General features: G+C 46.0%; 5 protein-coding genes across 7 annotated transcripts; 3 read left to right on the plus strand and 2 right to left on the minus strand.

Annotated features, from left to right (window-relative positions):
- Positions 1 to 691: 691 nt before the first annotated feature.
- ubqln4 (ubiquilin 4) lies at positions 692 to 9,812 on the minus strand. Its single transcript, NM_001037720.2, is given in 11 exon segments — positions 692 to 1,423; positions 1,507 to 1,678; positions 1,760 to 1,875; positions 2,194 to 2,277; positions 2,577 to 2,716; positions 2,807 to 3,041; positions 3,363 to 3,521; positions 3,643 to 3,905; positions 3,990 to 4,180; positions 5,500 to 5,651; positions 9,650 to 9,812. Coding segments are annotated over 11 exon segments (1,803 nt in total). The 5' UTR covers positions 9,788 to 9,812; the 3' UTR covers positions 692 to 1,270.
- Positions 9,813 to 10,301: 489 nt separating this feature from the next.
- Positions 10,302 to 14,060, plus strand: lamtor2 (late endosomal/lysosomal adaptor, MAPK and MTOR activator 2). Its single transcript, NM_001005040.1, is given in 4 exon segments — positions 10,302 to 10,431; positions 12,308 to 12,470; positions 12,559 to 12,648; positions 12,861 to 14,060. Coding segments are annotated over 4 exon segments (378 nt in total). The 5' UTR covers positions 10,302 to 10,363; the 3' UTR covers positions 12,918 to 14,060.
- Positions 14,061 to 19,228: 5,168 nt separating this feature from the next.
- Positions 19,229 to 33,119, plus strand: rab25 (RAB25, member RAS oncogene family). The gene is made up of 5 exons (NM_001007902.1): positions 19,229 to 19,455; positions 27,523 to 27,718; positions 29,535 to 29,731; positions 30,525 to 30,605; positions 31,762 to 33,119. Exons 1-5 carry the CDS (start codon positions 19,416 to 19,418, stop codon positions 31,896 to 31,898), a joined length of 651 nt encoding a protein of 216 aa, NP_001007903.1. The 5' UTR covers positions 19,229 to 19,415; the 3' UTR covers positions 31,899 to 33,119.
- Positions 33,120 to 37,111: 3,992 nt separating this feature from the next.
- fkbp9 (FKBP prolyl isomerase 9) lies at positions 37,112 to 55,639 on the plus strand. Its single transcript, NM_001129913.1, is given in 10 exon segments — positions 37,112 to 37,589; positions 45,602 to 45,747; positions 46,910 to 47,099; positions 48,046 to 48,191; positions 48,734 to 48,923; positions 50,245 to 50,390; positions 50,601 to 50,787; positions 52,459 to 52,604; positions 53,228 to 53,391; positions 55,203 to 55,639. Coding segments are annotated over 10 exon segments (1,758 nt in total). The 5' UTR covers positions 37,112 to 37,329; the 3' UTR covers positions 55,386 to 55,639.
- A 16,343-nt stretch (positions 55,640 to 71,982) lies between these two features.
- On the minus strand, positions 71,983 to 85,167 carry ciart (circadian associated repressor of transcription). Of its 3 annotated transcripts, none has more exons than XM_004918912.4 (6): positions 84,886 to 85,167; positions 78,366 to 78,905; positions 77,298 to 77,373; positions 74,082 to 74,160; positions 73,678 to 73,813; positions 71,983 to 72,922 (listed from the first exon to the last, which is right to left on the minus strand). In XM_004918912.4, exons 1-6 carry the CDS (start codon positions 84,886 to 84,888, stop codon positions 72,431 to 72,433), a joined length of 1,326 nt encoding a protein of 441 aa, XP_004918969.1. In that variant the 5' UTR covers positions 84,889 to 85,167; the 3' UTR covers positions 71,983 to 72,430. The 3 variants fall into 3 exon arrangements, with proteins under 3 accessions (XP_004918969.1, XP_004918970.1, XP_002938993.2); XM_004918913.4 differs by having other exon boundaries at positions 84,780 to 85,167; XM_002938947.5 differs by lacking the exon at positions 84,886 to 85,167 and adding an exon at positions 82,439 to 83,838.
- Between the last annotated feature and the right edge of the window lie 22,765 nt (positions 85,168 to 107,932).

Genomic DNA, 107,932 nt, shown 5'->3' on the forward strand with positions numbered 1-107,932 from the left:
AATGTGGAGCTTATCAATTTTCTGCATTTATTCTATGAGAATATCTGGGGTTGATCCAGCACACATCCATTTTCTGCATTTATCTTATGGGCATTTCTGGGATTAATGCAGTGCACATTATCGATTTTCTGCATTTATTCTATGAGAATATCTTGGATTAATCCAGCACTCATCCATTTTCTTTATGGGCATATCTGGGGTTAATGTGGTGCTTGTTATCAATTTTCTGCATTTATTCTATGAGAATATCTGGGATTAATCCAGCACTCATCCATTTTCTGCATTTATTTTATGGGCATATCTGGGGCTAATGCAGTGCTCATTATCCATTTTTTGCAACTATCTTAGGACAATATCTGGGGTTAATGGAGTGCTCATCTATTTTCTGCAGTTATCTTTTTAGAATATCTGGGGTTAATGCAGCACGCCTTTTTTGCAGAGATTGTACTAGCATGTCTAAAGTTAATACTGTACCCTGAATTTTTCTGCCATGATCATTTGGCATATCTGGGGTTAATGTAGTTCTCTGAATCCATTTTTTATACTCATCCTTACTGGGTAATTATTGGGAGTGCCAAAAGTGGTTTTAACTTGTTACAGACGGGAACCTCCCCACATCCCAACAAATATAACCCCGCCCCCCCAGCTCAGAATCCTCATGTTGGATTCAGCAAAGATATGTACAGAAAGTGGGGAAAAATAAAACTCGTTGATTTATTGTTAAAAATCAATCTAATGAAAATACAGCTCCAATTCATTAGGCCAACGGGGGGGTGGGGGGGGATTAAAGGCAAAAAAAAAAAAAAAGGAAAAAAAAATTAAAGAGGGGAGAAAAAAAATCCTACATAACTGAGACCACCATTTGAGCTGAGTGAATTGATCCGGGGATTAGTGAGTTAAATAGTTATTACAGGGCAGATACGAGCAAATGTTGCTATGTAGTCGGCTTGGTTTATGGGTTGTTTATTAACAGCATGTTGCCATCAGGAAGGTAAGCGGCGCTGGGGGGTGACCTGTAATAGAGGGACATATCCTATTGGCTGGCATTGGCCCTCAGGATGAAGGGGGGGGGGGGGAGATGTTACAGGTACTGCCCACACCGCAGAGCATCCTCATGTCGTCTGGAATCCAAAAGGAGCAGTCCAATAAAGCAGCAATGCGCCACGTCCCATGATGCTCGCTGATGGGGCACGTTCGGCAACCTGGATGGTGAGTCAGGGAGAATGTGTTCCTGTAGATTTGGGCCAAAGCTCTCGCTCTCGCTCTCTCCTTAGGAGGGCTGGGAGCCCAACAGTCTCTCGATGGCTGCGTTGATGTCGCCGCCGGTGGCTATGAGGGCTTGCAGATTCGCTTCCCGGTTGATAAACCCCATGGCATTTAGCTGGTCCAGCTGAGACTGGAAACGGACCTCGGGGTTCTGCACCTGCGGGACACAAAGAGCCCAGTTGGAGGCAATTCCCAGGCCCCTGTCAATGTGTTTATAGTGTAAGGTGGAACGTGTCTTACCTGAGAATTACCCCCGGCCAATAGCTGGATCATCTGCTGCATCATCTGTTGCTGGGGATTGCTGCTGCCCCCTGATGGAGAGGCACTTGATGGCGTGGAGGAGGCGGGGTTATCAGGGGGTGTGCTTCCGCCAGACGTGGGTGGCACCCCAGGAATGCCAACGGAACCAAGGCTTAGGCAGGAGGGAGAGATCAGGGTTAACTAAACGCTACATGCTTTGTGACTATAAACATCTGTTAGAGTGTTAGCTCACTTGGATAGCAGGCCTGGGGCCTCCGTCTGCAGAGTCTGAAGTCCCTGTTGGATCTGGAGCAGCGCCTGCATCGCCCTGGGGTTGCTCATTACTGAGATAGATTCTGGGTTCTGCATCTGTTACACGTCAAATGGAAGCAAATAATACATCTGTCTGTGAGCACGGTGAAAATGTAGTGGAAACATTTAAAGGGCAAGTAAAGCCCTGCGCTATATGGTTTATTTGAATTACTCTCACAGCTGCTTTACACAATCAGTTGGTGGGGGCGACTCGTGCAGATCTTATTTACCTCCCCCTGCAATTCTTCCAAGGCATGGGAGTTCCCCACTTGAGGAACCAGGAAGGCGGGTAAGGGTCGCACAACAAGCCTTTCCTCCATATTACTGGCTTCTATAAAAGCTGATGGTGCAGCCATGCCTGTGTGTGTTCCTTACCTGCTGCAGGAAGACTGGCAGCTGGTGTCGGAGCTGTTCCTGTAGCTGCGGGTTTCCAGAGAAGAGTGGAATGTTCCCCATCATCTGATAGGATAGAAGAGAAAAGGTGGGCTTAGCAGCATAAATGGGGGGCCTGTCACCCTAAAAAATATTTCTATTGTTATTAAGGCAAAGCTTTGTTATCCCCCAAAATCTGCTGAATGGGAATTGTAATTGTAAATAAAAATCTGAGCTGTCAATCATATATTGCCTGCCCCGCCTCTATGCCTGCGGCATAGAGGTGGGGCAGGCAATATATGATTGACAGCTCAGATTTTTAAATACATTTATAACAGGTATGGATGATTTACCCCAGAGTGGGGTTAATGAGTGCAGTCACTTACCTGGGCAGTAAATTCGGGGTTCTGTGCCAGGGCTTGCATCATACTCCGCATGTAGGGGGCAGAAATCATGCTCTGTATTAACTGGGGGTTTTCGGTGATCTGCTGCAACAGGCCTTGCATTTCTGGGCTATTGTACATGCCTAATGGCACACAACACAAAAAAAGGGACGTCATGCATTTCCATTGACAAGGCACTTACAGGACACACGGGGTTAAGGATGGCTTCTTACCTGTTCCCAGACTGGCAGCGTTGACGCCAAGGGGATTTGACACGGTCGGGGTGCTCTGGCTGGTGGTGGTGGTGGTGGAGCCGGTGTTGCTGTCGCTGCTGGGCGTCTGGTTTTGGGAAGAGGGCGAGGCGGGGTTCCAGGGATTGGGGAGGGGCTCCCTGTTCTCTGTGCGCAATGGCTGTGAGGCGGAGCCCTCTGACCCCCCAGCCAACGCAGAAAAGGGGTTATTGCCAAACTGATGGGGGAGAACGGAATAATTGTCATTCATAACAGCATAATCCCTGTATTATTATCATTGCCCCAGCAACAACCCCCATGTCCCATCTCTTTCACCCTCTCTCTAATTCTAGGCTAGCAGAAATGGTGCTTATTTATAGGACACAAAGAACATGAAGCTTCTATTTGTGCCACGGGACTGCTGTACACGTCTTGTGATTGTTGTACAAAATCTGCAATACTCATTCCCCACTTTGTACAGGCAAATGTAACAGATAAGGATTTGTACTCTGCCTCCCCCAGCAGGTAAGCAGGTGGTACTGCACACAATGGGCCTTACCTGTTCTCTAGCTGCGCTGAACATTGGTTCCTGGATGTCTGTGTACATTCGGCGCAAAGCGTTGTATCCACCAGGGATGCTTTCTAGGTTGCTGAGGGCTCGGTCCTGGTTCCTCATCATCTCCTGCATCATAGCAGGGTTTCGGGCCAACTCCATAGTCTAAAACAGAAACACGTGCTATTTAATGGATTTCCAAATGACAGAGAACCAACCAGAGGAGCCAGGTGAGATAGGTGCCATAGAAAATGGATAATAAAGCCCCCACCAAGGACACACATACCTGCCTCATCAGCTCTGGGTTGTTCAACATGTGGCTGATCTCCGGGTTCCTCTCCATGAGCTGCTGCATCTGTGGGTTGGCCATGATCATCTGCCTCATAAGGTCGGGGTTAGACATCATGTTTTGCACCAGGGGGTTCTCCATAATCTGGGACAGCATCTCAGGGTTGGACATGAGTTGTCGCTGCATCTGCTGCTGCAGCTCCATGAAGTTGGCGGAGCCCATGCCCAGATTGCCCAGGCCGGCCAAACCTCCAAATCCAGCTGAAAAAGCACAATATGTCATTCATTCTGTATAAGAACCAAAGCAACAGTTCTCCAAAGCTCCCCGCGCCAAACCCTACTTACACAGGAGGTTGGGGGCAGCTGGGGTTCCATTTGCAGCAGTGCTGGAACTACTCGCCCTGTTGGTTCCTCCGCTCCCCTCAGAGGGGCTGCTGCCAGTAGGGGGTGCCTGGGAGGTAGTGTTCCCTGCCTGTGAGGGGGAGTTGGAAGAGGCAGCGACAGGGGCAGAGGAAGCCACGGATGGATCCTGGGATCTGGGAAGAAACAAAACACCATTAAACTCATACACATTAGTGGGTCAGAACCCACACCCTCCCTACAATGGGAGCCAGACTGGGAATACAGATAAATGGCCAAACAAGCTAATTATACAAAGTGGCAGGCAAGGAGTCTAGTACAGAAGGGGAAGGGTTAATGGGGCAGGGAGCAGCAGCCAGGGCTCTAACAGGGAACCTATGTCCGTACCAGGCAGCAGTTCAAAGCTCATCTCCTGGAATCCAGCGACACAGAGAGGCCTTTCTGCGTATTGTGCAACTGATGGGCCGGCTCATAGGAACCAATACCAGCGCCCCACTGCTGCACACCTCACACCACTACTTACTCACACCACTACTTACTTACTCACACCACTACGTACTTACTCACACCACTACGTACTTACTCACACCACTACGTACTTACTCACACCACTACGTACTTACTCACACCACTACGTACTTACACCACTACTTACTCACACCACTACTTACTTACTCACACCACTACTTACTCACTCACACCACTACGTACATACTCACACCACTACTTACTCACACCACTACGTACTTACTCACACCACTACGTACTTACTCACACCACTACGTACTTACTCACACCACTACGTACTTACTCACACCACTACTTACTTACTCACACCACTACTTACTTACTCACACCACTACGTACTTACTCACACCACTACGTACTTACTCACACCACTACGTACTTACTCACACCACTACGTACTTACTCACACCACTACGTACTTACTCACACCACTACTTACTCACTCACACCACTACGTACTCACTCACACCACTACTTACTCACTCACACCACTACGTACTCACTCACACCACTACTTACTCACTCACACCACTACTTACTCACTCACACCACTACTTACTCACTCACACCACTGCTTACTCACCACTACGTACTTACACACACCACTACTCACACACACCACCTCACACCGCTACGTACTCACACACACCGCTACTCACAGACACCACACTACTTATTCACACACACACCTCACTACTTACTCACACACACCACCTCACACCACTACTCACACACCCACCACCTCGTTCCACTACTCACACATCGCACCACTACTCGGTCCACTCACCACCTTCCTCCACTACTCACACACTCATGGGCTCCCCCCACTATATGCCCATGTTATGGTAAAACGTATCTTTAAAAGCAGCCTTGCTCACAGCCATTTATCTAAAGCATGTGTGCATGTAGCATAAACTACAACTCCCAGCATTCCACTATAAAGCCATGACAAGCTCTGCCTCCTTACTTCTGCGCTGTCTTGATGACTAAATGTACGGTGAGGCCATCTTTGATGCCGTGCTGGTTCAGTGTGTCTCCGTCTTTCAGGATCTTCCCGGCGAAGATCAGAACCAGCTGATCCCGTTTCGCTTTGAACCGCCTGGAGATCTCTTCCTTGAACTGGAACAGACAAACAGAAGTGATTCCGGTACCATGAAGGCTGAATACATGTGGATCTCACGAGACTAATTAGGCTAACGAGTCCCTGTGTGTCATTATGTGAAGCCCTGGGAGCAGTGTCTGCCTGTGAGTGTGGCATCCTGGTTACTGTGTGTCCCGCCTGGGGATGGGGAGAGGCGCTCACACCAGGGAACGTCACTATTCATAGGGGGGAGTGCGTCCAGCTGGCACAGAACATTTCTTCTCTGTAGGTCTGTAGTCAGAAATGGGTCTCCCTACACAGTGGGGCATTTGTACTTACTCACACACACAGTAAGAGCAGACTTATTGTCTCCCTTAGTGCTGCACATTCCTTCCCTCTCCTCTGGGTATAGTTACACTGATGGGCGGAAGCTGCCATACTGATCCCCTTACACATCCCAGTGCAATCTCTGGCAGGGAACCACCTATCAGTCTCCCTGCACTGCTTCCCACTCACACTCAGTCTATCACTCACACTCATGCTGGCCCAAGCTGAGCTTCATTTCTCTCCAGAAGATCTTATCTCTACATAACATTGACTTCATTCATCCCCTTGCACTTTCAAGCTAAGCCCCATGTTTGTTCTCACAATGAGCTCCATCTTCTTCTCTCAGCCTAAGCTCCACCTCTTCAAGAGATGAGCTCCATCGCTACCATTTACCCTCAGCCTGAGCTCAGGTTGTGTTGCTGAGGCTAAATCCCTCTCAAGCAGGGGGAGACCCACCATCACAAGCCCTTAGCGTGGGTCCCCCTGTATCTCCCAAACACAGAGTAGCCAGTGTATCCATCTCCTCTCATGTTGGATACCATGTTCCATTCCTTCCAGCTGTGCTCCACCTCCCCATACACCTTCCTGCAGAGCTTAATTACCAGCATCTCTGCCACTAAGCTCCATCTCTATATCTGTAGATACTCTCCATGGAACCCACTATCAGGATGAGCCCGTTAGGCTTCATCACAGTTACAGGCTGATCGGTCACTACCATTGGTTGCTTTATTCACCCACTTCAACTTCCACTCTCTCAAGCTCCGCCCCACTCCTGTCCATGCAGCTGGTTCCCTTTCTGGCAATATTTTACCTAAATGTGTCAGTACTTCCTGTGAGAGTCATTTCCCTCAGCCAAGCTAAGATGTCACTCTCCAGCCAGCATTGCCACATCCCTCTCACTCTCAGCTCCATTACTTTAGTTGGAGGGAGAACTCCTCTAAAATTCATCATCCTCTATCAGACTGGCCCCTCTCTTTCTCTATCAGCCTAAGTTCCCCTCTGTCTCGCACTCATCTTCCTTTTTCCCATTAAACTCGGCTCCTGTCTCTAACACCCCCCACCCAACCCCTTGGGTGTTGCTCTCAGTGCCCCCAAACCAGGGAGTTATTTTGAATTCCTGACTTGGGGGCAAGTTTTGGTTGAATAAAAACAAGATTTCCTACCAAATAAAGCCCCCTGTAAGCTGATAGGGTGCATAGAGGCCCCTAATAGCCAATCACAGCCCTTATTTGGCTCCTCCATGAACTTTTATGGTGCTTGTGTTGCTCCCCAAGTCTTTTTACATTTGACTGTGGCTCATGGGTAAGAAAGGTTGGGGATCCCTGCACTAACCCATCCCTTTCTCTACCAGACAGGGTCGCCTCTCTTTCAGACTGATCACCCCTTTCACTTTCAGCTTGGCCTGCTTGTCCACCCATCCCTTCCTCTTCCAGGCTGGGCTTCTCTATCACTCAGCCATATCTGTCTCTCCATCATTCTGGGCTCCTCACTCTACCAGACTGATCATCCCTTTCTCCATCAGGCCCCGGCCCATTTATTCCAATCTGATCTCTTTCACTTTCAGGTTGGGCTCCTCTGACTCATCTGCACATTCTCTATCAGACTGTTCTTCTCTCTATCAGACTGTTCTTCTCTCTATCAGACTGTTCTTCTCTCTATCAGACTGTTCTTCTCTCTATCAGACTGTTCTTCTCTCTATCAGACTGAGCTCCTTTCACTTCACTGTTCTTTCTGCCTGTTCTTGTCTCTCTATCAGACTGTTCCCCCTTCCTCTTCCAGGCTGGGCTTTTCCATCACTCAGCCGTATCTTTCTCTCCATCAATCTGGGCTCCTCACTCTATCAGACTGATCTTCCTTTTCTCTATCAGACCGATCTTCACCCTCTATCAGACCGATCTCCTCACTCTATCAGACCGCTCTTCTCACTCTATCAGACTGTTCTTCTCTCTATCAGTCTGAGCTCCTTTCACTTCACTGTTCTTTCTCTCTGACTGTTCCCTTCTCTCTCTATCAGACTGGACTGCTCTCTCTATCAGACTGTTCCCCTCTCTCTATCAGACTGTTCCCCTCTCTCTCTCAGACTGTTCCCCTCTCTCTCTCAGACTGTTCCCCTCTCTCTCTCAGACTGTTCCCCTCTCTCTCTCAGACTGTTCCCCTCTCTCTCTCAGACTGTTCCCCTCTCTCTATCAGACTGTTCCTCTCTCTCTCTCAGACTGTTCCTCTCTCTCTCTCAGACTGTCCCCCTCTCTCTCAGACTGTTCCTCTCTCTCTCTCAGACTGTTCCTCTCTCTCTCTCAGACTGTCCCCCTCTCTCTCAGACTGTTCCTCTCTCTCTATCAGACTGTCCCCCTCTCTCTATCAGACTGTTCCCCTCTCTCTATCAGACTGTTCCCCTCTCTCTATCAGACTGTTCCCCTCTCTCTATCAGACTGTTCCATTCTCTCTATCAGACTGTTCCCCTCTCTCTATCAGACTGTTCCATTCTCTCTATCAGACTGTCCCCCTCTCTCTCTATCAGACTGTTCCATTCTATCAGACTGTTCCCCTCTCTCTATCAGACTGTTCCCCTCTCTCTATCAGACTGTTCCCCTCTCTCTATCAGACTGTTCCCCTCTCTCTATCAGACTGTCCCCCTCTCTCTCTATCAGACTGTTCCCCTCTCTCTATCAGACTGTTCCATTCTCTCTATCAGACTGTCCCCCTCTCTCTATCAGACTGTTCCCCTCTCTCTATCAGACTGTTCCCCTCTCTCTATCAGACTGTTCCCCTCTCTCTATCAGACTGTTCCCCTCTCTCTCTATCAGACTGTTCCCCTCTCTCTATCAGACTGTTCCATTCTCTCTATCAGACTGTCCCCCTCTCTCTCTATCAGACTGTTCCATTCTATCAGACTGTTCCCCTCTCTCTATCAGACTGTTCCCCTCTCTCTATCAGACTGTTCCCCTCTCTCTATCAGACTGTCCCCCTCTCTCTCTATCAGACTGTTCCCCTCTCTCTATCAGACTGTTCCATTCTCTCTATCAGACTGTCCCCCTCTCTCTATCAGACTGTCCCCCTCTCTCTCTATCAGACTGTTCCCCTCTCTCTATCAGACTGTCCCCCTCTCTCTCTCAGACTGTCCCCCTCTCTCTCTCAGACTGTCCCCCTCTCTCTCTCAGACTGTCCCCCTCTCTCTCTCAGACTGTCCCCCTCTCTCTCTCAGACTGTCCCCCTCTCTCTCTCAGACTGTCCCCCTCTCTCTCTCAGACTGTCCCCCTCTCTCTCTCAGACTGTCCCCCTCTCTCTCTATCAGACTGTTCCCCTCTCTCTCTATCAGACTGTTCCCCTCTCTCTCTATCAGACTGTTCCCCTCTCTCTCTATCAGACTGTCCCCCTCTCTCTATCAGACTGTCCCCCTCTCTCTCTATCAGACTGTCCCCCTCTCTCTATCAGACTGTCCCCCTCTCTCTATCAGACTGTCCCCCTCTCTCTCTATCAGACTGTCCCCCTCTCTCTATCAGACTGTCCCCCTCTCTCTATCAGACTGTCCCCCTCTCTCTCTATCAGACTGTCCCCCTCTCTCTATCAGACTGTCCCCCTCTCTCTATCAGACTGTCCCCCTCTCTCTATCAGACTGTCCCCCTCTCTCTCTATCAGAGGGACCATTGCTCTCAGGCTGGGGCTGGCCCCTCTCTCCCCAGGCAGGATGGCGGGGTTAGCCGCCCCTCACCTCCAGCACGCACGCCGTTTCCCCAATAACAATCTCTTCCTTGTCCTTGGGCGTTTTGACGGTGACACGAATAAGTCCTTTTCCCGGAGCCGGCCCGGTAGTACCGGAGGCCGCACCATCAGCGCCGCTCTCCGCCATCTTCTCTGCACCCGCCCACCCCGAGGAGGAGCAATAGGAAGGAGGAAAGCCGCGAAGAGAGGATTATAGGCTTCCTATGACTGGCAAAGCGCCGACCGTTCTACTTACCTCTTCGCCGCATGGTGACACCTACCGGCACGGAGGACGAATCACAGGCACTGAGGTTCCAGCTGTGCTGCGTCATGTTCTAAATCAGGTGACACGCTCACCCAATGAAACGAGAGTATGAGGGCGAGGCTTGAAAATACGGAACAATAACACGCCACACGACCAATTACAAACTATTTGAATTTATTGGATTTGCGTTTCACGGCCTAGCGTTACCTTGGCAACAGCTAATCCAGTGTCTTGTTCGGGACATTTATATAAAGGAACCCTGCAGTTATTTGGACATCCATTTGGGTGGAAAGGATTCTGTGAAGCTTTTATATGGATATTGTACGAGATACGGCATTCTGAGCTCGCCGGACTACATTACCCATCATACCTAGCGCCTACTTCCTGGGGAGGCGGGCTGTGGGATTGCTCATGTGACCGCGGCCCTGTGACAGGTTAGGCTGCAGCACTGAGCGGAATATGTTGCGGCCCAAAGCGCTCACCCAGGTTCTGAGCCAGGCCAACACCGGGGGAGTCCAGAGCACCCTGTAAGTACCGGAGCCCCCCGAGTAGCAGGTCTTTTGTCTGCCTCGTCCGCTCTTGGCTGCCACAGTGCCAGTGCCTACAGAGCCTACAACTCCCGGCATCCTTTCCCTACATCCTGCTCCCTCATTTCAGTGCATTTATCCTGGCCTATTGCTCCCCTCCCTGCAATTTGTCCCAAAACTGCTGCCATACTCCAGTGCATTCTTACATCCCTGCCCCATGGCGTTACCTTCCGCTTATTTGTCCTATACTTTCCCCAATGCCTGCCAGCCTCCCTTCCCTTCCCCAATGCCTGCCAGCCTCCCTTCCCTTCCCCAATGCCTGCCAGCCTCCCTTCCCTGCCCCTCTGCCTGCCAGCCTCCCTTCCCTTCCCCAATGCCTGCCAGCCTCCCTTCCCTTCCCCAATGCCTGCCAGCCTCCCTTCCCTTCCCCAATGCCTGCCAGCCTCCCTTCCCTTCCCCAATGCCTGCCAGCCTCCCTTCCCTGCCCCTCTGCCTGCCAGCCTCCCTTCCCTGCCCCTCTGCCTGCCAGCCTCCCTTCCCCGCTGCCTGCCTGCCAGCCTCCCTTCCCCGCTGCCTGCCTGCCAGCCTCCCTTCCCCGCTGCCTGCCTGCCAGCCTCCCTTCCCTGCCCCTCTGCCTGCCAGCCTCCCTTCCCTTCCCCAATGCCTGCCAGCCTCCCTTCCCTTCCCCAATGCCTGCCAGCCTCCCTTCCCTGCCCCTCTGCCTGCCAGCCTCCCTTCCCTGCCCCTCTGCCTGCCAGCCTCCCTTCCCCGCTGCCTGCCTGCCAGCCTCCCTTCCCCGCTGCCTGCCTGCCAGCCTCCCTTCCCCGCTGCCTGCCTGCCAGCCTCCCTTCCCTGCCCCTCTGCCTGCCAGCCTCCCTTCCCTTCCCCAATGCCTGCCAGCCTCCCTTCCCTTCCCCAATGCCTGCCAGCCTCCCTTCCCTTCCCCAATGCCTGCCAGCCTCCCTTCCCTGCCCCTCTGCCTGCCAGCCTCCCTTCCCTGCCCCTCTGCCTGCCAGCCTCCCTTCCCCGCTGCCTGCCTGCCAGCCTCCCTTCCCCGCTGCCTGCCTGCCAGCCTCCCTTCCCCGCTGCCTGCCTGCCAGCCTCCCTTCCCCGCTGCCTGCCTGCCAGCCTCCCTTCCCCGCTGCCTGCCTGCCAGCCTCCCTTCCCCGCTGCCTGCCTGCCAGCCTCCCTTCCCCGCTGCCTGCCTGCCAGCCTCCCTTCCCCGCTGCCTGCCTGCCAGCCTCCCTTCCCTTCCCCAATGCCTGCCAGCCTCCCTTCCCTTCCCTTCCCCAATGCCTGCCAGCCTCCCTTCCCTTCCCTTCCCCAATGCCTGCCAGCCTCCCTTCCCTTCCCCAATGCCTGCCAGCCTCCCTTCCCTTCCCCAATGCCTGCCAGCCTCCCTTCCCTTCCCTTCCCCAATGCCTGCCAGCCTCCCTTCCCTTCCCTTCCCCAATGCCTGCCAGCCTCCCTTCCCTTCCCCAATGCCTGCCAGCCTCCCTTCCCTTCCCCAATGCCTGCCAGCCTCCCTTCCCTTCCCCAATGCCTGCCAGCCTCCCTTCCCTTCCCCAATGCCTGCCAGCCTCCCTTCCCTTCCCCAATGCCTGCCAGCCTCCCTTCCCTTCCCCAATGCCTGCCAGCCTCCCTACCCCCGCTGGCTGCTGCCTTCTGGGCCATTTAGCCATTCTTCCCACTGCCTTCTATATTGCTACACTACCCTCTGCACCCCCCCATCCTTGCCCCCACTAACTGCCTCTTTACATCAGGACCCATCTCGTTGCCCCACTACCTCCATATATCTGTATCCCTCCCCGCTGCCTTGTCATTGGGTACATGCCAGCCCCAATCATGCATCCCTGACTCTGCTTCTCTTTCCCAGGCTGCTGAACAATGAAGGCTCTCTACTTGCATATTCTGGTTATGGTGACACAGATGCCCGAGTTACAGCTGCTATTGCTAGCAACATTTGGGCTGCCTATGATAAGAACGGCCACCAGGCATTCAACGAGGACAATCTTAAATTCATCCTTATGGACTGCATGGTGAGCAGGGTTGGCTGTGCCAGCGTGGGAGTGCTTTATGGAGCCAGCCAATCGGCTTTAATCAATCTTCTCTGTTTGTGACCTGCAGGAGGGCCGCGTGGCAATCACAAGAGTGTCTAACCTGCTGCTGTGCATGTATGCCAAAGAGACTGTTGGATTTGGAATGCTGAAAGCCAAGGTAAGAAACATGCACTTGATATACACACTATTCCTCTATGTATATTCCAGATGTGCAGGGAATTAAACAGGAGTGTCCGTTTATACTCAGCCTGTTCCTGCTCAGAAAGCTGGAGACTCCTTCATTGAATGTGTGGCTGTTATGGATTGGTTTAATGTTTATTTTCATTTGGGTGTTTTAACTTTCCCTTCTTGTATCGGATCAATTCCTAGGCCCAGGCGCTGGTGTATTACTTGGAAGAACCCCTCAACCAGGTGTCCTCTTCCTAAGGGGAGCAGCACTGTGCATCGGAACTGTATGGGAACCTCACCCAGGGGGTAACTGAGCCCCTGCACTGATGGAGGGAACATTACCTGAAGCTGATCCACTTCCGCAGGCTGCCACGCAGCCCATTGCTTCCCCCCCTTTGCAACACAAACCTACCCTGCCCCCCCTTGCTATACGGACTTTCCTTGTATATATGTGCTTCTATGACCAGGGCAGACTGCACAATCTAAACAGCATTTCTGCTAATAAAGGTCACCTATGGAACTGCAGTTCCCAGCACCCTAAGCCAATGCTGCGAGCTGCAGATCCTTTTAAATACAAAGGACTTGATAGCCGGTGTGCCCTAAAGATCTTCAATGAATTAGTATTACTGATTAACTGATAAAATGAATTTATATTAAAAATAAACCTATTTTTTTTTGTACTGTATATTAATAAGATTACTCTTCAGTTCACCTTCCCATAAACAGACTGTTTAGGGGTATAACTTATTGGGTGTAGGCCCGGACTGGCAATCTGTGGCATCTGGCAAATGCCAGAGGGGCTGCTGTAAGATGCCATAAACACTCACTATTATTGGGCTAGTAGGGGAGCTGTTTGGGCCTCTGTGTACTTGGAAAGCCAGGGCCTATTTCAGGTCCCAGGCCAGCTTTTATTTGGGCGCATCTCTGGGTTTTTACACAAGTGGGGGCTGCCCTGTTTCTTATCTAAGCAGCAGTAAATCTGCTTTCTCCATAGAGTATATACAGTGCCTCTAGTGGCCATAAGCTAAAAGTGCATTTGGCATATTTATACATTACATGAAAGGCCTATGGGGCCTAGTTATTGAAAGGTGAAATAGAGCAGAGGGAAATTCTGCAGCTCTTTAATCATGTGAATGTCTTTTTTTAAGCTATCACCTCTCGTTGGAAGCAAATATCAGCGTGTGTATAGCCAGTTTAGGGACCAATTTACATCTTGTCTCTGATTGCATCGGCTAAGAGAGGATCCTCCTACAGCCTGAGCAATGGGTGCAAGTAAAGGGGAAGCTTTCATTACTTTTCTGTGTATCTTTCTCATGTACAGTGATCAGGTTCCTTGGGCAGGACAGTGCAATGTATTTGGCCTTTGCCTCTGTGTCTTCAATAAATGGCAGTGTTGCAAAACCCTTGTGGTGTCTTATAAAGAAAACATAGCTTGTAGTTTGAGTACTATTGGGCAGGGTGTTCCCATGGTGCATCAGTCAGCAGGGGTCTCCATGTAGCAGCATGTGCGCCACCTACTGGAACAGAGGGAGCATGGCAGCATTAGTAAATCAAACCAATGCACAGAGCAAAGCTGGCTATTCCTATGCTTTGTTAGTAGGTTGGAAAGAAGACGCAGCAATCTGTATAGTTTCCTATGATTTTCAGACCGTGTGTGAATCTGAATTATTGTCCCGATAATTTTGGTACCATGGCAATTGGTCGTGTAGTTGATCAGCCAGGTTAGAACATTTCAGTCGGCTACCAGAAAAACCTGTGAACGTATTGTGTATCGGACATTATCCTTGGGGGACCTACAGCGGAAGTCACTTTCATATGATTGGTGCCAACTGTTTCATGTTCAGAACATCCTCTCAGTCTGAATGTTCGTTTTAGGTCATTGCATTTAAATGCACCATCAATATCCGAACATTCGGCGTAAGAAGACTAAAATCTGAACGTGTATGTCTGGCTTAAAGGGATACTGTCATGATTTTTATGGGGTACTTTTTATTTCTAAATGACACTGTTACACAGCAAATAATTCCCTCTGCCATTTAACATTTTATTCTTGAACCAACAAATGTATTTGTAGCTGTAATATTGGTGTGTAGGCGCCATCTCAGTGCATTGAGCCTGAGTCTGAGCTTTCAGAAGGAGCCAGCGCTACTCATTAGAACTGCTTTCAGCTAACCTATTGTTTCTCCTACTCCCATGTAACTGGAGGAGTCCCAAGCCGGACTTGGATTTCTTACTATTGAGTGCTATTCTGATACCTACTGGGAGCTGCTATCTTGCTCCCTTCCCATTGTTCTGCTGGGAGGGGGGGGGGGGGGGGGGGGGGATATCACTCCAACTTGCAGCACAGCAGTAAAGTGTGAGTGAAGTTTATCAGAGCACAGGTCACATGGCTGTGGCACCCTGGGAAATGAAGAATATGGCTAGCCCCATGTGAAAAACAGATTACAATGCAGGATTCTGCAGGAGAAGCTTTATTAACTGATGGTTTTTGTAACAAACATGTTTTCCCATGTCAGTATTGCTTTAAAGGAACAGTAACACCAAAAAATGAAAGTGTATAAAAGTAACTAAAATATAATGTGCTGCTGCCCTGCACTGGTAAAAGTTGTGTGTTTACTTCAGAAAGTCTACTGTAATTTATATAAATAAGCTGCTATGTAGCCATGGAGGCAGCCATTCAAGGGAGAAAAGGCACAGGCAAATAGCAGATTACAGATAAAACACTATTGTATTCTACAGAACTTATTTGTTATCTGCTATGTAACCTGTGCCTTTTCTCCTTTTTTCCAGCTTGAATGGCTGCCCCCGTGGCTACACAGCAGCTTATTATATAAACTATAGTAGTGTTACTGTAGCAAACACACCAGTTTTACCAGTGCAGGGCAACAGTGCATTATATTTTTATTACTTTAAAGCTCTTTCATTTTTTGGTGTTACTGTTCCTTTAAGCCTGAAGGGGATGTGCACTTCCCACATGTTGCTTCTCCTGACTTTCTTGCTTATTGATTAAATGGAACTAGTCAGCCCAGTATCTTATCAGTTTGATAATTATCTGTTTTGTTTCAAAGTAACAATGGGAACCAGTTTCCCAACCTGGGGAAGGGCGTAAAGATTCCTACAGGAATATTGCTTAGACTGCTGCCAAATGTGGAGGATTCCACGTTTGCGGATAAACATAGGCCGAGGATCCATCCCTATGCTCTGAAAAGTGTAGTTAAAGCTAGTAAAGCTGCCTGCTTGGTCCTGCAAACAATGGGACAATGGGCAAGGTACATTTTGTAATGATCTAAATTATCAAACCTGCCCGATCAATTTTCTGTCGGATGAAAAATCTTAACGTGTATGGCCACCATTAGTGTTGGGCTCTGTGCCAATGATAGAATGCTCTGTTATACAGATAGCTAGAATCTCAGCCATAAAGCAGGGCAGGACTGCTGCTTACAATGGGGGGGATCAGATAGGATCTGTGCCACTGTGACAGAATGCTCTGTTATACAGATAGCTAGAATCTCAGCCATAAAGCAGGGCAGGACTGCTGCTTACAATGGGGGGATCAGATAGGATCTGTGCCACTGTGACAGAATGCTCGGTTATACAGATAGCTAGAATCTCAGCCATAAAGCAGGACAGGACTGCTGCTTACAATGGGGGGGGGGATCAGATAGGATCTGTGCCACTGTGACAGAATGCTCTGTTATACAGATAGCTAGAATCTCAGCCATAAAGCAGGGCAGGACTGCTGCTTACAATGGGGGGATCAGATAGGATCTGTGCCACTGTGACAGAATGCTCTGTTATACAGATAGCTAGAATCTCAACCATAAAGCAGGGCAGGACTGCTGCTTACAATGGGGGGGATCAGATAGGATCTGTGCCACTGTGACAGAATGCTCTGTTATACAGATAGCTAGAATCTCAGCCATAAAGCAGGGCAGGACTGCTGCTTACAATGGGGGGATCAGATAGGATCTGTGCCACTGTGACAGAATGCTCTGTTATACAGATAGCTAGAATCTCAGCCATAAAGCAGGGCAGGACTGCTGCTTACAATGGGGGGATCAGATAGGGTCTGTGTCACTGTGACAGAATGCTCTGTTATACAGATAGCTAGAATCTCAGCCATAAAGCAGGGCAGGACTGCTGCTTACAATGGGGGGGATCAGATAGGATCTGTGCCACTGTGACAGAATGTTCTGTTATACAGATAGCTAGAATCTCAGCCATAAAGCAGGCCAGGACTGCTGGTTACAATGGGGGGGATCAGATAGGATCTGTGCCACTGTGATACAGATCTGTTTCTATACAGACAGGCTACACGGTGGAACAGCTCATGTTGGCACAGTAGACTGATTAAGAGACCTTCCCTGTGAGTAGAAAGGGACTGGGCTCTATTTGCTCAGTGAGTATGGGACAGGCCTGTGCTACTGGGCTAAACATTCATTAACTAGGTGGTAAGTCACGTCGGCAGCACAGGGAATAGACTTGTCTCTGTACTCATGAATTCTTGAAATGTTTGCCAGATTTACTCAGGGGGTGTTTGGGCCCTTGTTAAAGCCATATGATGATACATGGGCCTAACCGTATGGGAGGCAGAGCCATAGGGCCCAGGCCCATTCTGCTAATCTGACACTTTCTAAGGTGAGTGACAGCAATGGCTGACAGGACCTGATCATTTCCTACCTGGGGGGGGCTGAAGGAAGACTCTCCTTCCCCTCGGCCGGGGTCACGGCTTCCAGTGAGGAAGGGGGGCGATATGCAGAGTAATGTGTTAACATAACAGCCTCCTATATATTTAATTAAGCCTCTGGCCTCCAGCTCTGAAACCCATAGAGAACTTGGGTGCTGAGGTGTCAGCCCCATTTAGTAGTATAAAACTGCTAATATCTTCAAAACACTGAAGTGGGATAGTGGTTGGGGGTGCAGGTTTCACAAGGTGGGTTCTTTTGCCCTCTTGATCAGCTCTGCCAGCAGTCTGGATTTACCCAAGGTACCTTTAAGTTAACTAAGAATGTCCTATTCCTAGCAGCTTTGCATTTGGTCTTCATTATTATAGTTTTTTTTAATTATTTGCCTTCCTATTCCTGCCTCTTTCTAATTTGTCAGAAGGGGGTCACTGACCCCGGCAGCCAAAAAACAATTGCTCCGTGAAGCTATAACTTTATTGTTATTGTTGCTTTTTATTATCTTCCTATTCAGTCCTTCACCTATTCATATTCCAGTCTCTCATCCAAATCACTGCCTGGTTGCAATGGTAAGTAAGACCCTAGCAACCAGGTTGCTGCTGAAATACCAAATTGGAGAGCTGCAGAACAAAAAGCTAAATAACTAAAAACCCATAAAGCATTAAAAGAAAATGAAGATCAGTTGCAATTTGTCTTAGGGTGAAGACACACAGAGCTACTTAGTAGCAGCTACTTGTCACGGCTACTGAACCCCAGAGAATATCCTGCCATAGACAATACTGAGAATTGCCTCTGCTAAACACACGGAGAGACAATTATCACTACACTGATGAGCCCCAAGAAGGGTGAAACCGGTCTGTAGTTGGGAATCTGATCAGCTATTATCCTGGCTTCTGCTTTAAACCCAGTGGGTGAGCTTTAGCCTATGGGATAAACCCATGTAAACGGGATTTTTTTTTAGGAGTTTGCTTGGAATTCATTCCCAGAATTCCTTTTGTTGATTTGTATGAGGCAGTCTCCTCAACCTTAATGATTTGTCAGTAAATGATCAGCATTGTCTATTTTAGTAACCACGACAAGTAGCTGCTACTAGTAGCTCAGTGTGTCTTCACCCTTAAGGTCCCCATAAACGGGCCGATTCTAGCTGCCGATATTGGTCCCTTAGACAGATTCGGCAGCTAATCGGCCCGTGTATGGGCACTACCGACGGGCCTGGCCGACCGATATCTGGCCTGAAATCGGGCAGATCTTGATCGGGCAGGTTTGGAATTTAGTTACATGGGGGACTGTATTGGCTCCCTGAACGGACAGATGCCTATACCCATCGTATAGGGCCAAAGGACCGAATTAGCCCGATATCGGCCATCTGTAGGTAGGGATATTGGGAGAAGATCCGCTTGCTTGGCAACCACACCGGATCTTAGCGTGTATGGCCACCTTTAGACTATCAATATCTACATCCTACTAAAAGTTAATTTAAGGGCAAACTATCCCCTTTTACTCCCGCCTTGCCGCCAGGGCCTGAGCTTGTGTACATTAGAGCCCGGGAGTTTGTTTAGCAAACACTTGGAAGGGAGCTGACAGGAGATCATGGTGGCTTGTGTTTGCTCGGTTGTTGGCTGATGTTGACACACACACACACACAGATTAAAGGGATACAAACACACACAGATTAAAGGGATACACACACACACACACACATACAGGGATTGAGAAGATCACACATAAGCCGGGGGAGATTACACCTTGCAGGGCAGCAGGGAAGCAGTTAACAGTTGGTTACTACACCCAAGCGGTTACACTCTGTTACCTGTCCAACCTGAAAAGCGACACCTAGCCAAGGCAGGGAAGCAAACGCCCACTGAGTCACAAGCCTGCACCTCTCTCCAACTGCCACACCGGCGTCTAGCCCTCTGCAGGCTGTGCCCACACTATGCCAGGGGGCCCCTCACACACCGGCCAGGGCAGACATTGCGGGCACTAGGAGCTGGCACGGCGTACAACTTCCATTAACAAGGAGGGGCACTGGGCACAGACAGACGGGAGCAGCAGGGATCAATGTGCACAGGGAATCATGGGCTCTGAGGAAGAAGAGTTTAACTTTGTCTTTAAAGGTAGGTGAGCAGGGGTATTATCCCCTATAATCCCACAGCTCTCTCTGAGCCACTTACAGCAACTACTTTGGGCACAAGTGGCCTCACCTGCTTAATGCAGCACTTTAAGGCTTAGCACCCTCCAGGGAATACTCTGAAATACACACTGCACCCATTATATACAGGTAGAATGTGCTAGACTGGGGATTTATATGCTGGTTTTCCGGATAAGGGGTCTTTCCGTAAGTCAGATCTTCTACCTTAAGTCTACAAAAAAAAATGATTTAAACAGTAATTAAACCCAAAAGGATAGTTTTGGCTCATATAAAGATTAATTATATCTTAGTTGGGATCCAGTACAGGTACTGTTTTATTATTACAGAGAAAAGGGAATCATTTAACCATGAAATAAACCCAATAGGGCTGTTCTGCCCCCAATAAGGGGTAATTATATCTTAGTTGGGATCAAGTACAGGTACTGTTTTATTATTACAGAGAAAAGGGAATCATTTAACCATGAAATAAACCCAATAGGGCTGTTCTGCCCCAATAAGGGGTAATTATATCTTAGTTGGGATCAAGTACAGGTACTGTTTTATTATTACAGAGAAAAGGGAATCATTTAACCATTAAATAAACCCAATAGGGCTGTTCTGCCCCAATAAGGGGTAATTATATCTTAGTTGGGATCAAGTACAGGTACTGTTTTATTATTACAGAGAAAAGGGAATCATTTAACCATTAAATAAACCCAATAGGGCTGTTCTGCCCCAATAAGGGGTAATTATATCTTAGTTGGGATCAAGTACAGGTACTGTTTTATTATTACAGAGAAAAGGGAATCATTTAACCATGAAATAAACCCAATAGGGTTGTTCTGCCCCAATAAGGGGTATTTATATCTTAGTTGGGATCAAGTACAGGTACTGTTTTATTATTACAGAGAAAAGGGAATCATTTAACCATTAAATAAACCCAATAGGGCTGTTCTGCCCCAATAAGGGGTAATTATATCTTAGTTGGGATCAAGTACAGGTACTGTTTTATTATTACAGAGAAAAGGGAATCATTTAACCATGAAATAAACCCAATAGGACTGTTCTGCCCCCAATAAGGGGTAATTATATCTTAGTTGGGATCAAGTACAGGTACTGTTTTATTATTACAGAGAAAAGGGAATCATTTAACCATGAAATAAACCCAATAGGGTTGTTCTGCCCCAATAAGGGGTATTTATATCTTAGTTGGGATCAAGTACAGGTACTGTTTTATTATTACAGAGAAAAGGGAATCATTTAACCATGAAATAAACCCAATAGGGCTGTTCTGCCCCCAATAAGGGGTAATTATATCTTAGTTGGGATCAAGTACAGGTACTGTTTTATTATTACAGAGAAAATGAAAACCATTTAAAAAAATGTGAATTATTTGATTAAAATGGGAGATGGCCTTCCGTAATTCGGAACTTTCTGGATAATGGGATTCCGGATAAGGGGTCCAATACCTGTACATGGTTCCTCTCCCTGTGTATAAGAATTCTGGAAAGGTTAGAGTCAATTCAGAGAGGTAATTGATGTCTCGCCCATCAGGCGGCCCAAGGCTGTGATCTAGACCCCACCCTAGTGTAGGTGGAAACCTCAGGACCAGTATTACAACCCTTTCTTGGAGAAAGAAAAACATAGTGACAAACGGTTGTCTGTCCTAACTCTCTATTATTTTCCATAATGGTGGGTAATTTCCCCTTTCACATTGTCAGATCACTGCTTCCCCTTTCATAACGTAGAACTGAAGTTATTTACCCCAGGGTGAATGTAATAGGGGCCTTAGATTGTAAGCTCCACTGGGGCAGGGACTGATGGGAATGGGATAGGGACATTAGATTGTAAGCTCCACTGGGGCAGGGACTGATGGGAATGTGATAGGGACCTTAGATTGTAAGCTCACTGGGGCAGGGGCTGATGGGAATGTGATAGGGACCTTAGATTGTAACCTCCACTCGGGCAGGGACTGATGGGAATGTGATAGGGACCTTAGATTGTAAGCTCACTGGGGCAGGGGCTGATGGGAATGTGATAGGGACCTTAGATTGTAAGCTCACTGGGGCAGGGACTGATGGGAATGGGATAGGGACCTTAGATTGGAAGCTCCACTGGGGCAGGGGCTGATGGGAATGTGATAGGGGCCTTAGATTGTAAGCTCCACTGGGGCAGGGACTGATGGGAATGTGATAGGGACCTTAGATTGTAAGCTCACTGGGGCAGGGGCTGATGGGAATGTGATAGGGACCTTAGATTGTAAGCTCACTGGGGCAGGGACTGATGGGAATGTGATAGGGACCTTAGATTGTAAGCTCCACTGGGGCAGGGACTGATGGGAATGTGATAGGGACCTTAGATTGTAAGCTCCACTGGGGCAGGGACTGATGGGAATGGGATAGGGACCTTAGATTGGAAGCTCCACTGGGGCAGGGGCTGATGGGAATGTGATAGGGGCCTTAGATTGTAAGCTCCACTGGGGCAGGGACTGATGGGAATGTGATAGGGGCCTTAGATTGTAAGCTCCACTGGGGCAGGGACTGATGGGAATGGGATAGGGACCTTAGATTGGAAGCTCCACTGGGGCAGGGGCTGATGGGAATGTGATAGGGGCCTTAGATTGTAAGCTCCACTGGGGCAGGGACTGATGGGAATGTGATAGGGGCCTTAGATTGTAAGCTCCACTGGGGCAGGGACTGATGGGAATGTGATAGGGACCTTAGATTGTAAGCTCACTGGGGCAGGGGCTGATGGGAATGTGATAGGGACCTTAGATTGTAAGCTCACTGGGGCAGGGACTGATGGGAATGGGATAGGGACCTTAGATTGTAAGCTCACTGGGGCAGGGACTGATGGGAATGGGATAGGGACCTTAGATTGTAAACTCACTGGGGCAGGGACTGATGGGAATGTGATAGGGACCTTAGATTGTAAGCTCACTGGGGCAGGGACTGATGGGAATGTGATAGGGACCTTAGATTGTAAGCTCCACTGGGGCAGGGGCTGATGGGAATGTGATAGGGACCTTAGATTGTAAGCTCCACTGGGGCAGGGACTGATGGGAATGTGATAGGGACCTTAGATTGTAAGCTCCACTGGGGCAGGGACTGATGGGAATGTGATAGGGACCTTAGATTGTAAGCTCCACTGGGGCAGGGACTGATGGGAATGTGATAGGGACCTTAGATTGTAAGCTCACTGGGGCAGGGACTGATGGGAATGTGATAGGGACCTTAGATTGTAAGCTCCACTGGCAAAGGACCAATGTACCATCTCTCTGCGGATTAGGTCGGTGCTATATAAGAAATAGTAAATTCCATCTGCACAAATCCTCGGTTTCTTTATTGCTGGATTATGTGGGGAGATGGGGATGGATCAGCCCTGCTCCTGTGTTTGCTCTTAGTAAATATCACACCGCACCTTTCTGGCCCTTGTGATATCACTACCGTGAGAGGAGGAATAAGAGGCGTCAGTGCCGCGCAGTTATCCGTGGGTAAGCCACAGGCAAACACTCATGCCTACCAGATGAGGTTTCAGCTTAAAGCGACAGTACAGCAACCTTCCAACCTGCACATGAAAATGGCTTCTAGGGTCAGTGACCCCGGCAACCAGAAATCATATTGCCAAGGGGAAACTACCCTTTATGTGTTCTGAAAGATGCAGATTTCCTTGTAGAAGTGTATTTCTCATGCTGCCTGCTCTGGGGCCTGTGCCAGTCGGTTCTGCCCCCTTTGGTTGCACCAACCGTAGTTCTTTTTCCCAAAAGTTCGGTCCAGGTCACATATCTTCCATTGTTTCATATCTGCTGGGTAGTCGCCCAGTGGGACATTGCTACGGGGACGCACGATAAAAGCCCCAGAGCCCTGACCTTTCCCCCCAGCAAGCAGCGAGTGTGTAAATACATATTATCAGAACCAGTGTTTGCACATAAACCCTTCCTAGCCAAGGCACAGTGACTGCAGCACTCCTGCACACTGCAATACTATCCAATAGGGAAGCCATGGGGTTGAACTGGCATCTGCAGAGCTATCTGGTTTCTAGGTTCAGGGACACTAGCAACCAGACCCTCTCCTGTTACTCGTTCTGTCTGCCAGTCCAAACACTGCCTGGTGACTTGGGTTAGTATGGCAGTATAAAGTCCTAGTATATATATATACTGTATATATACTGTATATACTGTATATATCCAAGTCCAAGATATGGCTGTATCTTGGATAGTACAAGCAACGTTTCAGGCCGCAACAGGCAAAAAGCTGGTTTAGGAATTTAGAAACCAAAGCAAATGCAGACTAATGACCAACTGCAAGTTGTCTTTGAATACTCCTTCCTCAGAATTTTCCAAACTAGGGGCTTTGAGCAATGGCTGGGGGTGGGTTCAGCCTCAAGGATGGCTAAGAAAAGATTGGGGGAAATGTTTATTTGCCCCCCTAGATATATACAGGAAGTCCAGCCTGAAGGGTGGGTAGGGTGGTCTCACCAACATCAGGGCTGTTTTAATGGGGGGATTCACCCAGGGCCCACCGGGTTAGGGGGTTCACTAACACACCGTTAATCTGGGATAACTTTCAGCAGAAGTATCCTTTATAAGATGGCAGACCCCTCATTCTCATCAACTGGAAGAGCTCTACAGTATGGCTATTTTCATTTATTTGAATCTTAATACTTGAATTTTAGTTGCGGTTAGGCAGGACTTTTGATACTGCAGTAATGGGGGAGGTTGTACATTGCTGAAATCGGGTGGAATGGGGTGGAACTGAGTGGAACGAGCTGAACTGGGTACAGTTTGGGTGGAAGGACAGGAGCAATTACTAGCTATTGCTTGACTGATAACAGACTGGATATTAGTAATACCCATTATCCAGCCCCCCCCCCCCCCCCCCCCCACCATATCACCATATCCCTATATCCCTGTAGGGTATAATAATCCTATTTGGATATTAGTGACCAACTCATTTTAGTTGGGGCACCAGCCTGACTGCATCACCATTTTGTGATTTTTCCGCTCCCAGGGCTGTTGGATCAGGGCGGCACAGCTAGTGACCATGCCTACTTCAGCTAGTGACCATGCCTACTTCAGCTAGTGACCATGCCTACTTCAGCTAGTGACCATGTCTACTTCAGCTAGTGACCATGTCTACTTCAGCTAGGGACCATGTCTACTTCAGCTAGGGACCATGTCTACTTCAGCTAGGGACCATGTCTACTTCAGCTAGGGACCATGTCTACTTCAGCTAGGGACCATGTCTACTTCAGCTAGTGACCATGTCTACTTCAGCTAGGGACCATGTCTACTTCAGCTAGGGACCATGTCTACTTCAGCTAGGGACCATGTCTACTTCAGCTAGTGACCATGTCTACTTCAGCTAGGGACCATGTCTACTTCAGCTAGGGACCATGTCTACTTCAGCTAGGGACCATGTCTACTTCAGCTAGGGACCATGTCTACTTCAGCTAGGGACCATGTCTACTTCAGCTAGGGACCATGTCTACATCAGCTAGGGACCATGTCTACTTCAGCTAGGGACCATGTCTACTTCAGCTAGGGACCATGTCTACTTCAGCTAGGGACCATGTCTACTTCAGCTAGGGACCATGTCTACTTCAGCTAGGGACCATGTCTACTTCAGCTAGGGACCATGCCTACTTCAGCTAGTGACCATGTCTACTTCAGCTAGGGACCATGTCTACATCAGCTAGGGACCATGTCTACTTCAGCTAGGGACCATGTCTACTTCAGCTAGGGACCATGTCTACTTCAGCTAGGGACCATGCCTACTTCAGCTAGTGACCATGTCTACTTCAGCTAGGGACCATGTCTACATCAGCTAGGGACCATGTCTACTTCAGCTAGGGACCATGTCTACATCAGCTAGGGACCATGTCTACTTCAGCTAGGGACCATGTCTACTTCAGCTAGGGACCATGCCTACTTCAGCTAGGGACCATGTCTACTTCAGCTAGGGACCATGTCTACTTCAGCTAGGGACCATGTCTACTTCAGCTAGGGACCATGTCTACTTCAGCTAGGGACCATGCCTACTTCAGCTAGTGACCATGTCTACTTCAGCTAGGGACCATGTCTACATCAGCTAGGGACCATGTCTACTTCAGCTAGGGACCATGTCTACTTCAGCTAGGGACCATGTCTACATCAGCTAGGGACCATGTCTACTTCAGCTAGGGACCATGTCTACATCAGCTAGGGACCATGTCTACTTCAGCTAGGGACCATGTCTACTTCAGCTAGGGACCATGTCTACATCAGCTAGGGACCATGTCTACTTCAGCTAGGGACCATGTCTACTTCAGCTAGGGACCATGTCTACATCAGCTAGGGACCATGTCTACTTCAGCTAGGGACCATGCCTGCTTCAGCTAGGGACCATGTCTACTTCAGCTAGGGACCATGCCTGCTTCAGCTAGGGACCATGTCTACTTCAGCTAGGGACCATGTCTACATCAGCTAGTGACCATGTCTACTTCAGCTAGGGACCATGTCTACTTCAGCTAGGGACCATGTCTACTTCAGCTAGGGACCATGTCTACTTCAGCTAGGGACCATGTCTACTTCAGCTAGGGACCATGTCTACTTCAGCTAGGGACCATGCCTACTTCAGCTAGGGACCATGTCTACTTCAGCTAGGGACCATGTCTACTTCAGCTAGGGACCATGTCTATTTCTTTACTGCCTGTCTTACTATATTGAACTGTAGGTGCTTGGGGGTTATTCTATCACCAATTTCCTGGGCCAATGGGGGCCCACCAATTACATGTTGCCCAGGGCCTACTGGTACCATAAAGCAGCCCTGACCAGTGTTAGCAGTGATAAGAGCAGCACTAATGACCCATGGGTTCTTTCTGATCTTCCCAAGCAACAGATGGTCTGTTGGCCAGAAAACCCATAGTTGTGGCCCTATACACTAGCCAATAAGATACTGACTCAAAACTGATGATAAAGTGTCTGTAGTTAGATTAAAGGGGCAGTGCACGCCCCAGTGAGGCGTCATGTTAGGTGATCACTGGGATTATCCCTGGGGTGTCTCCCAAGGATCGAGCATATAATTCTAGTCATAATGCTAATTCTGTATCCTACGACCTGAATTACTGGCTGTCATATTTAATCACATGATGTAGCCGTGCAATAAAGGGACTCTCAGCACCCAGAACTAAAAGGTTTATTACACAACCCAACCCTGTATTCTGCTGGCTAATTATACACCACCTCCATGCTAGAAAGCCTTACTGTGCATTTTAAACCCCAGTGAATCACTCATTATTGGGCTCTGTTGGTAGGAAATTCCATAACCTGACTGCCCTCTTTCCTGTGCTGATGGTGAAATCTCCTTTCCTCCAATCTCATGATGCCTAATGCATCACTGTACCAGATACATTTTCATATGACCCTTTTTAATATTTGTATATGTTGATAATATGTTGATAATGTTGATAATATATATAAATATATATATTTACATCCTTTCCCTTGAGCAATCATTTAGTGATGGGCTGTGTGCTCCCTCAGAGATCAGCTGACAGGAAGTGATGCAGCTCTAACTGTAACAGGAAGTAGTGTGGGAGCAAAAGGCAGAACTCTGTCCATTCATTGGCTGATGGGGCCTAGCATGTATGTGTGCCTTGGCTTGTTTGTGTGCACTGTGACTCCTATGATCCCAGGGGGCGGCCCTTAGTACCTAAAATGGCAGTTTCCTATTTAGGATTACCCCATGGCACATACTAATTAAAAAGTATAGTTTTATCAAAATGGTTTATTTATAGATGAAGCAGGGTTTTACATATGAGCTGCTTTATGTGATATGTTCTTATAGAGACTGTTCCATACATGTTAGCTTTACAGCTGCTATCTGACACTGAGTGCTATCTACTATTATTCCTGGATCCGTTTGCATTATTACATTACCTAAAAAGATACCTCTCTAGCTCTAATTAGGGTGTTTATTACCGTGACCAAAAGACACAAGTGTGACCTGAAGGATGAGGCCCAGGAGGTGCCATTTTGAAACTCATTGACCCTCTTTGCTGTTCTGATTGACAGTGGTTCTGATTGGAGAGTCCGGGGTGGGCAAAACCAACCTCCTCTCCAGGTTTACGAGGAACGAGTTCAACCACGACAGCCGCACCACCATTGGAGTGGAGTTCTCCACCCGCACGCTAACGATAGATGGGCACCTGGTGAAATCGCAGATCTGGGACACCGCTGGCTTGGAACGCTACAGAGCTATTACCTCTGCGTATGTATATATGGGAGAACATATTCCATCTGGTTACATGGCTTCACCACATAGGTTACTGAAGTGGTGCAAACTCTGCCTGTTACCATATATAAGGAGGAACATAGGAGAGTAATGGGTGCTCCATAGAGCAAGTGACAAGGTGTCCCCTTGCCCTTTCTAGGTTCTCAGGGTAAAGGGGGTTATGCTGTTTCATGGCCACCATGTACTCTAGGCCAGTACCCTAAACCAGATATTTGATAACTGATGCGAGCCAGGAGCACAGGAGTATCCCCCTTGAGGATGAGAAGGCCCAGTAATGGAAAGTTGCCCAGTTCATGGACTATGTTGACCCTATATGGAGATAAAAGGCAGAGTGGGGCAGTTTCCCCTACATTGTAACATTTGGTGTCCACTGTACCATAAAGAGCAATACTAATTGGTTTCAGGACCCCGGCAACGAATGGACCCTCTGTAGCTGTTCTACCTTTAGTACATTGTTGGTTGCCCACTGCCCTCAGCAGTATTAACATTCCTAGCCACTGAATGATTGCTCTGGACTACTGAATGGGATCTAAAGGTGGCCATACACTTTAAGATCTTCCGAATCTTCTCCCTGGGGCCAAACGATTGAATTATAATGACGGCAATGGGCACAGTCGCTTTGGGGACTGCACCAATGAGCCAATGTGGTCCCCAATCCGACTACATTTTTTAACCTGCCCGATCGATATCGGCCCGATTTCAGGCCAGATGTCGGGCATGCCAGTCGTTGCTGCCCCTACATGGGCTGATACAATCATCCCCTGTATGGCCACCTTAAGAATGCTCCTGTCACTTTGTAGTCCCTAAAGCATTGTTTTTGGATTTGATTCAAGCCCTACTTTGAGATGCAACCTTCGGCTCATTTGTAACCTTTATCCCAAAACTAGGTTAAGTACAGTATATATATATATATATATATATATATAAGACATTGTCAGCCATATTTCTAATATCTTAGACAGCAAAGAAGGCCAGAACCCTGTATCCCCACCCACCTACACTTCCCTGGCTAGAACCTGATGAAGCTCAGGAAGAGGAATATCACTCAATGGGGCTGGAGATTTGGAGAACTTATTTGCTGTCCAAGATATTCCTAGAATATCCATATCCATAGTTCTAAGAATATCTTGGACAGCAAATAAGTTCTCCAAATCTCTAGCCCCACTGAATGGCATTCCTGTTGGTACATTATGTTCTGGCCATGGGAGCGTAGGTGAGTGGCCTGGTTACCATCAGAATGTGGTGTTCATCTTCCTTTTGTCCTTATGGATCACCTGAAAGATCATTAAACTGACTGTAAGAAGAGAGTTTGCTTGGGGTTGGCTGTGTTTATATAAAACAATTGAGGTCAGTTATGAGTGGAATGTGGCCTTACCCTTCCACAGTCTTTATTCAGCGGCCACGCCTCAGGAAATATTAGGCCTCCGTTACGCAAACTGACTTTCCTTTCAACCTAAGCTTACGGTCCATTGGCAGTTGTAAGGAGTGTTCAATATGGGCGTGGGCCGTAAGATAAACATCAGCTATCAATCATGGCAGCTATCAATCATTGCAGATATAAGCGAGGCCAATGAGGCATCTAATATAAATCATAGCTCCCTGCTACTGGGGACTTGGCACCTGTACAACAGGCCTTTGCCATTTTGAGAAGCGCCCAGGGTCTATGGTTAGCATTTATAATCTCTATTGGGCACCTAACATATTGCCGCTTCCCAAGTGATTCACCCTTATGAAGGGTGACCTCACTGAAGACAAACATGGCTGCTCTCTCTAATACAGGGTTTCCTCTTAGTTATTACAGGGGAGCAGTTGGGGCTCTCTTGGTCTATGATATCACCAAGCATCAGTCGTATGAAAGTGTGGACCGTTGGCTGAAGGAGCTTTATGACCATGCCGATGCCAGCATTGTAGTCATGTTGGTTGGGAACAAGTGTGACCTGAAGGATGAAGCCCAGGAGGTGCCATCAGAGGAGGCCAAGGCCTATGCAGGTAACACAATGACTTCAGCTTCATTGTCATGGGGTAATAAGCTAGAATGATATCTTGTAAGTAATGGGTGGTAGAAGGCTTGTTCACTCTCTGCTCGAATCCCTCCATTACCCCTATTACTGCCCTTCTTGACCAGTCGATCCCACTCTCCTGGCTGACACTGGCTCACTCTATCCCTGCTAGTAGGGCACCCCTCCCCAAGCAATGCGGGTACCTATCCCGCTTTATTTTATTTCTGTCGCTGCTTAGAATGCTATTATACAGAGCAGATATTACTGAACCAATCCCTGCATCACTGAGGCAAACTAAGGATCTTGGGAGATGTAGTTCAGTTTAGGTGCCAGCAGTGTCGGACTGGGACCCCAGGGGCCACCAGAAAACCTTAGACCCTAGGCCCACTCTCCAAACTACTTCCCTCCTTTCCTCACCCAACCTCTTTATTCTCCCTGTCTCTTTTATTTACATGCTAGCATCTGTTCCTCCATCTTTTTCTCCTTTTTCTTCCCATTCAGAAATAGGGAATGACCATGAAACAGGCCAAATGGTAAGGAGCAGGAGGGCCCACTGACCCCTGGGCCCACCGGGAGTTTTCCTGGTATCCTAGTGGGCCAGTGCGACACTGGTTGCCAGAATTACCGGATTAACCACACATGAAACTCTCAGTGCCGTATTAGATAAGGGCGGATATGGGACAATACTGACTTTCTATTCAGATAAAACGTCATTTACATGTGACTGAATTTATGTGAAATTGCTTCCTTAAACACTGACCCTTATCCTCCATTCCCGGCAGAGAGGAACGGACTGCTCTTTATAGAGACGTCAGCCTTAGATGCCACCAACGTAGAACTGGCCTTTGAATCTATCCTGCGAGGTGAGTGCAATACAGCAGGGCAGGCTGTTCCATCTGGGCCTGTGCAGATGCAGTGAGTGATAAAATGACTTTATATCAGTAACGTGATACATAGAGTTGGCCGCTACCCAATGGCTGGGGCCATTTTATCACTGTTTTATCACTGTGATGTCATACAAATAAAATGCTAGGAATTTCCCTTACGAAAAGGTTGTAATAATCGGCTGTGAATATTCTCTAGAGTCACAATTTACACAGGGGCTCATTTACAATGCCCCACACAATCAGCCATATTTTTAAATTTGTACTTTGCACACTATTTGGGACATTGTATAAATAGAGACAGGCCACAGACTTGCGGCTCCATTGATAATATGGCAGTGACTGTCTGTATGGTATTAGTGAGGGGCAGGGGGGAGGCATTCAGAGGCACAAAGTGCTGAGTGGTAGTAGGCAAAGCCCATATCATCAGGGCCGTATTTATATATATAGGCAGCCGAGGGCCTGTGCCTAGGGCGTCAGGTTTTGGGGGACAGTTCTTGGCTTCCTATATATACATATATATATTCATCAGGGACATATGCATATGTCCCTGATGAAAGTTCCAGTGGGAACTGAAACGTCGGACTGAATAAAACCTCACTCATTTACTTCATCTGATGTCTCCAAGTGTGAAAATTCCTGTGAGTGCCGTTACTACGTCTGTATATATATATATATATTAGATTTATAATTTAAAAAAATAGGCCTCCACTGCAGACTTCCTTAGGAAATCTGGTGAGGTGAGGGGTAGGGGGTTAGGTTTTATTGTAGGATTGATGTCACTTCCAAGACATATGGGGTGTATTTGGGTCCAGTGCCTAGGGTGGCACTGGACCTAAATATGGCACATCGGCCCCTATCCTTACTGCCTGCCATAAGGCACCCCGGGGGGCACAAGAGCACGGCCCACAGTGCTCACTGGATGAAAAGTCTGACTGTCAGTGAAGAGACCAGCGTCAGTAGCCTTGTCCTTTCCACCTGCCTTAGGCCACAGGGAGCCCCACAGGACTGTGGCAATTTTCACAATGCCCTATGCAGTGTGCAAAGTGCAAAACAAATGACCAATTTGTATTTATATAGCGCTACTTATGGAATGAAGTAGATTCCATTCATCGTTCCCCTCTTCCGTCTCTAGATATCTACATGAGAGTTCTGAAGTCCAAGGGGGAAACTCAACAGCCAAGTACGATAAACCTGTCCAAAGAGGCTTCTCCTACCCAGTCGATCACCCTGGTGACTGAGCAGAAGAGATCTTGCTGCCAGAGCGTCTAGACTGCGGCCAAAATCCCAAGGAGAAAAAGTCTCAGCAGATGAAGAAGAGTTGGAGGCCACCGATCCAGCAATGGACTTGATCCCTCATTGTTAAGATCTAGTAATAGCAGAGAGGGCTTTGGTGCTTACTGACACCTAGAACATTGGTAGGCACCATGACCATGTCTGATGGATAACAAACCAGTTGCACCAAACATTCCACCATCATGATAAAAGGTTGACCTGACATGGCAAGAAAAACTCTCCCCCACCTCCCTCGTCTCTCCCCCATACTCAACTTGCACAGAGTATTACTTATCTCTAGCCACCAGTGCCTCCAAGAAGCCCCTCTTCGTCCCACCACCCAACTACTGAAGGCAAGTTCAGCCAATCCCAGCTATTTAATGATATTATATTGGGACCATAAAGCAGAAGAGATAGTAACTGAGATGCCAACTTATTTATTATTATTGGATGCATTTCCTGATTGATCTTGTATCAGATAACTGCTCAGAGGAATTATGGGAAAAATAGTGTATATATATATATATCTTAACTTTTTAAATTTGCTCTTTAACCCCTTACGCTACCAGGAATCAAGCAGACTGAATCACGCAAGGCTCCTCTCTATTACTGTATGTGTTTATGAACCCGCGCAGGGCAGAAATTGAGCAGCTTATAGAGTAAGCAAAACAAAACATGAGTAAATCACTGTTTCATATAAATAAAGCCTTTCCTATACGTTACTGAGCCTTTGGGCCACTGCCATTAAAAGCACTAAAGTCCAACCTCTGGCATTTATGAGGCACTGTGCTCACACACAAACCGAGGGCACACAAACATGCTAGGTTACATCAGCCAATGAATGGACAGAGCGGAGAGCTGTGCCTATCACTCCCACACACTACTTCCTGTTACACATATTACTTCCTGTCAATTGATCAGCAAGAACAAAATGGTGCAAGATATAACTGGGCAGTATTTACTGATGTGTACACTATTAAGGGGGCAGAATTTGAGATGATGGCAAAAAAACATGGCACTGTGTATTTGTACCCTCAGAGCATTGTGCTTCTGCTAGTAAATGAGCCCTTAAGGTGCCATCTTTTAGTAAGTATGGAGGAGAGGCTCATGGGAGAGCCGGTAACGGATATTAACAGTGACCAAACATGGCTCATCCTGTGATACCCTCAAGGCAATTTCATGATCACAAAATTAACCCTTAATAAAGGTATTATTGAATGTGTGAGTGATTCATTGCCGTTCTTTGATTAATATGGAGGGTTGCTACCTCCCCGGCATTTCACTTGCCTAGCTGATAAAATACTAGCCAAGGCCAAGGCCAGTATTGCAAATTTACCCAGCAATGTACTTGCCAGTAAATATGTAATATCTAGTCAATTTGGCCCCAGGCCGCCTCTGATCTGCCCCTTTCTCCCCTCTATACTCAACTTATCCACTTAATTCCACGCCCATGACAATTAATCCCGCCCCCTGCCTGGCCCTTAGGGTTTAGAAAGAGGTGGTAACCCTATTAACATGCCTTTTTAATTTTCAGTAAAGCTTTTTTTTTTCTTTAATGTTATATACGATTTGGGGAAAATGTTATCTATGTGGTTTAGCATGGATAGAATAGAACCTGGGACCTTTTTCCTTCTGTAATGCTCCAACTTTCTCTAGCAGAATGATTATCCCTTGTGGCTGGGAACATACAAAGTATAGTATTTCTTGGAAGCCATACTTCAAAGTAGCATTTATCAACAATAAATGCTTTTTATAACATTATAAGTTCCGCAGCTTGTCTGTAATGTAATGTGACTTGCATTGCTTGTCTTTCACACTAGGTGGCGCCAGGCTATAACTCAGCTTGGTAAGGGGGGGGTGCATATGGATTTGTGCACTCATGGTAATAAAAGGTGGAATGTTTGGAACAGGTCTCCTCAGCAATAACAGCCAATTAGTCTGAAGCATTTACTGGTCACTTGTTTAAAAGCAGACAGCTGATTGGTTGCTATAGGTTACTGCACCAGGGCCTTTTATTGCCTATGGGTATAGAGTGTAACTTGTAACTATACGGACATATTTGGGCTCCCCTTTGAGGTCCAGCTTTTGGTAAGGGCCCCCTGATACCTGATAGATGGGCATGGAGAAGGATGTGGGTGATGGAACAGGAGCCGGCAGAGGGTAGGCTCTGGTGGGTCGAATGTGGGTGCCCAGGAATATCTATGACAGTGAATATCATGGGTGCTGGGAGTTGCAATAACAGTGGCACACTGGGTAACACTGAAAGTTACTGCGACCATATTGATCTGTTGGCTTCAGTTTATTCTACTGCCACCATCAAACTAGGCTGCACCATCTGTCTCCTGTGCCTCCTACCTATAAGGGCCAGCCGAGGGGCCCCAGGGATCCCTCCAGCTTGCCATTGCATGTAGAAAGGGTAGGAGATAGCTAGTGTCTTTCTTGTGTGAGAGCAATAAAGCTCTGCTTGGCTGGGTCAGTAAAAATTCCATATATTTTATGACTGTGCTAGACCTGACTTGTGCAAAACCTTTTAGAGGGAAGACGATCTTTAAAGGGTAACTTCAACAAGTATTTGTGTGCAGGGTTGCACTAGGCTGCTGTGTGAGTTCTAATGTACACAATCGCCCTTATCCCAGGTGTCTAAACACTTCCAAATACAGTTTTCAGTGCCAACTCTCTTTATAGCACCCACGCCTGGACCAGAGGTCTGGATAGTCCGTGTCTTTCCTATGCTATTCCTTGCACTGCTGGTCCTGACTACATGTTCCACTGAAACAATGTAGCAGCAGTTTCCCCCAGTCAAAACCCCCAGTCCCTATAAGGGTGACGACACACTGAGCTACTAGTAGCAGCTACTTGTCACGGCTACTAAACTCCAGAAAATCCCCTGCCATAGACAATACTGAGAATTGCCTCTGCTAAAACACACGTAGAGACAATTATCAGTAGCCACGACAAGTAGCTGCTACTAGTAGCTCCATGTGTCTTCACCCTAATGGTCCCCACCAGCAGCCGTAGGGTCTGCTTCCTGTATACATTCTCCCCTGATGATATTAACCCTAAAAAAGTATGGGAACATTGGTGTATGGAAGAAGAGAACCCCCGAGGTTACATATGCTATATGCAGGAGGGCCCCCGCTAAGAGGCCTTTGGATGAAATAGGAAGGCCCAATTTATTTTTATTAATAAGGAAAACTCGTTTAAATAAAAAAACTCAAATAACATGAATTTTTTTGAGTTTACAAATTCAAAAAACTCAAGTTTGAAAATATGGCCTGACTTTGCCCAGGACAACTCCCATTGACTTCTACAGAAACGCACAAGCTTTGAGATGGGCAAATTTTTACATTTGTGTTTCCAGGTTTTTTGCACTTGATATTTACCAGACATTCGACATTCGACATTCAGATGTTGCTAAATCTCCCCCTGAGAAGAGTATGGCTGCCTGCAGGGGGGGGCACAGCTGAGAGACACATGCTGTAGGCAGGGAGGCCCCATCCCAGGTACAGTATTAATAAGTAGAGGGTCCCTGCAGACACTACACAATCTGTAAGGCCCCACACCTAAGCTGTTAAAGCCCCAAAAGAACGTCAACTGCATGGACTTTAGTTTTTATAAAGGAGACATAGGCTATATGCTGGAGGGCCCCCAAGAAAGGGTAATTGCCTATAAGCAGAAAGGCCACTCCATAGGGCACACTATTACAGCTTATAGAATCATTACAAAATAGCCCTGAGTTGTGATTTGTAGCTATGAATCTTGGGGGGGGGGGTTCTCAGAACTGAACACTATGGGGGTGCTAGGGGTAAAAGTGCTTATTTTGCACTAGTCTTGGTATTGTAGGGAGCCAAGGTTTCCCATCCACCAGCAATCCATAATATCTGGTCAGACAAAACAGTAAATGCAGTATGTATATCTTTATTTATATAGCGCTACTTACTGTATATACTCGAGTATAAGCCTAGTTTTTCAGCACCCAAAAGTCACCCTTGGCTTATACTCGAGTCGGGTGCCATGGGTCTTCAGACTAGCACCCTGTGTCCTTTGTGTGCAAATGAGGCCCCCCGCAAGACGCGGTATGTACGCAGCGCTGTACAGTAGAACAATAAATGAATAGAACAAGCAGGGGTCAATACAATACTAAATACACAGTACTGTCATGATTATGTGTTAAAGAGACAAGAGAGAGGAGGTTCTGCCCCTTGGAGCTTACACTCTAGGTGAAAATGTCTGCTACATTGTTTCAAAAGTCAGAACCAGCTGTGCAGCAGGTGTAAAAGTTATTTACAAATAACTTTAAAACCCACTGATGATTTGTATGTATGTATAACTTTATTTATAAAGTGCCACAAGGGTACGCAGCGCTGTACAGTCTTACAATATACACAATTACACACAGGGAGGACAAGTGATATAATAAATAAATATATATATATATATATATATATATATATATAAATACACAGGGAGTAAGTGCCATGTGGTATGAGACACAGTAGGAAGGAGGTCCCTGCCCCGTAGAGCTTACAATCTAAGTGATTTGTGATGACTGTATATTAGAAAGTTGTATTTTTTTGTAGAAGATTATATTTTGGGTTTATATCCCCTTTAAAGCCCCAGCAAATGTCCCCAAATAAGTGGAGGCTGGTCATTTGACGAATTTCACAGATCTGAGAGGAGTAAAGAGGGAGGGCCGCCCGATCCAGTTGCCGAGCTTAGGGCCCCGTGCCATTGACCAGCCAATGAGCAGTCCTCTCTCGGTTCTGCCATGGGCATGGCACGGTAACGTTTAGACAGATCCTGGTCCGTTCCGCCATCTTAACCTGTTCTGAATTGTCGGACAGTCACATCTGCAACAATGTATCCCTGTAACTGGAGTAACAAGAATCCTACTTGTTTCTTCTTGGTGCTGGAATGCTCCACTCAGCCAGTGGGAGGGGGGTGCAAGACCACCCCCACTTATCTCTCCTCCCCTCTCTTTTATAGCTGCCCCCTGGCCATAAGACTAGGCAGGGCCCAGTAACTCTGTGCTTTCCACGTTTGCATTCCTAATTCCCCCCCCCCTTTAGCAGTGCTGCATTCTGCATCAGATGGGAAAGGGGAGATTGCCCAGCTAAATAAATATGCAGTTCACACGAGCAGATGTGGGTGGGATTTAGCAGAGAAGGGGGGGATTCAGGCTGTGGATGAAGTGTAACTTTGCAGTATCCCTGGGATGGCCACGGCTGCACTTCAGCAACAGCTTGGGTTAATATCGGCACAGGGCAAGGAAGTCAGCAGCCTCCATTACTACTGTGGGCATCGCTGCTAAGGCTGGGTATTGCTGGGCTGCCTCTAATATTCCCTTCCGTCCTCTGTTTCTAATTTCCCACCAGGCTCCCATCAAGGGCTCTCAATTCAATACAGTCCTGCTTGCCCCTGCTGTGCCATGGCTTTCAAAAAGAGAGTGAGTTCGGCAGCCTTTGCCAGTCCTGTGGTGTTGGGCAGCCGCTGGCCGGTCCTGGCCCTTCAGGCTGCTTTCCTTGTGAGCTTCGTAACTTGCAACGATGCCCCGCCGGTGCCCGGAGACCAACTACACATAGAGAAGCGCTGGGTGCCCGATACCTGCCAGCGACATGTCACAGAGGGAGACTTTGTGAGGTACCACTACCATGGAACCTTCCCGGATGGCACTAAGTTCGACTCCAGGTAGGGGAACCCAACTCTTGGTTTGTTGAACAGTCAGCATGACAGTGGGTACCAATGCCAATGTGTTTGTGTGGCATTGACTAATTCCCTACAATGACCGTACGAATGCCACATCTGGCTTGCCCCATTGAAAATAGAGGTGCAAACCTTCTGCATGTAGAGACTAAAGGTCCCCGTACAGGGGCCGATTCTAGCTGCCGATATTGGTCCCTTAGACCGGTTCGGCAGCTTATCGGGCCGTGTATGGGGACTACCGACGGGCCTGCCCGACTGATATCTGGCCTGAAATCGGGCAGATCTCGATTGGGCAGGTTAGAAAATCTAGTCGGATCGGGGGCCGCATCGGCTCGTCCGACATTTCCTATACCTGGATTCTCCCAATATTGCCCACCTCACCAAGCGAGTGGATCTGAAGGTGTATGGGCACCTTAAGGCAGCTATGGAGGGCCATGGTTGGATATAAGGCCCCACATTTGTGCTTAGTTCTTTTATATCAATAATTAGGCACATTAGACAGACTCTAGAGTGAATCTGAGCCGGTGCAACAATAACCATAGGGGAAGCCATGGCTATCCCCATTCATTCACTTGCCCGGGTAAACAGAGCAGCCAATGGAATCACACACTGAATTCATTAAGCACGACAAACTATTTCTCCTGCTAAGTTTCCCAAAATCCTTGTTCTTGTCGTCAAAGAAATCATTTTATTTCTAGTTATGAAGATAGTAAATAGAAGCATTGCTGTGAAGGAAGCCTGATAGCAGCTCCAGAGTTCCAGCAGCCTCCATTGGATCCCGCTGGGAGCAAGCTGTAACATGATCCAGACTACAGACTTGTCCACGTCTCCACCTTCTGCCTTTCACATTCACATGCACTTTCTGCTCATTTTTTAAGGCCGACTTTTTGACTCTCTCGGGGACAAAGAAGATTAATTAGGCAAAATGGTCACAACTTGGTTCGACTGGGCCAGTATCAAGCACTTTATACTTATTATACTTATTATATATCTGTGGTTGGGTTTAGAAGGCAGTTGGTTAATTAGAGACTGCATCCTATTTGCAGGTTCTTAATTAGACCTTACAATATACGCTCCCTATCACTTTCACACACACACAAATCAGTTTTATCAGGGGCCAATTAACCTGTTTTTGGATGAAGACACACACAGCTACTAGTAGCAGCTACTTGTCACGGCTACTAAAATAGACAATGCTGATCATTTACTGATAATTGTCTCTATGTGTGTTTCAGCAGAGGCAATTCTCAGTATTGTCTAAGGGTGAAGACACACTGAGCTACTAGTAGCAGCTACTTGTCACGGCTACTAAACCCCAGAAAATCCCCTGCCATAGACAATACTGAGAATTGCCTCTGCTAAAACACACATAGAGACAGTTATCAGTAAATGATCAGCATTGTCTATTTTAGTAGCCACTACAAGTAGCTGCTACTAGTAGCTCTGTGTGTCTTCACCCTAAGGCAGTGATCCCCAACCAGCGGCTCAGGGGTAACATGTTGCTCCCCAACCCCTTGGGTGTTGCTCTCAGTGCCCCCAAACCAGGGAGTTATTTTTGAATTCCTGACTTGGGGGCAAGTTTTGGTTGAATAAAAACAAGATTTCCTACCAAATAAAGCCCCTGTAAGCTGATAGGGTGCATAGAGGCCCCTAATAGCCAATCACAGCCCTTATTTGGCTCCTCCATGAACTTTTATGGTGCTGGTGTTGCTCCCCAAGTCTTTACATTTGACTTTGTTTCACAAGTAAGAAAGGTTGGGGATCCCTGGTCTATGGCAAGGTATTTTCTGGAGCTTAGTAGCCATTAAAAAGTAGCTGCTACTTGTAGCTCATTGTGTCTTCACCCTTTAGAGGGTTGAAGGAACCTAGAGAACCTGGAGGAAACCCATGCAGACATGTGGAGAACATTTAAACTGCTTGAAGATAGAGCCCTGGCTACATTATATATATGAGGGCCCAAACAGAGGGTACATAGGACAGGCTGAAGGGTCCAAGCCAAGGATCCCCAACCAGTGGCCCACCAACCCCTTGCATGTTGCCCCAGTGGCCTCGAAGCAGCTGCGTATTTTTGAATTCCTGGCTTTGAGGCAAGTTTTCTGCAGAGCTTTAGGAATGGCATTCTAGGGAGCTGCCAGGCAGGCATAATAATAAATGCCATAGATAGTGCCCGAGGACCCCAGCACTGCCAGGCAGGAATGCTAACCACTGTGCCACCATGCTTCCCATTAAGATTTATTTCAGGTTTTCCAAACTGTAACTTTAGCCTCAATTGGAATTTAATTGTATTTATGGTGAGGCCAGCATTAGTTGCCCGTGGCCCTGGACTTTCATTCTAGAATGATGACTTCATATCTATGCATGTGTCTATCTATCTATCTATCTATCTATCTATCTATCTATCTATCTATCTATCTATCTATCTGTCTGTCTGTTTGTCTATCTATGTATCATCTCTCTCTCATCTATCTATCCATCTATCTATCTATCATCTATCTATCTATCTATCTATCTATCTATCTATCTATCTATCATTTATCTATCTATTTATCTATCTATCTATCATCTATCTATCTATCATTTATCTATCTATCTATCTATCTATCTATCTATATATCATCTATCTATCTATTTATCTATCTATCTATCTATCTATCTATCTATCTATCATCTATCTATCTATCTATCTATCTATCTATCTATCTATCTATCATCTATCTATCTATTTATCTATCTATCTATCTATCTATCATCTATCTATCTATTTATCTATCTATCTATCATTTATCTATCTATCAATCTATCCATCTATCTATCTATCTATCTATCTATCTATATATCATCTATCTATCTATTTATCTATCTATCTATCCATCTATCTATCTATCTATCTATCTATCTATCTATCATCTATCTATCTATTTATCTATCTATCTATCTATCTATCATCTATCTATCTATCTATCCATCTATCTATCTATCTATCTATCTATCTATCATCTATCATCTATCTATCATCTATCATCTATCATCTATCTATCTATCTATCTATCTATCTATCTATCTATCTATCTATCTCTATCTATCTATCATCTATCTATCTATCTATCTATCTATCTATCTATCTATCATCTAGCTATCTATCTATCTATCCATCTATCTATCTATCTATCATCTATCTATCTATTTATCTATCTATCATCTATCTATCTATCTATCTATCTATCATCTCTCTCTCTCTCTCTCTCTCTCTCTCTCATCTATCTATCATCTATCTATCATCTATCTATCTAGCTATCTATCTATCTATCTATATCTATCTATCTATCTATCTATCTATCTTTCTATTATCTGTCTATCTATCTATCTATCTATCTATCTATCTATCTATCTTTCTATTATCTGTCTATCTATCTATCTATCTATCTATCTATCATCTATCTATCTATCTATCTATCTATCTATCTATCATCTATCTGTAACTTTAGCTTTAATTGGAATTTAATTGTATTTATGTTGAGGCCAGCATTAGTTGCCCATGGCCCTGGACTTTCATTCTAGAATGATGACTTCATATCTATGCATGTGTCTATCTATCTATCTATCTATCTATTTATCTATCTATCATCTATCTATCTGTCTGTCTGTCTGTCTGTCTATCTCTCTCTCTCTCTCTCTCTATCTATCTATCTATCTATCTATCTATCTATCTATCTATCTATCTATCTATCTATCTATCTCTATCTATCTATCTTTCTATTATCTGTCTATCTATCTATCTATCTATCTATCTTTCTATTATCTGTCTATCTATCTATCTATCTATCTATCTATCTATCATCTATCTATCTATCTATCTATCTATCTCTATCTATCTATCTATCTATCTATCTTTCTATTATCTGTCTATCTATCTATCTATCTATCTATCATCTATCTATCTATCTATCTATCTATCTATCTATCTCTATCTATATATCTATCTATCTATCTATCTATCTCTATCTATATATCTATCTATCTATCTATCTATCTTTCTATTATCTGTCTATCTATCTATCTATCTATCTATCTATCTATCATCTATCTATCTATCTATCTATCTATCTATCTATCTATCTTTCTATTATCTGTCTATATGTCTTGGACAAAACATTGTCTACAGAAATAAATCGTTTAATGGAAGACCTGGAACAAAATGTATGAACAGTGGTGTTGGTGGGAGGGAATAAAACAACCGGCAGTAGAGATGCATTTCGCTCCGGCTCCCTGGAGTGCGGCTCACAAATCTGCAACAGCAGCTGGTCTTCTCCCTTGAAGGATTCACTAACATCTCATAGCATGGGAAAGTTCAGGGAAAAACTTTCACCCTCTTCAAACTGCCTTCCAATCCAAGATGCAGCACCTGCTGAGGCCTCCTCTTCCTCATACAGGGACTTTGAAGTACATTTGTCCCTAATAAAGACTGGATTTGTAGAACTATTAACAAACTTGAGTTTAGACATCAAGGTGACAACAATGACAGAAGTGAAAAAAACCTGCTAGTGCAACTGCATTACATTGAGTACAAGATACCTGAACTTACAATAGACCCCTACTACAGCAGCACCATGACAGAATAGGTGAAATGAAAGCCAAAGTAATAGATTTGGAAATCCCTCCAACTGCACCCCCTTTGCTACCCAGATACACCCAATAACTGATGCATATACTACTAATAAAAACCCCACAAGGAAGAGCTGCTTCAATACACAAGAACTCCCCAGGGCACGTAATGAAGAAACATCAGTCGTCAGGTTGCCCAAGGAGGGAATGAAGCTGGGGTCTTCTCCTAGCAGAAACCCCTTTAGAAGTCCTTTTTTTCACTTATCTTTCTATTCAGGCCCTCTCCTATTCATATTCCAGTCTCTTAGTAAAACCACTGCCTGGTTGCTAGGGTGATTGTGAACTCTGCAACCAGATAGGTACCGAAACTGGAGAGTTTAATAAGAAGCTCAATTATTAACAAAACAACAAAGTTTATTTTAAAGGAGAAGGAAAGGTAAAAACTAAGTAAGCTTTATCAGAAATGTAAATAAAGCCATAAGCACTCACAGAAACGCTGCACTGAGTCCTCTTTCAAAAGAAACACAGGATTTCTTGTCTTCTTTTTTGTAAACATGTTGTTCAGGTGTCAGAAAATCCTTAAATCCTGTGCCCAGAATTCCCTCCCCCCACCCTTAGGAATGTGTGATCTAAGCTATAACGGCTAGACTGCAAACAGGAAGCTACTTTAAATGGCAGCTGCTGTCTTAAGCAAACAGAGAAAGTATATAAGTGTATATAATATATATTTTTATCAACTAGCTTATATCCTTTTCACCCTTTTCTCTCTCCCTGCCTTGGGGGTTATATAAGATGCTGGATAGTTTAAGCTTTACGCTTGAGCCATGACCTATGTTATACCTTTAATATACCTTTAATATATATATAAAACAATACAGGACAGCACTCCAATTGTAGTGAATGAAAAATCTTTAATTGTTGCATATAATAATTATAGTATAATATATATTATATTATATAATATATATTCCAGCGCTTTGTTCCACATTAAGGCCCTAATGTGGGCCAAAATGTTGGATGTACAGATGCAATAATTAAAATGGCTACAATTGATAAATTTAATTCTACTCTTGGGATGAAAGGTTTATGAGGGGCAGAGGATTCTGTAGTAGGCAATAAGCTAGGCCAGGGTGTCACAGAGCTGTTTGCTCAATGCAGAGGGAGTCTGTAGTAGGCAATAAGCTAGGCCAGGGTGTCACAGAGCTGTTTGCTCAATGTAGAGGGAGTCTGTAGTAGGCAATAAGCTAGCCCAGGGTGTCACAGAGCTGTTTGCTCAATGCAGAGGGAGTCTGTAGTAGGCAATAAGCTAGGCCAGGGTGCCACAGAGCTGTTTGCTCAATGTAGAGGGAGTCTGTAGTAGGCAATAAGCTAGGCCAGGGTGTCACAGAGCTGTTTGCTCAATGTAGAGGGAGTCTGTAGTAGGCAATAAGCTAGGCCAGGGTGCCACAGAGCTGTTTGCTCAATGTAGAGGGAGTCTGTAGTAGGCAATAAGCTAGGCCAGGGTGCCACAGAGCTGTTTGCTCAATGTAGAGGGAGTCTGTAGTAGGCAATAAGCTAGGCCAGGGTGCCACAGAGCTGTTTGCTCAATGCAGAGGGAGTCTGTAGTAGGCAATAAGCTAGGCCAGGGTGTCACAGAGCTGTTTGCTCAATGTAGAGGGAGTCTGTAGTAGGCAATAAGCTAGCCCAGGGTGCCACAGAGCTGTTTGCTCAATGTAGAGGGAGTCTGTAGTAGGCAATAAGCTAGGCCAGGGTGCCACAGAGCTGTTTGCTCAATGTAGAGGGAGTCTGTAGTAGGCAATAAGCTAGGCCAGGGTGTCACAGAGCTGTTTGCTCAATGTAGAGGGAGTCTGTAGTAGGCAATAAGCTAGGCCAGGGTGTCACAGAGCTGTTTGCTCAATGTAGAGGGAGTCTGTAGTAGGCAATAAGCTAGGCCAGGGTGTCACAGAGCTGTTTGCTCAATGTAGAGGGAGTCTGTAGTAGGCAATAAGCTAGGCCAGGGTGTCACAGAGCTGTTTGCTCAATGTAGAGGGAGTCTGTAGTAGGCAATAAGCTAGGCCAGGGTGTCACAGAGCTGTTTGCTCAATGTAGAGGGAGTCTGTAGTAGGCAATAAGCTAGGCCAGGGTGCCACAGAGCTGTTTGCTCAATGTAGAGGGAGTCTGTAGTAGGCAATAAGCTAGGCCAGGGTGCCACAGAGCTGTTTGCTCAATGTAGAGGGAGTCTGTAGTAGGCAATAAGCTAGGCCAGGGTGTCACAGAGCTGTTTGCTCAATGTAGAGGGAGTCTGTAGTAGGCAATAAGCTAGGCCAGGGTGCCACAGAGCTGTTTGCTCAATGTAGAGGGAGTCTGTAGTAGGCAATAAGCTAGCCCAGGGTGCCACAGAGCTGTTTGCTCAATGTAGAGGGAGTCTGTAGTAGGCAATAAGCTAGGCCAGGGTGTCACAGAGCTGTTTGCTCAATGCAGAGGGAGTCTGTAGTAGGCAATAAGCTAGGCCAGGGTGCCACAGAGCTGTTTGCTCAATGTAGAGGGAGTCTGTAGTAGGCAATAAGCTAGGCCAGGGTGCCACAGAGCTGTTTGCTCAATGTAGAGGGAGTCTGTAGTAGGCAATAAGCTAGGCCAGGGTGTCACAGAGCTGTTTGCTCAATGTAGAGGGAGTCTGTAGTAGGCAATAAGCTAGGCCAGGGTGCCACAGAGCTGTTTGCTCAATGCAGAGGGAGTCTGTAGTAGGCAATAAGCTAGGCCATGGTGTCACAGAGCTGTTTGCTCAATGCAGAGGGAGTCTGTAGTAGGCAATAAGCTAGGCCATGGTGCCACAGAGCTGTTTGCTCAATGCAGAGGGAGTCTGTAGTAGGCAATAAGCTAGGCCATGGTGCCACAGAGCTGTTTGCTCAATGCAGAGGGAGTCTGTAGTAGGCAATAAGCTAGGCCATGGTGCCACAGAGCTGTTTGCTCAATGCATAGGGAGGAGTAGTTTGAACAGCTGCAGGGACCACCATGTTGCCATTAGGAGCAGTTTGGGATGCATTGGGGGGTTGCCAATGTAGCCCCTTTCTATTCACTGTTTGATCAGAGTGGGAAAAAGCCAAATAAATAGTCAAACTTTATATTGGCTATTGGTTCAGTGGTCAGAAAAATATCAAGAAGGCTGGAAATTCTCATTGGTTGAGGAAGACAGATGTGCTGGTTCATCCCTATCCCTATGTGATCTAATTACTAATCGGATCAAACTGGATTGCCTCATTACTTGGGCACCCTAGCCATATGTCCCTAGCTGTCTCTGTCTGGCTTAACAATATCCATTTTACTTATCTTTTATAAAGCACATAAGTTGTTTTTTTTTGTTCCACATGCTTATGTATCAGACACTTATTCCCTCTGTATCTGTTTATGTCTTGCAGTTATGATCGGGGCTCCACATACAATGTGTTTGTGGGTAAGGGGCAAATTATAGCCGGGATGGACAAAGCCCTGCTGGGGATGTGTGTGAATGAAAGGCGATTTGTAAAGATCCCACCCAGTCTTGCCTATGGGAGCAAGGGACTAGGTAAGTGGTTTGCTTGTTTTAATGCTATTATACCTTTCCAACTGGGTAGTCATGGTTGGTTTGGGTGCCATAAAACCATATTGATGCTCCCTCATTCACTTTCCGCCAACTAGCCAATGAAGAGCTCGCGTGGCGTTACCCTTGTGCACAAACATACCTTAAGTCTACTAAGAAATCAATAAAACATTCATTAAACCCAATAGGATTATTTTGCATCCAGAAAGGATTAATTATATCTTAGTTGGGATCAAGTACAGGTACTGTTTTATTATTACAGAGAAAAGGGAATCATTTAACCATTAAATAAACCCAATAGGGCTGTTCTGCCCCAATAAGGGGTAATTATATCTTAGTTGGGATCAAGTACAGGTACTGTTTTATTATTACAGAGAAAAGGGAATCATTTAATCATTAAATAAACCCAATAGGGCTGTTCTGCCCCCAATAAGGGGTAATTATATCTTAGTTGGGATCAAGTACAGGTACTGTTTTATTATTACAGAGAAAAGGGAATCATTTAACCATTAAATAAACCCAATAGGGCTGTTCTGCCCCAATAAGGGGTAATTATATCTTAGTTGGGATCAAGTACAGGTACTGTTTTATTATTACAGAGAAAAGGGAATCATTTAACCATTAAATAAACCCAATAGGGCTGTTCTGCCCCAATAAGGGGTAATTATATCTTAGTTGGGATCAAGTACAGGTACTGTTTTATTATTACAGAGAAAAGGGAATCATTTAACCATGAAATAAACCCAATAGGGCTGTTCTGCCCCCAATAAGGGGTAATTATATCTTAGTTGGGATCAAGTACAGGTACTGTTTAATTTTTACAGAGAAAAGGGTAATCAATTTTAAAAATCGGAATTATTTGATTAAAATGGAGTCTATGGGAGACAGGCTTTCCGTAATTCGGAGCTTTCTGGATATCGGGTCTCCGGATAACAGATCCCATACCTGTACTAAAAAAAGTATATTCTTATATAGATGAAGCAGGGTTTTACATATGAGCTTGTCTATGCAATATATTTTTATAGCAATCTACATTGTTTGGGGGTATAGTTTTACTTTAATTCGCACTGCTATTTGTAAGGCTTTTTAACACATAATATCCACTTTAGACTAATATTAATCCAATTGGATTTTTCTCCCCCCCAAGCGGATGTGATCCCCCCAGACGCCGTGCTGCACTTTGACGTCCTTTTGCTGGATATCTGGAATCCAACAGACACGGTTCAGGTGGAGACGTATTATAAACCAGAGAACTGCTCTCGCCTGGTCGAAGTGTCCGACTATATACGCTACCACTACAATGGGAGTCTGTTGGACGGCACCCTGTTTGACTCCAGGTATTCGGTTGTATCTGGTACATTTGAGAAAATAGCTTGGGGGAAAGAGTAGGGGATGGTGGAATGGCGGAGTGTACCCTACGTAGGTCTCTGCCTTTGAAAGCATGGAAACGGGTACGTTCATGTTAGTTAATCTTGTAGGGGAAGATATCATAAACATTTCCTTATCATACAAATGAAATGAGTTTAAGAATAGTGATGGGCGAAATGTTTCGCCAGGCATGGATTCGCAGTGAATTTCCGCGTTTTGCCATTGGCGGATTGTTTTGCGAAATGGAGGAAAAAATTTGCCGCAGAAAAATTTGCCTCACATGCAAAAATTGTCGCGGGCTACAAAACAATAGCCGCGGGCGACAAACGAATACCCGCGCGACAAAACAATAGCCGCGTGACAAAACAATAGTCGCGTGAAAAAACAATAGCCGCGGGTGACAAAAGAATAGCCGGGCGACAAAACAATAGCCGCGTGACAAAACAATAGCCGCGTGACAAAACAATAGCCGCGTGAAAAAACAATAGCCGCGTGAAAAAACAATAGCCGCGGGTGACAAAAGAATAGCCGGGCGACAAAACAATAGCCGCGTGACAAAACAATAGCCGCATGAAAAAACAATAGCCGCGGGTGACAAAAGAATAGCCGGGCGACAAAACAATAGCCGCGCAATAAAATAATAGCTGCAGGAGACAAAACAATAGCCGCGGGAGACAAAACAATAGCCGCAGGCGACAAAAGAATAGCTGGGCGACAAAAGAATAGCCGCAGGGCAACAAAAGAATAGCCGCGGGCGACAATTTTTTTGATGCATGACTTTTTCACCGTTTCGCAAATTTTTCGCCATTTCGTGAATCTTTTGAAAGATTCGCAAATTTTTCAGCGAAGCGAAACGGGACAGATTCGCTCATCACTATTTAAGAAAAAAAAATCCTTTCTTTTTTCCCATTAAAGCCACAATCGAATGCGGACCTACGACACGTACGTGGGAATCGGCTGGCTCATCCCCGGCATGGATACCGGCCTCTTGGGAATGTGCGTAGGGGAGAAGCGTATCATTAAAGTTCCACCGTTCCTTGGATATGGAGAAGATGGTGACGGTAATGTCTCTGAGAGGGTTTGGCACTAACAAAAACACTAAGGGACGCACATACAGTAAATTATCCATAAGGAACAGGTTAATATGGGGCACAAGATTCCATAGAATCACTCTATCCTCCTGGGGCTCACTGGTGAATATTGGCTTCACTGAGTAAGTACTTGGCTCTACCATGACAGACTGTGGTTTTTGAGCCACTTGGGCCACCATCTGAGCTACTAAAAGACATGGGTGCAAAACACCCACGTTCTCCTCTTGTGCCATTGCCCTAAGGACTTCACCAAGATGGCCGGCACAAATATGGCACAAAATATTCCATTGCATGGATACTTAGGGTTCATTATCTTTGCTTACGGGCTTATGAATTGTGGGATAAAATGGTGCATTGTGGGATACCTGGCATTGCATTCTTGGGTACATTTTATTTAAGTCATGCAAGCAATAGCCTGTTACATACATGTCTGGGTTATTATTCACTTTGGGATTAAAGCAAGTACTTCTGGGAATATAGGGACTTCTTCTAACCAATGAATCCCTCTGTAGGTAAGGATATCCCTTCCCAGGCCTCTTTGGTATTTGACGTGGTCTTATTAGATCTGCACAACCCCAAAGACAGCATCACTGTGGAGAGTCACTATGTGCCCGAAGACTGCGAGAGGAGAACGCAGGTTGGCGACTTCATCAGATATCACTACAATGGGTCCCTGTTGGACGGCACCCTCTTCGACTCCAGGTAGGCAGCTATTACTTGTATAAATCCTGGTACAGGTATGGGACTTGCTATCCAGAATGCTTGGGACCTGGGGTTTTCCCGGATAAGGGATCTTTCCGTAATTTGGATCTCCATATCATATGTCTGCTAAAAATCATTTAACTATTGAATAAACCCAATAGGGCTGTTCTGCCCCCAATAAGGGGTAATTATATCTTAGTTGGGATCAAGTACAGGTACTGTTTTATTATTACAGAGAAAAGGGAATCATTTAACCATGAAATAAACCCAATAGGGCTGTTCTGCCCCCAATAAGGGGTAATTATATCTTAGTTGGGATCAAGTACAGGTACTGTTTTATTATTACAGAGAAAAGGGAATCATTTAACCATGAAATAAACCCAATAGGGCTGTTCTGCCCCAATAAGGGGTAATTATATCTTAGTTGGGATCAAGTACAGGTACTGTTTTATTATTACAGAGAAAAGGGAATCATTTAACCATTAAATAAACCCAATAGGGCTGTTCTGCCCCAATAAGGGGTAATTATATCTTAGTTGGGATTAAGTACAGGTACTGTTTTATTATTACAGAGAAAAGGGAATCATTTAACCATGAAATAAACCCAATAGGGCTGTTCTGCCCCCAATAAGGGGTAATTATATCTTAGTTGGGATCAAGTACAGGTACTGTTTTATTATTACAGAGAAAAGGGAATCATTTAACCATGAAATAAACCCAATAGGGCTGTTCTGCCCCAATAAGGGGTAATTATATCTTAGTTGGGATCAAGTACAGGTACTGTTTTATTATTACAGAGAAAAGGGAATCATTTAACCATGAAATAAACCCAATAGGGCTGTTCTGCCCCCAATAAGGGGTAATTATATCTTAGTTGGGATCAAGTACAGGTACTGTTTTATTATTACAGAGAAAAGGGAATCATTTAACCATGAAATAAACCCAATAGGGCTGTTCTGCCCCAATAAGGGGTAATTATATCTTAGTTGGGATCAAGTACAGGTACTGTTTTATTATTACAGAGAAAAGGGAATCATTTAACCATGAAATAAACCCAATAGGGCTGTTCTGCCCCAATAAGGGGTAATTATATCTTAGTTGGGATCAAGTACAGGTACTGTTTTATTATTACAGAGAAAAGGGAATCATTTAACCATGAAATAAACCCAATAGGGCTGTTCTGCCCCAATAAGGGGTAATTATATCTTAGTTGGGATCAAGTACAGGTACTGTTTTATTATTACAGAGAAAAGGGAATCATTTAACCATTATTTTGCTTATAATTCTGTTAATTCTGTTTTGCTAATAATCCTTATCCCAGCTATTCCCGCAAGCACACGTATGACACGTACATCGGAAAGGGTTATGTGATAGCTGGAATGGATGAAGGCTTACTTGGCCTTTGCACTGGAGAGAAGAGGAGGGTGACCATTCCACCACATCTCGGCTATGGTGAAGAAGGGAGAGGTAGGTATATATACATGTATATCAGTAACAGGCATACGTTTAGATACGGGGGCTGTCTGGCATCAATTTAGGATCCAGAGTTACAAATAACAAAATGTGTATTGAATATTTATTGGGATGTTGTTTAGAATGACATTCTCTTTCACTAGAGTTTTTGGGTGGAGCTCCCCTTTAATAAAAGCAATTTTTATTTTTACATCTACTTTGTAGGGAAGATCCCAGGATCGGCTGTGTTGGTGTTTGATATTCATGTCATTGACTTCCACAATCCGGAGGACTCGGTCAGCATCACCTCCCTGTTTAAGCCCAGTAACTGCTCTGTACTGAGCAAGAAGGGAGACTACCTGAAGTACCACTATAACGCCACCCTCATGGATGGCACCGTGCTGGATTCAACGTAAGTACCAATGTCCTGCCTGAGCCAGGCCTGGATTTGGATGATGACCATGATGGTGTGGGGCTTGGGTGGCAAGTTGTTGGGGGCAGAAGAATAGCCTGCAGCTCCCCCAAAATGCTGTAAATTCAGCTGTCTGGGTAATTTCACATGTGATCTAATGCAAAAATGCATATTTACTGGCAGACTGGCACCTTTATGTGCTCTGGCAATTCTCACTCCCATCTGCTATATCACAAAGTGCTAGAGTGCCAGACATTGTAAGTCATTTGATGCCCATAGGAAATAATGGGATATACGTTACCACTGGTCGATATTTGACTGGGCAGCCGGTAAATCAACAACTAGGGGGGCCAGAATTACAATTTTACCAGCAATGTCATTACCTGTAAATGTGTAACACCCTACAAATCCCTCCCTTCCCTGACCCTCTCTGCTACAGTATTACTCATTATAAGTACAGACCCGCCCATTCCCCCGCCCATTTCCCCACTCACACTGGCCATTCTCCACCCACTCCACCCATTTCCCCACCCATTTTCCTACCCACTCTGCCAGTGTCAGACTGGGACCCCAGGGCCCACCTGAAAACCTTAGACCCTAGACCCACTCTCCAAACTATTTTTCCTCTTTTCCTCACCCAACCTCTTTATTCTCCTAGTCTTATTTACATGCTAGCATCTATCCTTACATCTATTTCTCCTCTTTGTTCCCATTTAGAAATAGGGAATGACCATGAAACAGGCCAAATGATCAGGAGCAGGAGGGCCCACTGACACCTGGGCCCACCGGGAGTTTTCCTGGTATCCTGGTGGGTCAGTCCAACACTAAACTCTGCCAATTTCTGCCCAGCCCCATGTTACACCCCACCTACTCCCGACCCAAAAGCTGGTAAGCTGGTATTACAAGAAAAAAAAGGTAGCAACCCTAATATCGCCGGTAGTGATGTGTGGGTGAGGAAAATCTCAACCTGTGTCTGACCCTAACCTGCAAACCTTAACCTGCACCTAACTTTAACCCGCAAAATGTTGCCACCCCCAACCTGCGCCCACATTGACCAGCACTCAACCTGTACCCATGTCTTCCCACTCTGGACACTACTTCTGCATAGGCCTTAGGTTGCAATACAGGGGAACTTCAGGAGTAGAGGGAGAATGTACTTCTCCAATCTGACCAGCACCCAACCCAAACTCGTAATGGTCACCCAAATGTCAACCCTAACCCTCCTGACCTAAGGGCCAGATCTCGGTAGAGTTCTGCACAGGGTTGGGTACCGGCAGGCTGCCCACAGAAAGCAGGCATTTGTAGGTTTCAGGTAGGACTTGTGGATGTGGGTATGGGTGAGGGTCAGAAGATCAGCAGCTTGTAGGTTTCAATATCAACTGGTTTTACTCCTGATAGTGCAACTTCTGGTCTGTATATTGAGCACTGCCACATGTATTGACAAAACCCATGCGCAGTTGCATCCATTTTGACAAATTGGACACAGTTGCGCCAGATGCAGCATGCAAGAGTCAGATGCGGGACAATTGTGTCCGACTAAGTGCCCACGTTGCTGCATTGTGGGAAGAAAAAAAAACATGCCGATTGCATCCAAAAATGCAATTTGTTCATTGTGTCTGTGACAAGGGCTTGTTACTTCAACTGAATCAGTCTTTTTGTGCTTCCCCTTAGGCATCAATATGGAAAAACCTATAACATTGTGCTAGGGTCAGGCCAAGTGGTAATGGGGATGGATATAGGCCTGCAGGACATGTGTATCGGAGAGAAACGGAACATTGTCATTCCTCCGCACCTGGGCTATGGCGAAGCTGGAGTGGGTAAGTTAATGAATTAGTGCTTCGCTTTCAATCAGGGAACCAGTAAATGCTAGTTAATGGCTGCTAGGGTTTACTAGACCCATTAGTAATACAGTGGCTAGATGTTAGATCAGTGGTCTTCAAACTTATTTGATTCAAGACACCTCTTCAGTGTAAACTGACCCCCCAAGCCCCTACAGATATAGGAAACATTGGTTTCAGATATTCAGCCATAGTTCTAAAAGCATCTAAGGCAGGAAATAAGCCTAAAATCTTAATCAAGTTGTCCTTGGGAGTATCTAGAAAAAAGCCTTCAGGTTGGGCCCCAGAGGGCCAAGCACACAGAATTTGGAAGCCACTAGCCTAGACTCTCATGCACTTGGCAACTTGGATGTTAGACATAAGGATAAGGATACAACCAAGGGTCTCAAATGTTAAGGCATAACCCAACCCTTTCTAGAAAGTACTTCATGCCATCAAGGCAACTTGATATTCAGGTTACTAATTGGTGTCTTCATAAAAAAGTGTAGTTTCTCTATTTTGGAGGCTCCTATGGGAGGCTAGAGACTCTCTATCTAGACCAGTTGTTAAGATGTTATGCTATGTATCCCATTAATATCTTCTGCTTTCTTTCCTGATGACAGAGGGAGAAGTGCCTGGGAGTGCTGTTTTGGTCTTTGATATTGAACTTTTGGACTTGATACCTGGACTTCCAGAAGGGTACATGTTTGTGTGGAATGGGGAGGTGTCGCCCAATCTTTTTGAAGATATTGACAAAGATCAAAATGGGGAGGTCGTCTTGGATGAGGTAGGTGTTAAAATGCATTGACAAGCGCCTTATTTGCTTATGGTATTGCTAGGACACACTATTGCCATTGAGATGGTAGTATACAGCTAAATTTAGTTTATTAGACCAGCTGTGCTAAAATCAAGGCAGTAACTCTGCTCTCCTTCTCATCATTCTCCTTTAGAAATTAGATTCCATAACTGCCATTATCTAGGTGGTCCCTACTCTTTCTAGAAAACCTTAACAATGCCATAGAACCTCAGGGTGAAGATACATGATCTAGTCTTTATTGACTCAATGTCTTAAGATAACCATGCACGGGCAGATTTCAACTGCTGATTTAGGTCCTTAAGACTGGCTCACCAGCTTATCTACCAGTGTATGGGGCCCTCCAACAGGCCTCCCCAACTGATATCTAGCTAAAAATTGGCTATATGTCAATCGGACAGGCTTGATTTTTTGTTGGGTCAGGGCCCACATCACCAAATTGATGCAGTCCTCACTCTGGCTTTTTCTATCCACTTAATTGCGATGCAATCGTTTGGCCCTGGGGCCAAACAATTGCATTAGCATGATATCGCCCACCCAAGGCATACTGGGAGAAAGATTTGCTTGTTTGGCAACCTCGCCAAATGAGTGAATCTTACCTTGTGTGGCCACTTTTAGATAAGGGCAACAAGATTTACATTGCACTTGATCATGGTTACATAATGCAGAAGCTGAGGTTAAAGAAGACACAGGTCCATCAAGATCATCCTTTTGCCTAAGTAAATCCCAGCTAACTTCTAGTTCAGCGGTTCTCAACCTGTGGTTCGGGACCCCTTTTGGGGGTGGAACGATTCTTTCACAGGAGTCGCCTAAGACCATCGGAAAACACATATTTCCGATGGTCTTAGGAATAATTTTATGGTTGGGGGTCACCACAACATGAGGAACTGTATTAAAGGGTTGCGGCATTAGGAAGGTTGAGAACCACTGTTTTAGATGAACCAGATGAGGGCAAAAAAGCCTTATCTGAGGCTGTTCCAGAACTTCAATAGGCAAATGGACCAGATCCTGAATCAAGGTGTTGAAACATATATTTGCAGATATAACAGGTGCTCATTACCTAAAATGATCAACCGTTTGGTGATATAGTAAACCCTAAACCCATACACAGAAAGAAACACAGCCGCTCCATAGTGCTCACAATCCAACGTCATAAATTGCATTAATAACAATCACTACTCTTAGTGCAAAATTGTTGGCTTTTGCTGCTGCTGACTGGCATTGAGTATTATAGACAAGTATTTCAAGGTCTTTCTCTGTCAAATGTTCATCTCTCCTAGGATAATATAGCCTAGTCTAGCACTACCAGATGATGTTGAGTGTTGTTGCCCAGGTCCCTTTTGGCTTCTTGAGCAGGGGCTAAATGTTGTTAATGCTTAGTCCGAATGGCAATTACTTGTTTAGAAACACTAGTGCATTTCTGAGTTACAGAGACCTATCAATAATCCAGCAATTGCCACTCAGTGGATGGTAGGCCTCTATGTTGTACGTTTTAGATCAGGGATCCCCAAGCGCCAGGCCGCGGACCAGTGCGGGGCCGCGGACTGCTCGGCGCTGGGCCGCCGTCGTTCCCACGGAGCCCAAAGCAGCGCGAAACAAACATTATAAATGAGCGTGCCGCACACATGGAGACACCACGGAACGTGACATATACACAAAGGCAAAATGAACGCGGCGTGCACCCCAACCCCCCCCCCCCCGGTCCGTGGAAACATTTTACACATAGCAACCGGTCCTTGGTACAAATAAGGTTGTGGATAATGCTTTTTGTCTCTTTTTCACAGTTCATTGAATACATACATGCCCAGGTTAGGGCTGGAAAAGGAAAACTAGCACCGGGTTTCGACCCCAACAAGATCATAGAGAACATGTTTACAAACCAAGACCGAAATCAAGACGGCAAGATCACCGAAGAGGAGTTCAAATTGAAAGACGAAGAAGACAAAGAAATACACGATGAACTGTAATATATTGCAGAGGAATATCTGAAAGATTGTGCCTTAATGGACTATGGGGAAGAGAATCCAGCCTGCCAGTGCTTGTTTATTGGATTGATTTTAGTTAAAGCCTCCCCCTTGATGGACGCTTTAGAGCAAGAATTTAGCCATCAGATTCACATTTGAAAAAAAAAAAAAGTCAGAATATGTTCCTTGGGGGCGGAGCTAAATAAGTATATTTATGATCTTGTCATCTTGTGATAATAAATTACCTTTTATAGGTCCTCCTTGATGGAAGGTTTAAATTAAGAATTGGGAAAAAAAAAACAGGTAAAGTTCCTCGGGGGTGTAACCAATTCAGCACATTTGCCACAGACTGAAGGTGTCTAAGCATACTCCAAAGAAAGTAAATAATTTGATGAACTTCTCAAACATTCCTGCTATTATCTGATACATGATCTTTCACAAAAGCACATGGCAGCTCATTGGGTAGCACACCTACATTGCAGTGCTGGGGTTCAGATTTCAATTCCAACCTGGGCACTATCAGCAAGGAGCTTGCATTTTCCCCCCCGTGTCTGTGTGGGTTTCCTGTGGGTATTCCCACCCTTCCGAAAACATACAGGCAGGATATTTTATAAAATTGACCATTGTGAATATGATAGGGACCTTAGATTGCAAGCTCCTCTGGGAGAGCGATGTAAGCAATGAACAATCTCTAATGTGCTGTATAAATGTGTTGGAGAAATATAAATGATGATGATGATGATGATGACAATGGAAAGTAAACGACTAACACTAACAAGAACGTATTTCAATTAACATGTTGGCTTTTTTAATGGACTTTTTGCTAATTACTGAACGTGTTAGAGCAGGTATGTGTTACAGTATTCAACAGATTTTCATGCCAAACAGCTAAGGGATTGTGATCTTTATTTTTGAACACTAGGGATAAAAAACCTAGGTTGTATATTACATATACAAGTATATCCCACTGTGAACTAGTTCTGCCTGGGGTCTTAGGTTCGATTCCAGCCAGGGCACTATCTGCAAGGCGCGTGTATGTTATCCCTGTGTCTGGTTGGTTTCCTCCCATAATCTAAAAACAGGGGGGTAATTGGCTTCTGCTAAAATTGCCAATATTGTGTGTATTCAATAGGGATTTTAAACTGTAAGCTCCATTGGGGTAAGGACTGATGTGAATGATGTATAATCTCTGTAAAGCACTGCAGAATATGTTGGTTCTATATAAATAAAAGATAATAATAATATATAGCTCTTAGGAGGAGTTTCTATGTATCTCTGAGCTGTTGTGGAACAGCAAGTTGAAATATACTCACTGTCTTTAAACCAGGGATCCCCAACCAGTGGCTCAGGGCAACATGTTGCTCCCCAACCCCTTGGGTGTTGCTCCCAGTGCCCCCAAACCAGAGAGTTATTTTTGAATTCCTGACTTGGGGGCAAGTTTTGGTTGAATAAAAACAAGATTTCCTACCAAATAAAGCCCCTGTAAGCTGATAGTGTGCATAGAGGCCCCTAATAGCCAATCACAGTCCTTATTTGGCTCCTCCATGAACTTTTATGGTGCTTGTGTTGCTCCCCAAGTCTTTTTACATTTGACTGTGGCTCAAGAGTAAGAAAGGTTGGGGACCCCTGCTTTAAACACTGCAACAATAGCCCTGAGACTGGGGTTGTTCTTAGGACCCTGTTTGGGCATAGAGGCCTTAAGTGATTGCCATATTTTGGTTTAAAAATAAGAAAAAAAGAAAAAGAACTTTAAAAAAATCCCCCCTGTCCCCCTGGCTAAATCTGGAGGTGGAGCTGATGGGGGGGGGGTATGTAAATGGACAAAATGTGGTCCTGTTTGTAGTCTCGGTCTGCCTTTGCTGTTCCTTTCAGCTTCTGTATCTGGCATCTGTTTGTCTGTATGGGTAGGTTGGTAGGTTATGATTGCCTTCCCCAAGCAGCCAATGAGCATTTGATTTCCAAGCAGAAGTTGGCAGGAGGGTTAGGGGCTTCCCTGTTAACATGATGTAGTGTGTAAATTCAATTCAATCTTTCACAAAGAATTTCGGGGTTTGGCCGAATTCGGTGCATCGGCTGAATTCGGTACAATTTATAATTGTACTGTTAGGAATGGGCAAATATAGAGTTGTCATCAGGTGATCAGCCAAATGAGGTTGGTAATAGTATGGATAAGTACGGATAAGTATGGACCTTACTTTTGTACCCTAACCCCCTAACCCTAAAAGCTTTTACTTACAAAAAAAAGTTGGGATTTTTATTGTTTATATCTGTCATGAGCTAGGCTACTCACCATAGGTACCATAACTGTTTCTATCGTGTATGCAAGTAAAATGTGTTTTCGCTAGGTTATATACATCAACTTGTTCCAAAAATGCCAAAAAATACCGACATTTGGTGTCTTGGTTATGCAAGAATGTCTGAAATGGATCTATTTGTTCATGAAATGAATTAATCTAAGGAACTTGTGCAAGATTTTCCAAAAGTGATATATTGAATATACAGGTATGGGGCCTGTTATCCAGAATGCTTGGGACCTGGGGCTTTCCGGATAAGGGATCTTTCCGTAATTTGGATCTCCATAACTTAAGTCTGCTAAATATCATTTGAATAATGAATAAACCCAATAGGGCTGTTTTGCCTTCAATAAGGGGTAATTATATCTTAGTTGGGATCAAGTACAGGTACTGTTTTATTATTACAGAGAAAAGGGAATCATTTAACCATGAAATAAACCCAATAGGGCTGTTCTGCCCCCAATAAGGGGTAATTATATCTTAGTTGGGATCAAGTACAGGTACTGTTTTATTATTACAGAGAAAAGGGAATCATTTAACCATGAAATAAACCCAATAGGGCTGTTCTGCCCCCAATAAGGGGTAATTATATCTTAGTTGGGATCAAGTACAGGTACTGTTTTATTATTACAGAGAAAAGGGAATCATTTAACCATTAAATAAACCCAATAGGGCTGTTCTGCCCCAATAAGGGGTAATTATATCTTAGTTGGGATCAAGTACAGGTACTGTTTTATTATAACAGAGAAAAGGGAATCATTTAACCATTTAATAAACCCAATAGGGCTGTTCTGCCCCAATAAGGGGTAATTATATCTTAGTTGGGATCAAGTACAGGTACTGTTTTATTATTACAGAGAAAAGGGAATCATTTAACCATTAAATAAACCCAATAGGGCTGTTCTGCCCCAATAAGGGGTAATTATATCTTAGTTGGGATCAAGTACAGGTACTGTTTTATTATTACAGAGAAAAGGGAATCATTTAACCATTAAATAAACCCAATAGGGCTGTTCTGCCCCCAATAAGGGGTAATTATATCTTAGTTGGGATCAAGTACAGGTACTGTTTTATTATTACAGAGAAAAGGGAATCATTTAACCATGAAATAAACCCAATAGGGCTGTTCTGCCCCCAATAAGGGGTAATTATATCTTAGTTGGGATCAAGTACAGGTACTGTTTTATTATTACAGAGAAAAGGGAATCATTTAACCATTAAATAAACCCAATAGGGCTGTTCTGCCCCAATAAGGGGTAATTATATCTTAGTTGGGATCAAGTACAGGTACTGTTTTATTATAACAGAGAAAAGGGAACCATTTAACCATTTAATAAACCCAATAGGGCTGTTCTGCCCCAATAAGGGGTAATTATATCTTAGTTGGGATCAAGTACAGGTACTGTTTTATTATTACAGAGAAAAGGGAATCATTTAACCATTAAATAAACCCAATAGGGCTGTTCTGCCCCCAATAAGGGGTAATTATATCTTAGTTGGGATCAAGTACAGGTACTGTTTTATTATTACAGAGAAAAGGGAATCATTTAACCATTAAATAAACCCAATAGGGCTGTTCTGCCCCCAATAAGGGGTAATTATATCTTAGTTGGGATCAAGTACAAGGTACTGTTTTATTATTACAAAGAAAATGGAAATAATTTTTAAAAATTAGATTTGCTTATAATGGAGTCAATGGGGATGACCTTTCCATAATTCGGAACTTTCTGGATAACGGGTTTCCGGATAAGGGATGTATCTTCCTGGTGTATATTCCTCCTGTGTAGCTCTTGTTGGCAGGAGAGGCTCCACAGTGATGTGTAATTATAAGCTGAATACGGCACTCTGATATCCCTCTCCTATTCCCCATTGAAAGCTATTCCAACCATTTACAGGAGAGGGCGCTCTCATTTCAAGTTCCGTATGTTGAAAGCAGATCCTGAAACGATTACACCTCTGTTCACAAAACAGGGAACCACAAATATTCTCTAGGCCTCACAAAATTCCCCAATACTGACTGAAAAGTAACATAATTCCTATCTCCCACTAGTACAACAACTAAATATTCTAATTCTATGTCCGACATCTCCCAAATAAAGTGATGCCATAGTGATAAAGCACCAAAGAGCCCTGGCAACCCTCCAGTAAGTGTGAGTCACTAGAGTGGGGAGCACTTCCTGTTAGTAGCAACCAGGAAGTGTTCTACAAATATTGGTACAACAATACAACTGTGTATACAAACATGTAGCCTCAGGAGAGAGGAGCCCAAAGAGAAAGAAAATGGTTGCTCCTCCCTTTATATACCAAGGATTACCCAAGACACTTCAGGACCAAAAGCAGATGCTTATTTTCCATCAGTCGCCCTGATTATCCCCCCATTCACCTGTAGTAACAAGTAGGGCTGCCACCTGGATGGTATTTTATTAACAGGGAAAGAACATAAAAATACAGGAAGGCCGATATTTTTTTTCCAGAAAAAGTAGCAACCCTAATAACAGCCCAGTCATCTGCTGTTAGAACTTTCAGCCAAATTTTAGCACCATTGCAATGCACTGAAATGGCTATACCAAGATATTCTTGGTTTACAATCGGGGTTGGACTGGGCCGGTGGGATACCGGTAAAAAACCAAGTGACCCCTAGCCCTAATGGACCCCGCTGATGCTTTGGCACCCACTGACCTAACTCCCCCTCTGGGATGGCACCTTACAGCAGCCCCTCTGGCATTTGCCTGAACCCACAGATTGCCAGTCCGGGCCTGATTTTCAGTACACAGAGACCCAAACAGCCCCCCATAGGCCCAATAAATAGTGAGTGTCTATGGCACCTTACAGCAGCCCCTCTGGCATTTGCCAGAATCCACAGATCATACCTCCCAACATTTGAAAAATGAAAAGAGGGACAAAAATATTTGGCGCGTGCAGCACGGCAAATTCTTTTGACCACGCCCACTTTTGTGGCCATGCCCCAATTACCACACCCCATTAAAAAAAAATACTCCTTTTATATAGATGAAATGGCGGGATCAGACGCAAATGAGCTATAACCTCATACTGAACGACCTAAGGAAAACAATATAGCAACTCCTACATTAAAATACAAATATAGAGAGAAGGCAGTCAGTTATAAGTGAGTTATACTATGTACCAGTTTTGCCCCCCATACACAGTACCCCCCATACACAGTGCCCCCATACACAGTATCCCCCCATACACAGTAGCCCCCCATACACACTAGCCCCCCCATACATAGTAGCCCCCCCATGCACAGTGCCCCCACACACAGTAGCCCCCATAAACAGTAGCCCCCAATACACAGTAGCCCCCCATACACAGTAGCCCCCCCATACACAATAGCCCCCCATACACAATAACCCCCCATACACAGTAGCCCCCCCATACACAGTAGCCCCCACATACACAGTAGCCCCCCCATACACAGTAGCCCCCATACACAGTAGCCCCCCATACACAGTAGCCCCCATACACAGTAGCCCCCCATACACAGTAGCCCCCATACACAGTACCCCCCATACACAGTAGCCCCCCCATACACAGTAGCCCCCATACACAGTAGCCCCCCATACACAGTAGCCCCCCCATACACAGTAGCTCCCCATACACATTACCCCCCATACACAGTACCCCCCATAGGGCTCCGCCTTCGTCTGCGGCTCCTGCTCCTTATGCGGCTCCTTGTGCGGCGGCGACAGGCCCTTTTATAAGGTTGCGCCCGTGCGTAATGACGTCACACGTACCCAGGGGCGCAACCTTATAAAAGGGCCTGTCACCGCCGCACAAGGAGCCGCATAAGGAGAGGAGCCACAGGAGAAGTCGGAACGTCCGGCTCCAGCCAGCGCATACCGCTGTGCTGGATAGTTCAATGAATGTTCCGCAATGCGGGACATTCATGGAACTATCAGGGACAGTGGGATGCGCCATAAAAATCGGGACTGTCCCGCGAAAAGCGGGACAGTTGGGGGGTATGCCACAGATTGCCAGTCCGGGCCTTAGGTGCTTAGGTTACACTGCACAGAAGAGTGTAGAGCAATAGTGCCAGCAAGTAGTGCAGGTTAACCTGGCAAGCCCTTCAGAGGAGAAGGAAAGGTAAAAACTCAGTAAGCTTTATCAGGAAGGTCTGTGTAAATACAGCCATAAGCACTCACAGAAACGCTGCACTGAGTCCTCTATCAAAAGAATTTCTTGTCTCCTTTTTTGTAAACATGTTGTTCGTGTGTCTGAGTTCCTCTCTCAGAAAAATCCTTAATTCCCATGGCCAGAGTCCGTGCAGCTCTCTCCTCTCTCCCCTCTCTTGCTCCCCCCTCCTATGTGAATGCTATTAACTCCCTCCCCCCTCCCTTAGGAATGTGAGATCTGAGCTATAATGACTAGACTGCAAACAGGAACCTATTTAAAATGGCAGCTGCTGTCTTAAGCAAACAGAGAAAGCTTCTAGGGCTCTTTACTCAGGGATGGTAATGCTTTCTGCAGAATAAATATAGTATTCTAGGTGGCACTAATGTGGTGAATCTATTGGCAGTAAAATGCCAAAATGACTTTCCTTCTACTTTAATTGAGTGCTTTTTAGCCACTCCCTGTCATTACACTCATATCCGAGCCCCCAATTGTGTTCTGAGCTCTGCCAAACCATACAGGGATATTCAACTGATTTTTTAGTTGGGGGTTAACAGCCATTCATGAGCAGGAGACTGGGCTGCAGCAGTGACCGGGTTATTGGTGGGTTGAGATATCTGACATGTCTGCAAATAGCACTTATTTACAGTATATGCATGCTGCAGGCTGCACTGGATTCTAAATGAATTCAGTTAGCCATTATGTCCGCTTTTGGCAAGCACTGAACCTATTGCAATCAGTGATTTCCCAATAAGCCTGTATAGCCACATGTAATGTATTGTTCCTTGTGTAGAGACGAATAGTTCTGCGGCAGGTACATATGTCATTTACACAGAGCATTACATTACATTTATTTGTCCTTAAACAAACGATGCGGTCTGAGCTCATAGTTTATTGTGTGCACAGAATTCATAGTTCCCTATAACAACATTAGTGGGTGTTGCCATATTCATTTCGCCATAGACTTTTCTAAAACGCTTCTATGTTGTAATAAAAAACAAGTGACAATTGTTTATCTATACGTATGGGGAATGCTTCCACTTAGACGCACAATATTACAGCTCCTATATATTTATGCAGACATTAGTTGAAGGAATCAGTGGTATAACTTAAGGGTGTCAGCCCCCCCTGCAAAAAAATCTTCGGAGGGGCCCAGCACGATTACTACACAAAACTCCACATATAATGTGTCATTGGTCTTGTTTTAAAGGGGGTTAAGGGACAATCCTAGAGGTTCCTAAAGGGAACCAGGGGTGGGCCAAACCAAAAGCGCACACTAGGCAACCTGGCCAGCCACCTTACCCTGCTAACCCCTCCCCCCAGTGGCATTGCAGGGGGGGGCAAGGAAGCGCCGCCTAGGGGTAGGCAGGCAAGGTTCACTTTGCTCATTGCACTTGTGGACGTGAATGAGCTTTCATGAGTCTGGAATGGTCACCCAGAGAAACCAATCAGCAATAAGCTTTAATCAGTGACCTCTGATATGCCTAATGAAACAACATTTCTGATTGGTTGCTATGCGTTACTACTCGCTGGCAGATTTAGAATTTGCACAAGCAGAATCCCTGGCTGAGGCCTGTGCTACGTGATAAGTTAGCATTTTAATTGAATGCACTCTGCGGTCTGCAGCAAGCATCCTAATTAATGGGTAATTAAACATTCTAGATATGGAAAATAGTACTCGCACTGCCCCATTTGACATTTACCATCAAACCAGCAACTTGTAAAACTCCAAGCACGGATTTACAGTATAATGCAAGGTTGCACAGAAACCAGTGCAGTCGGCAGCATGCATCTAAATAATCTGCTAGTTAGCCACCCACACATTCTATAATTGTGTAATTGTGCCAGCTCTGGGCTCTTTTACAGTGTATTAGCCTTGTACTGTACAGATAATTGGCATGAGTGTGAGCCACGCAGGGTACAGTGGGGCATGTGGGAGACACGGGCGACTGTACAACCCCAGGTACAGTTTGTCTCGCTGCTGGGCCGCGCCCAGATCTGCAGATGTTTACCTGAGAGAGAAACGCTGGGCCGCAGCCAGGTACCTGGGCAGGGAGCCCTAACTCGCCTTTATTATGTAATAGTTATGTACAAGGGAGCACCATAGGGACATTACTTAGCAAAAAAGAAAAATGTTGAGTTGTGTTACTACAGGCACAGGTAACAGTAAGTGCCCACTATTTCCATCTTCTGCCCTCTCCTGCCAGCTGCTACTGTCTGCAAGCTACTTCCCCTTTAAATAGGGGCACATTGGCCAATCATAGTAAAGCAACTTGTTCAAATGCTGCTGGATTTAGAAGCAAGAATGAGAAGCAGCCCCAGTGCCCCAAACAAAATGGCAAGATGGTACTGAGCAAATGTAGAGGAGCTAGGCCCTGCAACAGCTTGGGGTCCCCAGAGGTACAGGGGGCCCCATGTCACACTGACTGCTGAGCAGTTTTGTATATGTTTATAGAAAATGTCTTATTCCAAAAATGTACAGGGGCCCAGTTATTCCTTGTAGGGATTGGTAATGTCAATCAGGGCCTCTATATGTAATCACTACTAAGGTAGATGGGCCCCCATTTATCAGTCTGCTGGTCACTAGGGCCTCCTTGGCAGTGGGTCCTGCCAAGGAGAGTGTGGTCCTAATATGCCCGGCCATGCCCAGTTACACCAAGACTCTGGTCATGATCCGCCCAACAATTCCCCTGCAAAACCCAACCCACTTTGCAAACCCGCTCTGCTATAGGACCCCTGATTGGATAGCTCTTGCACGTGCCCTGATGTCAATTAATGCTTTAATTTACAAATGTGTCTTATATGGGTGCCCTTTAACCCAACTATTCTCTTTGCCACTAAAGTCTGCCAACCTACTGAAATGGCATCAGTGTGTGCCACTCGTTAGCCTGGTAATGTGTGGCTGCCAGTCCCACGTGCCATCTAATTTGTCTGGGATTTTAGGGACTAAAGCATGCACATTCATGGCTGCCGCTACTGGCCAGTAAGTACCAGTAATGGCCACCTACTTATTGGTGTCTCCAAGCTGTAGTAGGAAACCTGCAGCAAAGGAAGTCTTGGGAGAAAGGAGGGCACCCAGTTAGCCATAGTCCAGAGGCACAGACTGGCAAAAGGTTAGGAACAGAGGACCCAAGAATAATAGGGTGCCTACTGGCCACTGACTAATAAACAGTTGTAATATATGTTTAAGAAAAATGCCCCCACTTTGGGGGGGTCCAGTAACTCCTAGTTATGCCAGTGGATAAGAGAAATATAATGCCAATGTTTGTGTGACCTAAAAGTCTCACCATGGGAATGAAGCCTTATTCTGCAGCGGGTACATAGTGGGCACAGTGCCCAGCACAGGGCAATGCCATGCTGTGTCGAACATTGTCTCTAGGCAGCCAAGGAACTGCATGTTTGTTTTTGCTTTCCAAACATTACAGCACCCAGGCTCACATGGACCAGGAAGGTGCTGCTGTACGGCAGAGAGATCCACACCCCAAATGCTCCTGTTTTCAATTTTTCTCCGCACGTGGAATGCCAGGCGGGCGCTCACCTCCACCTGCCCGGCCACATTGTTCTGCAGAAACCTGGCAAGGCTTTTCCTAGAAACGTCACCTTGGCTAAAGGTTCATCTGACTTTCTTGCTTAGCCAAGGTAGGAGCCGCCCAGAGCTAGAGCCTAGCAACAAGATAGCCTGAACTGAACCCTCAGCCCGATGGGAAAGTTCCGCGCTGAACAACAGCTTAGTTACTAACCCAATAGCTCTGATGTTAGATATATCTATATATGCACCCGGAATCCAGGGTATATTAATAAATAGTATTATGAGCTAAGGGGGCCCAGCCTGAAGGCCAGTTCGGGAGGGATTTGGGGTGAGTGCTTATTTGTGCCCTGGGTACCCCTGGAACTATAGCAGGGTGACTATTACCCCAATGTTTCTATATATCTGTAACCTTGTTATGGGCTAAGGGGGCCCAGCCTGAAGGCCAGTTAGGGGGGGATTTAGGGTGAGTGCTTATTTGTGCCCTGGGTACCCCTGGAACTATAGCAGGGTGACTATTACCCCAATGTTTCTATATATCTGTAACCTTGTTATGAGCTAAGGGGGCCCAGCCTGAAGGCCAGTTAGGGGGGGATTTGGGGTGAGTGCTTATTTGTGCCCTGGGTACCCCTGGAACTATAGCAGGGTGACTGTTACCCCAATGTTTCTATATATCTGTAACCTTGTTATGGGCTAAGGGGGCCCAGCCTGAAGGCCAGTTAGGGGGGGATTTGGGGTGAGTGCTTATTTGTGCCCTGGGTACCCCTGGAACTATAGCGGGGTGACTGTTACCCCAATGTTTCTATATATCTGTAACCTTGTTATGGGCTAAGGGGGCCCAGCCTGAAGGCCAGTTAGGGGGGGATTTGGGGTGAGTGCTTATTTGTGCCCTGGGTACCCCTGGAACTATAGCAGGGTGACTGTTACCCCAATGTTTCTATATATCTGTAACCTTGTTATGGGCTAAGGGGGCCCAGCCTGAAGGCCAGTTAGGGGGGGGATTTGGGGTGCGCGCTTATTTGTACCCAGGGTACCCCTGGAACTATAGCAGGGTGACTGTTACCCCAATGTTTCTATATATCTGTAACCTTGTTATGGGCTAAGGGGGCCCAGCCTGAAGGCCAGTTAGGGAGGGATTTGGGGTGAGTGCTTATTTGTGCCCTGGGTACCCCTGGAACTATAGCAGGGTGACTGTTACCCCAATGTTTCTATATATCTGTAACCTTGTTATGGGCTAAGGGGGCCCAGCCTGAAGGCCAGTTAGGGTGGATTTGGGGTGAGTGCTCAGCAGTGAGCAGAGAGTCTTACATAGGATTTGGACCACTTTTGTCTGCACGTTTATTATAAGAAAGAGCCATAAAGCAGGACAGGACTGCTGCTTACAATGGGGGATCAGATAGGATCTGTGCCACTGTGACAGAATGCTCTGTTATACAGATAGCTAGAATCTCAGCCATAAAGCAGGGCAGGACTGCTGCTTACAATGGGGGGGTCAGATAGGATCTGTGCCACTGTGACAGAATGCTCTGTTATACAGATAGCTAGAATCTCAGCCATAAAGCAGGGCAGGACTGCTGCTTACAATGGGGGGGATCAGATAGGATCTGTGCCACTATGACAGAATGCTCTGTTATACAGATAGCTAGAATCTCAGCCATAAAGCAGGGCAGGACTGCTGCTTACAATGGGGGGGATCAGATAGGATCTGTGCCACTGTGACAGAATGCTCTGTTATACAGATAGCTAGAATCTCAGCCATAAAGCAGGGCAGGACTGCTGCTTACAATGGGGGGATCAGATAGGATCTGTGTCACTGTGACAGAATGCTCTGTTATACAGATAGCTAGAATCTCAGCCATAAAGCAGGGCAGGGCTGCTGCTTACAATGGGTATCAGATCGGATCACTTTTCCAACTAATTTGGGCAACTTACCTTCCATTACCCTATTGTTTAGTCACTATCACTTATTGTTGTTCGGATTCTTTCGACATAGATGTGGGGCAATTCAGTCAGATTGCCTAAAGCCAAAGATTTATGGGATGCTGATCAGTCATGTGACTCACACATTCTGACAATGGTGTCATCGTATCTAAATGTTCATCAGAAGTAACCTTTGGTGAGTTCACTGGATAATCATCATCATGCCCTAGAGCAGGGGTCCCCAAACATTGGCCTGGGGACCGGTGCCGGGCCGTGGGCTGTGCTGAACTGGCCCACCTCTGGTTCCAATTACTTGTGATCCCAACTCCCTGATGTGTTACACAGCAATGACAATAGCTATGCGAAGCCCAGGAAGCTTTCTACTGATTACAACAAGGACCAAAGTACTTTATTAAGCTGTATGTAATAATAATATTAATAGTAAAGTGCATAATATAAAATTTAACTAGCACTAGTTGCGCCGCACCCCCCATCCCCGGTCCTTGGAAAAATTGTCTTGCTTGAAACCGGTCCGTGGTGCAGAAAAGGTTGGGAACCACTGCCCTAGAGGGAGGGGCCCAGTAGGAACCCACAGGGCACCGGTATGGATGGGTGGTCCCACTGATCCCATGGCCGGCTGAACTACAGTACTAGTAAGAGAAGGGTGTCCCTACATATACAGCTGCTGGGCTAAAAGCATGGTCTACTAGGCAATATATTCCAGCAAACACTTACATAGAAATATATATATTTTTTGAAAAGTTCAGGTAACTAAGATTGCTCCACCGAAAAAAAAAAAGTAATCCCAAACGACTGTGGTGTTTAGTAAATCTCACTGATGATCTCAGAGTGCATGCTGGGATAATGTAAATCTCACCCATCCCTTACCTGCCTCCAAAGGAACAAGCTTTTACAAGTCCATTCCCCTGAGTCAGTGAGTCTGTCTGCCTGCGCCACTCTCCCCTATGGTAAAGCGGTGTTTAACTTGTTTATGTTCTATAATGAAAGTGCAATTAAACCAATTAGGAAGCATGCCATGTATAATCGCATTTATTGGCCACGGGGCTGGCGTACAATCCTGCAGGTAAAGCAGCCATAGCTGGCTTGAAAATGCAGCCTTTTTCTAATGACTTTTTTGAATTTGCTTTTTCTTGAACATTATTACTGCCAGGATTTCTATGGGGTAATTTTTATTTCTAAATGACACTGTTACATAATTCCCTCTGCCGTTTAACATTTTATTCTTGAACCAACAAATGTATTTGTAGCTGTAATATTGGTGTGTAGGCGCCATCTCAGTGCATTGTGCCTGAGTCTGAGCTTTCAGCCAGCGCTACACATTAGAACTGCTTTCAGCTAACCTATTGTTTCTCCTACTCCCATGTAACTGGAGGAGTCCCAAGCCGGACTTGGATTTCTTACTATTGAGTGCTATTCTGATACCTACTGGGAGCTGCTATCTTGCTCCCTTCCCATTGTTCTGCTGATCGGCTGCTGGGGGTGAGGGGGGGGTATCACTCCAACTTGCAGTGAAGCAGTAAAGTGTGACTGAGTCTGAGCTTTCAGCCAGCGCTACACATTAGAACTGCTTTCAGCTAATCTATTGTTTATCCTACTCCCATGTAACAGTAGGGCTGTTCTGCCCGCAATAAGGGGTAATTATATCTTAGTTGGGATCAAGTACAGGTACTGTTTTATTATTACAGAGAAAAGGGAATCATTTAACCATGAAATAAACCCAATAGGGCTGTTCTGCCCCCAATAAGGGGTAATTATATCTTAGTTGGGATCAAGTACAGGTACTGTTTTATTATTACAGAGAAAAGGGAATCATTTAACCATGAAATAAACCCAATAGGGCTGTTCTGCCCCCAATAAGGGGTAATTATATCTTAGTTGGGATCAAGTACAGGTACTGTTTTATTATTACAGAGAAAAGGGAATCATTTAACCATTAAATAAACCCAATAGGGCTGTTCTGCCCCAATAAGGGGTAATTATATCTTAGTTGGGATCAAGTACAGGTACTGTTTTATTATTACAGAGAAAAGGGAATCATTTAACCATTAAATAAACCCAATAGGGCTGTTCTGCCCCCAATAAGGGGTAATTATATCTTAGTTGGGATCAAGTACAGGTACTGTTTTATTATTACAGAGAAAAGGGGATCATTTAACCATTAAATAAACCCAATAGGGCTGTTCTGCCCCCAATAAGGGGTAATTATATCTTAGTTGGGATCAAGTACAGGTACTGTTTTATTATTACAGAGAAAAAGGAAATATGTTTCACAATTCTGAATTATTTGCTGATAATTGAATCTATGGGAGATGGCCTTCCCATAATTCAGAGCCTTCCAGATAATGGATCCCATACCTATTTCCATGCAATTCTGTTATTTAGACTTGTGTTTAGGACCATTGTTCTGCTCAAGAAAGAACTTGCACCTTGTGATTTGGGTTTCTGTACCAGCCCAAGGCACCCACTGGCCTTTAGCAGGGAAGATCTGTGCCCCCAAAGATGCCCCAGTAGCCCCCCATCTTCTTTTCTGCCGATTCCCTGCCCATACTCTGTGCTGCTGGCACTTACCTGAGCTCAGGGACCCACTCACTATATACTGTATATATACAATATAACATTCACTATACAGGGCTGATTAGTAATTAAATCTAATTCACTTCATGGCAGCATAGAAGGCAGTGCAGTCTGCATCAGAATCAGCCCTGTATCACCTGCTTCTGATATAAATATTATAACCTCACTTTCTGCTAATGTTCTGATATTTTTTGACAACCCCTAAGCTTACTTACTTTGTTAGCAGCAGCCCAGAGCCCACTGAGCACGTGCAGTGCCGCTGACACACAAAAGATGGCCTAACCAGATCCAACATGGGGAGCTTTTGCGGTAACTTTAAAGACCTGGAACCTCTGACTGGTAAGTGTAGTATATAAAATACAGCATTTCTTCACCATATACTTTATTAGGCTTTAGTTCTCCTTTAATTGGAGGTTGGCAGAAAAGAATAAATTATTTAAGTTTAACACAAATAGCCAATCAGAGAAGCACACACAGCCGGGTCATGGTTGTACAAATGGAGTCCCCTTTATTACAAATGATAGCGGTAACAGCACACTCGCAGAATGGCTTTAACTCTTTAATGCCTGCCTGTTTTATTGCACTTAGAATAAAGTCCATACTATTTGGATAGTAAAAAAAATGCATAGATATTCTAAGTGCATAGTGCAATTCATTCCCCTTGGCCTCACTGATTATACAATATTCACTACAGGGCAACCGAGGGTTCATTCCCCACTGGGGGGGCTTTGCTCACACGGGGTACATATTGCATTATCAGGTGTTAATTCCCTTCCTTCCTCTATAGGAGCTCCATTTAAATATGGCTGCCCTCTAAACCATATTTGGCTGAGGCCTTTAACCCATTGGTCTTAACACGCAGCAATGTACACTCCTCCTTTTTGTAATTAAAGGCCACAATACCCCTTTCCCTTTGGATTTACTAAAAACAGTAAATGTTACTAGATTCATGTATAATTATACCTTCCCCCCTAGTGTGTATAAAGGTGTTATTGGCTCAGCCCTGCCCTTGTATTAGGGTGCCTATATATAAGGACTATATATATATATATATATATAACCCCCAAATGAGAAGCCAACAGGGGTGTGGCTAGCCAGTGATATTCTCCATAGCATAGAACTTCCTTGGTTTTCTCAAGGCTAAGCACGATTCAGCAGGACCAGCCCCCTAAGAGAGATACCATAAAACTATGGCAGCATAGGGATTCCCCTGTACTAAGCACAATTCAGCAGGAACAGCCTCCTAAGTTTGCTCATAGCCTGTACAGAGAGATACCATAAAATTATGGCAGCATAGGGATTCCCCTGCACTAAGCACAATTCAGCAGGAACAGCCCCCTAAGTTTGCTCATAGTCTGTACAGAGAGATACCATAAAACTATGGCAGCATAGGGATTCCCCTGTACTAAGCACAATTCAGCAGGAACAGCCCCCTAAGTTTGCTCATAGCCTGTACAGAGAGATACCATAAAACTATGGCAGCATAGGGATTCCCCTGTACTAAGCACAATTCAGCAGGAACAGCCCCCTAAGTTTGCTCATAGCCTGTACAGAGAGATACCATAAAACTATGGCAGCATAGGGATTCCCCTGTACTAAGCACAATTCAGCAGGAACAGCCCCCTAAGTTTGCTGATAGCCTGTACAGAGAGATACCATAAAACTATGTTACCATAGGTATTCCCCCATTTCTGCAGGGAAATATGAGGGTATATCAGCCCATTAATGAGGAGACCCACAGAATTGCTACAAAGCAGACATGAAGATCATGAAGTAACCATAAATATCATTAAAATGCTCCTTTGTAAAGTACAAGACATGATGCTTCTTGCTGTAGTAAAGTCCTGTTGGGACCAACTCAGTGTTCCATCTTTCTTTCTGGGCCTCTTGTAGTTACCCACAACCATGGCAGGGCTTACTAATTCATTCTGTGTGCCTGCCGTGCCATGCTAACACTTCCATAGATCAAGTGCAAGTAGAAAATCATTTATATTTTAATGGGAGGGGGATATGAATGTGATTGGCTGGCAGAGCAGTCTTTAGGGAAAGCCAAGGAGGGCAGCTGTGCCAGGCATCTCTAATACTGGGCATCACAATAAAAGCAGTTGTGGCAGGGAGGGCCGAAACAATGCAAGATTATTTGACTTTTTTATTGCACAGAAATGCCCATTATAGCAGTGGAGTGATGGCCTGGCATTGTGGGAAAGCAGGTGGAGCAGGACAGGATGGAGGCAGGACCACTCCATGGCATCACTGCCAAAGCTGTGGCACTTTTGTTGCTGTCGATGTACAATTTACTATCCCACCAGCAAACAAAAGGTGCCCACAGTGTTCAACAAGTCCTACTTGAGGTTACCCACAATGCCTGCTTGGCCCAGGTGCCACTGCCACAATATATGTTACTGGTGGCAGGACGGAAGCTCAAAATAATGGTGCTTTTGGTTTCTTTGTGCATTTGCTGCTGTCATCTCTTTCGCTCTTCTGGGCATGGGTGAAGCCATGATGCCCCGACTCCTATGCCACTTCCTTCTCTCTTAATGAGAAAGTTCTTACTGAACAGATCTGATATGTTCCTGTGCCATTTAAGTGTTCTCCCCTGCAGGTCTCTCAGTGCATATGGCTAAGGGTGGCCGTGACTGTGAGTGGTCTATCGCAGTGGCGGGGGCACTTCTGCAGCGTAGAGGTCTCTTTACTCTGGTCTCCTCTCCCCCTAGATGTTGACTTATTACCGGTGCCAGCTTCTCCTCCAGCACCGCCGAGCTAGAACGGGGCAAGGGGGAGGAAGAGGCCAAGTCACTGTGAAGAAATAAGATAATGCCACAGTTGTTGGCGTTGGGTCCAAAAACATTCTGTCCCAGGGCGCTGTTCAGATGGTGAAGGTCGGCCTGGCCGAGGGACGTGTTGCAGATAGGAGCAGTGTGCATCCACGTCAGGTTCATGGTGGGCAACTCCCAACTGGAGTCCAACTGAGAGGCCGCTGGGTTCCCCATTGGCTTTGCTACATACAGATTGCTTGGAGAAGGGTGCAGTCTCGAGTGACAGCTGTTTGCCGCTCCACAACTGGCATCAGGATTCTGTTGGGGGTCAAAAAAAGAGAAGGATTTGTGATTTAAGGAGTACAACTATTCAGTATGACTAGGTGCAGACTGGGCCGGCGGGACACCAGGAAAAAACCCGGTGGGCCACATTGACCCAGTGCCGCTCCCCTCTTGCTCTGACCTAAGTGCTTCTCCCTCATCCCTCGATCGCGGCCCACTGTAGTAAGAAGAAGGTCCATGACTGGGGTGGGGGCGCCCTGAGGGTACAGCCCCAGTGGGCCCCACCCACCCTAGTGAGACTCTTCTGAATTGGTTCAGTGAGTGTAAAGATTGTAAGCTCTTTTGGGAAGGGCTCTCTTCCCCTCTTGTATCGGTTATTGATTGCTTAATATGTTACCCTGTATGTCCAATGTATGAAACCCACTTATTGTACAGCGCTGCGGGGTATGTTGGCACTTTATAAATAAATGTTAATAATAATAATAATGTAGATTGTAAGCTCTTTTGGGCAGGGCTCTCTTCACCTCTTGTATCGGTTATTGATTGCTTTATATGTTACTCTGTATGCCCAATGTATGTAACCCACTTATTGTACAGCGCTGCGGGGTATGTTGGCGCTTTATAAATAAATGTTAATATTATAAATAAAGGCTAATATGAGTATTTATAGTATAAGGGCTGCACTCCTACAACTGATGTGCTTGATAGGGATTCGCTATTTAATATGGACACATGACCCAGTACAACATGTATTTTCTGCGCAGCTTCCAGTTTAAAACTATAGCCGTTACCTTGGCCATCTTATACAGCGGCTCCTCCATGTCGCAGTCTGAAGAGGACGATGATGAAGAGGAAGAGCTGGTGACGCCGGGAAACCAAATCTTGAGCATCATTTCCACCTGTAGCAACGTGGCCAAGTACCGCTCCCTGGAATCCGAGAACATGGCAGTGAGACAAGGAAAGTAGCGCCGGCGCGGCATAGGAAACAAAGGGCAATTACTAACGACTACAGGTGAAAGAACAATATTTAAAGGGGAAATTAAAAATTAATTAGGAAATGTTAGGAGCTCAAGGCGCTTTCTATTGCTTTTTTGGAGCAGAGGAGGAAACCAGAGTAGCTCTGAATGCATCTGTTTGTGGATTGTGATCACAGACTGACTGTACCGGCGCTTATTAAAGGCTTGACAACACCTACCCCATTTCTGGCTTCTGCAGAACTCCCACAATCCTCTGTATCCGATCCATAGCAACGCTCTGCTGGAAGGAGCTCAGGCCTGAAAGTACAGCACAACAGATATTATTCGTCTCTTTCCTGACAGAGGAGAATGTTCTAATGACATAAGACAGATGTGGCCATGCACTGCTGGTTCTGACTCTTGAAACCAGGTAGCTAAAACTCCTATTCTCAATATAAATGAAAGCTATATTTCAATACAAACACCCTCTGCTGCTTGTGCCCCCCTAACTGCACTGCTTCACGTGTCTCTCTCCCTCCAGAGGTTTCTACCATAGAATAAAATTATATTAACCCCAAGGGATTAATTTAAGAACCTTTAGTAAGAGGTTCAATATCAGCAGCACTTTCTTATTTTCCTTTCTTTCAGTGCAGCAGGAATTTGGAGTGGTCTCTAAGGGTGTCTGCCTGCACTCGCACTGCTCTTACAGCCGGAGCTGAGTCACGTCTCAGGGCTAGGGGACCGGAGATAAACTCTCTATGGCTCCCACATCAATGGCTCTAATAATATCCATAGCAGAGCATGAGATGAGTCAGTGCTGGGGGGAGAAAGGTGAACAGTCAAATCAATGGAAAAATATCCTCAAAATGTAACATTTGCAATTATTTTGGCATACACATACTCTTTATTTCATTACAGAGGTATACATCATTCCCATCAGCCCCTGCCACAGTGAGCTTACAATCTAAGGTCCCTATCACATTCCCATCAGTCCCTGCCTCAGTGGAGCTTACAATCTAAGGTCCCTATCAGATTCCCATCAGCCCCTGCCCCAGAGAGCTTACAATCTAAGGTCCCTATCACATTCCCATCAGCCCCTGCCCCAGTGAGCTTAATCGAAGGTCCCTATCACATTCCCATCAGCCCCTGCCCCAGAGAGCTTACAATCTAAGGTCCCTATCCCATTCCCATCAGTCCCTGCCCCAGTGAGCTTACAATCTAAGGTCCCTATCACATTCCCATCAGCCCCTGCCCCAGTGGAGCTTAATCGAAGGTCCCTATCACATAACACTATTCCAGCAAAGACTGTGTTAAGAACAATTTTGAAGGAAATCTGACAGTACAGTGGCCCTATAAAAGGACAAGTTATATATACCTCCCACATATATACTACCTTCTCACTTAGTGACTCAGTAAGTGTCATTGACAGGTTCAACTGGCACAGCAATATGGCACTAACAGAAAAGACAGTGTGCTTCTCAGGTGGGGGCGTTGAGCAGCACCCCCAGAGCACAGGGGAGGGCTGATATATATGATATGTAGCTGGACCAGGCCAAGGTTCTGGCAGGCAGCAAAGGTCAGTATGTGCACAGACAGAAAGGGGTCAGAGCCAGGTAGGCAAGGTCACAGCAGGAAGAAAGTGGAATAATACTACTGAATGCTACTGGCCCTTTAAGCCCACAGCAGTGCTGCGCCTTCAGAAATGCCATCAACCATGCGTTCTGATCCACTTATCAGCTGATCCCTAACGCTCCGGTTATCACATTTCCTTCTGATGGAAACTGCAACCCGATGCATTAATGAGCCATTAACATTTGAAACCGGCCCTATCCTTTTTTTCTATCTGACGAGCCGAGGGCGTTTGTTATGCTGGCTAGGCCTACTGTATGCAGCCAGGAGTAACATTCTGCATTAACCCTTTCATTGCCAGGCACCTTTTTCAGTTCAGGAGCTCTCCGAAGCTCGGAGTTTCAGCAGCTATTTGGTTGCTAGGGTCCAAGTTACCTTAGCAACCAGGGAGTGGTTTGGATGAGAGACTGGAATATGAATAGTAGGGGGACTGAATAGAAACATAAGTAATAAAATGTAGCAATACAATTGTAGCCTCACAGGGCAATGGTTTTTTGGCTGCCGGGGTCAGTGACCCCCATTTAAACAAAGCAAAGAGTTGGCACATAAATCAAAAACTATAACAAATAATGAAGACCAATTGAAAAGTTGCTTAGAATTGGCAATCCTTTATGGCCCCTTTAAAGGGGCCCCTATACAGAATGTACTTCGTGCACGTGACTCCTGCCTAAGGCTAATAGGACAAAAACTGGTTATTTTTGGGTGCCTTGTTCCTAGAAATGTTTAACAGAGAAAATGCTTGGAATTCCCTGGGAGGTTTACTAAACCCCATAAACAGAACACTTACCCCCCGCAGAGAGGCCAAGGCTACATTGTTCAACATATTTAATGACACACAGTACATGTGGTGGTGTTACAGCCAATCACTGCTCATGTATAATTGGGCAAGTGGTGCAGGGGAGCAGGTTGCCCTGGCTTGCAGATTCTGCTATGCAGTAAAATGCCATCGCTCTCTTGTACCTGTAATGCTTATCTGCTCATATAACTGGGATAATGAGCATCTGTAGGCATGGCTAAACAGACAAAGGGTGTGGCTGGATACCACTGGGTCTATAGGTATCCAAATATTGGACAATATTGGGCAAAATAGATAGACTGCGCAAAATATAAACTATTCCTAATATAGTTAGTTAGTCAAAAATATAATCTATAAAGGCTGGAGTGGGCAGATGTCTAACATAATAGCCAGAACTCTACTTCCTGCTTTCAGCTTTCCAACCTTCTAGGCAAAAATGTCATCTATAAAGGCTAGAGTGAGCAGATGTCTAACATAATAGCCAGAACTCTACTTCCTGCTTTCAGCTCTCTAACCTTTTAGGCAAAAATGTCATCTATAAAGGCTGGAGTGAGAATAGCCAGAACTCTACTTCCTGCTTTACAGCTCTCTAAGCTGTTAGTAGTCAGTAACCAATCAGTGACTTGAGTGGGGGCTATATGGGACATAACTGTTCAGTTAGTTTGTGAGCACGCAGGTGAAATTCAATAGCAAACTAACTGACAGTTATGTCCCATATGCCCCCCCACCTCAAGTCACTGACTACTAACAGCTAAGAGAGCTGTAAAGGAAGAATTAGTGTTCTGGCTATTATGTTAGACATCTGCCCACTCCAGCCTTTATAGATGACATTTTTGCCTATTGAAAACATTTTTTATTTTGCACAGCCTATCTATTTTACCCAATTTAATTTTTACACTGAACTGTTCCTTTAAAACCACAATGGAAAAGGGTTAACAAGCACTGAAGTAACCCCTAACAACCAACAAAACATACAGATTAATCCTGTGATCATGTTCAGTACAAAGAAGTATGAAAAATAAAGATATACCTTTATCATAACGTCCTCTTTTTAGCCCGTTTAGAAGGTTGGTCAGAGGTTTAATAAAACCCTGAAGTTCCCGACACTGTTAAACAAAAAGGGGAAAAATATTAGTCACAGTTGCCATGGACCCACCTGATACCCACTGTAAGCAGCAGTCCTGCCCTGCTTTATGGCTGAGATTCTAGCTATCTGTATAACAGAGCATTCTGTCACAGTGGCACAGATCCTATCTGATCCCCCCATTGTAAGCAGCAGTCCTGCCCTGCTTTATGGCTGAGATTCTAGCTATCTGTATAACAGAGCATTCTGTCACAGTGGCACAGATCCTATCTGATCCCCCCCATTGTAAGCAGCAGTCCTGCCCTGCTTCATGGCTGAGATTCTAGCTATCTGTATAACAGAGCATTCTGTCACAGTGGCACAGATCCTATCTGATCCCCCCATTGTAAGCAGCAGTCCTGCCCTGCTTTATGGCTGAGATTCTAGCTATCTGTATAACAGAGCATTCTGTCACAGTGGCACAGATCCTATCTGATCCCCCCATTGTAAGCAGCAGTCCTGCCCTGCTTTATGGCTGAGATTCTAGCTATCTGTATAACAGAGCATTCTGTCACAGTGGCACAGATCCTATCTGATCCCCCCCATTGTAAGCAGCAGTCCTGCCCTGCTTTATGGCTGAGATTCTAGCTATCTGTATAACAGAGTATTCTGTCACAGTGGCACAGATCCTATCTGATCCCCCCATTGTAAGCAGCAGTCCTGCCCTGCTTTATGGCTGAGATTCTAGCTATCTGTATAACAGAGCATTCTGTCACAGTGGCACAGATCCTATCTGATCCCCCCATTGTAAGCAGCAGTCCTGCCCTGCTTTATGGCTGAGATTCTAGCTATCTGTATAACAGAGCATTCTGTCACAGTGGCACAGATCCTATCTGATCCCCCCCATTGTAAGCAGCAGTCCTGCCCTGCTTTATGGCTGTGATTCTAGCTATCTGTATAGTCCTATAGATCCTATCTGATACTGACCAAAATCCTAGGAAAGGTTGATACACTATTCTTTTCATTTCTACAAACCTTCTGTGCGAATATCCTGTCCCCTTCTGTCATTGGCACATTCTTTTCCTGCCTTTCCTGCCACCATTCGGATGACATTTCCGCCTCCCTTTTCCATTGCCTTTTGAGTCCGTGTGGGGCCTCTATATTGGCCTCCTCTGAGCAGACAAAGAGTTTCTGTTGTGCCAGTTTGCTTGCACTGCCCACAGGCGTGTGACGGAGGTTGTTGTGACTGGGGCATGAGATCCTCCCTACTATCTCCTCAGGGTACTGCCCTAACCGCTGCTGCCACAGAGACCGCCTGGCCTGGTACTCATTCTCCAGCCGTATCAAGACAGGGTGGTCCGCGCTGCTCAGTCGGGAGTTTGGAATCATCGTCACTTTCCCATAATCCTCCTCGTCTTTCCTTGCTTCCTCTAGATCATCTGAAAAGAACACATCAAAATCCACATAGTCGGGGTCCTCCCGATTGCTGGACGAGCCACTGCCCGCCGAGACAATAGAGTCATATGAAGACTGCAAGTCAGAGGATTCCGTGTCGTTCATCATGGAATCAGCAACCTGGAAAAAAGAATGGAATTATTTTATCTTCACTTGCACATTCTGATTTTGCCATTGTTCTCTGTAATGCTTTTTCTTTTTTACAGAGCCCAATGTGTCCCCATAAGCAGAAATAATAGTGGTGGGACCTGCATTACAGTATATAATGGAACAATCCTGTTACTAGAGAGGGGATAGGACAAAACATTTTTAAGGAGGGGCATAAGGCTCTGTACATATATGTACAAATTACCCTGCTATCATCTGCCCTTGCCCTGACACCATACTGGCTATAACAAGGACTGCACAGACACGTGCCAAGGTACAATATCACAGGCCCTGATATACCAACCAGCCAAACCCAAATGCTGTGTATCCTGCAGATTGCACAAAGGCTGCCCAGGACAGTACGTACTTGGGTAATATTTCAGAAAAGGTGATACAGTGCAAGGCAGTGTAAGCAAAGGAGTGGCACAGTGGGTAAGTCAAGACAATGGGCTCTGACTCAAGCCTGGCATCGGCTACAATATATCAGTTTCCTGTGGCAAGTCCCTTTAATTGCCTCCAGCATCACATATCAACTATAAATTGGCCAGGGAGTCTGTGTCCCAGGGGAATATCACACTCAGTCCCATAAATGATCAGTGGCACAGCAGGCTGGCACAGAATATCCAACACAGGAACAGCAGAAGTGCCACAATACCAGTACATCTAAATGCTCTGGGACCCCCACTGTCAGCAATGAAGGAACAGGGGTTTAGCAACAAATGCTGGTATAGTTACCCTAGATAGGGACACACTTAGCGAATCTGACGTTCCCTACGTCCTAAAGATGGCCATACACGTTAAGATCCGCTCGCTTGGCAAGGTCGTCAAGCGAGTGGATCTTCTTCCAAAATCCTCACCTACAGAAGGATGATATCGGGTGAATTCAAGCTAATTTGGTCGCGTGGCCCTGGGCCAAACGATCGAATTAGAACGACGGTAATAGGTACGCATCAACGAGCGGTCCCCGATCCAACTTAATTTTTTAACCTGCCCGATTGATATCTGACCAATTCCAGGCCAGATATTGGTCGGAGAGGCCCGTTGTTAGTGCCCCTACACAGGCCGATTAGCTGCCGAATCTGTCTAAGGGACCAATATCGGCAGCTAGAATCGGCCCGTGTATGGCCGCCTTAAGGGATAGGATTAAAGTTAGTCAGGGCTCAATATCTGCACTATTCCCCCATACACCCCAGCTGTATAAAAGTACATGGTGCATTTTGCAGCAGGCTAGGGGAAGTATATTGCTCTGCAGTCTAGTTAGGGGGTTATATAGAGGGCTTTGCACCCAAATGGTACCCCTGGTATAATGGGTATAGTATAGTAAGATGGTTGCATGAAAAGGGGGTGTAAAAGTAGGGGGTAGTATGTATAATAAGGTGAGATGGTTCAAGGGATGATGCTGTAGCTATAGTTTAGTTTGAATTGTAGTATAGTGTGTATAGTAAGGTAAGATGGTTCAGTCAAGAGGATGTAGCTGTAGTATAGGGTGTATAGTAAGGTAATACTGTTCAGGGGAAGAGGCTGTAACTGTAGGATAGTGTGTATAACTGTATGACAGTGTGTATAGTAGAGCAAGAGAGTTTGGGGAAGGGACTATATAAATACTGAAGGTTTTCAGGGGAGGCTAAGGTGTTCCAGGCACTGTCACTACTATGCACCGTCCCTAGCTGGAGGACATGACTCTTATTAAACTTGAAAGTGAGGCAGTTAAACCATCATTCACCTTCCCACTCATCCACTGATTTAGCGCAGTTGAGTCACCCGGGCCCAATGAGAGAAATCTCTTTGGAATGTGCTGCGCACACATTTGTTCATGTTTGGGTTTGAGTGGGTGCAACGTCTGTGCATCTCTGGGTGGCATTTAGTGTGGCAGCGCCAACTCTATACTGACTGTTCTTTCTTGCTTCCCCCCCGCTCCCTCTGTGTGGCTTCCGCATCGCAGGATATATAATAGGGCCCCAAAGAGGTCAGTTAAGGGCACGCGCTCCCGGAGAGGGAAGCCACGCCTATCATACAGGCCTCTCCTACACCAATGGGGCACAGGGAACTTATACAGGAAACTATGAAGATTTCTTTTGTAGCTTTAACTTCCTGTCCTGACCAACTGCAAGAATATGACATAAGACTCAGTCAGGGATAAATAAAAAAGAGAAAATAACTTTTTGCCTAATAAAAGAAAACATAATTCCAAGCAACTTTGCAATGTGCATTTCATGAAAAATGTTAGTGCTTTAAAAGTTATGTGTAAATGTAATTGCTATAGACATTAAACAATGTTGCAAAGGTCGGTCTCCTCCAGCGAGTCAGGTCTGTCAAGGCTGCTGCCTTGTGTTACATTGTTTCAAATGCCAGAGAATAGAAAAGGACAGACACTGCTTCTTATAGCAATTATATATACAAACAAGTTACAGACCATTGCAAATTTGTAATTAATGTATATTGCAAAGTTGCCTTTTCTTTTATTAGGCAAACAATTATATTTTGGGTTGACTTGTCCTTTAAAGCTACTTTGCCGTTAAGGCGTGACCCCTAAAATCCAGGGCCCTCACGTCACATGACTGCTTCAAAGGAAGGACCTTGCCCTTCCCATGGGTGCCAAGACTCCCATGGGTAATGATTAAACAGGAACTGGACAGATCCAAAAAATAAAGCCTGGGGGCCACACCACTTCCAATTCCAGTCTTTATAAGAGATATTGTGGAGCCTTAATTGAATTGTTTACATTTTACCTCTTCTGACTCTTTCCAGATTTCAAATGGGGCCACTGACCCCCATTCGGCTTTTAGCCAACAATCGAAATAATTCAAAAACCTCAAATAATAAAAAATGAAGACCAATTACGTATTGTCTAAGAATAGCACTCTATACATTGTGCTACAAGTTAACTTCCCCTTTAAAGCCAATGACGACGTAATGAATATATTTTTGAAAAGCTGCTTAGAAAAAAAATTTCTTTCATTAGACAAAATTACAGGTTTTGGGTGGAGTTTGGACTTCAATGTCCAAATGTTGATGCTTTTTTGCTGAGTTTTAGTATTATAATGCAACAGGTTCCATATTTCTATCCTAAAATTCAGTATTAAAATAATAGCATACAAAGAAGTCTATGGGGAAGGGTGCTTGAGCGTACAATTCTCTAGGGAGAGCAGGATATATCCACTTGCACCCCACCCCAAATACCCACTGGGGCTCCATATTGCAAATCTGAAGGGCTCTCCTATAGGCTGGCACTGGCTAAAAAGCTCTGCTGTTCCTTTAATTAGGGGATCTGCCGCCACATAATTCCCGAAAGTCATGTTAATATCTGCATATTATGCTGTGTGCACCCCCCAGATAAGGAAAAGGGGGCAGCGTTCCCAGCAGCCACTCCCACACACCATCCCTATACACATGATGAGTAAAGGGCAAACAATGGAGCATCAGGGCACAATGATGCCAACGCAGAAATGGTAGAACAGGGAGGGGGGTATCCGTGTAAACTGCAAATGCACAGCAGGGGCACTCACCTCCACTCTGGCTGTGTCTCTAGAAATGTCTGGAATCTCTCAGGCTTGCTGTCTATTTGGTGTATCAGTGCTCTCAGCCTTCCCCCGTTACCTGCTTTGTGTCTCCCCGCTGGCACCACCCCAGCACTGCTTTGTGTATGTCTCTTGCTGCCTCTGTCTCGTATCTAGCTGTGCCGTTGGCCTCCCCTCTACTGTCTAACTGCTACTCTGTCTCTCTGCCTGTCTCTGTCATGCCAGCTCTAGGTCCTACAATATCTCTCCCAGTGCCACAGTGGGTGTCTGGATAGCTCTCACCCAGCCTGAAGGCAATGCAGCAACTGGTTAATTTATCACTCTCAGGATGGATGGATAGTTCGTATTATCCAATGTATGCCTCATAAACTGTCTCTGTCACTCCCACGCTGTCTGTTGTGCCCATTCTGTGTCACTCTCTTTCCTAAGCAGTCTATTACACAGTATTTAAGGTTAAAAAAAGACACTTGTGCATCACGTTCAAGCTTTTGCTCAATCCCACCTGTGTCTCTGTATTTCTTTCCCACTCTGTGTGCGGCACCCCACCCTGTATGTCTCTCTCCCACTTTATATGTCTCTCACTGCCTAAAGGTTTTGTTATGTGTCACTTCAGCGTGTACACACTGGCTGTGTATCTCAGGACAAGTCTCTCCTGGGGTGTATGCCTTAGTGTATACTACTGGGGGTCTCATAAAAAATCTGTTTGAGGCTGCCTATCTCATTGTATGCCTAAGAATGTCTCTTCGGTGCTATGTGTCTCATTGCACTGTATATATCTATGGGTCTCAGTAAATATCTCTCCAAGGCTGAGCGTCTCTTGTGTCTCTCTGGGTTTTAGTAGGAAGGAGGCTGTCTATCTAATTGCATTTCTCAGCATAGGTCTCTTCAGTGCTATGTGTCTCAATGTATGTATCTGGGGTTCTCAGTACATATCTCTTCAAGGCTCAGTGTCTCAGTAGAAATGAGACTGTATATCTCATTGTATGCACCAGTATGTGTTCCCAGAGCTGTATGTCTCAGTGTATATCTCTGTATGTCTCTTCAGAGCTGTATGTCTCAGTGTGTATCTCTGTATCTCTCTCCAGAGCTGTATGTCTCAGTGTGTATCTATGTATCTCTCTCCAGAGCTGTATGTCTCAGTGTATCTCTGTATGTCTATCCAGAGCTGTATGTCTCAGTGTATCTCTGTATGTCTATCCAGAGCTGTATGTCTCAGTGTATATCTCCGTGGGTCTCAGTATGTCTCTCCAGAGCTGTATGTCTCAGTGTATATCTCTGTGAGTCTCAGTATGTCTCTCCAGAGCTGTATGTCTCAGTGTGCATCTCTGTATGACTCAGTGTACATCTCTGTGGGTCTCTGTATGTCTCAGTATATATCTCTATGGGTCTCTGTATGTCTCTCAAGAGCTGTATGTCTCAGTGTATATCTCTGTATGTCTCTCCAGAGCTGTATGTCTCAGTGTATATCTCTGTGTCTCTGCAAAGCTGGATGTCTCAGTGTGTATCTCTGTATGTCTCTCCAGAGCTGTATGTCTCAGTGTATAACTCTGTGGGTCTCTCCAGAGCTGTATGTCTCAGTGTATAGCTCTCCAGAACTGTATGTCTCAGTGTATAACTCTGTGGGTCTCTGTATGTCTCTCCAGAGCTCTATGTCTCAGTGTATAACTCTGTGGGTCTCTGTATGTCTCTCCAGAGCTGTATGTCTCAGTGTAAATCTCTCCAGAACTGTATGTCTCAGTGTTTAACTCTGTGAGTCTCTGTATGTCTCTCCAGAGCTGTATGTCTCAGTGTATAAATCTGTGGGTCTCTGTATGTCTCTCCAGAGCTGTATGTCTCAGTGTATAAATCTGTGGGTTTCTGTATGTCTCTCCAGAGCTGTATGTCTCAGTGTATAAATCTGTGGGTCTCTGTATGTCTCTCCAGAGCTGGATGTCTCAGTGTATATCTCTGTGGGTCTTAGTATGTCTCTCCAGAACTGTATGTCTCAGTGTATAACTCTGTGGGTCTCTGTATGTCTCTCCAGAACTGTATGTCTCAGTGTATAACTCTGTGGGTCTCTGTATGTCTCTCCAGAACTGTATGTCTCAGTGTATATCTATCCAGAGCTGTATGTCTCAGTGTGTATCTTGGTGGGTCTCAGTATGTCTCTCCAGAGCTGTATGTCTCAGTGTGTATCTCGGTGGGTCCCTGTATGTCTCTCCAGAGCTGTATGTCTCAGTGTGTCTCTCCAGAGCTGTATATTTCAGTTTATATCTCTGTGGGTCTCAGTGTATATCCCTTTGGGCCTCAGCTGAAATCTGGGTGTCTCTTATGTTTCTCCGGGTCTCACCGTCTTAGTATAAGTCTGTCCAAGGCACGGGGTCTCTTATTCCCCTGTGGGTCTCAGTGGAGGTCTCTCCAAAGCTGGGTGCATCTCATATGCCTGTGGGTCTCACCATAAATCTTTCCAAGGTTGGTTGTCTCTTTTGTTCTCAGTAGTAGTCTCTCCCAGGCTGGGCAGCTCTTATGTCTCTGTGGGGTCTCAGTAGGAATCCCTCCCAGGCTGGGTAATTGTGTGTCCCTGTGGGTCACTCTGCCACAGTGTTTCTGCCACAAAAGGCTGTGACTCCCGGTCGGACTGTCAGTAGTGTGAGTGAGTGCCAGTCTGGGCGCCACCTCCCCAGCTCCAGTCTCTCTCCTGCAAACACGTGAAGCACCACACGTGCCTCCCCCTGTGCGCACAGATCGACCCATCTCATTGGCTGCTGTCTGCCCCACCTCCCAGCCCAACATCAGCCACTCGCCTTCTCATTGGTCCTCGGGTACCGGAGGGCGGGACGGGGGCGGGGAAAGAAAGCTGATTGGTCGCGTAGCATGAGCTTGGCGTCGCCCTTACATGTGGGGCTCAGTGTGTAGTGAGGGTCCTGCCTCGGTGCAATGTGATGGGCAGGGCGGGGGCGGGGCTAGGGGTGGAGCAAGGGGCGGGGATAAAAATACGGAGACTGGAGCAAAAATGGGCTGCGGGGGTGGGTTAGTGTGAGAATGCGGGAGTGGGAAACTGGCGGCGCTATCGCCTGTGCGCAATGAAACCTACTGGGGGGAAAGGGGGGCGAACAGAAGCCGTGGGTGGAAATGGCGGGGCAGATAGGGGCAGCTGCCAGCGTTATGGCTTGTGAGAGGAAAGGGGCAGCTGGCAGCGTTATGGCTTGTGAGAGGAAAGGGGCGGGGCATGAGCGCCACAGGGGTTATGGGAGGACAGAGGGAGAAGGTTGGTTGTACCGGGGCAGTTGGGAATTAGGGAGACAGGGGCATGTAAGGGACACCCCTCTTGCCTCACCAGCACCACCCCCCCCCCATGGTTGTGCCATAACTGCCTCATTACTGTAACCCTTTCCTGCTTGGAACACTCTGTATATTTATGGGTTTCTCTGTTTAAATGATGTCAGTAGGGTTTGCAGCAGGGGAGTTACCCATTTTAAACATTCTTCCCCCTTAGTGACTATATAGCAGTCGCCTGCTTTTTCTAAACGACTTCAAGGCCCCATGGGACCGCTCCTGTACCGTAGAACCTGAGCCCAAGGGCCCTGGGATGGTTCCTTCACCATAGAACCTGAAATAAAGGGCCCAGTGGACGGCTCCTGTACCATAATACCTAACCTCAAGGCCTCATGGGATGGCTCCTGTACTGTAGAACTGTACCTCAAGGCCCCATGGGACGGCTCCTGTACTGTAGAACTTTACCTCAAGGGCCCTGGGATGGCTCCTGTACTGTAGAACTTTACCTCAAGGGCCCTGGGATGGCTCCTGTACTGTAGAACTTTACCTCAAGGGCCCTGGGATGGCTCCTGTACTGTAGAACTTTACCTCAAGGGCCCTGGGATGGCTCCCTGACCTCAAGGGCCCATGGGGTGGCATCAGTACTCTAGAACCTGACCTCAAGGGCCCCTGGCATGACTCCTGAACCATAGAACCTGAACTAAAGGTCTAATTGGACGGCTCCTGTACCATAATACCTAACCTCAAGGACCCATGGGATGGCTTCTGAACCATAGAACCTGAACTAAAGGTCTAATTGGACGGCTCCTGTACCATAATACCTAACCTCAAGGACCCATGGGATGGCTCCTGTACTGTAGAACTTTACCTCAAGGGCCCTGGGATGGCTCCCTGACCTCAAGGGCCCATGGGGTGGCATCAGTACTCTAGAACCTGACCTCAAGGGCCCCTGGCATGACTCCTGAACCATAGAACCTGAACTAAAGGTCTAATTGGACAGCTCCTGTACCATAAAACCTAACCTCAAGGATGCATGGGATGGCTCCTGTACTGTAGAACTTTACCTCAAGGGCCGTGGAATGGCTCCTAAACCATAGAACCTAAACTAAAGGGCCCATTGGATGACTCCTGTACTATAGACCTTTACTTCAAGGGTCCCGGGATGGCTCCTGAACCGTAGAACCTGACCTCAAGGGCCCCTCAGAATGGCTCCTGTACAACAGAACCTGGACTCGGGCCCCTGGGATGGTGACCCTGTTGAGAGATAGCAGTAGGCCAGCTAGCTGAGCACCTTTTGATCCACCAAGGAGGAAGAAACAGGTTAGTACCCTGGTTGTAACTCGCAAGTCAAAGATACAGTGATAGGGGCAAGGGATTAGGTTCTTGTTCTGCAGAAGGCAGTACCCCTATGATGTGAGCTTCATACTGGGCTATACACATTCCAAGTGGTTTCCCTGGGTGAAGGAGAAGTCTCAGGAAGGTGGACAATAAGGAGAATCCACTAGACCACGTGGGCATCCAGTTTGTTAGTGAGTATTCGAATACAAGTCTCCCTTTGTCCTGTGTGTAAAGGTTTCATTAGGCCATTCTACTATTGAAGTTATATTCCCAAATGATACCCCAAGCTAATAGTTATATACCCCTGGAACTAACTGAAATGGACTGCAGTTTTATAAAAGGACAGTGATATCCGGCAGCTGGGAGAGTGCATCTCAGCAGCACCGCAGGGTTTCAAGGGGAACTAGATCAGACCAGCCCTGCTGCAGTTCTGAACAAAGCCTGAATGATGAGAAACAGAGATAGGGGCACATGTTTCTGTAATGGAATACAGGGATAACAGCAGCCAGACTGATGAATGGGCAGCTAGAACCGCCCACACTGTTCTACATTCCAATCAGAGCCTGGCGGCTCCCTTTAGCCACGCCCCTGCGATCAAAGCCAGCCAATCACACTAATACCCTGTGCTGGTTAGGTAATAGTGTGTGAGCGAGTTTGGCGAGTGTGTGCAGAGCAGTCCCATGGCTTCGACACGCTCACACAATCTGCCCAAAGCCCCAGGATTACACATGCTACACCCACAGTTAGCTTGTACCTAGGGGATTGGAAATATTGCTGCTGCTTAGAAAAATGTTAGATAACAGCTGTGTTATATGCACAGACTGTCATAGCTATTCTAGCGTAATAGGGTGAATAAGCATAACATAAATATATCTGGTCTAGGGTGTCCCTTAGCAGTGGGGTAATAGCCTCTGGAAAGGGACTGGGGCTGTGGGATAGCAGGTATAGTAGGGAGAGATGGTGCCTATAGTAACAGTGGGGGGATAATAGCCTCTGGGAAGGGACTGGGGCTGTGGGATAGCAGGTATAGTAGGGAGAGATGGTGCCTATAGTAGCAGTGGGGGAATAATAGCCTCTGGGAAGGGACTGGGGCTGTGGGATAGCAGGTATAGTAGGGAGAGATGGTGCCTATAGTAGCAGTGGGATAATAGCCTCTGGGAAGGGACTGGGGCTGTGGGATAGCAGGTATAGTAGGGAGAGATGGTCCCTATAGTAGCAGTGGGATAATAGCCTCTGGGAAGGGACTGGGGCTGTGGGATAGCAGGTATAGTAGGGAGAGATGGTGCCTATAGTAGCAGTGGGGGGATTATAGCCTCTGGGAAGGGACTGGGGCTGTGGGATAGCAGGTATAGTAGGGAGAGATGGTGCCTATAGTAGCAGTGGGATAATAGCCTCTGGGAAGGGACTGGGGCTGTGGGATAGCAGGTATAGTAGGGAGAGATGGTGCCTATAGTAGCAGTGGGGGGATAATAGCCTCTGGGAAGGGACTGGGGCTGTGGGATAGCAGGTATAGTAGGGAGAGATGGTGCCTATAGTAGCAGTGGGGGGATAATAGCCTCTGGGAAGGGACTGGGGCTGTGGGATAGCAGGTATAGTAGGGAGAGAATTTTATTAAAATATATGAAACAGTTACAACAGAAATACAATTACATTTCAATCAAACAGAAATATACAATAAACAATATCACATCAAAAAACAAAGTGAACATTTCTCCAAAGCATCTTATTTCCCACAGATTTCTCAATTTCCATTGTCTTAATAAGAATTAGTTCATTTACAATCACTTTTGCAACATGTTCTGCAGGATCTTTCGTTTGTCCAAATGTCCATTTGCATCTCATATGCCAGAGATGATACCTTATCACCATAATGATTATATACAATGTTTCTTTGTCCGTGCCATTCTCCCTCCCAGCACCCACCACCCCATAGGCAAACTCAGAATAGTTGAGGTCTCTAAGCATCTGTAGGTGTAACAGTCTCGCCAGTAGACATCTCAGAGATTGTGAGACAGGACACTCAATTAGAAAATGCTCCTGTGACTCCTCTGTCCCACAACCCCAAGGACATGCCCTGTTATCAACACTTCGATACTTAAGGTTTCCCCTTACAAATAGCTTCCCATGAAAGGACAGCCAAGCATTATCCCAAAATTTTTTCGGAATTCTCTTGCTATTCAGAAAGCTTAAACTCTCCTCCATGATCCTACTCACACAGTCCTGCACTATTGGGGGGGTACAAAAGAAAAAATCTAAAACCCGTAAATAAATACTTTTCCTAGAGAAGGAAAATAACTCCTGCTTTCCAATGCTCCATTTCCGCAGAAGCTTAACTGCCTGGCTCAGAAATGATGGGATGCTGCCTCCTCTCACTCGAACCTCCTTCACTCTGTCCCCAAGTAACCAGTCCTTGATAAATGGCGATACCCAGTCCTTAACACTGACTTCCCACAGCAATTTCTTTTCTTGCATCAAATTCCTAAAATTATATTTCAGGAAAATGACGCAAAAGAACCCCACTGGACATAACATGTCCAACCCACCCTTTTTTCTCTGCAGGAAGGTCACACCCCTTTTTACAGGATTGATCCTGCTCCCCCATAGCATCTGGAAGAACAGGCTCTGGATCCGGACATAGAGAGCTTCTGGCAATAAGAAGACATAGGAAACAAAGAGAAACAAAGGAATCAGATAAGCTTTAATAATGTCGATCCTTTCCCTATAGGTCAGCTTCCATGCCTTCCATCGCTGAACCTTTGCAATACCAACATCCAACTTTTCTTCCCAATTTACCTGAGCATTATCTCCTCTCCCAAATTTGATACCCAGAATTCTAACCTGCTCTGGGGCTACGGGAAAATTCTCAAGATTAAAACTTGGTCTCCCTTCTAAAACCCAAAGAGCTTCCGATTTTTCCTGGTTGACTAGAGACCCAGAGGCCTCTGAATAACTTTTGATGTGCTCCGACACCAGCGACTCCTCCTCTGGATAAGACAGAACCAAAGTCACATCATCCGCGTAGGCTACCGACTTAAAAGACTGACCCATGGGAAACGGAACACCCTCCAAACCACAACTCTGCAAACCCCTTAAAAAAGGATCCAGAGCAAATATGTATAAGAGTGGGCTAAGAGGGCATCCCTGTCTCACCCCAGCCTGCACTTCAAAGTCTTCACCCTGCCAACCATTAATTAAAGGGAAGCTCTTTGCCCCTCCATACAAAACTCTTAACCATTCAATAAACTGACCCGGGATGTGGTACTTTTGCAAAGTAGCCCATAGGTATTCGTAATCGACTTTATCAAAAGCTTTAGCCTGATCTAATGAGAGAAAGTACCTTCCCCATTTATTTAGTTTACACCTTTCCAAAGTTTCCCTGAGAAGTAGAAGTGCCCCATAGATGTCACGTCCCTCCACCGAGCAGAACTGAGAAGATGACAAAAGAAGCCCAGCAAACTTACCCAGCCTTACAGAAAAAATCCTTGCAAGAAGCTTCCTATCGCAGTTGAGAAGTGCAATAGGCCTCCAATTCTCAATGTGTCTCGAATCCTTCCCCTTTGACAACAGAATCAACGAGGAGTTCTGCATAGAAGAAGGAAGGCTCCCATTCACTAAACTCTCATTAAACACCTCCACCAGAATTGGTGCCAACTTCACCTTAAAAGTTTTATAGAACTCAGCTGTTAAACCATCCGGCCCAGGAGCCTTCTTCTTCTGCTGCTTGTCAATGGCCTGCAAAACCTCCTCCTCTGTTATTTCTTTCACCAAAGGGGAAAAGTCCAAATTCTCAATGTTAGGGCCTGGGGTCGTCTCTAGGAAGGCTTGCATCTTTCCCCTATCCAAAGCTTTTTTTCTGAAAAGCTCAGCATAGTATGATCTTACAACTCCCAGAATCCCCTCCCTAGTACTCTGTAAGTGACCCTGGGAGTCATACAGACCTTCCACCAATTTTCTCTTAACTGTCTCCTTACAGTTTTGGTAAGGGTCTGGAGAGTTGGACACCCCATAATCCCTTTCCAAAACCAAGGACTTGTAGCGGCTATACTGCTGCTGTCTTAACAGATACTTGAGCCGGTTCACTTTTTCCCCCACCTCTCCCTCCGAAACACAGACCTCAAGCTTCCTTCTCAAGGACCAGCACTTTTGCTCTCTTTCCCTCCCTTTCTTAAAAGAGACAGACTTGAAAAAGGTTCTAAAAGAATCCTTGGTAGCATCCCACCATTCTGATAGTGAGCCGAAAAAATCTACCTTTGTGACTTCCCTCTGCAATAAACGCTCAAAGGATTTCCCTACCTCTGCATCCTCTAGGGAACCTGCCCCCAATCTCCACAGTCCCCTCCCAAATCTGGGTTTTCCTACAGAACCATAACAAAATGACAGGGCTAAATGATCAGAAAATTCTACTGCTGTTTCCTTGATCTCTGAGAAAATCTCCCCTTTCTTAACAAAAACCAAATCAATTCTGCTGCTTCTCCCACCACAATAATAAGTGTGCTTCCCCTTTCTCCCATGGGCTGTAGCGATGTCTATAAGGCCGGTCTCTTCCACCAAATTCACCAGAAACTGGCTCTCATATTTTTTATACCTTCCCGTTCTGTCCACATCCCTGAGAACCTGATTAAAGTCCCCAGCTAGAATCACAGGAGCAGATGTGTATAAGAACTGCTTAATTTCTGATAATAATTTCCTCCTCTCTGAGATTGTCTGGGGCCCATATACATTTATCAACCTCAACAGGGACCCATCAATCTGCACATCCAGCATCAGACACCTTCCCAGCCATATGTCTACTACCTTCTTTACCTCAATTTTTCTACCCCCTTTAAAGAGGATACCAACCCCACCAGCTGGCTCAGTAGCCACCGACCAAAAAGAAAACCCCCCTTTCCAATCCCTTTTAGCCTCCCTTATCTCTTGGATAGAGGTCAGTCTAGTCTCTTGCAGAAAGATAATATCTGCAGCCACTGACTCTAGGAAATCAAAAGCCATAAAGCGAGTCTTTCTGTTCTTAATGCTGCAAACATTCATGGTTATAAAATGTATATCAAGAGGCATCTTTATGTTTCTTGTTTAGAGACGTATCAGAACTTTTCCCACCTGATCTTTTTACCTGTATCCTTATACCTGTCTCCTGACTCTCCATCCCACTTTCTTCTTCCAACTCCCCTTCCTCCAGTGACTCCAAATCTGCCCCCTGAGACTGAAAAGCCCCTTCCCTCTTGCTCTTTTTTCTGCTGGAGATGATATCAGAAGAGAGACTTTTTCTTTTCTCCCTCTCTTCCTCCTCCTCCATTCTCTCCAACTCTGCCTGTTCTTCTGCCAAATCCCCCCACGACTTCCCTCCTGGCAAAACAAATCTATTTTCAGTTGGGAGGGTCATTACACCTGGGCACTGATCTTCCTTAACTTCCTTTGATTTATTGCCCACCACTATCCAACCATCCTCCCCCCCTTGGGATGCCTGTACCTTTGCCTTTTTATTCCCCTTATTCCTCCCCCTTTCACTCTTCCTGCCCTCTTTCTCTGCCTCTTTCTCTCTCACCTCTGTTGGGCGCCCCCTGTCTGTCTCTTTTCCCCCACCTGCCCTCTCCTTTCCCCCTCCCTCAGTCTGTGGCAAGTTCTCCCCTGGCATTGGGGTACTCATTATTTCTTCCAAATTTGGACAAGCCTTCCTAATGTTGCGCCAGGCGTCGGGGCAGGCCCTATAAGCATGGCCGGATTGCATACACAGGTTACACTTTATGGCCTTTACACACTCCTTGCTTGGGTGCCCAGTCTCCCCACACAAAGCACATTTCTGTATGTTACACTTTACAGCATAATGCCTGTTGGACCCACATTTATAGCATAGCCTGGGCTGGCCCACATAGAAACAGACACCCCTTGCTTTCCCAATGAAAAAGGAATTTGGGAGATGTTTCTGAACATTCTGATCCACATGCAATTTTACTTGGACTTTATACCCCCCTACCCAGAATCCCTCCTCATCAAACACCGGCTCCAGGGGGGATAGGACAGTGCACTGGCGCCGGAGCCATATGAGGATGTCCTGCTCATGCACTGTCTCTCTCTTCATGATAATGGTAACCAGTTTGGTTTCGGGTTTGGACACAGGGATTACCCTAAACCCCTCCCACTCCTTGGCCTCCTTACTCAGATGGTACCGCCTCCAGAACTCCTCTAACCCTTGGGATAACTTAAAGCTTAAATCAAACTCTGTGTCTGTGACACTCAGCAAGGCATAAACATCCTGTGGGGTAAAACCCAGCAACTGTTTAATAATGTTTCTGCCCACAAACCTGCGCCCCGGGAAATCCTCCCTCTCTTTCTCCCACTTAATTTTCACCACATTCTTCCTCTTATCAAACTCATCATCAAACTCCTCATCCTGCTCACGTGCAAAGAATCTCCTTCCCTCCCAAACACTGCCCCCCACAGCCCCAGCAACACTCTCAGTCCCCCCTTGCACATTGCTTTCCCCAGCAGAATAAACGACATTTTTTCCTTCCCCTCCCCCACCTCTCCCAGCTCCCTCAGTCACACACGTTGCATTACCTGCAATCACCTGCACCTCAGCTGCACCACTCTCAGCCGCTTGCACCTCAGCTGCCTCAGCACTCACTGCCCCACCCCCCTCACTCACACACATTGCATTGCCCCCAGCCGCTTGCCCCACACTGCCCCCAGCACTCACCCCACTCATGGCAGCTGCACGCACACTATCAGCATTGGAAATACCGTTACTTTGTACAATATCAGTAGCAACACTACATTGAGTAAGAGTTTTTGAAACCTCAGTCTCTTTGAGCAGTTCTGCAACTTTTAGCAGTCTCTCAGCAGTCATATTGCCTTCTTTCATTTGTTCAAATCTCTGCTTGTTGCCATACAGCTCCTTCCATGGCTCTATAACAGCCAGAATGTCTTTAATGTAAGTCTCAGTGTCTTCCAGCTCCTTATTGTGGAAAGCCAACTCCCTGATATACAGAGTTCTCCTCTCTCCTCTTGCCAACTTCAGATTTTTATAAGCCTGTCAATGTCTTTATTTAATTTGCCTTGTTTCTCCTCTAAACACCTCAGTTCTTTCAAAGCATTAATGATAGTGTCATACTGTATTACAGTCTCAGTAACTTTGTGCCCTTCCCCTGCCTTCCCCAGGGGCCCGGCAGCCATTACCTGCTCACTGTCCTGGGCCACACGGTTTCCATGCACCTCACAGGCAGCAGCCATCTCCTGGTCACTCAGAGCGCTCTCTGCAACCTCCAGGGCCACACGGCTTCCATATTCCTCACTGGCAGCAGCCATTTCCTGGTTGGTCAGAGCATTTTCTGCAACCACCATTGCCACATGGCTTCCAAGCTCCTCAATGCCAGCAGCCATTTTGCAGCCATCAGACTCTCCTCTCACCTCCTGGTTTGCCTCTGTTGCAGCTCCGCAGCTCCCTGCAGTTACTCCAACACCGGCGTCCATTTCCACAGAGTCAGAGTCACTCTCAATGCCGCTTTGGGAACAACTTTTACTTTTCTTATTCTTTCCTTTAATAGAGCAGGAAACATTGCCCTTTGCAGCGCGCTCCACAGTCACCACAATGTTTGATCCGGCAGCCCTCTTGCTGCTGCCCAAACGGGTCTTCACTACCCGGCTAAAAGGTTTTATTGCCTTCTTCCCCATTGAGTAGGGAAAGCACCAAAAACACAAAGAAAAAAGCACCCACAAAACTAACCCCCAGACCCAGCTGGGCCTGGGAGAAAGTCACAGAACCACAGAACACTCAAAGCACCTCCACTCACTAGCAACAGCAATGAGAAAATGGCCTCTGAGAAGGGGGTGTGGCTGTGGGATAGCAGGTATAGTAGGGAGAGATGGTGCCTATAGTAGCAGTGGGGGGATAATAGCCTCTGGGAAGGGACTGGGGCTGTGGGATAGCAGGTATAGTAGGGAGAGATGGTGCCTATAGTAGCAGTGGGGGGATAATAGCCTCTGGGAAGGGACTGGGGCTGTGGGATAGCAGGTATAGTAGGGAGAGATGGTGCCTATAGTAGCAGTGGGATAATAGCCTCTGGGAAGGGACTGGGGCTGTGGGATAGCAGGTATAGTAGGGAGAGATGGTGCCTATAGTAGCAGTGGGGGGGATAATAGCCTCTGGGAAGGGACTGGGGCTGTGGGATAGCAGGTATAGTAGGGAGAGATGGTGCCTATAGTAGCAGTGGGGGGGATAATAGCCTCTGGGAAGGGACTGGGGCTGTGGGATAGCAGGTATAGTAGGGAGAGATGGTGCCTATAGTAGCAGTGGGGGGATAATAGCCTCTGGGAAGGGACTGGGGCTGTGGGATAGCAGGTATAGTAGGGAGAGATGGTGCCTATAGTAGCAGTGGGATAATAGCCTCTGGGAAGGGACTGGGGCTGTGGGATAGCAGGTATAGAAGGGAGAGATGGTGCCTATTGTACCAGTGGGATAATTTTCTTTGGAATGTCTTCAGCTTGTCATCCATTAATCGGTGGAAAGCTTACAGCTCCTAGGTACAAAACAGAAAGCCACCTATTAAATTGCCCTGAATGTGTTAAAGTTGCACAGAGGTACACATGATCCACCCAATTAGAGGCCACAGACTGGTCCAAAGACAGGAAGTAGCACCCAGTGGTATGAGCGTTGCATAGTTCTAGGACCTTTCAAAAAGTAATGCTCCGCCCTCTCACGAAAAAGTGCTTGAAAACAAAAGCAAAAGTGCAAGAAGCTTCCTATCAGTTCAAGTCACACAATGAGAATTGTCACTTGAGGGAAATCTGCGCTACCTGTAACAGGGCTGCCCATGAACCCCCAGGCGTCCATCACAGGAATGGGGATTGGGCCTCTAGTAGACATAAGAAGACATTTCACAAAGTAATATGATGAACCAAGGCAGAATTGCTTCTCACTGGTTCGGCAGGATACAGCCCGGAGCCTTATAAGACAGACTCCGTTATAGAAATCACAGTAATCACCAGGGCCCCCCAGGATCCTGGGCCTACAGCTCCCCTGGGATTCACTAACCTAATCCTGAATACTCCAATTCCCTAACTGGCGCACACTCACCGCGGGGTTCTACCACAAAACACTGACGCCACGTCGGGACAATAGACTATCCTTGCTAGCTAACCTCTCTATATCTCACTCTAGAGTGAATTTATACCAATCTTTTAATTCACGCTTTAGCTCTAACAGGGTACAGCGTCCCAGCTGGTCTGGCTCTGTGGTCTTCTGCCTAGCTGTCAGCCAACCCCAAGTCAAGAGGGAGAGGTTTGCCACCTGCCCGATATTAGACTGGCCTAGCTGGTAAATTACCAGCTAGGACCGGCACTGGTATTACAAATTTACCAGCAATATACTTGCCTTTTAATTTGTAATGGCCTATAAATCCTTCCATTCCCTGACCCTCTCCCCTGCCAATTACTGTTTATAACCTCTGCTCCGCCTGTAACCCGCTCAGTCCGCCCTTTTCCCCTCCTATTTACAGGCCCCATCCAACTTTCCCCCACTCAGCCCGCCCATTTCCCCTCCCATTTACAGGCCCCATCCAACTTTCCCCCACTCAGCCCGCCCATTTCCCCTCCCATTTACAGGCCCCATCCAACTTTCCCCCACTCAGTCCGCCCATTTCCCCTCCCATTTACAGGCCCCATCCAACTTTCCCCCACTCAGTCCGCCCATTTCCCCTCCCATTTACAGGCCCCATCCAACTTTCCCCCACTCAGCCTGCCCATTTCCCCTCCCATTTACAGGCCCCATCCAACTTCCCCCACTCAGCCCGCCCATTTCCCCTCCCATTTACAGGCCCCATCCAACTTTCCCCCACTCAGCCCGCCCATTTCCCCTCCCATTTACAGGCCCCATCCAACTTTCCCCCACTCAGCCTGCCCATTTCCCCTCCCATTTACAGGCCCCATCCAACTTTCCCCCACTCAGCCCGCCCATTTCCCCTCCCATTTACAGGCCCCATCCAACTTTCCCCCACTCAGTCCGCCCATTTCCCCTCCCATTTACAGGCCCCATCCAACTTTCCCCCACTCAGTCCGCCCATTTCCCCTCCTATTTACAGGCCCCATCCAACTTTCCCCCACTCAGCCTGCCCATTTCCCCTCCCATTTACAGGCCCCATCCAACTTTCCCCCACTCAGCCTGCCCATTTCCCCTCCCATTTACAGGCCCCATCCAACTTTCCTCCACTCAGTCCGCCCATTTCCCCTCCCATTTACAGGCCCCATCCAACTTTCCCCCACTCAGCCCGCCCATTTCCCCTCCCATTTACAGGCCCCATCCAACTTTCCCCCACTCAGTCCGCCCATTTCCCCTCCCATTTACAGGCCCCATCCAACTTTCCCCCACTCAGTCCGCCCATTTCCCCTCCCATTTACAGGCCCCATCCAACTTTCCCCCACTCAGCCCGCCCATTTCCCCTCCCATTTACAGGCTCCATCCAACTTTCCTCCACTCAGTCCGCCCATTTCCCCGCCCCTTACACCATAGCCCTGCCCCAAGTAACATTACACCCCACCCACAACCCAAAGGCCAGTATTAGTCAAAGAAAAAGGTGGCAACCCTAACTCCAGGCCTTTTTGAGACCCTAAAAAAGGCACAAAAAGAGGTTGTGGGAGCACTCCAAGGCTAAATAAAGTATACAAATACAATGGAAGTGCAACTGATCTGGCCAAATTAACTACAAACATACAAAAAGAAAAAGGGATTGATCAATGCACATTCCCTGGTTCCCTGTTTCATAAGTAAATTGTCTGTTAGTTTCATGCTAGTGCATACAGTATATTGACAAAAAATGGGTTTTTAGTTACAAAATTATGATCATAAGATTGGTAAGCCACCTCTTTTTGTGTATTTATGTATTTAGCAGATTTAATTCTGCAGGAAGAATGGCCAAACTTCCATGTGGGTTCAGCACCCCCACACCCGTCCCTTTAATGGTGGTCTTATGCCTTTAAAAAGAATGGGTGTTGGTTAATGGGCAGTCTTCTCCTTTACAAGCCGCAAGCGGGGGAGGATTAAGCCTGTAGAACCAGGCAATCTCTCTATAAAAGCTGAAGGCATGGGAGTGACTAAGCCCCCTGATTCACACCAGCCCCCAACTCAAGAATGGCAATAGTGCACGGGAGTGCCGGCCTTTGAAAAATATGACCAGAGGTTAATAGATAGGACCACCATACGGGGTTTACCTTGACGTGGTATGGGGGCTTACCAATCTTATGGTCATAATTTTGTAACTAAAAACCCCTGTTTTTTGTCAATATACTGTATGCACTAGCATGAAACTAACAGACAATTTACTTATGAAACAGGGTACCAGTGAATGTGCATTGATCAATCCCTTGTTCTTTTTGTCTTTTTGAGACCCTATTTCATCTTATTATTTGCTGTAAATAGGAATTCAGGACAAAAAAACAAACAACCCAAGACTGGATCATTATATTCCTTATGATATGGAGCTGTCCTGCCTACTGATGATCTTAGGCCAAAGACTAAGTTCTTGGCCTCTGACTTCCTAACAGGGCTGGACTTGGCTGGCCCAGACCCAATCCCCGCCAGCACGCAGATTTCCCAATGCACCTAAGGTAAGAACACACGGGGGAGGGGGTCAGGTGGGTGGAGGGGTCCCCGGGGTGCGGAAGCCATGGCAGGGGTCCATAGGGGTGTGTAGGGCCCCATTGCAGAAGCTCCAGTGCGCCCTGCACCCCTAAGTCTGACCCTGCTTCCTCATATAGTCTCTGGCTGGGGAATCCCCCTATATCCCAACCTAACAGGTTAGTGCCACCTGCTGGCTGAACTGAATATTGCCTAACTTTTCAAAATTCCAATAAAAAATATTTCACCCCTTACATGTGGGTGACAAATCTCCTAAAATGCCTTATCATTTACTAACCTTCAGATCCCTGCATGTAATGTGCTTTACAATTGCAGAAACACCAGGCAGCAGTACTTCTATTTCGGTTACTGGCACAGCTGTGAGTTACATATGAAGCAGTCCCTATAGAAAGAAGCTGTCTTATTGATAAATGGGCACTAGAGGGCAGTGCTGTAACTTGCTGCCCCACGTTTAACTGCTGCACATATTCACAGGGGGAGTTATAACACTGCAGCTCCCCACATCAGTACCCCCCCAGCTTATTACTCAGGATAATCTTGCCCCATGCCCCTGGTGCAAATATTGATGGTTTGGCTGCAGATACCTATATCTTGCAAAAGAATATTGATTGATTTATTATAGAGGTGCTGGGAATTGCTGCCTTTCTAGCTATCTATATATATGGCAGTGCCTTGTGAGAAATGTATGTGCATTTCCTCTAGTGGATATTGGCATTAAGGGGGTGCCATAGCTGAAAGCAAGCTGCCTAACCCCAAAAGACACTCTATCATCCATCTGGCTGTTGTTGGTCCATATGAACCAGCGTTGAACTATCATTGTGGAGGAAGGGTGTGAAGAGACAGAGGGGGTCCTCCTTCCCCCTACTCCCACCATACTAACTGCACCTACATGTACACAGGGGGTCCAGGCTCATGGTTGTGGGTGGGGGCCTGTGCAAGTCATGCTACGCCCCTGGTGGAGAACCTTTGCAGTTGAGGGTACAGGGAAGAGCACATCTATATGGAAGTTAGGGTTGGAGTTGTGGGTTGACTTGGCCATTAATCTAGGAAGCTAACAGGTTCCAGAGAAAGGTCTTTTGATTTCCGCTCTACTTCTTGATAGGCCAATGGTAAAATTAATGCCCCATCATGTTATCTCTTTTTTCCTCTTTAGCCAGACATTAAGAGGGGTGCCCAAGGGCCCATTCACTATGCATATACTTCCTTTAGCTTATTGGGGATGCTGGAAGTTGTAGTTCAGTCAGCTGGAGTGCTAGAGGTTAGTCAACAATAATATCAAATGTTACTGCTGCCGCCTTATCCTACCCTCTCCATCTTGTCCTACTGATGAGTCCTACCCTCTCCATCTTGCCTTACTGATGAGTCCTACCCTCTCCATCTTGCCTTACTGATGAGTCCTACCCTCTCCATCTTGCCTTACTGATGAGTCCTACCCTCTCCATCTTACCTTACTGATGAGTCCTACCCTCTCCATCTTGCCTTACTGATGAGTCCTACCCTCTCCATCTTGCCTTACTGATGAGTCCTACCCTCTCAATCTGCGACCTGCACCTATTTGCCTATAAACTGCCGCCTTATCCTACCCTCTCCATCTTGTCCTACTGATGAGTCCTACCCTCTCCATCTTGCCTTACTGATGAGTCCTACCCTCTCCATCTTGCCTTACTGATGAGTCCTACCCTCTCCATCTTGCCTTACTGATGAGTCCTACCCTCTCCATCTTACCTTACTGATGAGTCCTACCCTCTCCATCTTGCCTTACTGATGAGTCCTACCCTCTCCATCTTGCCTTACTGATGAGTCCTACCCTCTCCATCTTGCCTTACTGATGAGTCCTACCCTCTCAATCTTGCCTTACTGATGAGTCCTACCCTCTCCATCTTGCCTTACTGATGAGTCCTACCTTCTCCATCTTGCCTTACTGATGAGTCCTACCCTCTCCATCTTGCCTTACTGATGAGTCCTACCCTCTCCATCTTGCCTTACTGATGAGTCCTACCCTCTCAATCTGCGACCTGCACCTATTTGCCTATAAACTGCAGTCATTGTGTGGGGAAAGCACATTTCGAGATTTACTAAACACAACTACATTTATTTTCTAAGTAATAAACCATTCTTAGGGCAAATGGCTAACAAATAGTGTTTTGTCTATAAACAGGCACTTATACTGTAAAGCTGACTGGTAGACTTTATTATGTTGTTAACTTGTTACCCAACACATATGAGTAAGATTTAGAAAGTGTATCTTGTAACTGGATGAAATGGGCTTATATTGATTACATTTTAGTCTACAGATATATATATATATATATATATATATATAGAAACATTGGGGTAACAGTCACCCTGCTATAGTTCCAGGGGTACCCAGGGCACAAATAAGCACTCACCCCAAATCCCCCCCTAACTGGCCTTCAGGCTGGGCCCCCTTAGCCCATAACAAGGTTACAGATATATAGAAGCATTGGGGTAACGGTCACCCTGCTATAGTTCCAGGGGTACCCAGGGCACAAATAAGCACTCACCCCAAATCCCCCCCTAACTGGCCTTCAGGCTGGGCCCCCTTAGCCCATAACAAAGTTACAGATATATAGAAACATTGGGGTAACAGTCACCCTGCTATAGTTCCAGGGGTACCCAGGGCACAAATAAGCACTCACCCCAAATCTCACCCTAATATGTATAGTAATTGATAGAATATATTAGTGGAACCCCTACCTTTTCTAGTCCACCCTATGGTTCCCCCATTCTGATTCTCTGTTCATGTCTCTGACCTACTTTTGTGTCCCGACATCATATTATTTTTTAATACTAAGTTTGAAACGCTAATGAAAAAGCTAATTTATCTTCCAAGCTTTTGCCTGAAGGTCGGAATGAATAATTGCTGAAATGTAGGAAGAGATCCAGTAATAATAATAGCAGTGAGACCACAGGGGGCAGATTTATTACAATTTGATCTCGGGATCAGACGTTTAAACTCTAATGGACCCTATCCCTCTGGCCATTGGATTCTATAGGTCAAACATTTGCCATTCAAGTCAATAGCAAGCAGTATGGTAGTGATAAGTCAAGAGTCAAGTGATTTTGGGCCGACCCTACCTAGTCTCTCTCAACCTACCCGGTGCCATTACTTATATTCCCGCACCTTCCCCACCCCTCTATGACATTATTGGAGGAGGCGAGGCATATCAGGCACATTATATAAATAAGCAACAGCTGACAGAATGATAATAGCATGGAGCATGCTGATATCATGGGGGCCGTGACTGTGGGCAGAGTATGGACCACCTGCGACCAAACCCTCCCAACCTGCTACAGCATGGGCTCTGGAAATACACTGGCAGGGCAGATCCTACATGTTCCATAGGCCAAATGCTAAAGGGATTTCTACAGGACCAATGCCAGTCTACCAACTTCATTTAGGGCACACAAAGTGTATGAGCTGCTTTTTTCTGCCTGCATTTGGCAGCCAGGCAATGTGATATGGATCTACTTTTATATGTTTTGTATATAAATGGATCCCAGCATCCTGGGAAGGTCAGACTTTATGGTCTGTCAATACATTGATCTGAGGGATCAAAAGTGAAATGCTCTTAGTAGCTAGGGACAGTGACCCCAGCAACCAGAAACAGAGGAATTGTTAGAGTAAACTTTTTTTATTATTTTCAATTACCAATTATTACAATTATTATGTTGCCCCCTCCAACGTACTTTCATGTAGTCTTATATCCCACATCTGCATTGTCGGAAACCCAGTTTCTTCTTTGTTGTTGTTTATTGTCATCATTCTGACCTCGCACCTAAATTTTTTTTAAGTTTGGGTTTCCTACCTCTGTTCCCACCTCTCACAATATACAGGTAGCACAGGGCAGTACAGTGGGCCAGTAGGGTTTCTAAACAGGGGTTCTGTATTGTACAACAATGGACTGTATTTAAGTAACTTCTCACTTGAATCCTAAGACACTCACACACTTTCTATGTTTTATGACCCTTTTTTTCATTATTTTCAAGCATTTTCTCCTATAACTGTAGGGGAGCCTGGAGGAATGAGGATAATAAGAATTATCAAAGGCTGACGGGGTGTGTTCACCACTAAGTGCACAGACAGGGCAGAGGGTGTCTGAAAATTATTTCTGCTGGAGGGCCGGGGGCCATAATTTTTAGAGAGAGCAATCTGCTGCCATTACTTTTATTCAACATGATTGGACGTGGATAGATAATACCTATTCACTGAAACTGAAGCAAAGGTGACAATGACCAACTTGGTCATTTCAGTCCAAATGAGCAGCTTTTTGGCCCATGTATGGGGCTTGAATGATGCATTGCCAGTCGATATTTGTCCAGAGATCATGCAGATATCTATCAGGCAGGCTTGAGAATTCACTTGGATTAGGACCGTCTGATGGGCCTGCATGCCCCAAATGTTGTTTTTATTGAGTTTTATTTAACATAGAAAGGAAAAAGAGAAAGAAAGATAAAGGGAAAGAGTAAAGAAGAAAAGAAAGAACAACATGTCATTTTGTATATTACAGTTAGTCTGGATAATGACATCTTTGTTTAGAAGATCAGTGCAGGCGTTCAGTTCTTATACATTGCCTCGTTATATAAATGAAATGCCTTTGCATAGATAAATGTATAGACAACTGTACATTGTTACTAACAAATATTTGTACAAAAAACTCTTTCCCAATTTATGGTGTGTACTGTTGTTTCCCGGGGAGAAGGGAATGGGGAGGCAGGAGGGGGATGTAGGAGTGAGGGACGGGGCTGACTCTCATTTATGGTAGTAATGCAGGTAAGTGTTCAGTTAGCCAAGGGGTCCACACTTTGCCGAATTTTTGGGGACATCCTCTGCTTAGGTATGTCAGGTTGTATAGGGGGACAGAGCTGTTAATTAGGTCAGTCCATTGTCTTTTTGGGGGGGGGGTTGTTCTGATTTCCATTTAAGAGTTATTAATCTCTTGGCTTGTATAAAGAGAAAGCACGATAGTGTTCTTTCAGCTGCGGCGGGAGTTGTGTCCTCCACTTTGCCCCAAATGTACTTTAATAGATAGCACAGGGTTGGTCAATGATTGGCTATTTCACCAAATAATCTGTATATGGCATGCTTAAAGGAAAACTATACCCCTAGAATGAATATTTAACCAACAGACCATTTAGTGATGGACTGTGTGCTCCCTCAGAGATCAGCTGACAGGAAGTGATGCAGCTCTAACTGTAACAGGAAGTAGTGTGGGAGCAAAAGGCAGAACTCTGCCCATTCATTGGCTGATGGGGCCTAGCATGTATGTGTGCCTTGGCTTGTTTGTGTGCACTGTGACTCCTATGATCCCTGGGGGTGGCCATTAGTACAAGACCTACATTGTTTGGGAGTATAGGTTTCCTTTAACTTGTGAACTTGTGTGGGATGTACCACAGCTATTTCATGGGGCAATAGGGCAACCTGAAATTGGGCAACTAATCTCCCCGTGGCCATGAGTCATATATGTTGAATAACTTTCCCCTTTCCCACCTTATTCCATCCCCCCCCCAGGAACAATCAGCAGGACCTCTCACTATCTCAGTATCGGGGGTGTAGGGGGGCATTATTGTTACCCCTTAAGCAGGAAGTGGGCTGGGATGCCTATTGGGCCATTAAAAGTTACTATTGTTTTCTGTCAATAAGTCATTTGCTGTAAGTATTTGAGTCATTTAGCAATAATTGCTTGCTTGCTGGTTTATTGGAAAAGAGAGCAAAGTCCATTTAGGTCATTTCAGAGCCACTTTATGGTATTTATAGAGGAAGAAAAAATCCCTGATATTTCTCAGGGTAAATACCAGAATATTTTATGATCTGTTAGAAACAGCTTATTTCCCATTGCTCATTGTCATTGACTGGCGTTTCTAGTCAGTTTATTAGATTTACAGTGGTCACAGGCTGTGGGGTAATGACAGTGTTGATCTGCTAAACAGAGCAGGGAACCCACTCATTAGGAAGGTGCTGCAGTGCGGCTCTGATGGAGTGGGACTGGCCATACTGAGAGTTATAGTTAAACTCTCTAGGGCTATTTGTTTAGCTGACAGCTGCAGTTGTACTCTTTGACCCCTAAACTAACCCCAGGGTCTCTGTGCATACTCTCTGATCCAAACATATCCCTTTAAATCAAGGTGTTTCCTTATTTCTCAATAAATCATCCCAGCTCTGTATTTAGCTAATGCTATTCTATTATGTGTCCTTTATTGTTACTAGAGCTAGGCCCCTACCCCCCCACTAATCCTAAACAGAACCCTGTTAGTCTAACCCCCTGGAGACAAAGTAAAAGCCATTTCATTATTATTCTGCTGGTTTAAATGGAGATAGTTATTGTTTGTAACTTGAGTTTCACTCCCATTCAAATTTCTAAATAAATAATTTAATAAATAAATTAAAAAATAACAAAGCAGTCTGTCACAGTGGCACAGATCCTATCTGATCCCCCCCATTGTAAGCAGCAGTCCTGCCCTGCTTTATGGCTGAGATTCTAGCTATCTGTATAACAGAGCATTCTGTCACAGTGGCACAGATCCTATCTGATCCCCCCATTGTAAGCAGCAGTCCTGCCCTGCTTTATGGCTGAGATTCTAGCTATCTGTATAACAGAGCATTCTGTCACAGTGGCACAGATCCTATCTGACCCCCCCCCCCCATTGTAAGCAGCAGTCCTGCCCTGCTTTATGGCTGAGATTCTAGCTATCTGTATAACAGAGCATTCTGTCACAGTGGCACAGATCCTATCTGACCCCCCCCCATTGTAAGCAGCAGTCCTGCCCTGCTTTATGGCTGAGATTCTAGCTATCTGTATAACAGAGCATTCTGTCACAGTGGCACCGATCCTATCTGATCCCCCCATTGTAAGCAGCAGTCCTGCCCTGCTTTATGGCTGAGATTCTAGCTATCTGTATAACAGAGCATTCTGTCACAGTGGCACAGATCCTATCTGATCCCCCCATTGTAAGCAGCAGTCCTGCCCTGCTTTATGGCTGAGAATCTAGCTATCTGTATAACAGAGCATTCTGTCACAGTGGCACAGATCCTATCTGATCCCCCCATTGTAAGCAGCAGTCCTGCCCTGCTTTATGGCTGAGATTCTAGCTATCTGTATAACAGAGCATTCTGTCACAGTGGCACAGATCCTATCTGATCCCCCCCCATTGTAAGCAGCAGCCCTGCCCTGCTTTATGGCTGAGATTCTAGCTATCTGTATAACAGAGCATTCTGTCACAGTGGCACAGATCCTATCCCATACAATCTTCCTAATATCAATTCATTGCTGTGAACCTGTATCCCACAGACAGCACCATATTCTAACCTGTTGTTGTGAGTACATTCAGGTTCCCACAGGATGATATATTTTGGGCGAGTGATATCTGTTTCCCTGAATAGTATCCTTATCCCTGACTGAGCGGCAGAGCTTTCTGTAGCTGAGCCATAGGTACCAGTCTGAGGCAAGATGGCTCTATTTAGAGACTTGCCCTTCACATGCCCCATTCCACAGCACTGTGGGGGCTGGGGAGACAGGTTTTATCAGCTGTGTTCAGTCTAAACCCTAATAACTGTAGGTACATTCTAACCTCACTCACTAACAGACTTTATAGGCCCTGCTATTTATATTGTTTGTGTCTGTGAGTGAGGAGTGGTACTCTAATAACTGTAGCACTGCAGCCTAGCAAACACTACTGTAAAGGGCTTCTCCTGCTGCCTTCTTACTCTGCTGTGTCCCACAGCCCCAGTCCCTTCCCAGAGGCTATTATCCCCCCACTGCTACTATAGGCACCATCTCTCCCTACTATACCTGCTATCCCACAGCCCCAGTCCCTTCCCAGAGGCTATTATCCCCCCACTGCTACTATAGGCACCATCTCTCCCTACTATACCTGCTATCCCACAGCCCCAGTCCCTTCCCAGAGGCTATTATCCCCCCACTGCTACTATAGGCACCATCTCTCCCTACTATACCTGCTATCCCACAGCCCCAGTCCCTTCCCAGAGGCTATTATCCCCCCACTGCTACTATAGGCACCATCTCTCCCTACTATACCTGCTATCCCACAGCCCAGTCCCTTCCCAGAGGCTATTATCCCCCCACTGCTACTATAGGCACCATCTCTCCCTACTATACCTGCTATCCCACAGCCCCAGTCCCTTCCCAGAGGCTATTATCCCCCCACTGCTACTATAGGCACCATCTCTCCCTACTATACCTGCTATCCCACAGCCCCAGTCCCTTCCCAGAGGCTATTATCCCCCCACTGCTACTATAGGCACCATCTCTCCCTACTATACCTGCTATCCCACAGCCCCAGTCCCTTCCCAGAGGCTATTATCCCCCCACTGCTACTATAGGCACCATCTCTCCCTACTATACCTGCTATCCCACAGCCCCAGTCCCTTCCCAGAGGCTATTATCCCACTGCTACTATAGGCACCATCTCTCCCTACTATACCTGCTATCCCACAGCCCCAGTCCCTTCCCAGAGGCTATTATCCCCCCACTGCTACTATAGGCACCATCTCTCCCTACTATACCTGCAATCCCACAGCCCCAGTCCCTTCCCAGAGGCTATTATCCCCCCACTGCTACTATAGGCACCATCTCTCCGTACTATACCTGCTATCCCACAGCCCCAGTCCCTTCCCAGAGGCTATTTTCCCCCCACTGCTACTATAGGCACCATCTCTCCCTACTATACCTGCTATCCCACAGCCCCAGTCCCTTCCCAGAGGCTATTATCCCCCCACTGCTACTATAGGCACCATCTCTCCCTACTATACCTGCTATCCCACAGCCCCAGTCCCTTCCCAGAGGCTATTATCCCCCCACTGCTACTATAGGCACCATCTCTCCCTACTATACCTGCTATCCCACAGTCCCAGTCCCTTCCCAGAGGCTATTATCCCCCCACTGCTACTATAGGCACCATCTCTCCCTACTATACCTGCTATCCCACAGCCACAGTCCCTTCCCAGAGGCTATTATCCCCCCACTGCTACTATAGGCACCATCTCTCCCTACTATACCTGCTATCCCACAGCCACAGTCCCTTCCCAGAGGCTATTATCCCCCCACTGCTACTATAGGCACCATCTCTCCCTACTATACCTGCTATCCCACAGCCCCAGTCCCTTCCCAGAGGCTATTATCCCACTGCTACTATAGGCACCATCTCTCCCTACTATACCTGCTATCCCACAGCCCCAGTCCCTTCCCAGAGGCTATTATCCCCCCACTGCTACTATAAGCACC

Source organism: Xenopus tropicalis, chromosome 8 (assembly GCF_000004195.4).
Source record: "Xenopus tropicalis strain Nigerian chromosome 8, UCB_Xtro_10.0, whole genome shotgun sequence".
Classification (NCBI taxonomy): domain Eukaryota; kingdom Metazoa; phylum Chordata; class Amphibia; order Anura; family Pipidae; genus Xenopus; species Xenopus tropicalis.

Bases quoted from the DNA above. Each gene is read 5' to 3' on its own strand.
- ciart (XM_004918912.4), bottom strand. The intron at 73,814-74,081 runs GTAGGTGTTGTC...CTCGGATTCCAG, and splicing joins CTGCAGAAGCCAGAAATGGG to GGAGCGGTACTTGGCCACGT. The intron at 72,923-73,677 runs GTAACGGCTATA...GACCCCCAACAG, and splicing joins CGCTGTATAAGATGGCCAAG to AATCCTGATGCCAGTTGTGG.
- rab25 (NM_001007902.1), top strand. From the start codon at position 19,416: ATGGGCTCTGAGGAAGAAGAGTTTAACTTTGTCTTTAAAG. The intron at 19,456-27,522 runs GTAGGTGAGCAG...TCTGATTGACAG, and splicing joins GTTTAACTTTGTCTTTAAAG to TGGTTCTGATTGGAGAGTCC. The intron at 29,732-30,524 runs GTAACACAATGA...CATTCCCGGCAG, and splicing joins GGAGGCCAAGGCCTATGCAG to AGAGGAACGGACTGCTCTTT.